This window comes from Tiliqua scincoides, chromosome 5, assembly GCF_035046505.1.
Source record: "Tiliqua scincoides isolate rTilSci1 chromosome 5, rTilSci1.hap2, whole genome shotgun sequence".
Lineage (NCBI taxonomy): Eukaryota > Metazoa > Chordata > Lepidosauria > Squamata > Scincidae > Tiliqua > Tiliqua scincoides.
The window spans coordinates 73,122,939-73,245,149 of record NC_089825.1 but is presented as its reverse complement, the minus strand read 5'-3'; the positions used below and the strand labels follow the sequence as shown (position 1 = coordinate 73,245,149).

Below are 122,211 nucleotides of genomic sequence, written 5' to 3'. Positions count from 1 at the left end.
AGAAATGGCCTAGGAGAGGGGGGTAAAGAGGGTAATTTGTACCCAGGCCAAGGGCAAAAAGGGGGGCCCAGGAGCCAAAGGAGGGGGCCCAGAAATTTCCTGGGAACTGACATTTTCCTATCTACTCAGATTTGTTGCCCATATGGGATGCTGGGGACATTATCATGACTGGGGATGCTGGGGACACTACTGATGCCACATGGGTGGGTAGACCTGGGCTCTAAATACTTTTCTAGCTGTCTCTATCCTCCCTCACCCTGTTCTGCTTTGCCCCTCCCTGCCCCTGTTCTGCTCACCTGACACCACCCTCCCCTGCTCTCAAACACAGGGGCCCAAAAGAAATTTTGTACCCCCTGGTAAAATTCTTCTCAGAGGCCCTGTGTGCAGATGTAGAACTAACCAGGATTAAGAGAATAGTAAGAGACCATAGGGTCGTATGTGTCTCCTGTCATCAAGAGGGGCAGGGTCTTAAAGTGAGTTTATGTAAATAGGTTAATTTTAAATTAGAATGTGATTGTTGCATATAAAGTCATACCAGGGAAGGGCAAATACAGGAAAATGTGCTCATGAGAACTTTTCTAAACCTAGTCAAACGTAAGTCTGAACTGGTTCTGTACTGTCCCTGCCACCTTTTGCTGGAATTCTGAACTTCTGAAATTGGAATTCACTGGATTTAAATGACAAGAACTGTAACATTAAGCTAACATAAATTTTTCCAAGCTTATTAGTAAAGGAGTCTATAAAATAGCCTTATTTATTTTGGCATCACTTTTGGGTTTCAACTTCTACTCTAGAATTGAAAATCTTGTTCCCTCTGTTACTGTATTATCTCTTGTAGTACCTTCCTAGTTCACCAATCAGCTCAATGGGGGTCTTCACAAATTACTAATGTGTAGTTTATTTTTTTCTCTATTTGGTGTCAATACTGGTTTATATACAGCTTATATTAAAATATATATTGTGATTAAGCAATGGAAACATTAAAATATGTTTCAAGTATTATTAAATATATATTTTAAAACCTCTTGATTTTTTCCTTTGAATGTTGATGTCTAATTTTGCACTGATAATAAGTCTGTACAGACCAACCTACGTATTTTCCAATACTGTAATTTATAGTCCAGTCCTATTTGGTTGTGGCATCTGTGTTGCATGAACAATATTAGTCATGTCCTAAGCCTCTCCTGACAATGCCACATCAATGGTGCACCAAGGCAGCGCAACAAGGGTCAAATGCAGTCTGCCCTGGCAAAGCAATATTGGCACAACTCTGCCCAGTACCACCCCCAACGTTGATGGAAGACTCTTATCCACAGAGCAGCATTTTCTGCCACTAGTTTTTACTGAATGACTTATTTATATTCATTTAAAGATGTTGTTAGTTTCATTCCAAGCTCTTAGAATAGGTAAAAATAATTTAAAACAAGTGTATAAAAATTGAAAGATGGGATAAAAAATATTTATAAAAGGCATATTCGAGTGCAATCATGTGCATGTTTACTTAGAAGTAAATTCCACTTCTACCACCTGTGTCTCCTTAACAAAATTAAGGAAACAAGCCCTCACTTTCCTTCATAAGTGACATGATCCAATCTTAACCTTCTGCCCTTTGTTTATCTGCGTCTGGGGAACAAGGCATACTGATGCTTGCGGCCCTACAAAAATTTCTGAGTTTCTCTTCTGCTCAGGTCCTTAGAAAAATATTTAAAAGGCAGCAACTAAGTGCTTCTGGTGATGACATCCCTGCTTCTGCTGTTGAAGACATCCTGGTGCTGTGCTCCCCACCACTGTAAGCTATGTCTCTTATCTTTATAGAGCCCAAACAAATTTGCTGAAAATGAAATCTCTCTCAAATCCAAATTTTGATAGTGAAATTCTCCAAAGATTCCAAAATCCTAATCCAAGTAATTGAATTCAGTGGAACATTGTGGTGGTGGGTGAAAACAGTCATTAACCTGTTGATGATGTCATGGCAGGAAGTGACATCAGGCAGGAAGTACTTTCCTAAAAATGCAACAAGCACTAAAATTTTAGTGAGTATAACACCATTCTTGAGTCTTCCCTCCCAGATATGTCAATTTTTCTACCCACTCCTCTGGCTTTTGAAGATAAATGTGTGGTGATTGGCAAGTCACAGAGCAGGGAATGGTACCAGGACTAGATTTATACACAAAGAAAGCTACCGCTTAAGGCCTTGCGTTATGAGGGGCCTCTAAAATCTGTTACTCTCAGCCACAGCAAATTTTGCCACACAAATCCCTTCTCTGTATCTCAGCCTGTACCTACAAAAGACAAGAAGATTTGATGTTGCCTTTTCAATTCTGGCTAGATCTCATTTGAAGGAAAGAGCATTTGGAAACAGCTAGCCAAACCTACCGATGTCAGCTTGGCAGGAGCTCAGCCTGTAGGAATAACTTGGCCTTTCCTTGTCCACTGGAGTCTCTTTGGACAGTCCTTTCTCTCCATGTCCCTGGTCCACTTAACAGCCCAGATCATTCCGCCTTATTGTGCATCTTTCAATCTAGTTTTGCTGGAAATGATCTAGGTAAAGTGTTTTGAACACTGTGGGGATTGCAGTGTCATCGCTGTCATTGGTTGTCTAGTCAAGGACTCTGCATGCTCAAAAGGAATATACTGGCGCAAGGGTGTGATGCTCTCTACATGCTTGCTTGTGGGAACAAATCCCTCTGAACTCAATGGGACCTACTTCCAGGGACGTGCAATGGGTGGGGAGTCAGAGCCTCCCTACTAGAGTCCTTGGAAAAGTACCATCGCCGTGTGAGGTGCCCAAGCACCCATAACCCATGCACAGAGTGCAGTGCAGTCCTGCACACTTGTGTCTACTCCAGTGGTTCTCACACATTTAGCACCAGGACCCATCGGGATAGAATGAGAATCTGTCGGGACCCACCGGAAGTGACGTCATCAAGCAGGAAAATTTTTAACTGTCCTAGGCTGTAATCCTACACACACCTGCCCAGGAGTAAGTTTCCTTTACTATCGTTGTTAAAAGAATATACATAGTAGTTTGTTAAAAGTACAGGTCTATAACATTTAACCAAATACAGTCACATATCATGGTAGCATCAAGTCTAATATATTAAAAATAAAATATTAAAATGAATGGGGACCCACCTGAAATTGGCTTGCGACCCACCTCTACTCAGTAGGGCCGGGACGTGCGGTGGGTGGGGAGGCAAGTGAGGCAGATGAGGACAGAGCCTCCCCACCAGAAAAGTGCTGCCGCCATGTGAGGCACCCGAGCACCCACAACCCATGTGCAGAGCGCAGTGCAGTACTGTAAGCTTGTGCCTACTCAGAAGGGCAGGGCGTGCGGTGGGTGGGGAGGCAGTTGTGGCAGAGCCTCTCCACCGGAGTCCTACAAAAAGCGCCACCGCAGCGTGAGGCGCCCAAGCACCCCCAACCCATGCACAGAGTGCAGTGCAGTCCTGCATGCTTGTGTCAGGGCGTGCGGTGGGTGGGGAGGCAGTTCTTTGGAAAGCGCGCTGCAGTGTGAGGCGCCCCAGCACCCACAACCCAGGCAGAGCGGGGGCTTAGAGCGCGTGGGTGCTGGGGCGCCACACAGCAGCAGCGCTTGTCGAAGGACTCCGGTAGGGAGGCTCTGCCTCACCTGCCTCCACACGCTCTGCCCTGCCCTGCCCTGCCCTGCCCTTCTGAGCAGACACCCGGGTGCAGGACTGCGCTGTCAGTAGATCCAGGGAACGGAGGCAGCCCTCGCCCGCCCTCAGCGGCTCTACCCGACATAGCTGCGGGATTGGTCGGCCTGGGGAAGCGGGCTCGGCCTCCCTCCATCCGGGGAGGGACTGAGGGTGGGCAGGCGGGCAGCCAGTGGCGAGCCTCGGCGCTTCGTCTCTCCGCCTCCTCTTTGCCGGCTGTGCGCCGGGGCCGCTTCCTGCCGCTTCATCCCCGGCAGTGCCTGGAGTGGGCCGAGCCGCCTCCCTCCTTCCGAGGCCTGCGAGGCGAACGGAGCAGCCGCGGGGAGGAAACGGCGGTAGAGGGGGAAGCCGGAGCTCGGCGCGGCGCGGCCCCTGAGGCAGGTGGGCCCGCCTGGCGGGAGTCTTTGTGGGGAGAGGGCGCGGAAGGAGAGGCGTCGGGCGGGGTCTCGCCCTGGCGGAAACGACTCAGCGCAGCGCCTGCGGCAGGTCGCAGGACTCTGGCCGCCTCCCAGGCCCTCCTCACGGCCCAGCTGGTTGCAGGCAGCGAAGGCGCCCTGTGAGAGCCCGAAAGGCCCGCCTGAAGGGAGGCTCAACTGCTCTGGGAGCCCAGACCTGGCCCTTGGCCTTAGCATCTGCACGTGGGGCTGCGTCTGATGACATGCGTGGTTCAGGCGCTTCCAGGGGCATGTGGTGGGTGGGGCGGCAGGTGAGGCACAGCCTCCCTGCTGTAGTCCTTTGAAAAGCACTGCAGCCACCATGTGAGGTATGCAAGCACTACCGCCCGGAGGCTTTGCCTCAGCTGCCTCTGCACCCACCACATGTCCCTGGCACACTTCTGACATAAGAACATAAGAACTGGAGCAGGCCACAGGCCCATCTAGTCCAGCTTCCTGTATCTCACAGCGGCCCACCAAATGCCCCAGGGAGCACACCAGATAACAAGAGACCTCATCCTGGTGCCCTCCCCTGCATCTGGCATTCTGACATAGCCCATTTCTAAAATCAGGAGGTTGCACATACACATCATGGCTTGTAACCCGTAATGGATTCTTCCTCCAGAAACTTGTCCAATCCCCTTTTAAAGGCGTCCAGGCCAGACGCCATCACCACATCCTGTGGCAAGGAGTTCTACAGACCAACCACAAGCTGAGTAAAGAAATATTTTCTTTTGTCTGTTCTAACTCTCCCAACACTCAATTTTAGTGGATGTCCCCTGGTTCTGGTGTTATGTGAGAGTGTAAAGAGCATCTCTCTATCCACTCTTTCCTTCCTGTGCACAATTTCATATGTCTCAATCATGTCCCCCCTCAGGCGCCTCTTTTCTAGGCTGTAGAGGCCCAAACGCCGTAGCCTTTCCTCATAAGGAAGGTGCCCAGCCCAGCAATCATCTTAGTTGCCCTCTTTTGCACCTTTTCCATTTCCACTATATCCTTTTTGAGATGTGGTGACCAGAACTGGACACAATACTCCAGGTGTGGCCTTACCATCGATTTGTACAACGGCATTATCAAATTAGCCGTTTTGTTCTCAATACCTTTTCTAATGATCCCAAGCATAGAATTGGCCTTCTCAGTCTCCTCTGGGTACAGGCAGTTCTGCCATCTCTCTATACAGTGCGGGAGATTCCTATTTCAGGCTTGATTTCTTCAAGCAATAAGCATGCACGGTGCAGGAACACTGACAGGAACAGAGCGCACACAGGCTGTCTGTTCAGCAATAGTTTGGGGTTTAGAAGTTTCCAGTTCAGAAGGTGTCATTTTTTCACAGACGAGCATCACTTTTTTTCTTAAGTGAATATATTATTAACAGCATTTAACACAGCTTTTCAATGAAAAGTTCACAATGCTGTTTCCAGAGGAAATCAAATAGCTAATGGCTCCCTGTCCAAGAAGGCTCTCAATCTAAAAAGATGCAAAAGGGTAAAGTTTCCAGTTTAGAAGGTGTCATTTTTTGACAGGCTTGAGTATCACTTTTTTTCTTAAATGAATATATTATTAATTATTAACGGTATTTATATACCACCTTTCAGTGAAAAGTTCACAATGTAGTTTCCAGAGAAAATCAAATAACTTATGGGTCCCTGCCCCAAAAGGCTCGCAATCTAAAAAAATGCAAAAGAATACCAGCAGATAGCCTCTAGAAAAGACACTGCTGGGGTGAGGAAGGTGGTTACTCTTCCCCTGCTAAATAAAAGAGGAGCACCCACTTGAAAAAGTGCCTCTTACTCAGCAGGGGTAATGTGTAACAACTATGTACATCCTGTTTTTCAATCTGTGGACATTTCAGAGAGGCCTACAATTCTATATGGATACCTACATAGTGTGTATAACTTTAAATCATAAACAATGTCAATACACTTTCCAGCAGCAGCATGCTTTTGTGATAAAACAATTATAACTCCAACATTAGGACAATTTTTAAAAATATTGACAATAAAGACCTGGACTAATAAAGTGATGATTATAGTCATAAGTTACATTGAACATGAATATAGATTTGCTGAAAAATCCATCATTTTAAGTGTTTTGTAGACCAATCCATATCCTTAATCCAAATTGCTGAAAACTAAGTAGCCAATTTTGTTGCACTTGGTACCACTTTTAACTGGTGGACAGGGCAACACTGTTATTATTTATTTATATAGCACCATCAGTGCTTCTTTTGACTTTACACCACCTTTTTTTTAATTGGTGTAAATTTATGGCAATGTACCGGCCAGGAGAAAGGCTTGGGGAAATTTAGGATTTGAACTAAGTCAACTCCTCCCCCTAACAAATCTCTGCCAGCTGTGCAGCACCAGCGCTGGGAATACACCAGCATAATAATGCACCATATAATGTTATGTTGATGTAACCCAGGCATTATATCAATTTCTTTCTGCATATAACCAAACTCCCTTCTGTTCTTGTCTTTTAATAATTTCCCATTATGAAAACCACGGTAAGTTTTATGATTCTATTCTCTTGGCTAAAACACTTATCTCTTCTGTTGCTGTTTTTCAGTACAAGCAAATACATCATAATGGCAACTGATGCTATGGAAATTGATGATGCTTTGTACAGGTAAGAATGCTCACAAAATATTGATCCATGTTAGACTTTCATTACTGTACTGAGGGTTGATTTGGTTTGCTTTTGCAGAAATTTGAGTATTTGAGCTTCATCATGATGATCCAGTATGGAATTCACTCTGTCAGGAATAGAAAGAGTGGTTAAGCCTCAGTGTTGAGTCAGCTCGCTATTTTGTACAGTACAAATAGCCTGTGAGTTTAGTGGTCAAGCAACAATAACAGTTGAAATCGTGTGCTGTGTGATAGAAGCATGAAACTTGGGATAGATAAACAGCACCCTGTTTGCATATCCCCATAACATTTGTTCCCTTGCCCTGGAGGTAAGCCTTCACTGCTGCAATGGTTCTACTTGAACCTATGCAATTTTGCCTCCTGGATCGAGTCTAGGAAGGGAAATTAAGATATTGGCATGTTGCGCAGGGCCTCTGCAGACCTCAGAACAGTCCACAGAAGTTTCTGTAAAGCACTTCCAGTTTTCAGAAACAAACAAGTGGCTTTCTGAAAACTGAAAGTGCCTTCTGAAACCTTCTGCATGCCTTTCTGAGGCCCTCAGAGGGCTTGCGCAACATGGAGGAGGCCTCCAGCGTCTTCAGTGAGGCATCCCAGCACTTGGTAAGCAATTTCTAAAAAATTTTTTTCTGAATGGATTTTTTAAAATGACTAACTGCTGACTAACAACCACCATTGTATATCCAGTCAGTTGCTGGTTGGCAGGTTGCTAAGTGGCATCATTTGGGGTTTTCCAAAGGTTATTTTGGAGTATACATCTCCAATTCCTTCATTTTATGTATATTAGCATGGGGGAAGTACACTTGAATACAGGACTTGTACGTAAACAAAGCATTGTGCTGGACACAACACTAGGGCATCTTTGTGAGGGTCTATCTCATGATAGTGTGAGTATATGATAGGGGATAGCCCAAGCTTATTTAGAGTGCACACCTCCAAGGTTTTATTACTTTTAATATATAACAGTTCCTTAAGAAGTGAATCATTTTTCAAAATTACAATCAAACCGTGGAGTATATAATTTGGCAACCTAGAATTTTGTATTCAGCCCATCTTTTTATGAAGAAACTCCTGATTGCCAAACTCATTTATAAAAAACCCACCCTCCCACCCCAGGAATTCTTTCACCAAGTTTTCTGGAGATTTTTTTCTGGTTGTTACCTTCATACCCTGTTTGTATAGCTTCTCAGAGGAATCTGGCTGCTGCCAAAAAAGAGTGCTGACTGGATGAAGTTTTGATCTGATCTCTCAAGACAGTTTTATGAGAATTGGGGAAATGGATGCCAGGCCAGCCTGGGGCTATTCGCTTCTTTTGGCTGCAAGTGTGCAGAAAAAGGAAGAGCTATGAAGTAAGTATCTGGGATGATGTTGATCCCAGGTCCTATTACATTTTAATAATAGTGTAGCAGTAGTTGATAATATTATCATCAGGGGCAAGGAAAATTTCCTTGATCAGTCCTCCTGGCTTGATACCCAGCCAGCACAATCCTATGTGCATCTATCTGCTCAGAAGTACTGCAGACACTCGCATATAAGTCGATCCCACAGTTAAGGGCAGGTTTTGAGTCAAAAATCATGGAATTTTCTATGACCCTCGGATAAGTCGGGGGTTAAACTTAGGGGGGTGTCTAACAATAGTTTTGTCTGATTTTTGCCTGAGGCCAGATCCTGAAAAATAACCTACCACTAATTGTTACCTAAGAACTGTACAGTCTCTAATTTATTAAAAACATAGTAAAAGATTATAAGATACATTTTAATTCTTTTTAAATTCTGGTCTTCACCCCCTTTTTGTAAACATTATCAGAGTAAGTGCACTGTAAACAACATACCAGTAAAACAGTGGTTCCCAACCTGGGATTCATCTACTCCCAGGGACATTCAACAAGACTTTTAGAGGTACTTGAAAAAGAATGACATAATGGCAGAAAAAGGCAGGTATGCTCCAGAATGCTTTGCAGGGCCAGCAAGGCAGGAAGGAAGGTAGCTAGTTGGCTGTGAAAGCCTCACCAATAGCTAGTTTTTGGTCATCAATTGATCTATGAACCAATAATTGAAAACGAGCACAGTAAAAAAGCTGAAACATAATATGGAAAGCGATCAATCACCCAGAATTTCTCAGCACACTTCTGGTGCAAAACAGTGCAAAGGCAGAGTCTTCTGTTCTTCAAACAGATGAAAAGAAAAAAATATGTGATGAATACATGAAGTCTGGGTTTTCATAGAGAAGAGATGAGGGCTTGTATTAATAACGAACATTTTGCTAATATGAAGGGTACAATTTATGGAAATGGGCTGCCAAGGGATATGCAAGTGAAAAGGGTTGGGAACCACTGCAGGAGATCCATGAATCAAATCCACCTTTAAGGTGCCTGGTGTGTTAAGCCAGAAGCTCTATACATACAACCCATAACACATAACTGAGAGTGTGCAATTCAATTCACAGCAGAGAGATACAGCTGCATATATTTGCAACCCTTTTTACTTAGTAGACCCACTGCTTTCCATGGGAGTTATTCTTAAACAATGGTGCACTGAATTCCAATAAATAGGAATTTATTTCTAATGGAAAGGAGGATCCCATCCTGGTGTTGGGGAAAAAAAGACTTCTGCCAAATGCATGCATTTGCAAAAAGGAACCAGGTTGCAGCAGCATTTGCAAAAGAGAATGAAGGAGAATAAAAGGTTAACTGTGGCTGGAATTTGCCAGGAAAGTTACCATAGAAACAAATGATCTCTGCATTGCTTCTAATGAGCCTGCTTTAGCAAGAAAGGAAACTTTTCAGAGTTGAAAGGCTCTGCCCTCTGATTGACCCGGAGATAAGGTGAAGTGATAATTGGAGCTTGAGTACTTGGCAAAAATTTTAGGTACTATAGCTGAGTATCTATGGTAAGTCATTTCAGTGGGAATTACTTCCAGGTAAATGAACATGTTGATGGACCCCAATGAGCTCAGGACAATCCGCATAAATGGCATTGACCTGCCACTTGTTGAGACATTCTGATACCTCGGCTTGACAATCGTGGCTGACGGCAGCCTGAGTCACGAGACTACTGCGCGAGTAAATGCAGTCTGGACAAAGTGACGCACGATGACCTGTGTCCTTTGTGACAAGAAGATCAGCGACCGTCTCAAGTCGATCTACCAAATGGTCATCTGGCCGGTCGCACTCTATGGAGCTGAATGCTGGCTGGCAACGATGGAAGTCAAACGTCGCCTTGGTGTCATGGAGACAAAGATCCTGCGTTGGATCAGTGGTATCACTCGTTTTGACCATGTCCGCAATGACAACATCTGGCAGCAGTATGGCGTTGCTCCAATTGCCAACAAGTTGAGAGAAACCCAGCTTCAGGGTACGACCTGCGATACCCTGGTGCAGAAGGGCTTTCAGTTGGAGGTCAATGGCAACAACTGAAGGGCAGCCGAAGCAGTGCTGGCTTGACATGCTGCACAGCGACATGAAAATCAACCACCTATACCCAAACCAAGCCTACGATCGAGAGAAATGGCAACTCGATCCAAAATAGTGGACCCAGCCACCACACAGGACAAATGCTGAAGAAGAAGAAGAAGAAGAAGAAAATGTATATAACTTCAGCCTAAGTTACTTTGACTGAAATCATGCATACAGATCATTAAAATCAGTGGGTTTTAAGCTGTGCAAAGGATTGGAGTCTTTGTGTTTCACATTGCTGTGAAAGAAAGAGTAAAAAAAGACAAGTGCTGAGAAAAATATATTACAATATACCACAGTTACTGCCTTGAAATTATTATGTGAGAGTATTATGTGAAATTATGTGATATATATATATTATGTGAAAGTATTACGCTTCTTGTTGATTTCAGTTTCATATCAGGTACCTTGCAGTGGGTGGTGTTTGTTTGCCAAGTGTCATTATCTTATGGTGTTTTCCTGATGTTAAGTTTTTTCTATTGTAAACATCTTTGTCAATCATGAGAGGTTCTGCAGATTGTAGTATACTCCTGTAGTCATTTGTGGGTTTTTTCCTCCTTTTTTTAACCTTGTAGTCGGCAGAGGTATGTGCTTGGAGACACAGCAATGCAGAAGATGGCTCAGTCCCATGTGTTCTTGAGTGGTATGGGTGGTCTTGGAGTGGAGATTGGTAAGTTAAGAAACTTTCTTGCTGCTTGTTTTACAAAGGCAGTAATTGCATATTAAAATCTGTAGTACTTGTTCTTTTATTTTGCAATGTTTAGATATACAAAGCATAAGATAAATAATAAAATAGAAAATACAGTATATTTCTACCTTTATGTCATTATCTTGAAAGCTATATTCTTATACACGATCATTCTAAAAATGTATTGTAAATCTTCTTATTTTTAAAAATGTCTAAAAAACCACGTTTTTAATCATGTTGTCTTACAGAACAACAGCTTGATCCAGTCTGTCTTATTGTTTGTAATTTTAAAAGGAATCAGTTTCTTGGAAAAAAATTGAATCTATATGTGTATTCCCCAACTTACATACTAGTTGTGCCAATATGTGCCGGAAGTGCCAATATGTGCCGGAAGTGCCAATATGGCCTTTTGGCTAGCTCTTGCCAGGTCAGTGCTTTTGCACAGACAGAAAAGCACAAGGCCAAATGGACTGCACTTGTGTAAAACCACCAGTGCAGCTGTCTTTAAGTAGGATGTCTGTAACTTGGAAGCTACCTGTATATGATTCCTTATTGGAATTACTGTATCTGTAAATTTTCCAGTTGGGTCCCAATAGATTTGTATATCTTTTTTCTAGGAGTGGATTTTAATTTCAGCTTTCTAGCCAAGCAGTTTTAGCCACTATTAATACATTTAGACATAACACTTTAAATTTCCTATTGTTCAAAACCGGTTATGCAATTTAACACCATTGCCCCAAATATTTTTCAATTTCTGTCTCGTAACTGATAATATTTTCATTAACCTGAGTTCCATAAGCGCCTGCTTTCGCACAGTCTGAAGACACTGAAACTGTAACTACCTACTGTCTTTAAATTTTCTCACCCCAACAAAAAGAAGAACCACAAAGCAGCTTAGCATGTTTTTTTTTTTTTTTCAGCTAAGAACATAGTCCTTGCTGGAATAAAGGTAAGGGTTTACTCTAAGATAATTTTGTGATACCTTATATTTGTATTCGTAAATATTTTATACTTGTACATGTTGACTGAAGTACTGTAGTGAGAGTTGGTGTTCAATATACTCTGTCCTAAGTATGTAGCTTCTCCTTTCCTCTCTCATCTCTAATTGAATTTACCTGTGTTGTGACATCATGATCTGCATTTCTCCATCTCCCGCTTCACATCATTGGCTGGCAGTAGATGGATAAAGCAGGACCTGATGGTCTCTATTATATGTAGCTAGGAATAGGGGGGAGCTAACCATAAGGCTGCTGTTTGGGCAGCAGTCTTTTTCAACAATATTTGGCCCCAAGTAGTGAGCTTTATAAATGCACATTGTTCTAGTGCAGTGTTTTTCAACATCTGTCCCCACCATACCACTTCACATAGTCCACCTATTGGAAGTATGATCACACATATCTGGCAATTATGTCATTGCCAGTTACTTCTGAATTGCTTCCATTGCTGGTCTTGCTGCCAGCTGGCAGGGATCTGGGGGTCCTTTGCGTATACTGGAAGTATGCAACCTGGGGGTATGAGTACCACAGGCTGAGAAATGCTGTTCTAATGCTAACCATAATCACAATGTTGGCACTTCATATAAATATTAATCTTGTCTTTCTGATTCTTTTTGAAGGCTCTCACCATCCATGATAGTAAACAGTGCAGGACATGGGATCTAGGAACAAACTTTTTTGTTCGTGAAGATGATGTTCTGAATCTAAGAAACAGGTCTGTACAGTTCTTCAGAAATATTTTTGAGCTCCTTATTGTATATGCTAATTCTGATGCTTTACATCTTTTCAATAACATTATTGAATTTCTATCTTTTAAAAGGTTGCATTGTTCCTTGCCTGTTGTATCTGAGCTCTTACAATTAACAGCAGTAAACCTGTATCACCCATGTATATTTCAAGGGGGAAGCTTGGCATTTTTTTTTCGTGATTATTGAACAAATAACAAGCATGCTTCTAATGCTTTTTTTGCTTTTCCTGTTGTTGCCTGACATGTTTTCGTTTGTATTATGTGCAGACATGTTTGCTTACGTGATATGTGGCACTGGGTGCATGCCAGGGGAGCATGACCTAGGTCAGTTTTGAGACATTTGAATTGCTGATGGCAAGAGATCTCAGATTCCACAGGTCTCAAGGAAGGTCTCCCAACTTTAGCCTGTCAGAGCCATCACCCTTTCCCCACTTTGATTGGCTGAGTCAGGAAAAGTTTTCCCTTTCTTTAGTTTCTTGGAAAATTCCATGAATTGGCACATTTAGCTTTCACAGCACATTTGAAGTGAATAAAAATAATATGGCAGCTTCATGTCTTGCAGTAAACAAAGTTGTTGGCGGCACAAAAGGGGGTTGCCAACCTTCACCAGCACTGTGACTAAATCAAATCAATACTGCCCAACCAAAAAAAAATTTTTTTTGTTCTGGTGCTTCAAAAGTTAGACCTATTCTTGGATATATTTTGGGTGCTGATTAAAAAAAATGGCATTGGTTTTGCCCTATCAGCTCTAGTTTTGGAGATACAGCATACCCACCTTAGATACTGATGTGCAGAAAACTGGTTGAATCAATATATAAGGTGGCTATGCTGTATCTCCAAAACTAGAGCTGATAGAGCAAAACTGATTCCATATTTTGAATCTGCATCCCAAATATATCCAAGAGTAGGCTTAACTTTTAAGGCACCAAAAAGTGTGTTGGGTTGTGATAAAATCAGATCAATAAAATCTAATATTAATTGAGGTGCTGGCCTCCAGAGCAAATTAAGAATTTGTTACCACAGTCTTGGCAAAGTACAAAACAATACTGAGCTGGTGCTGTGTAATCAAGGGCCATCAAGCACAAAAGAAAGGTCCTTGATGAGTTAGCCCCACAAAAGCACTTATATGTTCCTATGGGAATTTAGAGTTTAAAAAGCAGGGTGACAGACCCCTTGTTTTGACTTATCACTGTTGATGTCACTCGTGGGCCTGCTGGTGTAGCATTAAGCACCCCTGTGTAGCATTAAGCACCCATAAACTGCTATGCCAGCTGGCACCCAGGACAGGTAATGGACCACACTCTTTTGTGCCTTATTCCCTTCTTTCCCTCCATGAGTGCAACCAACAAGTCGCTGCTCCCATGCTTACTTGTGTGAGTGACTAGTGACTACATTGCATTGCTTTTAAAAACTGATTCCTCCTCTCCATTGTTATATTATTCCCACAATAGAAAATTTTCAATTGTTGCATTTTTACCCTTGTTTCTTATATGCCATTCTACTGAGTTGTGGCATTAGCCACAGCACTCAGTCCCTGCGCATGCAGTAGATTTCTCCTGGGCACATGTTATGTATGTTCTGAACAGCATGCCTGATATTGAGGTGAAAACTCACACTGTATTCTCTACTGATTTGTTGGGATGATGAAATCAAGCTGTTTCAGTAGCAGCCGCCTACAGTAATATTTTGATATTAGCAGTTTGTGAGCAACATGATTGTCTCTGCCTTTCAGTATTCATGTCAAGCCAAACACATTACAAGCCACTTAACTATAAAGTATGATTTCTGTCTCAGAATAGTTACTACTTTTTCTTCTTGATCCTGTACATACAGTACTGGAATTCTGCACATGCATAGAGCCAACCATGGAAGCTTCCAAAGCTTTGAGTGTTCTGTCCTTACTTTCAAGGGAGGAAACTCTGTGAGCAGTCATGTACCTCGAGCAGGAAGAGTGACCAATTCCTCAGTGCCTTTTTGAATGTCATTGAAGCAGCGTTGTGCTGAATGCTTCCCTTTGTTCCTCTATTCCTCAGACAGAAAATCAAATGTACCTCACTTTTTACTTTTATTATTGTTAGTTGTTGTTTTACAAAAGAAGTTTTTTTAGAAAGATTTTCATGGGGTTAATTAAGCTACTAACCATCTTATGAATACAGGGAGTCCAGAATTCATCATAGACACTCACTGTGTGCTCATCCTCTATAAGAATTATTGGATAATTAGGATAAGGATAATTGCTGTTGCTGCTATGGCTCCAGTCTTTATGGGTACCTGACAGGGCATGGGCCAAGGAACAGTCCTTTGCTGCAGTGTCTGTACCATCTATGGAGATAGTAGTTCCAGCCCACGAGGTTCCCAACTTGACCCTGACTTGTACAGGTGGAATACTTGTCAGCTATGAGATACATTAGCTATCCGCGAATATGGCTTCCCCAGACCTCCAACGGCCTCATAAGGCCTTAAAATGTCATTTCTGGTTTTCGCACAAAACTGAAAGTGACAGTCTAAGGACTCCCAGAGCTCTTAAAAGGCATTCTGAGGCCAGTGGAGGCTGCACGTGGCCTCCGCAGGCATCATAAGAGACTCCAGTCACCTTTGGAAGCCTTAAAGGGTGCCTAACTGCAGATTTTTATCCACAGTTTTTGGTATCCATAGGGGGTCCGGGAGCATATTCCCTGCTGATACCAAGACACCATCTGTATTTTCACCTTGGCTGTAGTATGGTACCAGTTACAGCTCCATTACCTGCAACATCAACATAATACCATCAGCTGCAATGTCATTGGTCTTTTCAATACCAATGCTGATGTCAACATTATCTGTTCCAATTGGAATGATGTGTGACTTTTTAGTGCAATTTTGGGGCAAACCATCATATGTGCAATCCATTTCATGGAGCCTGAAACAACTGTGCCCTTTCCTGGATCAATCATACCTAGATCATCACGCGTCATTCAGACCTCATTATGGTTGTCCATGCATTGGGTGCATATTATCTGAATTACTTCAGTGCATTAGCCACTGGGATGCTCTGGGACCACCTGAAAACTTTGACTTTTGCAGAACATTGCCACAGATGTCCAGTTTGATTATAAATGCAAGTAGCTGGTCTGGTAACATTAGTGAAAGTATTTGCCTTGTTGCTTGTAAGTTTTGACTGTTAATATGATTGGAAAATGTTTTTCAGAGCTGAGGCAACACTTCATCACATTGCGGAGTTGAATCCATATGTCCAAGTGATGTCATCAACTGACCCACTAAATGAAACTACAGACATTTCTTTCCTCAGGCAGTATCAGGTATGTGACAAATATTTGGAAGACATTGTTCACTTAGCGGGAATCTGCACATTTTGGGTGGACTTGGTAGCGAGTCATTAATTGACATCACTCCCAACCCTTGCTGTCCTCTCCCCTGAGTCTTGTGCATGCCTCTCAGACAAGGGGTCAATCTCTCACTTTTTGTACTCAGGAAATGCACTCATACTGTTGCCAAGTTTCTGCAAAGCCCAGTACAACATTTCTTGGACCCTGTCCCTTCCCTAAGTTTCAGAGACTTGAGGGAGAGTTGTGGTCATTCATTTCACAGTGCTCTGTCAAAGCTTTGACAGCATTCGGAAGCATCAAGGGGTTGTTGCAGAACTGAGTGCTTTCAACTCCCAGAGTAAGATGCTGACCCCGCCTCTCTCATGAGCTCTTTATGCATGCCAGGGAACTTGGAGGAAGGGCAGGGTAGAACTGGCTCCCTCCAGGTTCTTTGCATTCCATGGTCATCAAGGGGAAGGTTAGGGGTGTCTCTTTTTCTGCTAGTATTAATAGGCAGTTGTCAGAAATGAATCTGTAGTTATCAGGAGAGATTTGACAGTTGAATTTGTGGAAAACTTGTCACTTAGGCACGGCAGGTGACATTTAAGAAGTAAGAATTTTTTTCATATGTTTCTGGTCTGGACATTTTCTCCCATAAATACCTTCCTGCTTTGTATTCTGCTTTGGGGTAAGACTGAAGAATGCATGTAGTTGAACCTTTATAATAGTGGCTTCTACTTTCTGGAATTTCTTACTGAGAGCGCTCTAGTTGGAGATCTTCCTGTAAATGTTATGCTATCAATTGAAAGCATTTGTTCTCCTGGGCACTTGTGGGATTTTTGTTAATCATTGGGGTATTTTTAGGTTTCATTAGGTAATCATTAGATTTTTGATGTTTGGTCTGCTTTGGCATTCTGTTAGAAGTGGTTTTAACTGGTATTTAATGTATGTTTTCTTTTATTGAATGCTTCTGTAACTTAGAAATGCAACTAAAAAGCATGACAAATAGTGTATTTGCAAAATGTAGGATGTTTAATTTAGTAAAAGTTGTTCCTGACCACTGCACCCCTTCTGTGGACCCCTTCTACAACTGCCTCCTGATGTTTGGTGGTGATTTCATCATGTTGCCAGATGCCCAGGTTGCTGAGCTCCGCACTATGGGGAGTTTGGCTGAAAGGTGTATAGCTACTTGGCCACTACCTTAAAAGGAATATTGCTCCTGATCTCAGAATTCAGATCCAAAGGTGGTCTATTTTCTCTTGGCAGGCAACATTCTGTCTCTATTCTTGTAAAACTTTGATGATACCAAAGCAGTAGACACAGTAGTGGGCAGAGGGACTGTAACACCTCTTGCCTGTGTTGGGCCTTCTGTTGAGATAGTCTTTCATGTGTAAGCTTAGATATCTGACTTGCTTGAGGGTTCACTAGCAAGGATAATTAATGTAGGCCTATTGCCACATCAGACCAGATCAGGCAGTGCATCAAGAGACAGGGCAGGCAGAGAAATAAGAAATTCAGTACATGAGTGAAGAAGAAAGAAAATTAAGAGGGAAACCACAAAAAGAAGCTTTAGTGCGGTGTCCTGACATAGTAAAGGGCTTACTCTTTTTATAGTATGAGGAGTGAATTGTGATAACTTATATAACTAAATACATTCGCGTCTATTTTGTAATTCAAGAAAGGGAGCAGAAACTTTAAGGGTAGTACACTTTAACTTTCAACTATGTATTTCTATTTTGATACCTGAACATCAGAAAAATGTAAATCTCTTTTTATACAGTGGGATATATTACTCCCACATTTTCAAATTGTAAATATCTGGCAAGTTTTGTAGCCTAAAAGCCGTGTTTGTAACCTCTGACTTATCTCTGGAACTTTTCTTTCAAAAGTGTGTCATAGTAACTGAGATGAAACTGTCGCAGCAGAAGAAGATGAATGACTTCTGCCATGCACAAAACCCACCTATTAAGGTAATGCTAACTAGCAATACTGCATTGTATTGGGTAAAATGTTTCCATATTTATCTCCTCTGAGAATTTTCCTTATTCCATTATGCCTTCTCCAATAGCTGACACCATCCTAACCCATTAGATCAGTAGTTCCCAAACTGTGGGCCATGACCCAATTTTGGGTGGTTCGCAAAACTGACAAGGCAGATCAGGCTGTGTGCTTCAAGGGTTAAATAACCTCTACTTGGGGAAACACTGCTGCCCAATCATCATTATAGCCGCAGAGCAGCTGGTACAATGGAACTTTTTTTAGGTATGTCCTAATGCTAAAAGGTTTGGGAACCACTGCATTGATGCAAAATAAAATAATGGTCATATAGGTAATATTAACTTTTGGTGCCACTTTGTCTCCTGTTCCTGTACAGGTGTGCCCCCATAGCCTTGGGGAGTTTGTTCCAGAACTCCCCATGGATAGCCAAAACCATGGATATGGACAAACGCCAGTCCCCATAGTCGGGGGGGCCACCCCCCAGAGGTGAGGGAGGGCCTTCGGAACCCAACTGAGGCCAAGGACGTCCGTCCCCGGCTTCTGTCAGACTCAGACCGAACTCAAACAGCTCAAACAATATGACTTACAATTCATGTGAAACCAGAAGTCACTTTATTTGAGCTGCCAAGCTCAGTCTGAGTTCAGTGGAGGCCAGAGATGGATGCCTTCTGCCTCTGCCGGGCTCAGACTCCCCTCTGGAAGCGAGGGGGAGCTGGAGGGTTCCAGAAGGGGTGCACGAGGGGCACTGGGGGGGCTGGACCTGATCCATTGATCCATAGATATGGGGACCCCTGTATATACCTATGTAAAGTGCCCAGGGAAGAAGTGTTAAAGCTCACGGGATGCTGAACACTCATACAAACGGACTACAATTTGATACCAGAAAGAGGGATGGTTTAGGGGCTGTAGAAAAATGTAGCCAGTCAAGGTTAGTTGACAGTACAGGTTCAGCCTATTTATACATGGATTTTTATACATGGATTTGACTCAACATGAATGGCCCCTGCAAATGTCTGATCCCTGGAGAAGGGGAAAACGCACCCCTTTAAAATAGTTTTTAAAAACTGAACAGTCCTTTAACAATAGCCTCCTTAATGAGAGAGGGGGGGCAGGTGGCTGACAATCCATCAAACCTCTCTCCAGCGGACCCCTCCCTTCCCCCTGAGCATGTGAAAGAAAGGTGATTGCTTTGCATTGGTGAAGGGAGGGGCTGATTGAAGCACCTTTCTAAGCTTGGAGGATGACTGATTGATGGATTGTCTGTCTTAATGACTCTTATCTTGCATCACAAAGGTCAGCAAGGCTGTTTTTAAATCACTGGAGCAAAGAAACTTTGTTTTTAAAATGGATTTGCTATAGTGTGTTTTTTTGCCATCCATATGAATGCTTGGAACAACCCACTCAAATAATTAGTCTCAACCTGTATTCTTAGAAATGAGAGTTATAGCATTTTTTTGGTCACACATCTACCTTATGTCACTTTACCAGTTTTTGGGTGCAGTCCTAACCCACTTTCCAGCACTGACATAAGGGCAGTGCAGCTCCGAGGTAAGAGAACAAACATTTCCTTACTTTGAGGAGGCCTCCATGAGTGCCACCCAACTGCAGAATGCAGCACACATCCCATTGGCATCGTTATGGGAAAGTTGGTTAGGATTTGTTTTTTTACAGGAATTGGCACCAAATCTCTATATATACCTTATGATGTCTAATAGATATCTAATTAACTGTTCTATGTCTTTCTTTCAGTTTATAAGTGCAGATGTGTATGGAATATGGGCACGTCTGTTTTGTGACTTTGGTGATGAATTTGAAGTCTTGGACACCACAGGGGAGGAACCAAAGGAAATTTTCATTTCAAACATAACACAGGTGAAGACAAAGATCTATACAACTAAGCCTTAATTATTTTATGTTTAATGGCCCCCTTGTCTAAATATTTGCTCTCGCTTAAGTGTTTTGCTTTTATAAACTCACAAATCTACAGCTTAGTAATGAGATAATTATATATATGTGCTGATTCTCTGTACTGCATTGGTACATATATAAAATCTGTTATTTTTTCAACTGAATACATTCTTTAATAGTGGTGGTGTGTTCAATTGAGTGTTAGATTGTTGGATTGAGTGTTACAGTGTTTGGATCATGGATCGTGTGTTACAATGGAATAACACAAGTTTTACATTAAGACAAAAGTGGCACTGATCCTGCCCTGAGAACTTACAGCTAGAATGAAATGGAGAAGGCAGAGTTGAGGGACTGGAACTGGTAGAGTAATTGAGAAAAGTGAATGAAAAGAATTAATTAGCAGTAGTAATGCCAAGGTGGCTGTGGTGTTCTGTAGACATTTTGCTATCAGCTGTAATTTTAATACTTTTCTCATCACTTAGTTTCTTTTTCAGATACTTTTGCCAGAGTAAATTATTTTAGAAAAAGAGCACAATTTTGACTATCAAAAGGATGTTAATTTCAAAATTATTATACAGATCAATTATTTTGTTTCACTGTGAGTGAACTTACACTTGAATACTGCAGCGTGGATATTATTGAAAAGCACATCTCCATGGCCATAGCTATAAACTGTTTTGGTGTTATCTGACACAGCTTTTAAAGGTCTCCTTTGCCCAGTTAGCAGGAGTGAGCAGGGGGATGATTATGAGGGATAGGTAGAGCTACATGTGCAAAGGTTTGAGAATTACTGTAGGCACTTGTGCAAATTGTTTGCTTGTATTCCTTCCACTTCTGACTTTTCATGGATTACAATTTCAGTCTAATCCTGGTATCATCACTTGTCTTGATAATAATCCTCATAAACTTGAAACGGGACAGTTTGTAACTTTCCGAGAAATTAATGGAATGTCGTGTTTAAATGGATCTACGCATCAAATAACTGGTAAGCCAGTTTGATACCCTGCTTGATACAAACACTTATGTATAAATTGTTAAAACTGCAGTTTCCTTTACTCTTGTGTGTTCTCCCTTAACTGTGTTGCCATTTCTTCACAACCCTGACCTTCACTATTATTCCACAGTTCATATCTAGAGACTTTCCTCAATTGGAATGAACTCAAAAGTCTATTGATTTATGAGTGAGAAATGAATGTTATCTGACACCACCCTGAAAGTTCAACAGTTGTGGTTGCTTATACTGGGATTTGATTTTGGGCACAATACCAATTCAACTTTCATCTATCAAAGCACAAGAACATTCTAGCTCTTAAAACTGCACAGATTGGTTTTGCAAGTGCATCCGGGATTACGTTTTGGTCAGATCTTGAAGTAAGAGGGAGGACTGAACAGAATTTTCAGTAGTCATTGGGCAGGTTTTCAGTATCTTGCAAAGTACCTGCAGGAATAAAATAAATTATTAGTATTACAAATATTTTTATACTGCTTTTCAAAGAAAAAATGTTCATAAAGTGATTGGTGTAGCAAAAATAAATGGTCCCTTGACCTGAAAGGGCTCATAATCTCAAAAGATGCAGCGCACACACCAACAACAACCACTAGAAGAGACATTCTGCTGTGGTGAATTGGGAAAGTTGCTCTCTCTAAAAGGTGCCTCTTTGCCCAGTTATACTGTATGCTCAATTTGCCTAACTGTACAGTATATCGGTAACAGAATTCATTTTTTTCTGATAGGAAATAAGGTTTGTCCTGGCACAAATTGACAGTTCCTTTAAAAATTCAGATTACATACAGCATCTTGTGAGTCCATATTTAGAATTAAGTCTCTGTCCAATCCTAACTTGTCCTGGAGCAGGCAGGCAGGCCGGCTAGGTCAGCCGGCCTGCCTGCCTGCTCCAGGACAAGTTAGGATCCAGAGCAGGGTTGGGGATGACTGTGGCGCAACTTGCGCTGTGGCTTAAGGGGAAATAATGTGGCAGTACTTACTTTCTACCAGTGCAGCAGTCAAGGAATTTGCATCGGTCTAAGAGCACTTTTGGATTGCACTCATTCTTGTAGGCATGTTATACAATCAAATGGTTCTTGGTCTGTTCATATTCTTGTTGATATAGCTAACTTGTTGCAAATATTTAGACTTCTCTCTTCCTCTCTCTCTTCTCTCCTTGGCCCCAGTGGTATCACCACATTCCTTTAGCATTGGGAATACTGAAGATATGGAACCTTACTTACATGGTGGCATAGCTGTCCAAGTGAAGACACCTAAAGTATTTCATTTTGTAAGTTTCTTACCTATATACAAGTCTTAATAGTTTGCATCTATTTACATTTCTAGAATACAGTGAAGTCTGCAGCCGAGATCAGAGTTTTGAAGATGAGTGAAAATCTGTCCTAGTTTTGCTTCATATGAAACAGCCTCAAAAATACAGTAAAACATGCAGGGATATTTCCCCCTTCTTGCCTCCAAGATTGGAACGGCAGGTTCATTGCACTGAACTTTGTAGTGTTTGGAGCCCTTTGGTGCAAGGCAGAGGGCCACACAGTTTGGCCTAGTATTTCCCTCAGAGCAGCTTTGAAAAGGATGTGAAAAGTTCTCCATGGAAAGTTGCACTGCACTTTAGAGGTGTTCTTAGAGTATTGGAAGTGCAGCCCAACATGAATGGGTTCCAGCTTTCCTTCTGAACCAAGAGGGGGAGTTCTGAGTGCCTCTCATGCCTTGCATTATATCCTGCTGCTTTCCTGCTGGACAATTGGCAGTGACATAGGGATCACGGTTGCTTGGGCTGCTACAAAGACCAGGAAAAACTTGAGAACTCCTGCAAGAATCAGAGGGCTCAGAGAACCAACATTATGTTATAAGCCTACAGATTAAGACCCATAGTTAAATCCATGTTAGGCTACAAGCAGGAGGGAAAACAATGAGAAAGAAGTTCAGGGTGCTTACAGTGTAGATTGAGGAACAGTGCAGTGCACAGAGGAGTTATTTAGGTTGAAGAAAAACATACTGTAGCTTTGTATTTATGTTTCTGATGCTCAGAAATCAAATCACTAGACAAACTATAAGTGTAGTATTTATATATGCACATTAGTCAATGCCTGTTACTGATAGGCAAAGAGAGGGAAGAGCCATAAACTGCAACAAGCTTGTGAAGGGAAGGTTGCAAGTCTCTATGGGTGTTTCTGTCAGTAATATCTGGCTTCTCAGTCTTGCAGAGAGTGCTGTGATGGACGAAACAAAAGAGGTTCCCAAACTGGGGCATTGCAATACACCAGCCAGAGAAGCCCTGTTTCTGCCCCCTTAAGGGATGGGGCGATGGAAAAGACAGCGATGTGATAGCCACAATTGCACCACTGCCGGAGACAAAAGGGTTTTTTCTTACTTACCCCTGGGAGCGCTGGCCCTTTGTAGGGTGCAGGGAGCCCACAGACCCCTCAGGCTCCCTGCACCCTACAGAGATCCAGCACTGCTAGGGGGTAAAAAAAACAACCTCTTTTGTCCCTGGCAGGGGTGCAATCATGGTGATCGTTCACTTCCTTCACCCCACAAGCACTTACAGCGGTTCCTAAGCTCCCAGAGAGTTTGGGAACTGCTGTGTCACAGTATACTAAAAAATAGTGCTTTACCTTTTCCCATTAAAGTTAATGAAAATTATTGCTTATGTAGGTGAAGGATATATCACTGGGAAGCAGCTAAACCCATTCCTCACTCCTAATAATCTTGGTGTATTTGACAAGTGTTAGTTCCTTCTCCACCTCTGTTGTAGACCATCTAAATTGTCTCATGGTGATTACGATGTCTGGGGCAGGTTCTTTCCATTTGTGTCCACAGTTGCATTCTGCTTAAAGTTAAAAGAAATTGATAAAGTTAACAGAAGTAAGAAGGATTCTTGAAATCATGTGGAAAATATATGCAAACAAACTTTTTGTCTTCTAGGAAAAGTTAGCAAAGCAGTTGATGAACCCAACATGCCTTGTTGCAGACTTCAGCAAACCTGAGGTTAGTCTTCTTGAGAACAATAGCTTTATTTTTTTAAAAATATTGTAGTCTGTGTTTTGCCCTTTCCTCAAGGTGGCCAGAGCAATGAATGGGATTCCTAGACAGATTGTTGGAACACCAAGAATACTGAGGCAATCTTAGCTTCAGAGAGAGAACTATATTAATTTATTTGAATATTTACATAGTGCCTTTCAACTAATTTTTTAGATAGTAAAACACATGTGATTTACAATTATAGAAACACCACAACACAGCAGATGAAAATGAAGCCCTTAAAAGACCTGGGAGAATAAATTTTTTTTTAAGTCTTAGAACCCAATCCTATCCAATTTTCCAGCACCAAGGCAGCTATAATGCAACCCCAAGTTAACCTCTGCTAACTGAGTAAGAGGCACTTTTTCAAGTGGGTGCTCCTCTTTTTTTAGCAGGGGAAGAGTAACTGGCCCTCCTCACCCCAGCAGTGTCTTTTCTAGTGGCTGTCTGCTGGTGTTCTTTTGCATCTTTTAGATTGTGAGCCCTATTGGGACAGGGAGCCACTAGTTATTTGTTTTTTCTCTGTAAACCGCTTTGTGAACTTTTTGTTGAAAAGCGGTATATAAATACTGTTAATATAAATACTGTTAATAAGTTAAGGGGAAAAAAGTTCCCTTACTTTGAGGAGGCCTCCACTGCAGGGTGCAGCACATGTCCCGTTGGCATAGCTGCATCAGTGCTGGAAAGTTGGATAGCATTGGGCCCTCTGTCTGGCAGAGATATAGCCATAGGCAAGCCTCTGTGAGGACAATCCCATAGGAGGGTTACCTCAATGAAAAAAGAAAAAGTACTTTTTCCAGTCACCAAGTGCCTCACCTCAGATGGCAGGTGTGGAAGGGCCAGAAGAAGTGGGACCACAAAAACTATTTTAGTATATAGTTATGATATACAAGCAGATGATCCTTCAGGGCATTCCATTAGGTTTCTTCAAACAGCAATCTGAATTATTTTTTAAACTGGATTTCAGAAAAACAGGAGTTGTATGCCACATATGTATCTCATTTTATATGTGCAGGTTGAAAGAAGTTATGCATTAAAGGAATATGCAGAGTAATTTCTTGGTGCTACATGTGTGTACATTAGAGTTATAGTAGCACTTTCTATTATGGTTTGTGTTGAATAATTGGAGGGAAATTTTAGAGACTTGTAACTCAGGCAAATGATGGTTTTCTTTTATTTAAATTATTTTGACTATGTTTTGTAATGCCACGCTAGGAAGTATGTTTAACAAATAGCTAAAATAAATACTGTAAAGCTAGGTTGTATGCCTGTCTATTTAAAGGTGAGTCTTTTTAAATTCAATGACAGCCCAAGCCTTACCTGCGCTGGGCCAGCTGGCTGGCCTGCGCTACATCCTGTACAAGGTTGGAGGTGAATGGAACGCAACACAGACCCTAAGTAATGCCCCAGCCAACAAAGTGGGGCTACTCAGATCTGCACCAGCTAAATTGCCAGTGTAATGCCAGGCTGCTCAGGAGAGGGGTTAGGATCCGGCCTAAGTGCCGGAGACTGGTTCCACCTCTCTTCCGGGCCAGGTCCACCCACCAGCTTTCCCTTCCCCCTTCTTGAATTACCCCAGTTCCACCCTTCAGCCCCAGTCTCCCATGCCAGCTGCCTTCAGCTGGCACAACCTTACCTTCCACAGCAGTGTAGAGGCTGGATTTGGCCTCTGTGGGACTGTGCATATCCTTGTGCCAGCCCTGCCAACTCCCAAGTCATTGCAGATGTGCCTTATGGCACGTTTGCAACAGTCCCAGGCTGTCGCAAGAGACTTGCACCAGCCCAAAGAGCACTTTGGATTGTGCTCTGAGACATATTCCTTAGTAAGAGTTCATATATAGGTGGAGCCTATTTATGCGCATGAGTTCCGTTTCACTGCGATTAAGAAAAAATGTGTTGTGCTAAATTGCATAGAGTTACGCAAATACGCTGCAGCCTGACGCTTGGGGATGGAAGGAAACGAAGGCAGCTGTTCTCAATTGCCTCCCCCTCTGCTCCTTCGCCTCCCCCTCCTGTGCTCCGTACTCAGCCCTCCCCGTTGCCAGCTGTCTCCACTTCTTTCACAAGTCGGATGCTGAGCTTTTAAGAGTCCAGTCCTGTGCATTTCTACTCAGAAGTAAGCCCCATTATAGTCAATGGGACTTACTTCCAGGAAAGTGTGGATCAGATTGTAGCCTAAATCTCATGCTTTGGCTTGCTGGGAAGACTTGCTTGCTGGGCTGTTTTGTTTTTGTAGGCTGGAGCACAAAGAGCCTGCACCATCTCAGTTTGAAGGGGGGGGGGTTGGGAAAACACTCCCTGGGTTTTTTAAAGCAATCCCCTCTATTACTGCCGCATTTGCCCCTATGTGTTTGAGTGAGCGAGTGAGCGAGAGAGAGAAAACTCCACCTTGCTGCACCTGTTCTGGCCACAGAGGTTTTCAGCCCCCCCTTCCCCTCTTCAGCCTCTTTGCTGCCTCAGGGGCTCCAGGGGAACCTCTTCCATGGCTCCAGGGCTGTTTCCCTGCCTGTGCCAGGCGGAGCCTTTTTGCAGTGTTTTGGGCTGCCTTGAAATGCCAGCGCAGGGCAAAGGTGGCAAAGGTGTGTGTGACTTTGAATTCCTCCCACCTGAGTCACAAATTGAGACAAATCTGTGATAAAAAAATCCATGGATAAATAGGTTGCACCTGTAGTTCCTTATAAACAACATTGTTTAAGAATACTGAGGAAAATAATGCAACTCTTGCTCTCTGCTCACTAGAAGAATTTGACCAGCTTCATGTGTAGTTTAAAAATAAAAATAATTTTTAAAAACTAGAAGCCATAAGAAGACATAATGTAGAAATTATGTTCTTGCTTTCTAGAACTGTGATATCTATCTTGCATAAACAAGCATCTAAATTGCAGAGCGGTAATATATGTTTAGAAAGGGAGTAAGGGCTGTATCTTTAAAAGAAGCATATGCTTGTCAAAAACAATCAGGAGTTTTATCACGCATTCAGGACTGATTTCTTGACATAATCTTTTGTGAGCTAGAGACCTTTTTGTCAGGCACTCCCAGTCTTCAAGAAGGATACCACTATAGTCCATGAAAGCTTATGCCACAATAATTGTGCTTCAAGACTCTTTGTTGTATTTGACACAAAAGACTTTTTCTATCTGGGAAACACTTGGCATACAATTGCACTGACATTGAATATTTTATCCTTTTTATAGGCCCCTCTGCAGATTCACATAGCGATGCTTGCCTTAAATCACTTCCAGGAGAGTTATGCTCGCATGCCAAACATTGGGTAATGTATTGGTATCAAAAGCTGCAGAAATTGGAAACGGATTAGCATCTGGTTGTAGCAGAGAAAATGCTAGAATTGAGAGAGATCTGGGGCCATATCGACCTGCTTTACAGAAAAGTTTTTTTTTGTTAAATTGATAAATTGCTGCAAAAAGGGGGAAGTGCTTTGGAGAAAGAAAGAAGAGGAACGTCTTACTCTAAGTGCAGAAACTGTATTGAAAGTATTTGAGAGAGATGATCTTTTCATATCAGGCAAACAGAATGTTGTAGTTATCCAATTCCGATTTATGTGTCAGTTATTCTTGAGGGGGCCTTCTCACTGGTATTTTACCTCATCCTATGGAATTCCTTCACTTGGAAGTGCCATTTTCATCTTTTCTGTAGTGTGTATAGCTCCAGTCAAATACCTGTTCTGTTTCGACAGGCCTTGTGAGTTTGTTATGAATTGTTTTTCCAGCTTCTCCGTAAAAATTCTGTCATTCTGGATGCTTTTCCTGAGCATCTGATAAAATGATTGCTAATACCTAGTTAGCATTCATAGTTTAGCACTGTTTTTCAAGTTTGCATTCATATAAGAATGACACTTAACTTTTATCCTCTTTGTTGGGTTGTAGTTGCCTACAGGATGCTGAGGAGATGTTGAAGATAGCACTATCCTTAAGTGAAACGCTGGAAGGCAAAGTGAGTTAACTGTGTGTTAACTTGAATGTTACCTGAATGACATGTTTTTAATGCCCATATAAGTGCAATTAAATCTAGAGCCAAGCATCATGAAATCATTATCATGGGAAGCCGCCTTAATCTGGATTGGACTCTTGATGCATCTACTCAGTATTATGTGCTCTGATTGGCAGCAGCTCTCCAATGTTTCAGACAATCTTACCTGGAGATGCCAGAGATTTAATCTGGAACTTTCTTCACGCTATGCCACTAATCTGTGATGTGCTATGTCACTAATCTATGTCTATTTCCCCCTATAGTAGGTGATGACACATGCCGCCTTGTATGTACTAGGCATATGATAATTCTGTGAGCATATATGTGAAGTATCATAGTTTCTTTAGGTGGGGCTATTAAAAACATTCAGACTGTCACTCATAGAAATTTCACATTGGAAGGCCTTGAACAGAATTGTCATGTATGACATAGCAACCCGCTACCTGCTACCAGGTTGTATATGCTGAGGGCCCATGAGCAAAGGGATCCCCTGTGGCACTAGCACCTGCCCCCCTTATGGTGCAATGGATGGTGTCACTGATACTAAGGGTTGAGGAGTCCCTTTGGCTTCGTGGGGTTTCTGCTAAGTACAGGCCCTCAGTCAGTTCCCCATCTGGCCAATCAGTGATGGCCGCTTGCATGTCCTGTCCCCCCCCCCCCCGAGATTTGTGCAATAATTGCAGTATTTCCAAAGACTGAAATTCACTCCCAGGTTAATGTGCAACCTAAGTGATGACATTATTCCACCCAAAATGTCAATGTGTAAACCTTGGAGCTTACGGAGCAAAAGCGTTTATGCTTTACTTTCCATGTAGCTTACTTGTATCTTGTAACATTTCAGTTAATGCAAAAACCTACTGTCACTTGCCATGTCCTCTGGTGTGACATGCCTTACTAGAGGATTACCCTCACGCAATAGTTCAGTGGTTCCCAAAGTGTGGGTCGCAACCTACTGGTGGATCGCAAACCCATGTGCAGTGGGTTGTGGAGCTGGGCCCTCCTGCCCACCCTTGTGCTGGTTGACTCCAAATAGGAGTCATTCTGGAAGCTGAATAACTTATCGGAGTCCCCAGTGGCCTCTTCCAAGCTGCAGAACTCAAAATGGCCCACAGAAGCCTCCAGAAGCCACTTCAGTTTTGCTTCAGAAAACTGGACGTGGCTTTAGAAGGCTTATGCAGGCTATCCTGAGGCCTGTGAAGGCTGATAGAGTGGATCCGTGGTCCAGAAGAGGGCTCTGAAGGCTCAGGTAAGTCATTCAGGCACCACTAGGAGTGTTGCAACCTACCCGGGAAGACAAAGTGGATTGTGTCAGCAAAGAGTTGGGAACTACTGCCATAGTTTATAGTTTCTAATAATGAGGAGCTGTTTTATGTAATGAGAGATTTATCTGCCTGTTTACTAGTACAGTAGTGAAAAAGATAGAAGCTAAGAGCTGAAATTGTGTGGGGAATGAACTGTCACGTTTGGTGTGTTTCTGTTGTCCACTTATGTGCTATTCTTGTGTAGTCCCCAATTGAACTATTGAGAGAGTCACTTATTAAAGAATTTAACTTGAAATTCCTATCTAAAGGTAATTCTTATTAAATTTTAAATTGCAGCCTCAAGTTAATAAAGACCTTGTGAAATGGCTGGCGAGGATGGCTCAGGGATCTATAGCACCCCTCACAGCTGCCCTTGGTGGTGTCGCCAGTCAAGAAGTCTTGAAAGCAGTGACGGGAAAGTTTTCTCCTCTACAGCAGTGGGTTAGTTCTTTTTTCTTTCTTTTTTCAGTTAGGCTTCATTCGTATTTGTCAATAGCCTTTGAGAAGAGAGTGCTGTTTGAGCATAGCACTGAACTATTTGAAATGTGAGTTTGCAGATTTGGTTTCTTGGAATCTTATAATGGTTTCTTGTGTTGAAAAAACGACAAAACTCACTCTTGCTGGAAATGGTTAGATAATACTAAGTAGGATACTCCCTTGTTTTAATTTAAAATTATACATATATAATCTGTAGTGAAGAAATTAATGTTTCCATTGGGCTTAATCAAGTTGTTCTAGCTGAGACAGACAAGATGCACTATTATCCTGAGAATTTAACTTGGGATTCCTATCTAAAGGTAATTCTTATTAAATTTTAAATTGTAGTAGCCTCAAATTAAATTGTTTGTATTGCTGGAAAAAAAGTTTATCATCTTGTTATTAACATTCACAGGAGCTAAGAATGGGGGAACACAATGAGAAAATCTGTTTGAGATGAGAAAACAATAAATTATGAGACTCAGTAGTACTGTGATAGTGTGGCATCCTGTAGATTGCCAGTGTGGTTATCACATCTTTGTAGTGTTTGTAGAAAACGAGCTGACCTATGCATTACAGATAATGGCATGGTAGACAGGATATCTGGATCACTTCAGACCAAAGGTGGTTGAATTTCTGGATTCTTTCTCATATAAACATTCTCTTTGTTTAGTAAATTAAACACTGGGGAGAAATATTTAGTATAGCTCTTTTCCCAGCGTGTTAGTTTACTATATACAGGGAACGCTGCCTCTTTTACTAGTGCTGCTCCTAATTAGTGGCCACCACTTTTTTTTCTGAAAATGCCCTTTGGAGTGATGGAATGTTATGATGTAGTTCAAGGGGTGGATAGGACATGGCAGACTCCAACAAGGAGGAGCACCAGTTAGTTTTTCGCCCACCATGCAAAGTTGCCAAAATCCTACTTCCTTTTCACAGACTGCAAATGAAGGCTGTGAAATTGTGGAAGGGGAAGGATCTAATCCTTTATCTAGTCACTATCTCATGTTCTGTGTTGATGTGTAGATTGGATCTAGACATTAATGATCTGAGGCCCAAACAAAGTGTGCAGCTATTCAGTGGGAAAACACATATGTTAGTCACAGCAGGGGGGAGGAAACACTGTTCTGATGAGCAATGTGTTAATAAAGAGTCCAGAAACAATCTTCAACTATGTGATTAAGGAATATCATACCAGAAGCAGCTATTTACAAAGACACTGTGGCTTCCCTCCTTTGAAAGCTAAATCATTGTTTGCAGATCAGTTCACTGTTCTTTCCTGCTTGTCCCAAGTGAGGGGGATTAATGGTAATGGCCCTTTACCATAAAACCAATAAAGAGAGGGGCTTTGGCGAAGAAGGGCTCCCAAGTTGGATAAGAACATAAGAACATAAGAACATAAGAACAGCCCCACTGGATCAGGCCATAGGCCCATCTAGTCCAGCTTCCTGTATCTCACAGCGGCCCACCAAATGCCCCAGGGAGCACACCAGATAACAAGAGACCTCATCCTGGTGCCCTCCCCTACATCTGGCATTCTGACTTAACCCATTCCTATAATCAGGAGGTTGCGCATACACATCATGGCTTGTACCCCATAATGGATTTTTCCTCCAGAAACTCGTCCAATCCCCTTTTAAAGGCGTCTAGGCTAGACGCCAGCACCACATCCTGTGGCAAGGAGTTCCACAGACCAACCACACGCTGAGTAAAGAAATATTTTCTTTTGTCTGTCCTAACCCGCCCAACACTCAATTTTAGTGGATGTCCCCTGGTTCTGGTATTATGTGAGAGTGTAAAGAGCATCTCCCTATCCACTCTGTCCATCCCCTGCATAATTTTGTATGTCTCAATCATGTCCCCCCTCAAGCGTCTCTTTTCTAGGCTGAAGAGGCCCAAACGCCGTAGCCTTTCCTCATAAGGAAGGTGCCCCAGCCCCGTAATCATCTTAGTCGCTCTCTTTTGCACCTTTTCCATTTCCACTATGTCTTTTTTGAGATGCGGCGACCAGAACTGGACACAATACTCCAGGTGTGGCCTTACCATCGATTTGTACAACGGCATTATAATACTAACCGTTTTGTTCTCAATACCCTTCCTAATGATCCCAAGCATAGAATTGGCCTTCTTCACTGACGCCGCACATTGGGTCGACACTTTCATCGACCTGTCCACCACCACCCCAAGATCTCTCTCCTGATCTGTCACAGACAGCTCAGAACCCATCAGCCTATATCTAAAGTTTTGATTTTTTGCCCCAATGTGCATGACTTTACACTTACTGACATTGAAGCGCATCTGCCATTTTGCTGCCCATTCTGCCAGTCTGGAGAGATCCTTCTGGAGCTCCTCACAATCACTTCTGGTCTTCACCACTCGGAAAAGTTTGGTGTCGTCTGCAAACTTAGCCACTTCACTGCTCAACCCTGTCTCCAGGTCATTTATGAAGAGGTTGAAAAGCACCGGTCCCAGGACAGATCCTTGGGGCACACCGCTTTTCACCTCTCTCCATTGTGAAAATTGCCCATTGACACCCACTCTCTGCTTCCTGGCCTCCAACCAGTTCTCAATCCACGAGAGGACCTGTCCTCTAATTCCCTGACTGTGGAGTTTTTTCAGTAGCCTTTGGTGAGGGACCGTGTCAAACGCCTTCTGAAAGTCCAGATATATAATGTCCACGGGTTCTCCCGCATCCACATGCCTGTTGACCTTTTCAAAGAATTCTATAAGGTTCGTGAGGCAAGACTTACCCTTACAGAAGCCATGCTGACTCTCCCTCAGCAAGGCCTGTTTGTCTATGTGTTTTGAGATCCTATCTTTGATGAGGCATTCCACCATCTTACCCGGTATAGATGTTAGGCTGACCGGCCTATAGTTTCCCGGGTCCCCCCTCTTTCCCTTTTTAAAAATAGGCGTGACATTTGCTATCCTCCAATCTTCTGGCACCATGGCTGTTTTGAGGGACAAGTTGCATACCTTAGTCAAGAGATCTGCAACTTCATTCTTCAATTCCTTAATAACCCTTGGGTGTATGCCATCAGGGCCCGGTGACTTATTGATCTTTAATTTATCAATGAGGTCTGAAACATCTTCTCTTTTAACCTCTATCTGACTTAACTCCTCGGTCAGGAGGGGCCGTTCGGGCAGCGGTATCTGCCCGAGGTCTTCTGCCGTGAAGACAGATGCAAAGAACTCATTTAATTTCTCTGCCATCTCTAAGTCTCCTTTTATCTCCCCTTTCCCTCCCTCACCATCCAGAGGGCCAACCGCTTCTCTGGCGGGTTTCCTGCTTCTAACATATTTGAAGAAGCTTTTATTATTCCCCTTAATGTTGCTGGCCATGCGTTCCTCATAGTCTCGCTTGGCCTCCCCTATCACCTTCTTACATTTCTTTTGCCACAGTTTATGTTCCTTTTTATTCTCTTCATTAGGGCAAGACTTCCATTTACGGAAGGAAGCTTCCTTGCCCTTCACAGCCTCTCTAACTTGGCTGGTTAGCCATGCGGGCACTCTCCTGGATTTAGTAGAACCCTTCTTTCTTTGCGGTATACAACTCTGCTGGGCCTCTATTACTGTTGTTTTAAGCAGCCTCCATGCACTCTGGAGAGATTGGACTCTTTTTACCCTCCCTTTCAACCTCCTTCTAACCAGCCTCCTCATTTGAGGGAAGTCCGCCCGTCGGAAGTCAAGGGTTTTTGTTAGAGATTTGCCTGGTATTCTTCCCCCAACGTGCACGTCAAAACGGATCGCAGCATGATCACTGTTCCCCAATGGCTCAGTAACGTTTACATCCCTAACCAGGTCCTGCGTACCGCACAAAATTAAATCCAGAGTCACCTGTCCTCTGGTGGGCTCCGTGACTAGCTGATCTAAGCCACAGTCATTTAGCACGTCAAGAAATCCGGTTTCCTTATCGTGACCAGAACACAAATGGTCTAGGACATGAATGGTCTAGGACATGAATATCATGATCCATGTGGGTTTTGCGACTACATTTGAAAATCCATGTGGGAAACTGCAAACTCATGGATTGAGAGGGAGACAAGTCAGAAAGAGATACATAGCATGAAACCCACATGAGTACTGATTTCTAAAGTATGCTCATTTTGTGGAAAATGCCCATTGCTAGATGAGTTCCTACATCCCAGTTTGATCCTCAGTAAGGTTAAGGCATAAGCATCGTACATAATCATACAAGCCTCTAGCAGCCCGAACAGTCTAATAAAGTTAAGAGAGTTCTTCTTAACCATGTTGTATTTATGCAATAAATGCTGTGAGCAATCGAAATTTCAGAATATTAAGATGATGATAAATGGCTGAGATGCATAAGTATAAAAGATTTTTCCCTGAAGTGGCCGGTCCTGAGCTGAGGAGGCTTCCAGCTTCTGCAGGTGGGCCCGAGGATGGTGAGTGAGTAGAAGAAGAAACAGTGTGTGAAGGACTTGTGTCCATATAGTTGTTCAACTGACTAATAACAGAGCTTCTCCCACCTCCGATCACACAAACACACATTCTCTTCTTCCCCATAGGCACACAAATACACAAATGGTCGCTCTCTCTTCTTCTAGTGAGAAGAAGAAACAGAATGTTCATTCTTTCCCTCCCCCAACGCACATGCAGTCCAAATTGTTCTTATGTGTGGGTTGTGCTCTGCAGTGTTAAGATAAGGCATCCAAGAAGTTGATTATCACATTAAGAGTTTGAATTTAAAATCTTACTAAAAATTGATATAGCTTTCAGTATATCTGCAACTATGGGCAGTCCATTGTCTGCCCTCTGTGGTAGTCTGTGGGAAGCGCTGGCTCCAAAAGATACTTCACCAAGGACTGCCAGGGAGGGTGGAAACTGGACTGCCCGCAACCAGCACTTCCAGTGTCTCTCCAAGCACTTCTCCATGGATTACCAAATTTAATTGCGTTTTTTGTGTTTAGGGGGTTGCACGTGGTCCACAGCAGTTTTCAGTTTTTGCCTTAGTGGTCCAGGGGCTTCTAAAGGTTGGGAACCACTGGTCTAGGCTTAAAGTGATACACGTGAGGCTGCTTCCAAAGTGTAGAAGTTAAGGCAAGCACTTTAACTTGCAATTCCCATGCATTTCGGTGCATGAATGAATTTGTAAGCATCATGAACCTCTCTACAATAGCAGGTTTTTAAATCCAAGTATATTTTTTAAAGTTGTGTATTATAATAAAACATTCATTTTTATTTTGAGTATACTTGGAAGCTTTAAAGTCATTATGGATGATGAATTCATCTTTTCTTCTCCAGCTGTATCTTGATGCATTAGAATTAGTCACATCTCTAGAAAAATCCAGTCGTGAAGAATTCCTTCCAAGGTAATTTTAAGTACTGCAAAGCTCCCTTTGTTCTTCTAATCTCTTAAATTTGTTGCAGACATATGATGTGATTTTTTTTAAAAAAGCATTATAGCATCTATTTCAGTTTGTTGAATAATGTGTGTATGCGTTGGTTTTTTAAAATTTCATTGAGGAGGTTACTGTTTGGAATTAATATTGTATAAACTTAGAGCATCAGATGCATGAAGTGCATCAATTGGGGACACACTACACAGGATATTTGTAGTTACAAATATTGTAGTTAATAGTTAGCCTAGTTAATTTGTAGCCCTTTTTGATTACCCTTCTCCCCTCTGTATATAACAGAGGCCATCCCCCCATGTCAGTTGACCCCCATGCAACACCCCCAATATCACCTTTAATGGAACTTGTGCAAAAAGGCCTCTACTTGAATAGAAGTTTCCATATGATCATGAATTCTGTACTACTGGAATTCTCAATCATCTGGAATCCAAATGTGCATGGATCTCCCTTTTCATGCATTCAGCTAAACATATGGACATTGGGGGTGTGGTATGATACAGGTATGGTCCCGCTCCCGCTCCCATATGTTTATTAAGTGCATGGAGAATGGCTGAATAGGACTTCTGTGAAAGTCCTAAGATTGTAATGTTGGGGAGGTTAACATTTGTATGTCATTTCACACAAGAAAAGTAACGCAAGATACTTAAATAATTCTGTTCCGATGTTCTTTCTTTCCACAACTATTATTTCCTACTTCACCTCTAATTTGCCTGCAATAGGGGAGATAAATATGATGCCTTGAGAGCCTGCATTGGAGACTCATTGTGCCAGAAGTTGCGTAGCCTGAATGTGTTTTTAGTAAGTATTGTAAAATGTGTTGTAGGCTAAATGTGTTGTGATGATTTTATAAATCTTTAGTAATGCTCAGTTCTAAATGACTTCTGTTGCTTAATCCTTGCTGACCCGGGCAAGTGACTCCCTCATTCCCTGTCAGGTGTGCAGCAAACTGAGCAGGAGGCAAAGTCTCCCAAGCCGAGCTCCACACATGATGCATTTGGGTAATCAGCAACCCAGAATTTCAGTGGTGATATGATGACATCACCACCTACCTTCTGGCCCCTATTTTTTCTTTAAAGGAAAAGGTTGCCAACCCCTGATCAGAGCTAACATTTTTTAAAAATTGTTCAGAGATCAAGTTCCAGACCCCTGCGGGGTATGGATACTCCCAGTTAAAAATCCCTGCATGAATATTCTGTAGTGTTTGATGTGTTTGAGTGCAGTTGTTGTTGGCATCCTTCAGTCTCGGAAGACTATGGTATCGCGCTCTGAACAGTGTTCTGGAACAGAGTGTCCTCTCCAGTGCGCAAAGCCTGGGTTAAGTAGATATGGAGGATAGACTGTTACCCATGCAGCAAATCCTCCCTCTCCACGTCGCTGAAATGGTCCAATGGAAAGGCAGAAGCCAATACAGTTGATTCCAGCAGTGTCGCAGGAGTTGCCAGAACGTGACTGTGTTCAGCCATGAACTGCCTCAGGGACTCTGGCTCCAGATTTTGCCTCGAGGTTGATTCCTGAAGCCTTTTCCATAACTGGATGTAGCCACAAGGCAGTGGAGGTTTGGGATCAGAGTTTTCCTTCTCTCAGATGAGCTGCCTTCCCAGGCTGACGAGTCCCATCTACCTGGTGGCTGTTTAGTCGCCTTTTACGACAAGTACAGCCAAACTGAGGGCCTATTCTTATCCCCAGCCCCCAGGGGAAAGTATTGAGTGCAGTATTTGCTTCAGATCTTGCAGATATTGCTATTTAGGATATTGTCTGTGTATTTTTTGAAAGGCTTTTCCTTCATGAAAGTTGATTGAATATGCCAATGAGACCCTGACCACTTACAGTTTTTAATATGAATTTTTGTGTATTCATATTGTTTAGGGTGTTGTCAAACAGTAGTTATACAAGAATTGGTTATTTATATCATTCGTAATTTGGTAATGTCTGTCATTTCACTTTAATTTTTTAGGTTGGTTGTGGTGCAATAGGCTGTGAAATGTTAAAAAATTTTGCACTCCTTGGTGTTGGCACTGACCGAGAGAGGGGCCTGGTAGGTTTTATATTCTGTATTGATTTCAAATTACCCTTTTTATATTTTCATGTCTGTGTTAGCCATGATCTTTGTAATAGGAGATCTGTTGTGCGTTTGGAAGAACTAGTAGGAGAGTCTCCATCCTGCTAACTTTTGACTAAAATACAGGGTGCTTTGCTAAAACTGCCCATTTTGGTTTATGCCATCTTCCATTTCTGTGGAGAGATGAATAGATTTCCATTTCTTAACATTTACAGTAACTGGAAAAATATTCCCAGTTTTTAGGGGGAGTTGAAGAACTCTAACGATTTTGATACCTGTGCAGTTCAGTTGCTCAGTCTCTTCCAAGCATTTTTATATGATGTATTGTTTGTAAAAATAAGTGAATTCACACAATCACTTTGTCTCATTAGTTGGAAATTGTTATAGTGGGTCATTTAGGATCAGGCTCTCCTTAGGAGAATCTGTTCAAGATCACATGACTTGCTTATGGAGGAGGGATGGAATATTAATTCGCTTCAGATATTCTGTATTAAATCTAAGAATCATGTAGGAGTAGCCAGGTGGAAGATATTAAGACCTAATTTTGGGTTTGAAAACTCTTGTAGGTTTGATTTTTTTTTTTTAACTTTGGCTTAATTTCAGCTGCCTGTCTTGTCTACTGCAGGTTACAATTACAGATCCTGATTTAATAGAAAAATCCAACTTAAACAGGCAGTTTCTCTTTCGGCCACGTCACATACAGGTAGGGGTTCTTTTAGTCATTGTGATAAAGTTGTGAGGACGTAAAATTGTGTGTGGATTATTCATGGTTTGGCAAGTGTGATAGGGAACTGTTTAAGAACTAGTTTAAATTAGATTTACAAATGGTCTTGGCTTGGAATAAGATGGCTTCATATGACTGTGTGAGTATCTGAGCAACAAAATATTTTAGGAAGTGTAACTTTAGTATTGACTTCAGTATGGAACTTGTTTAACTCTTGTGCATAGAACAATCACTTCAATAGAAAATTACTTAAAATACAGCAGAATTAACATAAGGGAATTTACAGTTCTCTCACTTTTGAGTACTTGTCCAGCCTTGTTATACATGGATTTTTTATACACGGATTTGATTCAACGTGAATGGCCACTGCAAATGAGAAGGAATGTGCTGATCCCTGGAGAAGGGGAAAATGCATCCCTTTAAAATCAGTTTAAAAAACTGAACAGTCCTTTAACAATAGCCTCCTTAATGAGGGGGGGAGCAGCTGGCTGACAATCCATCAATCCTTCTCTCTCCTTCCCCCTGAGCACCTGAAAGAAAGGTGATCACTTTGCATTGGTGAAGGGAGGGACTGAGTGAAGCAGAGGACTGATTGATGGATTGTCTTCTTAATGACTCTTATCTTACATCACAAAGGTCAGCAAGGCTGTTTTTAAATCACTGGGGCAAAGAAACTTTGTTTTTCAAATTGATTTGCTATAGTTTTTTGCCATCCACATGGAACCCACATAAATAATGAGGCTCAACTTGTACTGAAGAGCATGCCAGTGCAAAGTAAAATGCTCTGAGCTCTATCTCTACTCAAGATTCAGTTTGTATTTGAGTATGTCCTCTTCTGTGTATAATGTACGTATTGTGACAGCAGTTCATATTGTTTTTCACTATAATGGTGCTTTGCGGAATGAGTTTGTCTGTCTTGATATTTCTAAAGTAATCTAGTATGTCATAGCCTCCCGTTTCCCGCAAAAGATATTAACCAGAATTAAAATATTTCCACTTTTATTAGATGCCTAAAAGCTGTACTGCGGCAGCAGCAACACTCAGCATCAATCCTCAAATGAAGATAGACCCGTATCTTAACAAAGTGTGCCCGGCTACTGAGAACATATACAGTGATGACTTCTACAACAAGCAAGATGTAGTTGTTACTGCATTAGACAATGTGGAAGCAAGGCGATATATTGACAGGTGGGTATTCAGTTTGAAGAAGGATCTGAGGGTTACCTTTGTGTTTGCTCTGTTTCCTTTCTTCTTCTTCTTCTTCTTCTTCTTCTTCTTCTTCTCCTCTACCACCAAACATAGATGACAGAGTTGAACATTTGGGTCCAGTGTTGGCATGACACGAGCTCCCTGCAGATCATGGTTTAGCCATATGCATGCATTTTTTCACCCCTCCTTTGTCGCCATTTTCTTGTTCCCTTCTTGGCAGTATCACATATCCACAAAGCAATGATTAACTCAAGTTATTCATATTCACAGTTTACTAATCTACTTCAGACCATGGGTTCAATCAGTGCATTTTTTTCTCTCTGATGCTATTGTAATGATATCTTTCATTCATTTCCTGGACCAGAGTTTTGAGTAAAAATGCCATGCTTGATAGCTGTATTGCAGCTATCTTTTTTTAAACTTCTTCTGTAGATTCTTTTCCTGAAGTCTCAGTTGCGACTTATAACTGATAACGTTAACTAATTTGATGTACAAGAAATTAAATTCATACCTGGAAATGTCCCACTGAATTTAATGGGACTTTCTTCTGAGTAAACATGCCTGTTTGTGCTATATTGGTAAATGTTCTGTAATTTACAGTATATAACTGCAAAATGTTGTGGAATTTCTAATTTTGATTTTACGGATTTATCACAAGTTAGTTCCTCCAACAACAAAAATCCTCTCCTCTTCTTCTTCTTCTTTTTTAAACCAGTAACATTTACATAATCATTATATGACCAACATACGCGTATGATGGTTACATAACCATCATGTCATAGTTTGTCTATTTTGATAAAGCAGTATCTACTGTACTGTTTGTTGTTCATAATATTTGTTTACGTTTTTACTTCCTTCTTGTAGCCGCTGCCTGGCAAACCTGCGCCCTCTCTTAGATTCGGGAACTATGGGAACTAAAGGGCATACTGAGGTCATTGTGCCTCATCTAACAGAATCGTACAACAGTCATGTAAGTGCTGCAGCAAAAGAACAAAAACAAAACAATGCGTTTTGCGTTTCTGAAGTTTTGCTGCCAAAACTTTAAAGACCAGTTCAGGTTGTTAGTTTGTTTCTGTGAATACATTGTAGAGTAAGATATATTTTAAGAACATCTTAGGCTATAGTGCTTTGCATTTTCATTTAAAAAACCAACACATTTGAATGGCAGATCCTTACGGTATATTACAAATTGTTTTTGAAAATCCACCTGGTTTCAAAAGAAGTTTAAGTGCCATTGCAGGGAAGAGGGTGCTGTTTGAGAAATACAAAGCCCTTTTGTGCATGTGGAACTAGTTGTCATGTTTCTGAATAATAGCTGTAAGTATTTATTGTAAACAGAATGCTTTTTCAACTCTCTAATTGACTATTGAACTCAAATCAGTAAGCTGATCAAACTGAAAATAGAAATGTAATCAATTTTGCAGCTGTCCTCATCTTAAAGCAGAAAAGTAAACATATTTTCCTTTGAAAATGCAGCTTGGAGTTGATGGTGCAGTGCATAAGGTTCTCTTAAAAGCAATGTTATCTATAGAGATGTTTTTCGTGACAATTGGATATTGTCATATTAATATTGTATAAACTTTCATGGCCTGGTAACAGAACAATTTGTATATTCTGTATGTAAATACTCCTTGAATCTTCAAGAACAGAAGGGAATTTATCTAATGAAAGAAATAAAGGACTAGAATTAAAAACAAAACCAACCAAAATGCTGGCACATGTGTGCGCATGCACAAGCGCACACATTTTGGTTTAAAAAAAAATCATAGTGTCTGTCTTTAATGATACACTTCTTTATTTACATGTAGCGAGATCCACCAGAAGAAGAAATACCATTTTGTACTTTAAAGTCTTTCCCAGCTGCCACTGAACACACAATACAGTGGGCAAGAGACAAAGTAAGTTTGTTGTGAATTTGATATTTTATGGGCACAATTCAGCGGGACGTTGTTCTGGGCAACCCTATCTAAATGAATAGGAGCTGGTTGAGGGCACGAGTAGTGCATTCAGTTTCATAAGGTACTGAATTGGTGCCCTGCATGTATGGGGGGGGGGGGGAATAGAGAACCGTATCTCATAACCTTTCTTCTTGTTTTAGTTTGAAAGTGCATTTTCACATAAGCCTTCCCTGTTTAACAAATTTTGGCAAACCTACCCTTCAGCAGAAGAGGTGTTACAGGTAAGTGTGAACTTCATGATGAATGTTATGTGTTAAACTACTCTGTATAATTTTGATTCTAGCAAAACCTGCATGTAGTTAGTAATATTGACTGGTTTTCATGTAATGATAAAATCCCCCTCTCCCCTTCCATGTTCTTCCAAAGACCTGAGTGTACAAAGATTTGAACTAAAGTTGTCACCAGATTCAACCTAAAATGGTATGATAAAATGTATTATGAATTGCTTCATAGGGTGGGACTGGGTCAATAGTAGATAAATCTCAGCACCTGAACAATTTCGTTCCTTTTAAGTGCTCAGCATTCTAATATGTCAGTTTCAGTACCTTTATTGGCATACAGTTAAAAGATCATTAAACACTTTCATACAGCTAAAAAAAAAAATTGTTTGCTTATAACATACCAACTTGCAATTAACTCCCGAAATTCAGAGACTTCAAAGAAATGGGGGCACGCTTCAGATTAGACGTCACAATTTGCGAAATAAGTGTGGCTATCTGGGAAATGGTGTTAGGGTCAGTGGAAGCTAATAAGGCTTGCAATATAGCAGAATCCTCCAAGAAAAAATTGAGATAGGGTTGGAGAGCTGGACATTTCCTCCTGGCCTCATAATGAAGCGGACAATGGAAAAGAAGATGGACTAGCGTTTCTACAGCATGCTGAGAACATGGACAAATTCTCTCATGTAGAGGAGTACCATTGAATCTGCCCCAGAGGACAGCAGATGGAATGGAATTACTACGGGCCATAGAAAAGGCCCTTCTAGTTTTTGGACATTCCAAAGTGTATAAATAGTTGGGAATTTCCCCTACTCTGACCGGTAAATGAAAGTGTAATGGTGAGCAGACTTTGTTGGCAGCAGATAAAATATTGGAAGTATGAATATCCAGAAGTCTCTCTTTGATGAGCCTAAATGCCTCGTCTTGTGACAACTGGCCAAGTACATCAGGCTCGACTCCCAGTTGTTTTATTTTTGTACTCCAAAATTTATCTGTAAAGTAAGGGTCATCAAGAAGATGGAATAGAAGAGTGTTGGAATCAGTGTTGTAGAGAATTTTAAGCCAATATTTAGTCGCTCTAATCCACGCCAGAGTTTCAAGTTGGATTTGACCTGATTCTATACAGAGCACCTCATAAGAGACACACCAGGGCAAACCTAGTATGCTTCTTAAAAAGACTGACTGAATCTGCTCCAGTGAGCTATTAAAAGATTGGATCCAGAGTGGCACCCCGTATAGAAGTTGGGGGGAGCATTTCGCATTAAAGACCTTCAGCGCCACTGGAATATACGAGCCACCTTTGCTATGGAAAAATTTAACAATGGCTTGCGAAGAGGCTTTAGCAAGGGAGCGAGCCATATAACGATGGCACGTCCATGCTAAATTATGCGAAAAAAGAATGCCCAGGTATTTGAATGTCCTAACCTGTTCTACAGTTTGTCCATTAAAATATGTAATGGATAATGTCCATATGTCCATTCTAATATGTCCATGTTTTATGTTCGTTGATATACTTTTCAAATCTTCAAATTCTGCTCCAGCAGATTGAGGTTGTCTAAACACTTGTTATTCCTCCTACTTGCTTCAGAGACAGGGCTGTGCAAATGACTCATATCTGGTTCCCTTCAGCATCCCCCAGCTATGCCTCTCCAAGGGCCACCCATGCGCACAGCCTCCCCATCCAGAGGCATCAGTAAGATTCAGTATTTGTTTACCTGACAAAGGAAGTTTTTGCCACACGTCTGTTTTGTGTACCATGACAGAGAAAGCCAACTCTGGATACAAAGAGGAACATGGCTCTCAAGCTAATTTCTGGCAAGGAAGTCAAGCATCTCCCACTAGGGAGCCTCCTCCTTTGGGCTGCCATTGGGGCCAGCTGTACTGAATGATTCTCATAACCCCAAAGCCCTGCCCAGCTGTGCTATTCAGCCACAGCACTGATGCACAAAGCAGTAAGCGCAGTCAAATATGAATAAGTGGGGAAATAACTCTGCCTACTTTTTTTTCCTCTGCCCCCATGTGATGATTCACTTCAACTGGATAAAACAAGTGCTGGTCAGTGATCTAGAGACGGAATTAGTAGTCTCAGGAATGAAGCATAAAACTAACTGAAAGGGACTAAACATGAGTTATTTGTGTTGCAAGTGGAAGGAGTTACCCATTCCGGGAAAACCTCCACTTGCTGAAGAGAATGACTAGTCGTGGTAAATCCGAAATTCATTTCTATACAAAGCAGTTCATTGTAAAAACAAGTAATACATCAAAAACTAAGACTGAAATCCTATACCCAGTTTCCTGGGAGTAAGCCCCGTTGAACACAGTGGGACTTATTTCTGAGTAGACTTGACTAGGATGGTGTTGTAAGACACTTAAACAGCAAGACCAAAATTTCAAGCTAGGCAAGACTAGCCAACTGCTGATTATAAATCAAGTATCAAAGGCAAGAAAAATAAGTACCGCAGACACTCGCCCATGAGTTGATCTCACAGACAAGTCGAGGGCAGGTTTTGGGCCCCAAATCATGAAATTTTCTATGACCCTCGGATAAGTCGGGGGGGGGGGTTTTTTGAACTTAGGGGGGTCTGACTATAGTTTTGTCTGATTTTACCTGAAGCCAGATCCTGAAAAATAACCTTCCAGTAATTGTTACCTAAAAACTGTACAGTTTCTAATTTATTAAAAATACAATAAAAGATCATAAGATGCATTTTTGTTCATTAACTTTTAAAATTCTGGTCTTCACAACATTTGTGTAAACACTGTCAGAGTAAGTGTTGTGCCTGTAAGCAACATACCAGTAGAACCAACAGTCAAATCCTTCTTTAAGGTGCCTGGTGTGTTAAGCCCTAGGCTCTACATATAACATGCAACATAAAACATGTAACTGGGAGTGTGCAGTTCAGTTCACAGCAGGGAGGCAAGCAACAGGGACTGAGCTGCGCACAGTTGCAACCCTCTTTACTCAGAAGCAGACCCACTGCTTTCCATGGGTGTTATTCGTAACACCCATTGCATTGCAGTGGTGCATTGCAGCCTGGGACCTTGTTTCAGATGGAAATGAGCATCACATCCTGGGGTTTTAAAAACCAGACGCCTAAAAGGGGGGAGGGTAAATTCTTCGCAAATGACTTGCCAGGAATGTTCAGAGGCAGCAGCGAAAGAAGGAGGCATTTCCCTTCTCCAAACTGGAAGGGAGACAAAGGGGATTCTGGAAATTGTGGGGAGGCTTTGTGGGAGCATGCATGCAGCATGCATTCCATAGCAGCAGCCCATACAGACTACAGTTCCCAGAAGCGCCTTCACTTCACTTTCCTGTCTGGAGAAGACGCTAAAATGGCTGCCTCTGAATACCGTAATTACTGGTAAAAATTCTCCTTTTTCTCCACCTACTTCCTGCTTCTCGGTCCGTTTCCACGCCCACCTGCCCCCCCCCCACTTCACCAGACAGCTGCTGAGCTTCCATAAGCTTCCCAGAAGCTCCCAGAGGACCCTGCTTCATTCACTGCATTGACCCGGGTATAAGTCAAACCAGGATCTCAGATTCCATTTTTAGGCATAAATTTTTCAACCTATAGGCGAGTGTGTTCGGTACCTTTTTGCTGATTGCTGAAAAGTAGCCAGTTACAGGGCTGAGCTATACCCAGATGTCCTTGCTGTTAGTGACTTAGGCCAATCTGCTGTGACTGAAAGGTAAGGGTGAGGGGGGTATTCCATATTAGTTAAAATAATTAGAAAGAAACATCTGTGAAGTGGTTAAACTTTGAATAATTTTATTTAAAAATGGGAACCAAATAACTGTAATTAAATGAGAGCAGGAACAGGTGAAGTTTTGTTTAGTCACTATAAAGAATAGTTAATAATTATTATAACAGTAGCTGTTGAGCTGTTTGTTATAGGTTATAGACATAATCTATAAAATGCTCCATGTATACATATTAAAATATAACATGCACGAGTTCACATTTTTTTTATTGGATATATTGCATAGGTACTTGACGTGTGAAGATGGGAATGGTTACAGCACTCCATTACATATCCACCATTGTGAAAAACATTTGTTTACTACCAGATAATGTGTGATGTGATCCTAAGACTATCTTGAACTTTTTTCTTCCCCTTTTCTTAGAGAATAAAATCTGGAGAGAGTTTAGAAGGCTCTTTCCAAGTGATTAAGTGCCTCAGTAGAAGACCCAAAAGCTGGCCCCAGTGTGTTGAATTAGCACGATTAAAATTTGAAAAATATTTTAATCATAAGGTGAGTATATGAGATCTATCCTTTTCTTATGGCTGGTGTTCTCAGTTGATAATTTTAAAGAAAAAATATGGTTGTGTATTGTTAAAAATGTCTTTTTAATGTATGAGGAGCTGCGAATGATGAAGCGGCAGGGTAGGTGTCTAGAGCGATGGTGGCAGAAAACTTGTGATGATTCCAATTGGACACAGAGTAGAGCTCACTACAGAGCATATTTCATGGCAATGGTAGCAGCGAAGAGATCTTTCTTCTCTGCTAACATTGCATCTGCTGATAACCATCCAGCAGAGCTGTTCCATGTGGTACGAGGCCGCCTCCATCAGGCCCCTCCAGCAGATGAAGAGGAACACATGGTCAGCCACTGTGAAGTGTTGGTAAAACATTTCGCAGATAAAATTGATCATATTCATCACGACTTGGATGCCACAGTGACAATGTCTGGCGATGTCCCCTTGGCAACTGCTTGTCCAGTGTGGGATTCTTTTCAGCTTGTACAGCCTGAGGATGTGGACAGACTCCTTTGAAGTGTGAGCCCATTTGCCTGCCTGCTTGACCCTTGCCAGCTTGGCTAATAAGAGCTGCCCAGGGGAGGGCTGGTTGAGTGGACAGGGAGGGTGGTCAACTCTTCTTTGATGGAGGGGACGCTACTGCTTGCCTTGACATGGGCGGTGGTTTGGCCCCTCCTGAAGAAGCCCTCCCTGGATTCCACTGTATTAGACAACTACCGGCCAGTCTCCAACATCCCGTTTCTGGGCAAGGTGATTGAGTGGGTGGTGGCGTCTCAACTCCAGAGAGTCTTGAATGAAGCAGATTATCTGGATCCTTTTCAATCTGGTTTCAGGCCAGGCTTTGGGATGGAAACTGCCTTGGTCGCCTTGGTGGATGACGACTGGACAGGGGGAGTGTGTCCCTGTTGGTCCTGCTGGACCTCTCAGCGGCTTTCAATACCATCAACCATGGTATCCTTTGGGCCGATTAACCAGGTTGGGAGTTGGAGGCACTGTTTTGCTGTGGTTCTGCTCCTGCTTGGAGGATCGGTCCCAGGTGGTGGTGCTGGGGGATGCCTGCTTGACACCCTGGCCCTTGAGGTGCAGGGTGCCACAGGGGTCCATTCTGTCCCCCATGCTATTTAACATCTACATGAAACCACTGGGAGAGGTCATCTGGGGATTTGGAGTGGGGTGCCATCAATACGCTGATGACACCCAGCTCTATCTCTCGTTTCCTGCGGATTCCAGGGTGGCGGTTGAGGTCCTGGAGCACTTTCTGGAGGCAGTGAGGATCTGGATGAGGGCTAACAAGCTGAAATTAAATCCGGATAAGACAGAGGTTCTCCTGGTTTGGAAATCCGCGATGCAGGTGCTGGAGTATCGGCTTGCGCTGAATGGGATTGCACTCCCCCTGAAGGAGTAGGTCCACAGCTTGGGGGTTTGCCTGGACTTACAGCTCCTCTTGGATTCCCAGGTGGCGGCTGTGGCTAGGGGGGCCTTTGCTCAGATTTGGCTGGTGTGCCAGCTGCGGCTGTACTTGGATCGTGCAGACCTGGCCATGGTGATCCATGCCACGGTGACATTGAGGTTAGACTATTGTAACGCGCTCTATATGGGTCTGCCCTTGAAGATGGTTCGGAAACTGCAATTAGTGCAGAATGCGGTGGCCCGTGTAGTTACTGGAGGTAGGCAGTTTGACTGTCGGACCGCTTCTCCAGCGGCTGCACTGGCTGCCCATTTGTTTCCGGGTCCAATTCAAGGTGCTGGTTTTGACCTTTAAAGCCCGATACAGCTAGGGGCCAGTGTATCTTAGAGATTGCCTACTCCCATACAATCCAGCTCTTGGATACAGAGCTCATAATGATTTCTTGAAAGGAGGTATTTTTCTGGTATGAATTCTGGAAATGTGTATTTCAATAGCTAATGAGGATGACCTTTATCTTTCAGTTATAGTAACTTTGATCTTTTGCAGCATAAATTTCAAGGATTCATTAAGGCAGCAGATCACTAATGTATGATTAGCTGCCTATATTAAGAATATTTCTTTCCTGTACAGGCTCTCCAGTTGTTACACTCATTTCCCCTTGATACACGGTTAAAAGATGGCAGTAAGTACAATAATTGTTTAAACAAATGTTGATGTAATTAATGTACTGTATTTCAATTAATTGCTTTTAAGATTCAATTTATTTTCTTTCAAACTACCAGGTTTGTTTTGGCAGTCACCAAAGAGGCCACCTTTTCCAATACAATTTGATTTCAATGACCCTTTGTAAGTAAAATATGTCTCTTTTTGAAGTTTGTTCTTACAAGAGAGGGGTGGGAAATAACTTTACATGGCAGATTTGTGGGCTTATTGTGAGACCATGAGTGGGAGCCGTCTGCTCTCTGTACTTGGTGCTCTGACTCCCTGCTTGTCCTCTGGCACCTGGTTCAACTTTGATACTAATAGAACTATACAGTCCTGATATGTATTTATGCATACATACCCCACCTTTCCCATGCTAGAGCCCATGCCTAAGGCAGCTTACAATTTCCAATTAAACTATGCAGTATATAAAAACAATAAATAAAACCACCGGAGGAGGACAACTATTTATAACCAAGGCACTGCTACAGAGGCACAAGGGGCAGACAACCCATCACCCAAACGCAAGATGGAACAAAAACATTTTGAGTCCTTGCCAAAAAGCCATGAGGGAGGGGTAGTTCTTAATTCCCTCTGTAGGGAGTTCCACAATTGTGGTGCCACTACCAAGAAGGCTCGGCCCCATGTCGCCATCACTCTAAGCCCTTGCCAGAAGGCCCCCTCAGATGATCTAAGAGAGCGAACCAGAATGTATGACAGAAGGCGGTCCTTCAGATAAACTGGACCCAAACAGTGGAAGGCTTTAAAGGTCAATACCAGCACCATGAATTGGGCCAAGAAACAAATGTGCAGTCACTGAAGTAGCGGTTCAACAGAATCAAACTGCCTAGCTCCAGTAACCACTCAAGTTACCTCATTCTGCACTAATTGCAGCTTCCAAACTGTCTTCAGGGGCAGCTCTACATAGAGTGCATTACAGTAATCCAATCTTGTAGTCACTAAGACATGGTCAGGTGTGATCAACTCAAGTATGGTCACAGCTGGTGCACCAGCCAAAGCTGGACAAATGCACCCTTGGCCACAGCTGCCACCTGGCTCTGCAGAGAGAGCTGTGAGTCCAGGAGCACTCCCAAACTGCACATCTGATCCTGCAGGGGAAGTGTGACCCCATTCAGAGTGGGCAGATGACTTGGTACCTGCATTGAGGATTTCCTGACCAGGAGGCCTCTGAATTTTCTGGATTCAGTCTCAACTTATTGGTCCTCATCCAGATCCCAACTGCCTCCAGACAGTGCTCCAGGACTTCCACAGCCTCCCTGAAATGAGATGACAAGGAGTAATAGTTGGGTGTTATCAGTATATTCGTGGCACCCCACTCTAAATCCTTGGATGACAGGACCAGCAGGGACACATTCTAGTCTTCGGCAAAGATCATCCAATCGGGCGACCAAGACTGTCTCTGTCCCAAAGCTGAATCTGAAGCTGGATTGGAAGGGGTCCAGATAATCTGTCTCATCTAGGATCCCATGAAAATACTAACCGCTCAGTCGCTTTACCCAAGAAAGGAAGATTAGATACTGGTTGGTAGTTGTTTAGATTGGTGGAATCAAGTCTTCCAAGATGCTAGACATCCCTCCCTCCTGCAAAGATGAATTTACAATTCGTTCCACCCAATAGGCCAGACCAGCCCTGGTTGATTATATTAACTCAGCTTTGCATGAAGACAGTCTCAAACTCCAGAGGATCTTATCTACATTCTTGGGTCATAGCAGTTGAAAGGAATCCATGGTATTTGGATTTTTCAGAATGTGACCTTTAGAATGATCTCTGATTCATGTGACAATATAAAAGTACATTGGGAACTAGCTTTATTTTGATTACAAGTCCTTGGGTTTTACATCATATGTAAAACTGAACATACCTTCTCTGCTCCACTCCCAGGTTTTCTTTATTTCAGTTGTCTTGCCAAATTTCAAAATATTTGGGGACTTCAAGAGTCTACTGAGAATTTCTTGCACAGAATTCCTAATATATGAAAGCATTTTCTTAAAAAAAGAAAAAGAAAAAAAGTAAAAAACAACCCTTATGAAAGGCTGTGTGCATCACACACATTGAGTTCTAATCCAGACTGAAAGCTTGAATTTCACATCATCATTTCTTGAATAGACTGATATGTGAATTTCCATCATCCCTGCTGTCACCTTCCATTCCCTGCTTTCTTCTGTACTCTCCCATCCTGCATTTCCCATTCTGACAACCGATACACCTCTAACTGTGCTTTCACTTCCTCCACACTGCACTCTGGTGGTTCCAGGCTGTAGAACTGCATTCTGCAGTGGTTCTGCATTCCTCCAATGGTGGTGTCTGGGCTGGCAACCTATAAACATTTTTCTTGATTCATTTAAAAGCGTGGAGAATTTAGACAGTCTGCATTCTTATTCATGCAACACTTTATTTCAAGTTGCTAAATAAGGTTCTTGTGCCCTCTCTGCTCTGTTTTCTCTAATTTCACTTTGTTTTGTTCCGCGCACTCATCAATAGCCAGCTTCCTTTGTTTTGTTTTTCTCTGGCTTCCATCATTGCAACTTCAGTGCAACTCCTCCTTGTTCCTAAAATAGCATTCTGCAGGTCCATCCTTCTCTACCTCCATTCTTCTCTGTGGTTGGGTGGCAGTGGTTGGTTGTTTTTTAAATGTCACTTAAATGTACAAACCCTGTAGGCTATGACCATACACCATGTAGTTTAGGATGTGTTCTGAAAGACATCTAGCAGTATTTAATGCCCAAATATGAGTTCATAGTCGTAGTCTAAAGAGATTTGTTATGTGAAGTGGTTCTAGTCTGAACATTTCCTCTTAAAAAGAAACGAATCAAAGCAAGAGTTTACTCAAGGGCTTGTTCTCTGCTTTTCCTACCCCTCTGCTTATAAGAAATACTTACTCATTGAACTTCCTTGACTTTTTACTTCTAGAGAAAGCTGTTTGTTTGGTTTGTAATATACAGGTCCAGCCTATTTATATACACAGTTTTTTTATACACGGATTTGACTCAACACGAATGGCCACTGCAAATGAGAAGGAATGTGCTGATCCCTGGAGAAGAGGAAAATGCACCCCTTTATAATCAGTTTAAAAAACTGAGCAGTCCTTTAACAATAGCCTCGTTAATGAGAGAGAGAGAGAGAGGGCAGCTGGCTGACAATCCATCAATCCTTCTGTTGCCAGGTGACCCCTCCCCCCAGCATGTGAAAGAAAGGTGATCACTTTGCATTGGTGAAGGGAGGGGCTGAGTGAAGCACCTTTGTAAGCCTTTGGAGGAGGACTGATTGATGGATTGTCTTAATGACTCTTATCTTGCATCACAAAGGTCATCAAGGCTGTTTTTAAATCACTGGAGCAAAGAAACATTGTTTTTTAAATGGATTTGCTATAGTGTGTTTTTTTGCCATCCATGTGAGTGCTTGGAACAGAACCCACAGGAATAATGAGGCTCGACCTGTACATGATTGCAGGAAAATGTAGAATCCCCCTGCACTGTCATATCCCTTGTTTTTCTTTTCAGGCATTATAACTTCATATTGAGTACAGCAAAACTCTTTGCAGTGGTGTACTGCATTCCTTTTACAGAAAAGGTAAGTCTACCATTGACAGTAAAAGCATTTAATGATCTGGCTGTTTCTGTCACTTTTTCAAAATGCTTTGAGAAATCAAGCATTTTAATTTAGGAAAAATAGGTATTATTATGGGAAAAAGGTAGGGGAAATGATGCTTCAAATCCTGCCTTTAAAGATGATAATGTATTTGTCCTGTTACTATTAGTAATTGATTACCTCTTTCAAGAATCTATGCTACATATAGGAGTGCTTAAAATCAGTTCTGAATACAGTATCTCTTCACTATTAATAATCAGAGGTGTTGTCTCTGATATTTGTCTTTGTGATAGAAATTATGTTTCTTGCAATGACTTGTGTAAACAGATCAGAGAGCTTGACAATAGCAAATTGCTGGTATTTCCTTTTAAGACCCTGCATGGCTTAGGACTTACTTAACTAATAGACCTTCTACTGTGACATGGGCCTGCTTGGCCACTGCAGGCACTGCTGTAGATTCTCCCTGAGGTTTGTGAGCTGCCCTGAGAGCACTTTTGTGTTAGAGTAAGGATACAAATGTAAAAAATAAAATAAATTCTGTTGGCTGGTTTATGTGAATGTGCCTCTTTTCCAGATGTAATATAGTACTTGCAAAATATAGCATCTGTAATTTAAAATAAATACAAATTGATCATCCCTTTGTACAGGCATGCCCCTGTATCTGTTGGGAATCTGTTCCAGGGACTTGATCCCCCCCCCCCCCCCGCTGATACAGAAACCATGGATACTGGGGGGGGCTGTATTAATACCACCCCCCTGCACCCACTAATGTTCTTTGAAGGCTTACCGATAAGCATTTCTTGCTTTAAAATAGAGTGCTATAAGCATTCAAGCTTATGGCACAAAGAGAGCAGGCTGCCAGCAACCGGAATGCCTGATGAAAATAGACCTAATGTAAAACATGAAGTGGAAGTTAACTGCTTCCTGTTTAGCCTTGTGTCTATTTTCTTCAGGCATTCAGGCTGCTGGCAGCCTGCTCTCTTTGTGCTATAAGCTTGAATGCTTATAGCACTCTGTTTTAAAGCAAGGTATGCTTGCTGGCAAGGCTTTAAAGAATGTTATCATATGTGCACAGGGCCCCTTCAGATCAGTGGATAATTGAAATAGGTGATACCGGATCCACAGATATGGTGGCCTGCCTGTATTCATTTTTATAACTTGGAAGCAGCTGATAACACAGATTTGAACTTGGCATATGCATAAGTATTAACATTTCTGTGTTCATCTATGTTGAAAATGAATTTCATTTGATAAATGTGTGCATGAGCAATACAAAGCTCAAATGAGGAAATGTGTTCTAGAAAATGTTCATGTAGTATAGTCTAACATGTTATAAATTTCTTTCATTATTTATGGAGGTAGGGCTGCAATTCTATGCTCATGTTCCTGGGAATAAGTCCCATTAAATGCAGTGTTGTTATGCATACAGTTGCTCATAAAATTGCATGATAAACAGGATTAAGTAAGTCTGTGAAAGATATTTGAATTCTTCCTGTTTAATATTTCGTTTATAAGTGCTCGTTTTTGGCTTAATGTTAAGAAGTAGACGATGCTGTGTTTGCCCATTTCATAATTAGTGGTACTTTTGGTTTGAATGTCATCCAGGATATGTCAGAAGAAACAATTTTTAAAGTAATTTCCAGGGTAAAGATTCAAGAGTTCCAGCCTTCTAACAAAGTAAGTTTAGCAGCTGTGTAATCTGCCTTTTCATACTACCTCTGCATACACATTTTTGTTTGATGTTCTATAGTCTGATTTCCAGTTACTGATGATGATGATAATACCTTTTCTAGAGATTTGTAAATGTTATAAGATAATGTATCTGTGGTGCTTTGAATATTCTCTAAAAGCATGACACTGTATTCTTCTCTCCAAGTTTTGAGTTAAGTGCTTGTAAAAATTGTTATATTCAGAATTTTAAAAGTCTGTGCAGAAGTGCCCTGCTAGGTTCCAGAGATCTGGTCCTAAGTTGCTTTTTCATACAGCAGTGTCTCCATTTTTGGAGCTGGAGCTGTTAGTTTCACTCCAGTTAGATCTCTTTGAGCACTGTCAGTATTGTTAATTATACTCTCAACCTTAACAGTTTCACCTCTCATGCTCTCAGTGTTGTCGGTTTCACTCCCAAGGTTGTTGGTTTCACTGTGGAGCTAGGAGTGCTCCTTAGTGGCTTCCGTCCTTAGCACCATCAGCTACAAATCCAAAGTCAGGGCTGAAAGTTTTTGTTTGTGAGTAGGGGAGCTTCTGTCCATGTTCTTTAAACAAATGAAGGGAAAATGGAAAACAATTAATTGACTGTATTTCTGCAATATTTTCTGAATGCATTTAATAGCTCATCTTCTCTTCCTTCAGCTGCATGTTTTTAGGAAATGTGTCTCCAGTATTTGGTCAGAGGCATCTGCTTCAAATATAATGTGCCACGTGGTGCCAAGTTATCACATTTACAGAAAATTAGACTGATGTGCACATGCACATGCAAATCTTCCCAATGAGTTGTAATGGTGGAGTCATAAGTCCCTATGTTGTGCTGTTGTTTTTAGAAAGAGTAATTGGATGCCTTGGTAACTCTCGAAATGTGCAACTTTAGATAATACTGTGAGATTATAAATATTGTACAATTACTCTATTTCTTTCAAAGTTTGTTTTGATAGATTTTATTGATTAGCATGCATTTTAGAACAAGCATCTAATCTGATCTGCATAAATGTGACTTCTGCACAGAAAGGGATATCTGCAATAATGTTTGCGCGACATATTGCCAATCTTTGCAGGTTGTACAAACAGATGAAACAGTGAGGAAACCAGATCCTATTCCAGTGAGTAGTGAAGATGAGAGGAATGCTGTTCTTCAGCTGGAGACTGCCATATTGGCCAGTGAAACTACAAGAAGTGAGTAAATGTTTGCACTGTTATTCATAGCTTGGTTTATGCCAAGGATTAGGGTGGATAACATATTTTAAAACTTTTACGTTAAACAAAAGGAAAAGACTTTATGTAGAAAAGGCTGAGAAATTGCGTACTGTCCTACTTATTTATACATGCTCCTATACTGTAGGTCTGAAGTTCTCAAACTATGGTCCATAGCCTACCAGTAGTCACGACCTAATTTTTGGTGGTTCATGAAACTGATAGAGTAGATTAGGCTATCTTTCTAAGGATTAAATGGATTACTACTGGTGGAGGGGAGGGGAGCACTGCTCCCAGTCACCATTATAGCCACAGAGGCTTGAGCAGCTGATAAAGTGAATTTTTTTTAGGTGTGTCCTGATGCTAAAAAGTTTGAGAATCACTGCTGTAGGATATAGCTTTCCTTATAACTCTCTCCCTTTGGTATTGGGGGGAATCCCCAACCAGATCGATTCCTACTTCATAGCTTGACTGTTCCCTTTCCTCTTATACTCAGTCTTCCAATTTGAATAAATTGGGGTGAGAATCCTATCTATTCCTTATCTCATCCCTCACCAATTTTCTCCCTCACCCATAAGTTTCAGTCCCTTTCCAAACTCACTACCATTGTCAACAAAGTTTGGAAATAAATCTATCCAAAACCATGTTAAGGAAGAGGAAAGTAAGTATTTCAGTAGAATGACCAGAGATTCCTAAAGAATTCTGATGAATAACTTTTGTTTCTGAATAGATTACTTGCAAATGAAAGAACTTGCTTTTGAAAAAGATGACGACAGTAATGGGCACATAGACTTCATAACAGCAGCTTCGAATTTGAGAGCCAAAATGTATAACATTGAACCAGCAGATAGACTCAAAACAAAACGAATTGCTGGGAAGATTATCCCTGCCATTGCAACTTCAACTGCAGCTGTTTCTGGCTTGGTGAGTGAATGAGGCTCATTTGAACATAAAAGTACTATTTATGATAGTTCCTCTGATGCCAGGTAGGTAGAACGAGCTTTATTCATTAAAAGCTCACAACTTGACACAGGACTAGGAGAATTCAACTTTAGATCCTGTTTTTTCTCTGATTGGGATAATGTGGTAACTATAAGACAAAAGTGTCAAAAGATGGGTGTGAAGTAATGTTCATCTATATTAGAGGGACAAACTCAGATAGTCTGGAGGAAACTTTGAAATAGAGCAGTTAAAAAACTTCATGAACCCTTGGTTACTGTATAACTGTCTACCTAATGTTCTTGGAGTAGGAAGATAAATGATCACACAAATATATAACAGTAACTGCAAACTGCATATACACACAATCACTTATACTTATTGCGAACTACCATTTGTTATCTGCACATGAGATTCATTCAAGTTCCTGTGTGGAAGTCAGTTTGGGTTAAAAATTTAATCATTTGTGAAATAGCCTGTGTGTTACAGGAAAAATCTATCGAAAAACTTGATACAGTACTTGTGTCCTTTTGACATCTTTGCCAAGTACAGTGTTTGTCCTCTTTGCTACAGTTTTATAGCAGAGAGAGCTTTATTCCTTCATAATTGTTTATGTCTTGGAGACCACTGAGACCTCTGTAATTGTTAGGCTCAATTCCAAAAGGATTTCTGGTTCTTCCCATAGTCTGACTATTATTCCTGTTACATTTTGTACAGGTCAGAATATGCTTTCATTCTCTTAGCAGTGTGCTTTTCAATGGGTATTTTGAAGTTCTCCACAGCATTTACGTTTTTCCCCCTTCCAGGTTGCTTTGGAGTTGATCAAGGTTGTGGGTGGTTACCCTTTTCAAGCTTACAAGAACTGCTTTTTCAACTTGGCCATTCCGATAATTGTCTTCACGGAAACAGCTGAAGTGCGAAGAACAGAAATAAGGTAAATGGCACAAATGAAGGATTAAGATCAGGACATTGAAAATCTTTATCTGTAGCATAACTCAGCTCCTTAACTGCAGTTAAGAGACCAAATTTACCGTATATACTCATGTATAAGTAAAAAATTTATGTCTTAAAATTGATCCTGAAAACATGGGTCAACTTATACATTGGTCAGTACAGTGAATGCAGCTTCTAGAAGCAGCTGCTTGGTGAGGTGGGGGCGGGACTGGGCTGAAAAACAGGATGCAGGGGGTGGGGGCTATTTTACTTACCAGTCATTGTTTTGAGGCAGCAGCAGAAACCAAGCAAAAAATAGAAAGCCATTTTAGCTTCTTCTCCAAATAGGAAGAAAAGTGAAAGCACTTATGGGAATTGTAGTCTGTTTGAGAGCTATTACTATGGAAGTGCGGCACTGTACTCTTCACAAAGCCTACAACTCCCATAAGCACCTTCATCTCCCTTCCTGTTTTGAAGTAGAAGGTTTAATGCAGTGAGTTTCAACCCTTTTCGTCTCACGGCACACTGATAAGGCACTAAAATTGTCAAGGCACACCATCAGTTTTTGGATCATTGACAAGGCACACCATGCTGTTGGTGGGGGCCTCGCATCCCCCAATGACCCTACTAATAAATGATCCTCCACCAAACTCCTGTGTCACACCTGGGGACCATCCACGGCACACCAGTGTGCCATGGCACAGTGGTTGAAAATGGCTGGTTTAATGGCTCATTTTCTCTCTCTCCGTTTGGCTTTTTGCTGCTGCCTCAGAATAATTCCTGGTAAGTCATTTTCAGAGAATTTCACACACCCCTCAGTTCTTACCATCACCACAACCCCAGCTTATCAGAGGGTCATAGAAAATTTTTGGCTCAAAACCTGCCCCTTCACTTATCTGTGACATATACTTGAGTATCTATGATACGTAGAGCTTCCAGCTTGTTTCTGTCTTCACCAAGTGAGGTTTTTTTTAAAGCCGTGGTTCATTTTCTTCTGTGCTTGGGAGACCCACTTGCATTCTCTTTACCTAGCCTGTGATATTTTAAGTTATTGATAATATCAAATAATATTGAAAAATGTGTTACAGCAACCTAAGCATCTTGGCAATAAAAGTGTTTTACATTCTTATTCTGTGACAGAAATGGAATATCGTTTACAATCTGGGATAGATGGACTGTTCATGGGAAAGATGATTTCACACTGTCAGACTTCATGAATGCTGTCAAAGTAAGATATGCGTACTAAATATGCAACAGACAGTACTCAAGAACATAACATTATTTTTCTTGTCAGATTGCAATGTGTGATGAAAAGTGTAAATTTTGTGATCTCTGCAAGTTGTAAATCACCCTGTTTTGAGATTCATGGCACTCAGAATATATAAGCTGTTATGTTCTATATATCAGAGGTGGCCAAAATGCGGCTCAGGAGCCACATGCAGTTCTTTGACATATAATGTGCAGCTTGCGGAAGTACATTTTTGTACTTTTGTGCTAAGCTTCTTTTTGCATCCTAATTAATATAAATGGTAAATAACACATTTTCAAATTCCATAATTATTTACTGGGTATAAACTGAGAGTCTACTGGATTAAAATGTAAATTTAACATTCAAGGTGAGTAAATATATTTAAAAATTAAAATGCTTCTTAAATATTTTTTATTAATTTTTTAATTATTTTCCAAAATAAAAACAAACAACAAATATAAACAAACACATAACAAACACAAACTCAATACACAACACACACACAAAAACACACCTTTGGAGGGTGCAGGCAATCATATATCAATATATCCAATCAATACATATCTCCTAATCTTGTTCCTCTTCTAGTTTAACCTCTTAATATCATTTATTTATCATATCATATCCTGCACAATATATCATGTATACAATATATTCATCTAAATGCCCTATCTTATATATCTACAACTTCATTTTCAACCAAGCATAAAATGGTTTCCATTGCTCTGTCTGTGTCGGTTTACGCTGTTGATCCAAAATCTCTGTAAGCCTATCCATTTCCGCCACATTCATTATTTTCTCTTAATTCATCTTTCGTTGGAATTTTAATATCTTTCCAGTATCTAGCATATAAAATCCTTGCAGCAGTTAATATCATAACTATATACACATCATTTTCTTTATCTATAATATCTAAGGTGATAGCAAAAATAACTCTGGTTTCAGCGGTATCATATATCCAACAATCCCTTGTATTAGATTCCTTACCATTTTACTTACCTGTATACTTGCATTTTTTTACCATTGGTAAAAAATTACTTCACCATTTTTTACCATTTTTTACCATTCCTTACCAGTATACTTGCATTTTTTTACATGTCCACCATATATGATAAAACGTCTCTTCACATTTACACTTCCAACAATTTTTTTATATGTTCTGATTTATTTTTACCAGTTTTACTGGTGTCATGTACCATCTATAAAACATTTTATTTACATTTTCTTTAAAATTTGTTGCTCTAGTTAATTTTATATTATATTTCCAAATCTGTTCCCATTGTTCTAATGTAATATTATGGCCTATATTTTGCGCCCATTTTATCATACATTCTTTTATTGTTTCTTCATGCATCTCAAAATCCAATATACATTCTTTTGATATATTTTTCTTTTGTTTCTAAGAGTATTCTATCAAATGGCGTCTGTTCTGAATAGAATCCTTCTTGTTTATCTTTCCCAAATTTTGAATCAAGTTGCAAGCGAGTCCACCAATCCATCTCCACACCCTGTCTTAACAGTTCTTCTTTTGTCTTTAATTGCCCATCTTCCTTAATAAACTTTCATATCTAAGCATTTTTGTTGTCTCTGATAAATTCAACCGGGTACATGCTTCTAGCAGTGCCAAAAATGCTTCTTAAATATTGTGGCCCTCAAACTCTGCAGCTCTCTGAAGTTTATCATATGTGGCTCCTAGGTTAAGACCCCTATTATATATACACGCAAAAATTACTGTATTGAACTGAGCTTCATATTTTTCCTATGAAAACATTTAAAGGGATTGGCTGAAATAGTATATTTTCTCTTCTGTAATTCTGTCTATGATTGGTCTAGACCAGGGGTGTCCAAACATTTTGGCAGGAGGCCACATCATCTCTCTGACACTGTGTTTGGGGCCAGGAAAAAAAGAATTACTTTACATTTAAAATTTGAATAAATGTACATAAATGAATTTGTTAGAGATGGAACTTATATGAATGAATGAAGGTCTTGCAGCAGCTCAAGGCCTATAAAAGGCCTTGCACAAAGCAAGCCCAGCCGTTTCTTCGCTGCCACTGCTGCATCACAGATGTGAAACAGCAGGAAGTGGAAGGAGCCCTTATCCCACAGATCAAGTGAGAGGTCAAACAGTCGTCCTCATGCTGAGAGCAGTTTCGTCAGGCCAGCAGAGGCTCATTGGAGACTGGGGGCTCCCCGTGGGCCGGAATGAGAACCCCCGGCCCCCGGGCTGGGGTTTGGGCACCCCTGGTCTAGACCAGAGGTTTTCAGTCTGGGGTGTCGTGATTCCCCAGCCTGTGGGCCCTGGCCTCTTTCCCTTTAAGGGGTGGGGGCAGCCAGGGGGCAGGGAGGAGGCAGCAGCATGATCCCGCCACTCAGGGGGCTGCAGGGGCTTGGCTGTACTTACCAGAGCCTCCTGCAGCCCCCCGGGGGATGCAGGGAGCTCTGCACAGCTGTCTGCAGGGCTCCCCAAAGCTTTAGAAGTGAAAGTGAGCGATTGTGCCACCAAACCGAAAGTAGAGTGCGATTGCTCTACTTTCAACAGGGCTGCAGGGACTGGGATGCACTCACCAGTCCCTGCAGCAGCTATCCTGGGGTGCGGGGAGCCCTGTGTGAGCCTCTGCAGGGCTCCTCAGTTCAGCAGAAGTGAAAGTGGAGCAATCGCACTCCACTTATGGTTTTGTGCTCCACTTTCACTTTTTGCTGACCTGGGAAGCCCTGCAGATGTTTGTGCAGGGCTCCCTGCACCCCAGGATGGCTGATGCAGGGACTGGTGAGTGCATCCCAGTCCCTGCAGCCCCCCTGAGTGACACGATCCTGGGGATCGCATCGCTGCCTTCCCCCTGGCCCTGCTGCCTTCCCCGCAAGGACTTACTGCGGGTTTCAAATTCTGGGAGAGTTTGGAAACCACAGGTCTAGACGCATAGTGTTTTTCATATAGAATAAGTTTGCTTTCTGTGTGATGCCATTCAAAATAGTTTTGCATTTGTCTGTTACAGGAAAAGTATGGAATTGAGCCAACTATGGTTGTTCAGGGCGTTAAAATGCTATATGTTCCTGTAATGCCTGGGCATGTCAAAAGATTAAAACTGACGTAAGTATTAACTAAGTGAAACTCAAGTAAAAGTTTGATATTTGATAAAGGATCTTTCCCCTGGGTATTCTGAAAGTTTTTCTTTAAAGCTGATAAATGGAATGTAGTGTGTTAATTCACAAATAACAGAGAAAGTCAACACAAAAAATTTGCATACCAAAAAATTGTAAAAATCATATGTAAATCTCATTTAGATTGTCAGAAGCTAGTCTTCAGGGGTATTTTATTAGTGTCTGCCTAGGTATTATGGAATAATGTAGATATACAACCTATACTATGATCTATTAAGCAAAACTTAAGGCTAGTTCCAATATATGGATAGTGATACTGCCCCACACATGCTAACTAGAATCTTCGGGTGTTGGCCATGGAAGTCTTAGATCTCTCTACTGTAGATGTTGATGGCAGATTTATGTGCAAGGCTCTGGGTCACAGTCATAGTTTGCTGCGAGAAACAGCAAGATTAAGTGTGACTTAAAGGTTCAGGATTAATTTTTTGTTTCAGTCAATTGGAGAAAATGATATATTGTGATTCCATGTGAGACGCAATCATATATTGGTTCCACTTTTGTAGTTAGAAGGTTAGAGTGTCCAAGTGACCTCATGAGAATGTTGAGCCCTCTCAGAGGTTGAGCAGTACTGTATATTAGTATTCCCAGACTGGCCACCTTTAGGGTGGCTTATAATATAAACAAAACATAAACATCAGAACACTAAAAACAAGGAATGGCAAAGAATAAACCAAAAAAAATCACCCCCAAATCCAAGAAATAGCAAGAGACAGCAACATATTAAACACAATACTAGACAGTATTAAAGCATGTCAACAAAGGCCCACTAAAAGAGAGAGACCAACCATCACAAGATTAGCATTGGACTGGTGTGTACTTCATAGGGCAAGGATTTTTTATTTGTTCTGAAATTTTTATTTGTCTTGTAGGATGCAGAAACTTGTGAAACCATCAGCAGATAAAAAATATGTGGACCTCACAGTGTCATTTGCTCCAGAAACGGATGGCGAGGAAGATTTGCCAGGACCACCAGTTAGATACTATTTTACCCATGGCAACTGATGTTGGCATATTGTTCAGAGCATAGCAGATCACATGAAAGTGTGACATCATGCATTTAAAAATAAAAATGGTACTACATACTTGGTAAAGCCTTAATTCAGAAACAAACAGTTGAAGTTGGTGAACTGCACCGAGGAGCTCAACAGCAAACTGGATTTGCCATGTGTCTGCCTGTAGCATTTTCATAGCTATCTGTACCTAAGGACAGTATGGCTCTTTCTGAAGACACAGACTTGCATTAACCTCTGCAGAAAGATCAGGATGGGCAATGGAAAATCTGCATTGCAGAAGCCAAGTGTTAAATGAGATGGCAATCAAGATTTGAAAGAACTGCCAGTTACACCACCACAAAACTGTTTTCCCCCTCTGCAGTGTTTCACTGCATCTTAGCCCTGAGCCAAATTGTGATGTTACAAGAGCATGACTTTTCCTTGTTTATGTTGTTCCCTCCTGAAACACGTTGGTATAGTTTGTAATATGCCTGTTTGAAAACATTGTCTTGAATAATTTGCAGTGAGGGAAAGTTGAGCTACTGTAAAGTTGTGGTTCCTTACTCTACAAAAGTGTCTGTCTTTTCTATTATACCAGAAGCAATGTAAGATCAAGGAAACAGATTCTATTCTATGCCTATTGCAGGAATTTCCTCCCAAGAATTCGGATTGTCAAGACTGCTTTCTCATACTACTTTAAGACAAGAATTGCTTTTAAGGTGTTGGTCTGAACTGAAAATACAGGTGTCCAACAGTGACATCCTTTCTTCACAAAGCTTTGAAATTTCCGATGTTCTCCAAAAACTTGCATACATGTTTGTTTGCTCAGGGCCAAACTAAACATTTGGCAGTAGATATGTATATCTTAGTATCTGCCCCAGTTACATAGAAAGAGGAATGCAGTATGTGTCTTAGGGCCCAATCCTATCCAGCTTTCTAGCAGCAATGCAGCCACAACAAACGTTCCCTTATTTTTAGGAGGTCTCCATGACTGCCCCACACCTCAGGATGCAGCGCACACCTTGTTGGCATGGCTGCTTCAGCAGTGGAAAGTTGGATAGGATTAAGCCCTTATTTTAAAACAGCAAAAGAAAAATACGGGTGAGGAGTGCACCTTCATCTTGCCCACTTTTCTAGTCTCCCATCCTACATGATTTTCTCTTAACCAAGCTTACTTGTAGTGGAATTTTGCTGATGAAAAATATGGGGAGGTAAGCTGCAGGCAAGAAGGTGTAATACCCCTTACCCACACTCCATTTTTGTGATTGAAATTAAATGCACAGAAGTCTCATTCATTCTATGTGACTGGGGCAGATCTCAATTTAAATACAGATCTGCTACCATCACAGGTAGTTTGCCCTTCAGAGAATACCTCATATACATGATAGACTCATGGAAATCAGCCTGTGTTTGAAATGCAGTAAGAATAGGCCTGAGGTACACAGCACATCTTTTTATGGGTATAAAACTGTTCATCACCTTTAGTGTTGATTCCTGTCACTTAGTGTTCAGGTGAACTAAGCACTAATGATTTGTAGTAATGATATTTCTGTTGTATATGAAAGGTCACCAGAAAGTGATACCTTTGGGTACCAGAAGAATAGATGGATTCAAATTGAATAGGCAATTAAATAATTAAGTCTTTACTGCTATTGTTGCCATATTCTGCTTTTGCTGGCTTTAACGTTTAACACCAGGGTAGTGCTTAACTGCTCGTAGAATCAAGAACATTTCTTTTCTGTCCAAGATGCTGAAAATACTATCAGTGCTATTTATCTGCCACTGTTTGGTTATGTATAGGACCCCTGATACAATGCAACTTTTGAAAATTTCACAATTGCTGTGGGCACAACTCAACATGGATCTAAGCACTCAAGCTCAAATTGGTGGGCTTTGAACATGCTTAACTCTTAACTTGTGGTGTGTGTGTGTTGCAGATTTCTTTTAAAAACAAGCAAAAGCTCTTTCTCCTCTTGGTGTGATAGTTCTGTAAAGAATACTTTGGTACAACATATCTTGCTTCGCTTTTAATGAATTTAATTATAGGACAGCTTAGACATCTAGATTTACACATAATTCAATAGAAAATACAGTGGGGTGGGATGGTGTTGAGGAGAAAAATAACTTTGGCTGTGGCAGTTTGTATGAATGGTGGCACCTCAGTAGCCTAATTTTTGCTTCCTTGTGTCCTTAGTAGCCCTAAATGAGTATGCTGGTGCTTTTCTTGCATTTCATCCACCCCAGTACTAAAAAAGAAGCCAAATCCATTTCAAACATACTTGGCTGTTTAGGAAAAATATATTTCTAAAGTAATTCATCATAACAGACTTGGTTATATCAGTGTGTTCTATTATTTTCCTTACCTTTATGGTCATTATGCAGATAAAGATTACGTACCGCTTGTCTGTTTTCCAACTTCTGTAGGCACTTGAGCACCAAAGATGTATGTGTTCTCTGAACTGAAACCCGTATCAAAATTTATTCCAATATTTGGGTATTAGTCTTAAAATAACTCTTTATAAGTTGTATTATATTTTTCTACAGAATACACAATTTATAGTTTTATCATTTGTTTTGTGGATTTCCTTTGAAAACATGCTGGTTTATTTAATTTTTTTTAACAACTCAATGTTTTTAAAGGCAATGACGGGATAAATAACCAGTGATTAGTAGGGATTGGGGGACACTGCAGATTTGGGGTGTGTGCTGTCATACCAGGAATAGAGGCGTACATTTTAAAATAAATCTGACTGGTTGGTTTTATTTTTTATTTAAATAGTTTGGACAAGGCAAACTACTGTAAACTCATAAGGATTTAGAGGATGGGTAGTAATAAAACAAGGATTCCTGACATGAACTTCCAGTGGGATGTAATGAGTGGTGTTTTTTTTTTTTTGCAATCTGAGTGTGATCATGTCTTGGGCTTTGTTGTCCTTGGGGTTACTAATCAGAGTTCAAAAGTAGCAACAAGACTCTTTGCATTTGCAAACCGCATTTGATGTCATACATCAGTGGACTTTGAAACCGAAGAACCTATTCCACCAAGTCTTCCTTGCAGATTGTACTGTACAGAAACATAAAAAAATGGGGCAGAGTAAACACAACCTTTCTACCTGTTTTGCAGCCCCTTGGTCTGTTTGGAGGATGATTCTACTCACATAAATGATCTTGGAAACAGTGCATTCAATTTACAGAAAATATATATATACAAGGATTCTGTATACTTTGTTTTATCTTGGTTTATTTCAATACACTTTGAAGTGAGTGCAGTTTTTATTTGTGTACACAAAAATGTACAGCCTGAGCAGTTATGAAAACTGCTTTTTGTGTTTTTCATATTAAATTTAAAAATATATGATCAAAAATGTGCATGGCTTTGTCAATAGTTCACCATACAGTATGTTGCAAGCACGTGAACCTTGTTTTAAATTCTGTCACAGCTCACAGAGAGAATGGAGCATGCCATATTTTACGTGTATGAAACTGGGACATCTTCCTGATGTTACAAAGTTTGCTTTCCATTAAGCCTTTATACAGTAATCCTATACCCAGCTGCATGAGGACAGGGTCCCTTAAACCTTGTTTTCGAGAGTCTCTAGAATTCTATTAATATGTCCGTCCGTCCATCGTCCCCCCCGAGTACTGAACATGGTGTAGTTGTTTATAACTAGGAACATGCTTGTTGTAGGTGAGGGGTGTGTGCACACTGGGTAGAGTGACAAGAATTACACCATTCCTGTTGTGCATGCAGAATGCCTTCCATGCCCAGGTGATGTGGAGACACTGGGAAAAGCAACTCAGTTCTTTTCATTCATTTTAATGTGTACAATAAACATCTGTAGGGTGATGAAAGACTCCACTCTGTCATATGTACTTTGTCGTACTCCCTGAGATGACTCCTATCATACAAATGCAGATTTTTTCTTCAGGCATTACAACAGTGGTTCTCAAACGGCAATCTTGGGACCCATCAGAAGTGATATCTTTAAACCTGGAAGTGATGTCATGGCCAGAAGTGACATCATCAAACAGGGAAATTTTAACATATAGACAAAACCAAATCAAATTAAGTAAATTAAAAGCTTTCAATAAGTATAAGTTTAAAAATTTATTTAAAATGAAGAACCCTCCTAATTTTCCCAAACAGTTGCTGATCTGTTTTTTTTTTCTTTTGGTTGGCAACCTTCAGTCTCGAAAGACTATGGTATAAGCCTACAGCACCCAGTATTCCCAGGTGGTCTCCCATCCAAGTACTAACCAGGCCTGACCCTGCTTAGCTTCTGAGTTCAGATGAGATCGGGCATCTGAGGTTGCAATCCTATCCACATTTACACAGTAAGCCCCATTGACCATTAAAAGCATATACACAGTAGCCTATTAAAAGTACAGATCTGTAACGTTACACCAAATGCAGTCATATACCATGGTAGCATCAAGTAATATATTAAAAATAAAATGAACTCACCTGAAATTGGCTTGCGACCCACCTAGTGGGTCCTGACCCACAGAACACTGCATTACAATGACCGTGCATGTATAAGCTCAACTCCCTGTCACTGTATTGTTACCATCTCCTCCATGTTTGCTCATTGAACATGCACTAAGAACGTCTGAAAAAGAGTTTTAATTATTGTTTGATGGTGTCAGCCAGAAATTCTGTGACTGCCAATGTAACTAGTTGGCTTATGTTTCTGTAACTATTGTACTGTTAACTCCACTGCTAGTTGAACATAGTTGCTACTACATGCTGATGGTATTAGCTGTGGCATAGTAGCCACCTTTGGATTGCATTGTCTGCCATTTTCCTGAAATAATGCTTTAGGACAGTTTCCGAAATTGTGGGTCAGGACCCACTTGGTGGGTTGTGACCTGATTTCTGATGGGTTCTGCAGAGCCTCCAATGAAAACATGGGTGATGGAAGGATCAGGTAACTAATTGCCTTGAGGTTATTGCTCTGAGGTTATTCAAAAATCAGATAGCTAAACTCCTGCAGGTTGCAAGCTTGCGTAAATATAGGGAAATCAAGGTTTGAGCACCTTTTGGGGGGGGGGTGTTTTTTCCAAGTCCATCAACGACAGGTAGTGGGGACAGGTGAAGGCTGGGTCACATAACTCAGCCCCTCAAGCCCTGAGGCTATTCATTAGGACTTCCTTATTACAAGATATGGATCAAGATTTTTTGCAAATAAAATACTGTGTAAATTAAAAAAAAATTATAGATCACCTTGTTTTTAAAAAGTATCATAAAACTAGGTGGGTCCCAACAGAGTATCATTTTAAGAAGTGGGTTCCAGTGCTAAAAATGGTTGAGAACCACTGCTTTAAGAGGAACATAGGTAGGGTCTAATGCACATTTGGTCCCTTCTCAGTGATGCAGTCAAATCTCGTTATTAAAAAATATTGATATACTGCTTGTCAACAAGAGTTCACAAAGCAGTTTTCATAGCAAAATAAATGAAAAAGACTATGAATTCTCTAGGACAGGGAAACATCTTTTAAAAAATACTCCCCCCCCCCAAGCAATACTAGCAAGAGCCACTGCAAAAGATGCTAAGGAAGGGGCACCTTCCTTATGAGGAAAGGCGACAGCGTTTGGGCCTCTTCAGCCTAGAAAAGAGGTGCATGAGGGGGGAAATGATTGACACATACAAAATCATGCAGGAGATGGACAGAGTGGATAGAGAGATGCTCTTTACCCTCTCACACAAAACTAGAACCAGGGGACATCCACTAAAATTGAGTGTTGGGAGAGTTAGGACAGACAAAAGAAAATATTTCTTTACTCAGCTTGTGGTTGGTCTGTGGAACTCCTTGCCACAGGATGTGGTGATGGCATCTGGCCTAGATGCCTTTAAAAGGGGATTGGACACGTTTCTGGAGGAAAAATCCATTACGGGTTACAAGCCATGATGTGTATATGCAACCTCCTGATTTTAGAAATGGGCTATGTCAGAATGCCAGATGCAGGTCTCTTGTTGTCTGGTGTGCTCCCTGGGGCATTTGGTGGGCTGCTGTGAGATACAGGAAGCTGGACTAGATGGGCCCTTGACCTGATCCAGTGGGGCTCTTCTTATGTTCTATGTTAGGTAAACAGGGATAGGTTCTCCTCCCCCACCCCCACTCAGAAGGTACATTTTAGACCAATTAAAAAAAATATGAACATACTGTACTGGCAAGGAAACAAGAGTCCACAGAGTCCTGCAAAACCTGCAATTCTAAACTCCACTGAACACTGGAACTTCTGAGCAGACATGCCTAGGATTGTGCTCTAATAAACAGTAATCTCTGACAGATTCGGGCCATCACATTCACCACCATCACATTCACCATGTTGCTTTTTGTGACATGCATTTTTATATGGTTAAATATGAACATGATATAGTCAAAGTGGCCTATAATTAAGATAAACATCTAGCACTACAAGTAAAAACAACCACACCATCAAACATAAAATGTAGCAGTGAATTAATGTCTTTATAAACTTGAAAGATTGCACTGCAAATCAATCTATGTCTACTCAGATTTCATAACAAACCAGCTTCCCTCTTCTATTTCCTGCTTGGTTTTGCCTTTGACAGAGTTTGAGGAGACAGCTGAATGGGGGGTATTTAACAAAAATGAAAGTTTATTATGATTTAAGTCCTATTAAAACTAACAGGGCTTGATTTCAGCTACATGAGACACTGAAGATCTGCAACTTGTGTTTTTTGAACAGGGTAAATGGCAGCCGAGGGCAATTTTTCATTGGTGTAATATATAATTTACACACACACAGTACTGTATATATATATATTGTATGTGTGTGTCTATATTACATGTATAATACAGACACACATAGTATAGTTGGCAACCTTCAGTCTCGAAAGACTATGGTATCGCGCTCTGAAAGGTGGTTCTGGAACAGCGTCTAGTCTGGCTGAAAAGGCCGATTCGGGAGTGACAATCCCTTCCACACTGGGAGCAAGTGCAGTCTGTCCCTGGCCTGTCTCCCTGGCTATGGGCCTTCCTTCTTTGCCTCTTAGCCTCATACTGTTGGCCAAGTGTCTCTTCAAACTGGGAAAGGCCATGCTGCACAGCCTGCCTCCAAGCGGGCCGCTCAGAGGCCAGGGTTTCCCACTTGTTGAGGTCCATCCCTAAGGCCTTCAGATCCCTCTTGCAGATGTCCTTGTATCGCAGCTGTGGTCTACCTGTAGGGCGCTTTCCTTGCACGAGTTCTCCATAGAGGAGATCCTTTGGGATCCGGCCATCACCCATTCTCACGACATGACCGAGCCAACGCAGGCGTCTCTGTTTCAGCAGTGCATGCATGCTAGGGATTCCAGCATGTTCCAGGACTGTGTTGTTTGGAACTTTGTCCTGCCAGGTGATGCCGAGAATACAACAGACACACATACAGTATACACATATATATGCTGTGTGTGTCTGTATATTATATATACTGTATGTGTATGTGTACACACACACACTATATACATGCAGGCATACCTACAGTGCACCCATAGTGCGTGTCTGCACGTCATACCGAATACAATATCTGGCCAGGTGTCCAAAGGCACGAAAGGAGGCGTGAGCGGGACTCGCCGGTCGTACTCCCTCCCTGCGCCCCGCCCCGCCCCGCCCCGCCTTGCGACGCGAGGGCCCGGCCAATGAGCGACTCCCCACAGCCTGCGCGAGGTTTTCAAACGCGGGCGAGGGAGGCGCGCTCCGGGTCGCTGCCGCCGGGCCGAGGGACGTGGCGATGGACTCGCTGGTGAGGGACCCCGGTGCTCTCAGGGCGCTCCTGCACCGAGGCGCTGCCTGCGTCCTTCGCGTGCCGGGCGAGAACGAGGGTCGCGGGTCGGTGGGGAGCGGCCGAGGAGCGGCGCGAGGCTCCGTCTTCATGCGAGGGAAGAGCGCCCCGAGGGCGGAGGCGGTGGGGCGGAGGCCTGGGCGCCCCGAACCCTGCCCGGGCTGCAGTCCTCGCCACACTCGCCTGGGAGTAAGCCCCACTCACTATCATGGGACTTACTTCTGAGTAGACACGCGTGGGGTGCGCTCTGAGTACCTGACTAAGAGAAGTAATGCCTGTCTCCTATGCCTGTCTATAGAGAAGTAAGTCCCATGATAGTGAATGGGGCTTACTCCCAGGTAAGTGCGGATAGGACTGGGCTTTCAGGCTACAATCCTGTCCTCGCTTTCCTGGGTGTAAGCCCCATTCACTATCATGGGACTTACTTCTCGGTAGACATGCATAGGATTGGGTTGTCTGGCTGCTATTCTATCCACAATTACCTGGGAGTAGGCCCCACTGAATATAATGGGGCTTACTTCTGAGTAGACAGGCGTAGGATTGGGCCCTCAGTCGGTCTAGTGCAGAAGTGGCCAAGGCACGTGCCACGTTTTACAGAGAGAATCTCCACCTTAACATCTCTTTTCGCAATTACCACAGTAGCTAAATAGAGCCTCCAGGTTCAAGGGCAGTCTATCTCTTTGCCACAGAAGGTACGGAGCTAGACTCTGGTCCTGTTGGCTCTCTCCCCTGTCCATCACTCTTTCCCCACCTTTCTCCCAGTCTTCCAACCAGAGCAGGTGCAGCCACCCTGAGTGTGCCCGCTGCAGCCTTAGAAACTTGGAAGTGTGCTGTGTTAAGGAGTACAAAAGAAATTAACCAAACCATAAACTGCTCTGATGCTTTCTTATTGTTTAAATATATATATTTCAAAAATATATGGTGACTTTGCATATGCCACTCAGAAAGTAAGTGTCTATGTACCACTAGTGGCACATGTGCTGTGGGCTGGCCACCCCTGGTCTGGCAGGTGGGCTGGCTCTCCCCTTCTATTAATTTACTCTGGGGTAGCCTGCTGTAACCCACATTGATTTAGAGCCCAATTCTATGAAAGTCTAGTCAGAAGTAAGTTCCATTATAACCAGTGGGGCTTACTCCCAGGTAAATGTGGATAGGATTGCAGCTTTAAACAGCCTGTTCCCTGTAATAGTGTCTTCTGTAGTAACACTGCAGCTTCAGAAACCAACGGACCATAACAGTTTCCTGCATGTGTTAAACCTGAGAATATTTTGTGCCTTTAATTTCATAGTGATGCTGATTTTACTTATAGAATACATCCAGTTCAAGCATGTTTAGACACATTTACTATCTGGATAATAGAAAAGATGCTTTCCTTCCATTGTCTAGTCTCTCAAAAAACATTGCTAACATCTCCCTAAACATCCAAGCAGAGTCAGTGTTTTAGCAGGGAGAGGCAATAAAAAAGATGAAAAGATATTTAAGGACAGCACGGAGTGATGGCATTTTGCTAATTATAAGTTTATCATACCAGTAGTTTGGGCAGAATTTATTTTCTGGATTGGTGTGTTGTGCTGGTGCATGCAGTGTAGCATAGTGCCTGAGCTATGGATCAGGTCTTCCTTGGTTTAGAATAGATCTTGTCTCCTGCGAACTCACTAGGTGGCCTTGGGCAAGCCAATCCCTCTCAGCCTTGGTTTCCCAGCTGCAATATGGGAAAAAATATGTACTCACTTCAAAGGTTTTTATAAGGATTCCATAAAGTCATGCAAACAGCACTGGAAACAGGGCTATGCTGGGAAGAATAGGGAGAAGTATCTGTCTGACCGAGTAGACAGAGCTCTAGTAACAAGTGAAACAACTTCCAGAATAACTACAGCATCTGAATTGGAATGTATGTGAATGTGTTTTTTTGCAAAGTGCTTAGCAGACTGGGTATAGTGAATGTTAGGGTTCTATGCCATCTTCCCTCTGCTCAAATTGTAGAGGATCTATAACTACTTCAAAAAGCTCTGCTGGACAGTACTGCATTGGTAGTATAGATCCCTTTGCTAACATAACCACCACAGAGTAGGTCCTGTGTGAGGCAGATCCTGCCTGAGTTTTCTGTCTTTTACTGTGTCTGAATATCAGGTGTGAGGAAGAGCAATGCATGAGAGTCAGCAAGGAAGGACATTTACCAACTTCATTTCCCTGGTCCCTCTAGCCCAGGGGTGTCAAACATAAGGCCTGGGGGCCAGATGCGGCCCACAGAAGCTTTTTATCCGGCCCTCAGGCTCTTAGCTGCTGAGCAGTGCTGCAGAGTTACTGCTGAAAGGGCAGCCTGCACAAAAATTGGACTCCCCCATATCTTGAAATATGATAAAAAATTTGAGTGTTTCCTCTTCTATCACTTGCAGCTAATGAATTCCTAAGTGTGAAAAAGTGCTTATTTTTGGTTATGACTTGTTTAATGACATCATTTCCTGCCTAGTGACATCACTTCCGGCAATCAACAGGCATAATGAATGCTGTTTTGGCCCTTGGTATGAAATGAGTTTGTCACCCCTGCTCTAGCCAATCATTCAGGATTACTTTTTATCACTGCCTGCATGCAAACAGTTGCTCAAGAGCTATCCCTACACTTTTTGCAGTAGCCAGATTGTGTTGGTATTTCCTACAGTAAACACAGGTGTGCACCACTTAACTAGCGGATTCGTTCTCCAATCCTGGTTGTTATGCAATGAGGTCATTAAGTGAACATTCAGTCCAATCTATTCCTTTTGTTGTGTAAACAGACACTCCCAGACACTAGATGGCTGCACAGGCTACAGGAATTAGGTTACCTCTTCCTTGCATTAAAAGCCTCTCTGTTGTGTAAACAGACACTGCTGCAGGCCATGGGAGACGCGGTTGCCCCATTAAGAACATCTTTATTGTGCTTTGACCACCGTCATATATGCAGTCTGTCATTAAGTGAATGGTTAAGTGATGCACACTTGTACTGTATGGGATAAGCAATCGGGAAAGTGCGAACCATGTTTTTCAAACTTAGATGTAATGGCAAATTGGTTTACTTGATATAGGAAGTCAGTAAGGGAATTGGAGAATGAAGGGAGAAGAAAGAAGCTCTGACTTCTCCGATAAACCCACTGCGTACAATTGCAGTTTTTCTGATCTGTATCCCTGACTTTTAGGCATTGTCACTTGGCCAGGGTTTTGCAGCCTTGGCTTAGTGTGAGAATTTGAGGAATACATTTAATCATTTATTTTTGCTGCTGTTGTGATCATGTGCACTGTGACACTGAGCTCCAGCACCGAGTATGAGAGAGTGGCTGCATTTCCAGTATATTGTGCTGTGATTGTAAGTGGTTGTATAGTATGTACCCTGAACAAAAGTGGGAGTTCAGTTCTAAGTCACTTTCAGATGAAGGAGAGCATATGATGGAGGCATTGTCCCCTTTAGGTCCTTACATTTGGGAAAAGGAGAAGAACTCTGCACATGCTCAGGATGCTTTACTCAATGTACCAGGAATTCGGAGAACAAAAACCGTTCATTTTCCCCCATGTTCTCAACTGACAGAAAGATATGTTGGTAATACAAACTTGGGCATATCTACTCAGAAATAAACCCCATTGAGTTTAATGGAACACGTATGTAAATGAGTGTGTATAAGATTGCAGCCTAAGTTTCCTTAAGGTAGATCTATTCCATCTGGAACTAAATGATGTATTTGTATTTTTTTAAAATAAAAACTAAGGAATTTGTACCTTTTCAAAGATATACCACAAATCATGTTCTTTTAAACACTAGCATTGCTTAGCACTTTTCTGAGTGAGCGAAGTGTTTCACTTGTATGAGCATGATGTAATTCTTATGAGAACTGTCATAGGTCAGTGTCATCTCCAGAGTGGAGCTGAGAGGTCTGCCTAAGGCCACCCACGGAGTTCACAATAAATGCAGAATTTGAACAGGGAACTTTCTGATTTCAAGTTCAATTTCTTAGCCACTGCGTTTCCCCAAACTTCCTTTTGGGGGCAGGGATAGGGGAGGATGGGATACTTTCCCCCCCACAACTTCAACTTTAATGGAATATTGACATCTCTATGCAGCATAAGTCTCCCCAGTATTGTATTTTGGCCACACACAGAACTATCATGTCTTTCCTACTAATAAAGATTTCAGGTGCAGGGAAGTATAGGTAGCATAGCAAAGTGAAACTTAAGGAGCTATTAATGTTCCAATATATTACCCTTTTTGAAAAGCATCCTCATAATTATTTCTTTGTTGTCAACAGAACCATTTAAAAGATAACTACAGAGCAAGATACTGCCACGCAAAAGGGTAATAAACTTTAGTTTGCTTCTTAAGCTGATTCTTCTAAACAGCTTAAAATGTAGATATTATTATTTATATATTCTTACTCTGCTTGTGTGTGAGATGCATTTCATATTGCTATATTTCACAGTGACCAGAATCCAAAGAACTATACAGTTATTTCCAAATTTCCCAGGAAATAAGTTTTGGGCTTTGGCTTTATAAGCAGCATGACATCTACCATACCACACAGCAGACCAAAGGGACTTTTCAGAACCATTTGCAATAATATGACATTGGTATTTGTGGTTATAAGAAAAATGTCAAAGTCCACAAGACATGCCTAAGCCCTTAGATGGTCTAAAAGTAGCTCTTTGGATTTCATATATCTTTATCACATTTAGTGTGTTCAGTGTTATTAAAAATGCATACAGTATTTATCTTCTGGCCTGATAACTTGTCTTATTTTTAAGCCATTTTATTTGTAAGATCATATATAGGAGTTTTTGGCTATCTGATGTTTTCATATTTTGTCCTAAATAGTTGCATTTTCTTTAAGAAAGGGCAAAAAAAGTGTTTTCAGCATGTCCTAGTGTTGCAAGGTCAAAAGCAAACTCAGTAGGCAAGCTTTATTTCGTTGCCAGCAATGGGCTTCTCAGGGACTCCTTGTCCAAAGTGAAGAGAGCAATTTTCCAGTGTGAGCCTCTTGCTTATATTTCATTTTGGCTCCTTTGTTTGAGGTGTTGTGCACCTCTTATTGGCTGGGTTCTGACATCATAGATGGGGCTTTCTTTGGGTTGGCCGCAGATAACTTTACAAGCATTTGATTGGTTGGTTTCAAGTTACAGGTTTCAAATATGGCAAAAATATACATTGACATATATAATTTAAAGATTCCAACAACCAGTAGGTGGCACTCTTTACTCAATTATATTCAGAACTGGCCTTTGGTATGTCTTTGCATTTATCTTTTGGCACTCTTCACTTGTTTGACCTTAGCAAGAGCCACCAGTGCTATCTCCTTACATTCCTTTCTTTGTTCTTCCCAGACACCATGGGGCTCTGTGCCAACCCTTGTTTTAAGCTAAGCCAAGTCCTTTCTATTCCATGTTGTGATTCTCTATATGTGACCTGTTACCTTTGGGTGATGTATAGTGGTATAATTTATTTAATACAAGACAAACCAACCTCTTATTGTAAAAAAGATTGCTTTTTAAGAAACCTTTTCTCATTCATTTTAACTAAATCCAGCCCCTTCTGTCAGCTTTTAGCTCAGACAGAGGCTCTCATGATGTTTTGGCTTAATCAGGGGACTTTCCCCTAGACAACTTTGTTATCTGTTCCTGTGTAGCTGTCTCTGCAGGTGTTTCTAGAAAATCCTATTTCCATTTGCCAAACAAGAAGATAAGCTGTGCGCTTCTCTACTACAAGTTGCAAGTTTCTCCACTAAAATGTTGCAAACTTGTGTATAACTTTTCAGTTTTCCCGCTTCTAGTGCCAACAGATAACTCAGATGGGAACATCTCAGTGTTCCAAGTCCCTCTTGCTTTTTGCCTGCATATTGTAACCAAACTGTCTGGGATGTCACTCCCCTGTTCTAATTCTGCCCCTATGCTGCAGCCAAGTCTCTCTGAGATGCAACAAATTCTGCAAGCCTTGGAGTTCTTCAAGGCCTTACAGAGATACAGGGTCCCACATTCCAGAGTCTGTGAGACAGACCTTTGATTAGAGCTGGAATGGCTTCTGCTAAGGCTGCATTTTGTATCACATTTTTAAGCCTTTTAATTTAATGGCTTCTACTATTCTGTTTATTTATGTTTTAATCAAAACATTCTAACAGCTAAAATTCACTTTAAAGCTACATTCTTACATGTTAATTGTATTTTAAAGACATACTTTATTAAGGCAGTGAAGAATATTTGCAAGCATGCTAACTTAGTAATTTATTTGGCACTTCTATGATGCTCTGGTTCTAAATAGCTTTTTAGTGTTCATAACACTGGTCTTTTTGGTTTAAAAGGGAACTCTAACAGAATAATAGGTTTAAATCTCCAGATTCTCTCCTTGCCATGAGTTCTCTGTTCAGAAGCAAACGGAATTTCCATCTCAAGTTGGCTTGGATGCTTTCCAACAACCTCTGTTTTCAAAGTGTCCATTGTTTGCTATCTCCTGCCGGGCAGTTGGCCAATTTTAGCAAACCTGTCTCCTGCAACTTCAGCAAAAGCTGTCTGCCTGAAGTTTCAGACAGAGAGCAAAATGGATTTTTATATGTTTTAAGTAAACTGCTAAACACTTGCTCTATTCAGTTTTAAGCATGTATACATTTTCCCTATTAAGCTGCTAAGCATTTGCTCTGTTTAACTTTTAAACATTTGCATAAATGATTTGTTTTAACATAAATGGCTGGCTTTCATGACCTTGCCTCACTAGAACTGCATAATTTGTGTTTTTAGTTTTTTCTAATGATTGTAGTGTTTGCTCAAGTGCAGGTGCAATGCATATTGAAATAACATTTGTGCAATTTGCTAAGAAAAAAGGGGAAGAGAAGATGGGACTGAGAAGTAGCTGATATCTAGGTTCGTGGAATAGCTGGATTCTGGGCCCATGAAACAGCCAGGTTTTAGCTTCTGCTATCAGGCTGAGTACAGTGTGCAAGCTTACAGTTAATAACTGATACAGGTAAAGGAAACATAATGGCCAGAAAAAGAGCAAGGAGTGATTCAGTCGGCACGTTAATGCTTATACGTCTCTGGAATCTGTATATACGTATTTTTGGCTGTGGAAACCAAATAATGCAGCACAGTTAGTGACAATTATTGGATTTAGTTTGGACTGCACACCCTCCTTGCATTTGTATCAGCAGCAGATTCCATAATCTGGCTGAATTTGAACTTGCAATCTTTTATGTAATGATTCCTGCCCCTTCCCCCAGGAACTTGAACTTAAGTACAAAGGTAGCTTATTCTGATTTTGATTCATATTGTTTTAGGTTAGAGACTGTTTTTATACAAAGCTATTAGCTGAATAGAAATAAGTCATTTCATATTGTATCTGAGCATATACAGGTCCAGCCTATTTATACATGGATTTTTTTATACACGGATTTGACTCGACACGAATGGCCCCTGCAAATGAGAAGGAATATGCTGATTCCTGGAGAAGGGGAAAATGCATCCCTTTAAAATCAGTTTAAAAAACTGAACAGTCCTTTAACAATAGCCTCGTTAATGAGAGAGAGAGCAGCTGGCTGACAATCCATCAATCTCTCTCCAGACAACCCCTCCCTTCCCCCTGAGCACCTGAAAGAAAGGTGATCATTTTGCATTGGTGAAAGGAGGGACTGAGTGAAACGCTTTTGTAAGGGCTTGGAGGAGGACTGGCTGATGGATTGTCTTCTTAATGACTCTTATCTTACATCACAAAGGTCAGCAAGGCTGTTTTTAGATCACTGCTGCTAAGAAACTTTGTTTTTTAAATTGATTTGCTATAGTGCGTTTTTTGCCGTCCATGTTAGTGCTTGGAACGGAACCCACACGAATAATTAGTCTCAACCTGTATGTTTTATTTGGTTTCACACTCTTGCACCATATGACACCATATGACAAGATAAGATTTGACAAGATAAGGTTAACTGACATGACCCCTGCTGCATTGCAGTACTTTGAAGGTTGCAAGCATTTGGGATGTGGGTTCAAAATTCATTGAATTTTTTCTTTTTCTTCTGCCTCCACTTTTCCAGTCAAGGGCGGCAAGCTATTGATATACAACAAGGAGAAAATGTATTGAAATACATACAAGATTGTTTTGAAAGTAAGTTTCTGTGTTTAATTAACATTAAAATGTAGGCCACCTTTATTTCTAGACAAGGTAATAGCGTAATTGACTATGTTTTGATTTCAGTCCCCATGCTGTCACTGGTGAGAGAATTGGTAGTGGGGGAACCCTTTTTTAGTGATCACATTCCCCTTAGTTGTATTTTGATGCTCTCATTGACCATTTCCTCTTAACCTCAGGCGGCATCATATCTGTCTAGTGATTATCTTCCCAAAATTGTTTGGGATGAATTTTCTTTAAGATTCTTCTTTTAAGACCTTCAGAAACTTAAAGTATTCAGATTTGGTAGTAACTGCTCAGTCTACTTTCTTCTTGTCTAAGGCCTCCTCTGACTTTATTGCTAATTTTGAAGCTCACTTGGATCTTTTTATTTCTTCCTTACAACACCCCCCCTCCCAAGAATGCGGGTACTAAAAAGAAGAGGGAGAACATAGTTTCATGTGTTCCTTTTTAGAGGATCAAATTAGAAAGCTTTTTAGAACTTTTAAGGAATCAGGGGCCTCAGTGTAACCCCCTGGTTATTTTACATTGAGAACTCACCTTAGGGAAGCCATTGATTCTGTGCACTAGCAATCTATTCTCGCAAGGTAGAATCTACTTTATAAAGCCATTCTGCCTAAGTAAGAATTCTAAACAATTTTGGCATATTACTTGTGGCTTTTTTCATAACTATGCTTCCCCTGTTTCTCCAATCTCAACATTTACTTGGGAAAATCATATTAAATCAATCTTCTATGGTGATTGTAAAGGCTCTTCTGTGCCCGTTTTCATTTTCCGAAGCGCAAAATTGGCCTCCTTTAACTGAGCTTGAAATAAAGCAACTTCTTTCTTTTTTTAAACCTGGGAAGGTAGCAGGTCCAGATGCCCTTCTCCCTGATATCTTCAAGGTAGACCCAGATTGGTGGGCTCCACTCTTGGCAGACCTGTTCATTGTTGTAAATAATACTAGTATTATGCCAAGTTCTTGGTCTCAGTCAATCATTATACCCATCTTTTATAAAGGTGATAGAAACCTGGGGGCTATTGCCCTATTTCCTTATTATCTATTTCAGGTAGGATTTATGCAAAATACCTCTTGGATAGGCTATCTTGGTGGTTGAAAAAAACCATGTCATTGACCTAGAACAAGCTGGCTATCTGTCTGGTTTTGGACAGCTGCTTTTGGACAACTGCTTATCTTATCCCACCTAATCTTCAAGTACACTAGGTCTAAAAATTCCCATCTCTATGTTGCCTTTTGAATCTAAAAGGCATATTTGACCCAGTCGATAGGGAATTACTATGGCAAAAACAGGATAATTTGGACCTAGACAAGCAACTTAATCAGGAAGCTTTACTTGAAGACCAGCTGCAGAGTTAAATTATCACCAGGTGGGAAGTTATCAGCCTCAATACCAACTAATTTAGGAGTCAGACAAGGATGTATATTTATTCGTTAATGACCAGGTCCCTCAGTTATCCTCGATTGATGCCCACTCTCCTAAATTAGGCAATTTATCATTTCTCCTCTTGTTGTACGCAGATGACATGCTTGCAATGTCCCATACAAAAATTGATTTGAAGTGTCTAATCACTTCTTGTATAGAATATCTCATTTCCAACAAACTGCAACTGAATTTTGGGAAGTCCAAAATCATGGTTTTTGGTTCTCAATGGAAACCAAATTCATGGTCCTTTGGGGGGGGGGGGGGAGGCAATTCAACAGGTTAAAGAATTCAAGTATCTTGGGATTCTGTTCTATCACAGGCATAATTGGACTTCTCACTGTCAGGCTGCTATTCTTTCAAGCAATTTATCAGCTCAAGCCACCCTGTGGTTTTTTACTCCTGGAGTAATTCCTATATTCCAATGGCAGTGCAGATTTTTAAGTCTAAGGTCCTAGCACAATTGCTGTTTGGTATCCCCATTTGGATTTCAGCTGTTTCTATTGTTCCCGAATGAACACACACACACGGTTCTTTGGATTTTTGGAGAGGCAAACAAACAGGCGACAGGAGAATTCAAAGGACTTCTAACGTTTTACTCGTTTGCAAACGGGGCCCTCCACAAACACACACACAGGTGGAGAGACCCTAAACAATTACAAAGATGCTGGTTTTATAGGATGGTCTAGGTAGGGGAGGGGGGTACAAGAGCACACAAAGAGAGCAAAACACATCCATGGTAAGCATGAGAAAAATAACAGACCACCAGTTCCACAAACATTTGGCTTGGTTATCAGATCAACATCTTGATCCTCAGGATGTTCAGGAGGGCAATTCGATACGCATCGGCAATTTGTTTACAGAGATATCCGTTACAAAGGATCTGGTACTCTATGCATCCCTTTTATTTGTTTATGGCCCTTGTTTATGACTTTCTGTCTTACCCTTGTGAACATACCACAGCTAACTTGTTCTCTGAGAGAGATTTTTAGATGCTGGCTTTTGGTCAGAGAAGAGCCTTATTGGTGAACTGGGCATCTTGGGATATTTCCATATTGTGAGCTGGGCATACTGGTATCACTATCCTAGTAGAGCACATTCAATCCAGATTTCTCTACAAGATCTTCGTGGTACCCCTTATGCAGCATTGTGCCTTGAAGCTGGCCTTGCATAAGATCAAAACCTTGACCTGGCTAAGCTTTCTGAAATTCTGGTTAAGGGTCTGCTTTGAGGCAGATCAGAACATCTGTGGGATGACAAGTTGCACCTGCTGCAATTCTCTCTTCTATACACTTGTTAAAGGTCCAGCATCCCTAAAGTTGAAAGTTTGAGCACCCCTGGTTTAAGCGAAGCCTACAGGACTATTGAGGAAAGATTGCTTGATATTGAGCGTCAAGAGCTATTCTGCGCAGCTAACACCATTTGCTACCCTCTCCATCTGCGCATCCCAGTCAGTTTTGGGAAGCCGGCTTCTTTCTTTTATCATCTGCAGTGCCCGCAGGCTTGCAGAGCATTCTCCCTTGCGAGATGTAATACATTTCCATCAGTTCTGCTAGCGGGCAGGTTTAGTGGCATTCCCTACTCAGAAAGAAGATGTACCTGTGACAGGAACTGTGTGGAGACATTACAACATATATTTTTTTATTGCCCACTTCATGACATCCTTCGTAAGAACTATTTGACTCCACTACTGAACAAAATGCAGGGTTGGGAGGATTACAATCTCTTCTTTCTATAGAGAAAACTGATTATTTCGACAAGGTTGCCAGCTTTGCTTCTGGGGTACTGGCAGGACGGAATTCTGGGTCTTTTGCTATATTATAGTGAATGAGGGAGGGGATATTGGATGATTATGATTTATTTTATTGTTTTTTGTTTGTGTGTTCTGGATGTCTTTGTGTATTTCCTTTATCTATGCCAATAAAGGTCATGTATGTAAATTAGATGCTTGACCTAGTGCTTGACCTGGATGGCGGATTACCTTTACCTGCTGCCTTTAAGCTCATTCGGTCACATTTGATATTGGAAAAACAATCTACAAGCTGCAGCCCTTAAATCATTTTCCACTTCACATATTGGGCTTTTCTGGCCCTCTGATTCTGGTTCAAGCTACCTTTCCTTTTTACTTTCTCCTCAGGTTCGCACATCTTTTATATTGGCCAGATTTAATGTCATGCCTGTGAATGTTTTGAGCCCCAAATTCAATAGGTCCACAATTTAACCACAATTGAAACCTTGATTCATTTGCTACTTTACTGCCCTCTCTATACTGATCTACAATTTTTACCAATTTTTATCCCAGTTTCTGCAAAATTCTCATAGAACTGATTCTGACACTGTTTGTTATTGCTGGATGGGCAAAATGAGTCCTGCTCGCTTAGTGTAGCGAGATATTTGTATTCTGTGTTGATCAGGCATAAATTTTTCTAGTTTTGTTCCCCTGGATTTGAACAGTGAGTGGTTTTTGTACCTGGTGTTTTACTTTGCTTTGTTTAATTTTTTTTTTTTCAAATCTTGCTCATGCTTGTCTTTTATTATGTGCATTCTATGTTGTTCACTGCCTCTATTTCCTGGAAATTGTTTTATGCCAATAAAGGAATTAATCAATCAACACTAAAATGTTTAAAGCATGAACTACAGTATTTATTTTAAAATATATTTGCTGTTTTTGGCCAGAGAAGGCCTCTAAGTGCCCTACAGCAATATAATAAAATATAAAAAGACCAACTTTGGTAGGGGCACCTTAGCTTTAGCATATCTATAATCCTAAAATAACATGTGCTTTGAGACTTAACTCCTTGACAGGTATAGTTTTATCTTTCTTTAGCTTGTGCCAAAGAATTTACAGTATACTCCCCTAATCCATCATGTAGCTCATCACCTCATTCAGTCCATACTCAAGTTTCAGCTGACAGCAAAGAGGTAAGTAGTTCTTGTTAGTACTGTACTATAACATTTCTTTTTGAAATCTTATTTTCATACACTGAGTAATCTGTCTTATGCTATCAGTGTAGAAAAACCTGCTCTGTCAGAGGAACGTGATTTATAGCCCTATTCTATGAGACCTCTGAGTTGCCGGAATGTGCATTCTAGTGGCTTAGTGTGCTTTAAGTCAGTTATGAAGTGTAACCTGCCATCCTTCGCAGTTGGGCCTCCACTGTGAGTGGCCACTGGAGAAATCTCAGTGCGGGTAAGTCCATGCAGGAGTGGGAGGAACAGGGAGGGAGTGGAATAGAGCGGAAACTGGGGCAGAGAGGGTGTGGCCAGGAAGGGGGTGTATTGGTAGCTGCAGCTCTGCTGATATCCTATTCCCCCAGCCTCAATTACTCAACCCAGGTCAACTTGGACTTCTGCCAAAATAGTTGGTGCAGGTTCAAGTAGCCCCATCAGCGCAATGGAGGCTTGCCCTGGGACCAGGGAACAAAAATTCTCTTACCCCCAGAAAGCCTTTGGGTTCTTAAACTCCCCTTGCTCCAGGGCAAGAGAGTAAATGTTCCCTTACCTCAAGGAGATCTCTGGAATGCAGTACACACTGCTTCTGTCTTGGTACCAGGGAGTTAGGCAGGATTGGGCTGCCTTCAGTGAAAGAGTGACCTTTTTTTTTTTCTTATTTGCTGTTATGTTCCTCATGCAAAAATTGTGTTTTGCCAGTACTCCTTTATGAATCTGTGCTTAGTGCATTGAAGATACATTGCAACTGGGTTTTTATTTAGCCTGCTTGATGTTGTGGTGTTCTATTGGAGCTACTGCTCCTATTAAAGGACAAGAAGTATCTAGCAGGTTTACAGTGTTGTCATGTTCAGTGGAAATTTTAATGAGATATTCATCATCATCATCATCATCATCATTAATATCCAGAAGACACATGAGCAGTGTTACTCAAACTGTGGACCATGAGTCAATTTTATATGGATCCCCATTCATTTCAATGTGGATTTTATTTTTAATACAGTATATTAGATCAGGGGTGTCCAAAGTTTTTGGCAGGAGGGCCACATCATCTCTCTGACACTGTGTCGGGGACAGGAGAAAAAAGAATTAATTTACATTTAAAATTTGAATAAATTTACATAAGTTTACATAAATGAATATATTAAAGATGAACTTATATGAATGAATGATGGTCTTGCAATCGCTCAAGGCCTCTAAAAGGCCTTGCACAAAGCAAGGCTGGCCTTTCCTTTTCTGCCGCTACTGCATCACAGACGTGAAGCAGCAAGTAGCGGAGGAAGCCCTCATCCCACAGCTCACGCGAGAGGTCAAACAATAGCCCTCACGATGAGAGCAGCTGTGTCGGGCCAGTGCGGGCTCCAACAAATCTCCGGAGGACCAGAGGCTCATTGGAGACTGGGGGTTCTCTGAGGGCTACATTGAGAGGCCTCGAGGGCTGTCTGTGGCCCCAGGGCTGGGGTTTGGGCACCCCTGTTTAGAACAGTTTAGCAATTGCTTGGGAGGGTTAGGAGAGTTCTTTATTTTAAATAGATTTACAAACTTATTGCAAACTTCTGATTTAATTCATTAGATTTGTTTTTGTCATATGGGGGTGTTATTTTCCTGCTTGATGATGTCACTTCCTGCCATGACATCACTTCCAGGTTAATGACTTCCCTTCCAGTGTGTCCTAACAGATTGTCATTCTAAAAAGTGGGTCCCAGTGCTAAAATGTTTGAACCACTGCCATAGAGACAATAGCTTGTTATCCCTTTACAAAGTTGTAGCTTCTCTAAGTGTTTATTTCCCACATTAGCCTTTTAGCTATTGCTTACCTCAGTTTTGAATTACCTTACTCATAGCAGATATTTCAGCTGGTCAGAATGTGAGAGTAATGAACTCCATGGAATGTTTACCGCTACTTCGTGCAATACATTTTCTATGTAGAGATAACTTGCATGTGTTAAAAATTGTATGTACAGGGGCTGCCACAGCATATACCTTGTAAAATTGCTGTGGCCTTTGTTTTCACTTCTTGACTAGTATACATTGGGAAAATTGCACTTATGCTGTACTTCAGAGGGGATCATGGGCTCTATCCAAAGAAAGTTTGTCATTATTCAGTCTCATTTGAATTAATTGGACTAATTGGGTAACTATGAATACAACTTAATGCGTGCATTTTCTTTGTAGTAAGATTATCCCCATATCAGAAACACATTATGTATTAAAAGGTCTTATTGTGACCATAGTGCTACCAATGGTTTACATACAGAAATCTCAAACACCTTGTTTATCAAGTGCTTTGATTTTTTACCCTTTATTGTCTCTTTCAATTTCTGAGTCACTATCTGATTGGGAGAAAGAAAAACAAAGTCCAGATAAGATTAACTGTGTGAAGGCTGCTTTTAATACCTTGGCCACCTCATCATTATCAGACCTAAAAGACAGGAGCTCAGGTGAGCAATGTTGTTGCTGAACTGCCAGGCATTTGGATGTGTTTTTTGGAAATACTACTAATTTGTTAATCTCTGAATATTTTCTTAAGTTACACTAAAGGACATTTCCACATGATCAAACATGTGAAAGTACCAGCAATTCCAAACCCTCCTATACTCCCTGTTGCCATGTTAGAAGTATGGGGGGAGAGTGGTCCCACAGGATAGTCTTGCTGCAGGAGAAGTGGAGGAGTTATTTTTATATATTGTATGATAAGTGAGTTTCAGCATATGGTTTTTGGAGGCAAACAAGGGGAATAAGCAAAACAGCCAAAGGTTCTTTGAAATGTTTGGAGTTTCACTTTTCAAAATGGCATGGGTAAGTTGGAGTTGAGAGCACGTGAATGGAAAGGCCTACTTATGTATAAATAAGAATGTTGGACTTATCGTGATAATTCTCTTCAGTAGATGGAGAGAATCTTTGGATGGGTTGCTCCACTTGCAAGCTCCACTAGGCTGAACTGTGCAAAACAGACTTGCCCTCTTCTTGCTGTGGGAAGGAGCCCCTCTCTATTAGAGAACTGAGTCAAGAGGGGGAATTAGGAATTCATTATGATAACTATTGTCAAAAAATAGTTCAAAAATATTGCAACGTGAGGAATTTAATGCAACTGTGTAGGAGCTCGTGTCCCAAACCAATGCACAACTGGCTCTGTTAACTTTTGGTGCCATGTAAACAAATGTCCTCCTAGATTTGGATAGCAAATAACTGTGTGTTTGTTGTTTGATAAATAAACCACTCGTCATTGCAAAACTTCCCAGTGCAATATACAAGATTAAAATAGTAAAATTATTTATGGTTGTGCCTTTTCTTTTGTTGCTGTTAACCCTTTTATCTTACAATTTTAGGTTGTTGTCTTATTTATATGGACTAGCAGCTATGGGGTTATTTCAGCCTAATATTCATTTAGCTTTTTAAATTGGTGTTTAAATATGTTTGAATGTTGCCTGTACTGTTGTAGTAGTGCTTTGATTTTTGATGGTTACAAGTATGATGATTTGATGATTACAAGTAACTTTTTTAAAGTCACAGTGACATGAGGCGTTTTTTCAAAATGTGTAGCAAACAAAAAGCCATAAAGTGAAGTAGGACCACAGGAAGATAATTGTCTTTTTTTTTAGTTGTGGCAATGAAGCTTGAAGCAGACATCTAAGGAAAGAGTGAAGATGTTGGTAGTTGTATTTATTTTGCTTTCACTAACAACAAAACTGGTGATAATCCATCAAAGGATGCTGGAATATTAAAAAGCCATGTGTTTTTTCTTTCAGATGAAGATATTAGTGTGTCCTTAGGATCACCTGCTCTTTTATTGGAAGAAGTGAAATCATCAGGACACACGGAACTTACTCCTCCTGATCCAAACACAATAATGTATAGCAATGTTTCTATTCCTATGTGTAATTTCATATTCGTAGGGAATAAATACACCTTTTGTGTTCCTTATATTTTGACTAATTTTGACAGTAAATCAAAATTTTTGGTCAACACTGACCATCTCTTAGTGTGAGATATGATGCTTGTTTTCAGGGATGTTTGGGGTAGAGCCCCAACAGTCTTCTGCCTGCTCTGAGCCAAGTGGAGGTAGACAATGTAACATTTCCAGAAATATAAATAAAAATATAACCAAGAAAAAGAATATATAAAAGAAAAATATAAAAGAAAAAGAAATTAAACATTGGGGTAGAAAAGTACAACAAGCAGGCTAAGGAAAAATGTCTACATTTTGTCTGGATGGACACACAAACTAACTGGACCAAATTGGATGCAATAACTACTAACATCCAGCAGTGTAAGCTGGATAACTACTTAAGTACAAAGCATACAAGTTTGCAGATCAGTGTGGTTTGACAAAAACAAAGAAAACAATTCCCTAAATGTGTCTTGTTAGAATAGCAGTTCCTATTGCTAGCTGTTTATGTCATCCCAGGAATCCTGGTCCCTGCAGTTACTGAAGAGTAAGTGGGTGTGTCTTCTGTCAACTTGCATTAGATTCCAACAGCAAACCAGGCAAAATACACCCAAGCCATGTGCTTGATTTTAGGTTTGATAGGGAGGAAACCACCACTCTCTATCCCATTCCTTTAAGTCTAGACCAGTGATTTTTCAACCTTTTTCATTTCATGGCACACTGGCAAGGCACTAAAGTTGTCAGGGCACACCATGGGTTTTTTGACACTTGACAAGGCACACTGTGCTGTCAGTAAGGGGCTCTCATCTCCCAACGGTCCTATTGATAAATGACCCTCTCCCAAATTGGGAGAACCTGGGAACCATTCACAGCACCCCAGTGTACCACGGCACAGTGGTTGAAAATGGCTGGTCTAGACATAGGGGTTTGGCTGCCCAATTAGTAGGCACATGCCAATCTCAGTAGGAGGCTTGGTTAATCCAGACTATAGAGAAGGGATGGGAAGGATCGTGAGGGTGTTTCAAATCAAGGAGAAAGTCTACTTGCAGCTCTTGGGCTGCTGAACCAGCACAGAATCATCTGGGAAGTTAGAAGTGTCAAAGAAAGGCAAAATTAGTTGTTGTTTTTTTTAAAAAAGGAACAAAAATGGGGCATTCTTCACTAAAAGACATCATACAAGAAAAGAAACAAGGTGAAGGACTAAATACTTTGCTATATTTTTCAGTCCAAAAAAGAAATCGGAGACCTTAGAATCTTTAACAACTACGACAAGATCTTCTACAAAAGAATGTGTTGGGAAACTGTAAGTATATCATTACCATTTTAAGGCGTTTGTTTGTGTCTGAGCTGTTTGACCATTTACAATGGAAGTTTAGATATCAGACTCCACCTGTGACACTTAAAGTGGCAGGCATGTCCTTTGAAGCAAGCAAATGGGTGGTTGCTAAGAGATGTCCAGGTCTCTTGGATCTGATCTGGCCCTAGGTCCATCACTTTGCCTGCAGACAGTTTGTTGTATGGCTTGTCAGTGTTCCAGACAGGATTGTTTCCCTGAATGCCCATAAACCTATTACAAGTTTATGGTACATTTATTCTCTAGTTCAGTGTTTCTCAAACTGTGGGTCAGGACCCACTTGTTGATTAATGAGCCAATTCCGGGTGGGTTCCCATTCATTTCAATATTTAATTTTTAATACGTAGGTTAGGTTTGATGCTACCATGGCATGTGACTGCACTGGGAAAATGTGACAGATCTGTACTTTTAACAGGCTACTCTGTATATGCTTTTAACAATGATAGTAAATGGCATCCTCTGCTATTTCCCATTTCTTTTTCACCTGCGACAATGGTTATGTTCTGGCCACTCTGGAGGTATTTAAGGGGAAGGTTCTTTCCCAAGTTCTTTATGGCTCTCCTATCTGGTTTAAGGCTATTAACTAATCATTAGAACACATTCAAGCCTCCTTTTTGCAGAAGATTTTTGGGTTTACCCAGGTGCATTCCCTACCTGGTTCTGTGTCTCGAGGTGGGGTTAATTTGGTTAAAGACTACTGCATGGCTAAGATTATTGAAACTTTGGTTTAGGATTTTATTTAACCCTACCTCCACTGGTCTAATGCATCAATTATTGTTGGATTCAGTCCTGCCTTTGGAGATAGCCAATCTTTTAACTAAATTTAAGTCAATAGGGCTGGACACCACAGAGCTAGGCATGATTGGCTGTGATGTAGCTTACAGAATTGTCAAAGAAAGAATTCTTCATATTGAACCACAAGAGCTGCTTAGTTCTGCCAAAACCACATGCTCTCCACTCTATCTCCATGTTCCGGTTAGTTTTGGGAAACCGGCCTGCTTCTTTTATCTTCTGGAGTGCTCATAGTCTCGGAGAACTTTCACACTTGCAAGATGGAACGCTCTTCCATCGATCCTGTTAATGGGCAGGATCAGTGGTATCCCCTACTCGGAGAGGAACTGCAAGTGTGGTAGGCATTGTATTGAGACTCTAACATATATCTTTTTCTACTGCCCGTTACATGATGCTTCATGCAAGAAATATTTACGCCCATTGTTAGCTAGGATGCAGGGCTGGGAGGATTCAATCATGCTCCAGTTTCTCCTTTCCACATCTGAATCTGAGTCCCTGGATTAGGCTGCTTCCTTTTTATCCAGGGTAATAACCAGGCAGAACTCTGGGACTCTGGGAAGTGTGTGAGGAAAGGACTGATGTTTATGTTGTGTTGTCTTTGTATATTTGTGTTTTGTTTTGTTTCTTTCTCTGTATTTTATGCCAATAAAGGTCTTACTGAACTGATAGTAAATGGAACTTATTCTTGGGAAAGTGTAGGTAGGATTTCAGTTTAGGATTGTTAAAAATTTTCCTGCTTGATGATGTCACTTCCGATCCTGACAGATTTGCAGTCTAAAAAGTGGGTCTCGATGCTAAAAGTGCGAGAACCACTGCTCTAGTTCTTACGAGATTAATTATTGAATTTCTATAATAATAGAATCCTAACTTTTTAAAAGTTTCATATTTCAGTTAATATCCTCAAAAAACTGCAAACACCTTGAGGTCATTTTATGAAATTTTTTTGAAAAAGTCTTTCTTTCATTATTACAGAAACACGAAAGAACCAAAATCAAGATATTTCCATTTAATTTTACAGTGTGACATATGTGACAAATACTGTATATAATTTAAAGCAATTAGGTTACTGCTGCTTAAGGCTTTGGCCATATGAGAAACCACCTAATGTGAGTTTCTGATTAACTGAAAGTTACTTTAAATAAACTTCATAAATTGTAACGCATTACAGAAATGAATAGTGGAAAATGCAAAATATCTGAGTTTATCTTCAAAATGGAATCATCCCTGGAAATAACATTTGAGTTTTCTCTTCTTTGTGTCTCTTAGGCAGCTGACCACTTGGAAATCGTTATCTCCCCAAACTAGGAATACAATAACTGTTGAGTCAGATAATGAGTGTGAGTTTTTCATAGAGGAATCGTTTGGAGCACCTTCTACATCTTGGATTTCAGTGCCCCAAAAGAATAAACAAGCAGAGAAAAAGAGCTTAACTGTTTCATCTGAAACAAAAAAGGCAACCAAGCTGCAGAGCATGAAAAGGAAAGATAAAAGAGCATCAAATAAACTTGTCAATCCTCAAACTAAAATGAAGTTGGATGTTTCTGGAAGAACACTTCATGAATTACCAGATGTTGCAAGGATCAGTGAAAGAACAACTGTGGTAAATGACCAGTCACAACTGGTTTGTTCCATCCAACAAGCTAGGAAGCATGCGTGCTCTGAAGATAAGCAATCAGTAGACTTAGAAAAAGAAGATGACCAAGAGCCAACGAGGGAGGATGTGCACTTGGAGGACCAGGCTGCTCTACTGGAACAGGACCACAGTTTTTCAATGGAGTCAAGAGTCACTATTGCTACAACCCAACAGTCATCTTTTGACAAACCAGTTAAGAAGCAAAGATCTCCAATAATTTCACAATCTAAAAAACAATTGGAAATGGAGAGGAGTAATGTTAAAAGTTCTGTTAGAACCAAAAGAAGAAAAAACAGAGTTTTGGTTTCAGAGGAAAGTTCTGAAAGTGAGCATGGAGAACAACAATATGATGAACAGACTAAAAAACCTTATGAGCAAAGACTAACTGATTTGAGGAAGACACCATCTCTTAGGGGTCTGAAAGGAACACAGACATTTTTAATAAGTTCTGAAGATCATGATGGGATTGTATTCCACAAACAAGATTCTCCTGAGCAATATATTGCCAAAAAAACATTAATTGCGTCCTCAGAACAGCAAAACATTACTACCAATTCATTGCAGTAAGTGTTTCCATTCTTTCTCTATTGTATATTGATTTGCTTTTGTATTCATTTAATAATTATTTCTCATTCTTAGGCCAGCGAAAAGTATGTACTACTGTCTGTATCTCAGTAAGGGGTAGACGATTTGGCTGATCTTACCAGGGCTATGGAGCTATTTTGTGTAACTCTCAGCCAAAACATGTTTAAAACCAAATCTCCATTTTTTCCTTGTTTGTTCTTCCTAAATTGATTCACTTGCAGGGTAATCCTGTATATATTTACTCAGAAGTAAGTCCCACCATGTTCAATGGGTTTTACAGCCATGTAAGTGTGTATTGCAGCCCTAATTGCGCCTATCATCTAGTTTTGTTTCCTTATTTACTTCCTGACCTACATTTTTGGGTTGGTATTCTGGACAGCAGGTGGAGTTGCAGGAACATTCTACTTCTTTGGAGAATGAATGATGAATGTGTTTAGTGCTTCAGCTATTAGTCATATGTGGAAAAAATAAAATACCTAAACTGAACTTATTTATAGTACTGTTTATGTGGTGGGTGTTTTGAATTAAAAAAAAAAGTCAATCCAAGTGGCCTGTTAAAAAGACTGGCAGGTTTATTGTGGTATAAATTTTTGTTGAATTTTTTTGACTTCTGCAGCAGATTAAAACACCTCTAGAAAATGTTGCTGTTGTACGGTATTTCTGCTGTTGAGCATGGTTAAAATCTTCAGTTGTTGTACAACTCAGTATTGATTGGTTATTTTCTTCCCAGACAAAGGGCAAACAGGGAACCTGGAAAACCACTGATAGGGCAAACCATAAACATTGCCTCTAGGTCTTGCCCAGCTAGAGAACACACAAGTCACTTTCTCGGGTAGCAGTGGGCTTGACAATTAGGGATGTCAAACATAAGGCCCACAGGCCAAATGCAGACCCTGGAAGCAATTTATCCAGGCTCCATTGCTATTGGGCTCTCCCAACTTGATAATTGGACTCTCTCATATCTTGAAAATATGACCAAGATTTGCACATTTTCTTTTCTGTCATTTGCGGTTAATGAGTTTCTGTGTGAGAAAAAAGTACTTAGCTATGACCATCATCTGCTTAATGATGTCACTTTCTGCTTAATGATGTCACTTCTGGCCCTCAGCAGGCACCATGAAAGCTAACTTGTGCCCTTTGTGTGTTTGACATCCCTGAGTTAAACCATTGCAGTGTGCCAAGCTTTGGGCCCCACCTTCTCAGTGATTAAGCACCTTTATAGGTTGAGGAACTCGATAGGTTCCTGTGCCAATGATCATGAATGTATACTGGCTATGTGAGGTTATTTAGTTCCAGAAAGCTTACTTACTTTTTAATCTCTTAGACCTTCAGGTGCAACAGATGCAAGCAGGAATAGCGGCAGGTAATTTTTCCTACTATGTATATATGTATACTTCGTATCTTTTTTTTAACCTAGCAGTGCTGTGAAGTTGGGAATGAATGAGCTGTCATTGCAGTATTGTTCTTCTGAGATGCCTTTTACATTGTATTGTTTTGTAAATACACCTGTTAGAGCTCTTGTTATTGTGAAGTTTTCTTTTGGAACGTTCATTGAATGCATGGGTGTGAATGTGTGCAGGCATTCTGTGGTTTTCTTCAGAAAAGTTATTTATGTTTCTGGAAATGTTGCCCATTTCACCTTCAACATACACAATTTAGAGTGGGCCAGAACAGCTTACTCCACACCTGAGCACTAAAGTAGTTGCAGATTGTGTCCCTGATCCTTTCGGCAGTCTCCTCATGAGCTCTGTCTCTATGGCATGGTCAGGTGGGGGCGGGCAGCATAGGGAGGTGAATGAATTGAACAGCCAAGGAATTCTGTATGGTGGAAGGGAAGGGACAGATCTTCCCGCCAACAACACACCAGTTATTGGGGCATACATCACTTATTCAGGTGATCGGTACTTGCCCAATGAGGAATTTTCAGAGATTCTATTTATATAAATATTTGCACTGACTGAAGAGGAAGTCCTTACAAGGGAATGGAAGAGGTCTAGGAGAGAAAGAAGGTGAGGGCAAGAGGGGTGCAGGCAGATTGGTAGCCATCCTAGCATGCCAGGGACCAAGATCATGGAAGTTTGGGAATTATGAAGAAAGGGCAAAAGTGGGGGTGAGAATGGGGTGTTGAGTTGAAAGATAAGGGATGGCTCCGTAAGTCAGGCTGTGATGCATGCTTTGTCGACTCTAGAACAAGCAGCTCACAGGGCCTTCAAACAATGTCTGGAAATGAGGGAAGGCCTCAGCCTCAAACTCAACTCAAAAATGAACTGTGTGAATGGTTCATGTGCTCAAGTCTTAGCTCAAGTCTTGCTCCAGAAATTGGATTAATATTCAGTTACCAAAAGTGAAGTTAAAGTGGAGCATCTTGGTTGTTGTCTCTGAGCTAAGAGGGTGGGCATTAGACATGGGGGGGGGCTACCAATTTGCATAAGAATTGGTTCTTTTGGATTAAGAGAGTTGTAGGAGGAATTTCTGAGTGTAGCTTCTCTGAAGGTGCAGCATGTTAAGGAGAGGAGCCAGGGGCTCACAGTTGCTTTGGCAAACTCAAAGTGGCTAAAGCCAGAAAAGTGTCAACCCCGAGAACCGAATTTTTCACATTATTTAATTCCACATTCTTTAAAACTCCATTATTTAAACCAAGGTTTTAAGTTATGGCATAGAATGCTGAAACAGGTGGCTTTATTCTGTTTTGTAGTTTTAAGTGAAAAACTGTGTGTGTTTACAAAGTAATCTGATGTATAGTGCTATAAATGTAAAATTATATGCAGTAAAATTCAGCAGACACAGCAGGTTTTCTTAGGTTATATGCTTTCTTAGGTTATATGCTTAGGTTATATACCCTAAGGTTAATTATATGCTTAGGGTATCGCCCCAGTATTTACATAAGCATATTCCAGTTCCCCAAAATCTTGATAAATTTTATGTTCTGCGTGTGTTTTCCACTTCGCTTTTAATTTTCAATAACGGATTTCAGGTTGTAAAATTAGCATTTGGACGTTTGCTGCCCTACCATACAGGTTGAGCCTACTTATCCATGAATTTTATATCTGCAGATCTGGTTCAATGTGAGTCCCCTGGACCTGCAATGAGCCAGATTTTACCCAACCTGAAGTCTCCTAAGACAACGGGAGCTGTTCTCCCATCACCTCCAGAGGATCTTCTAAGGCCCATGAAGGTCGCATGTGACCCCTAATGAACTCAAAATGGTCTCCAGAGGTTCTAGAAAGGCACTTCTGAATTTTAGCCAAAAACTGATATTGCCCTTCTAGGACCTCCAGAGGCCATTCTGAGACCCGTAAAGGCCACGCACGACCTCTGTGGACCTTGGAACACCTCTGGACGCTACCAGAGCAATGCTCCAGTCATATTCGGAGCTCAGGTGGGCTCTGAAAACCGCAGATTTTGTTAATCTGCAGGCCAGATGCAGACCCTGGTATCTGCAGCGGGTCCAGGAACGAAACTCTTGCGGATAAACAGGCTCCACCTACAGTAATAGCTAATATTTGTGTAGCATTTTCTAATTGTTTCTTCATCTAAACATGAATTTTTTTAAGTGGCCCAGTTTGGGATCATAAACATAGAAAGACTTCCAAATGTGAAAATTCCTTCAAAACAGAGAATTCAGCGTCAGGTAAGTAACACTGTTCTTGTACATTCTCTGTTTAATGTATATGTTCACATTCTCTGTTTAATGCACCTGTGTGTATAGTTGTAATTGGCAGATATAATATGTCTTATACACACTGCAACTACTCACCTATAAGTTGATCTCACAGGTAAGTTGAGGGCAGGTTTTGGGCCAAAAATCATGGAAGGGTATCTATGACCCTCAGATAAGTCAAACTTAGGGGGGTGTCTGACTATGTCAAACTTAGGGGGGTGTCTGACTATAGTTTTGTCTGATTTATCTGAGGCCAGATCCTGAAAATAACCTATCAGTAATTGTTACCTAAGAACTGTGCAATCTCTAATTTATTAGAAATATAGTAAAAGATCGTAAGATACATTTTTATTCTTTAACTTTTTTAATTCTGGTCTTCAAAACCTTTTTGTAAACACTATCGGAATAAGTGCACTGTAAACAACATTCCAGTAGAACAGTTGTTCCCAACCTGGTGTACATGTACTCAACAGGACCTTTAGGGGTACTTGAAAAAGAATTGAATAATGGCAGAAAAAGGCAACTAGTGCTCTAGAATGCCTTGCAGGGCCAGCAAAGCAGGAAGGAAAGTAGCTAGTTGGCCGTTAAGGTCCCACCAGTAGCTAGCACAGTAAAAAAGCTGAAACATAATATGGAAAGTGATCAGTCACCAAGAATTTCTCAGGACCTGGTGCAAAACAGTGAAAAGGCATAGTCTCCAGTTCTTTAAACAGATAAAAAGAGAAAATACTGTGATGAATACATGATGTATGGGTTCTCATATAGAGAAGGTAAGGATTTATATTCATATTAATTACAAACATTTTTAGCTAATATGAGGAGTACAATTAATGGAAATGGGCTGCCAAGGGGTATGCAAGTGAAAAAAGGTTGGGAACCACTGCAGGAGAACCATTATTCAAATCCTTCTTTAACGTGCCTGGTGTGTTAAGCCAGAGGCTGTACACATAACATATAACAGAGCACATAACTGGGAGTGTGCAATTCAATTCACAGCAGAGAGACAAGCAACAAGGAATGAGCATGAGCAAGTGCAGCAGCACATAGTCGCTAACTTATTTACTCAGAAGTAGACCCACTGCTTTCCATGGGTGTTATTCTTTTGTAATGGTGCACTGAACTGTCACCTGGTACTTTGTTTCAAATGGAAACAAGCATTTCATTTGCAAAATGGCTGCAGCAGGAGCTGCTAAAGGGAATGAGACTTGTTTGATTTCAATGGAAGCCTTGCTTTTTTTCTCAGGAGGAGAATAAAAGGTTAATTTTGGCTGCAGCTTGCTGGTGGAGAGATTGCCAGGGAGATTAACAGCCCTCTAATTATCTCTGCATTGCTTTTTCTGGTACAGCCACTTGCTTGAAAAGACCTGACCCCTGAGTGACCTCACAGATAAGGCGATGATCTAAGCTTGATTTACTGGCAGAAATTTCTTGCCCTATAGGCAGTATCTATGGTAAATATAAATTCAGGTGGTGCCACAGTATCTGTGGGGATCTGTTCCTAGATACTGTGCTCCGGATGTGTTCGGAGGCCTTTGTCAGAGCCAGGAAGCCTGTGTGCAGCCTTCCCAATCCTTAGGAAGCCTTCTGAAGCCTCCAGAAGGCTGAAAATGGGAAATGCCGATTTTTAGCCTTCTGGAGGCCTCAGAAGGCCTCCCGAGAGTCAGGAAGGCCGAATGTGGCCTCCCCGCCCTTCAGAAGGTCTTCTGAACATGACTGGAGTACAGTTCCAGTCGCAATAGTAGGATAACAGGTGGGCAGATCTGCAGGTTCAGGACCACAGTGAAGTAAAACTGAAGGTCCCAAATCTGTGAAGTTTGATTTCTGAATGCATATACAGGTGGGGCCTCTTTATCCGTGGATTCACCCCACCATGAATGCCAATCCCCCAGATTACTCCCCCTGCAGACCCCCCCAGACGTGACTGGAACCTTGTTCCATTTGCGTTGGGAAGGTTTTCTGAGTCTCAGAGAGACTATGCACCACCTCATGCAGCATGTCTGAGGTTCAGAATGGCTCCCAGAGTGGTTTTTTGGATGACTTGTGGTTTTACTAGAAGCCATCTGAAAACCCCACTGGGCACCTTTCTAAGCAGTGGCATGAATGGCTCCGGACATTTTGTTATCCGCAGTTTTCAGTATCCGCAAGGAGTCCAGGAGCATAACCTCCATGTATAAAGAGGCTTCACCTGTTAATGTTCAGAAGGTCCGCCTCTGGAGACATGCACACAGAGCTTGCGCACTGAGTGTGTTGACCTGTTCTGTCTCCTGTTATAGTGTTTTGAATTTTTTTTATGGATATGTATTTTATTATTGAGTTATTTTTATTATGTGTGTTGTGAGGGCATGGATAATTGTGGCTTGGCTGTCTCCGCCCAGCTGGAGTGACAGCTGATATGTCAGCCAGACCTGGAAAAAGACATGTTGTCACTAACATTATGATGGTATCTATGGGCTAGATCTAACAGCACCTCCAAACTGTGAACCTAATCCTTTAGGAACAACACGATTCCATCCAGGTGAGTGCCCCCTCCTCAGTCAAATAAATTCCTAAACAATGGTACCTCTGCCTTACTTGAACTTAGCTTCGGTTATTAATTCATCCTTATTGGTATAATTTTAAGTAATAGCATACCTTATTGAGATATTGCTGAGGCATTCAACCTAGAAGTTTCTATAATTGGCATTTGTTTTTTAAGATGAATCTGTGGACTTGGAGGAGAATTCAGAGGTCTTTGATACAAATTCATTGAAGTATAAAATGGGTAAGTAGTATTAAAAACAACAATGAACTTTAAAAGTGTCTTAATTGGAATCAGTGCTGTATTGATGTCTATGCAAGGCGGCAGAATTGAATGCTGTATTTTTCATTCTAAAACTGGAATATCAGTAGCTATTTATGTGTACGTATACTGAATTGGTGCATATGATTGCAGTTACAGGAGTTGTTGGTCCATCACGACTGCGGACCCCTTAATGTACAAAATATCAACATTCTTCTGTGGGTGTTTACAAGGTTGATTCAGTCCAAAATGCTCAGCGTGTTCCAAACTGAAAAATGATTATTATAGACATACTTTGGAATGGCAGTTCTGTTTTTAGTGAGGATCCAGAGTGATAGGGTCTTGAAGTGAAGAATTTCAAGTGAAGTGAAGAATTTCAAAAAAAGTGAAATTTTTGACTTGTTTCTTTGAATGTTCCCATTCCACATTGCAAGCTGTTTGTGAGAAGTAATTTGCCATGCTGTACGGGGACTGCTGTCCTCCATACGGGGACTGCTGTCCCTTCTGTTCGATGACATTAATGTTATGGCTGTCTGGATCCTGGCTGTTTGGAATTGATTTTGTATAATCTGGGGAAAAAGGAAATAATTGGTAGAAACTTTCTGCCAGAAGAGACACAAAGCACAATTACACACCCATTCTGGCCACCAAAAAGTACTGTATGCACTTGAGCAGGCTGAGAAAATGGAGGCAGAGCTTTAGTGTAGAACTCAATAGTATAGAATTCACAGTAGAGTAGAGTATAGAACTCTTGAGTGTCAAACTCAAGAACGCAGATGCCAAGACTGAGCCATCCTGGAACTGCTGAGATTAACTGAATTCCATGCAAATCTGAAATATGATATGGGAAAAAACTAGTCACATCAAGTCCTGTGTAATGTATTTCCTAGAATGTTGAACTGTAAATTAGGGGGTTCCAAGGTCAAACCCTTGCTTAACAACAAAGCTTAGTGAATCTCTTAGTTAGTACCTTCCAGCCTTATGAATAGAGGTGTTTGAAAATGGTGTTATTTACCTTACCCAGAAGTAAGCCCGTTGTGTTCAGTAAGTCTTAAGCTGTAAGGTTATGAGGTTAAAGGTATGAGGACAATGTATATACTGACCTCTTTGAGGAAGGGTGGGAGCAGCACAATTTACTGATACTATATTAATTTGTTGTACTGTTGCATTCATATGCTGTATTGTTGCAACTTTTAAGTTGCAGAATTTAATTATAAAGTGTGTTGCAGCAGAATGGCCATAGTGATGGCAAGTTCAGGAGACTCCTGGATATGTGTTGTCCATTCTTGTTTGTGTATTTTGTTTTATTGCATTTGGGCTTTCTTAGACACTCCTGTTTGTTTGTTATTTATTAGTAATGCCTACCAATACACCCAATGTTCGTCGGACCAAAAGAATTCGTCTTAAGCCATTGGAGTATTGGCGAGGAGAACGTGTGAACTACAAGACAAGACCTTCAGGTGTTAACATATATATGTAACTCATATCTATTTTGTCCCACTTTGGCAAATGCAGTGTAGCCTATACTCTTTTTAAAGTAATTGGTATAATATTGACACCCCCCCAAAAAAATCAACTTGAAATCAGATCACTCAACTGATGCCGGATCCTCTCCCTCCTTACCCGTATAGTGGAAGGGCCAACCCCACAATTGGAGACCTATTGATATACGTATATACAAAGTGACTGTGCAAGTTAAGGTAAAACATTACCAAATTAAATGGCACCAATATTGACCATAATTAAGACTAACCAGCATTCTCTCTTAACAAACTCCCTCTTGATTTTAAATCCTGGATAAGAGGAAATCCTGGTTAACCACACTTAATATGTGTGTGCAGTATTGTGTTTAACCATTGTTAAAACTAACAGGGTGTATTTGTATCCCTACTGGTACTGCTGTAGATGTGCCTGTACCAGCTCTTGATGCCGGTTCAGTTGATTCATTTTTATATTGCTGTTTTCCCATGTTCTTTTTGACCCAGTTTGCTGGCTCCAAGCATGTTATTTCTAAGGGAATGTGAGTGTGTGAGCAAGAGAGACCGTGTCCCCTGGACTTAAGATTTATAAACTAGTCCAATAGTTTTCAAACTGGGGCGTCCCTTAAGAGGAGGGGGGAAGGCAGAGACACTGCACTGCGTGGGGAGCCCTGCTGAGGCTGGTACTGGGCTCTCCCTACCCCTGGGAGGCTCCTGCAGGTGGCGATGAATGGCAGTGTGCCCCTGCACCCAGATCAGAGGTGGAATGCTGGGCACTGTGTCTCTGCCTTCTCCCCACCCCCCTGCCTTCTGAGCAAACACTTAGTGGCTCTCAAACTCTCCAGAGAGTTTGAGTACCAAACTCCAGAGAGTTTGAGAACCACTTACCTAATCCTTCTGTTAGACCAAAGTTGATTTCTCCTGCAAGTCATAGGGAAGGAGACTTGTGTATTTTCTAACTTGCAGTTTTTAAAGTAAAAATATTATGTCTGGGTAACCCAGCTGTTGGTTTTAGAGGCAGGCTGCCTCTGATTGCCAGATGCAGGGGAGGGCAGGGGACGCAGATTGTGTCTTTTGTCTTGTGTGCTCCCTGGGGCATTTGGTGGGCCACTATGAGATACAAGAAGCTGGACTAGATGGGCCTTTGGCCTGATCCAGCAGGGCTCCTTCTTATGTTCTTATCCTCTTTCAGGAAAAACTAAACTCTAACCTGCTACCTTGTTACGTGTTCCAGTAAGGGCACTGGATCCTTCCTCCTTTGTCTGCTGAACAGTAGTGGAAGCCCTCCCCCTCCCCACAAAGTATCTCTCAAACTGCTGCTGTTTTCTTACATCAATTTTAGCATTTGGGAGGTGTGGTGATGGAACTCTGAAACAGTCCTGGAAGAGGCACTTAGAGGCAGATTGTCTTTCCTGTAATGATCATTCTCATCAGTTTATACCTAAAAAAAAAAAAATGAGTGTTATGCAGAAATGATTCCTTAACCTCTTGTTTCAGGAGGTTTTGTGATTGGCGGGATAATATCTCCTGAACAGAGACAACCCAGAAAATGTAAAAAGAAAATAAAACCTGCCATGGAATCAGGTAAGAGTCTCTCTCTCTCTCTCTCTCTCTCTCTCTCTCTCTCTCTCTCTCTCTCTCTCTCTCTGTGTAGAGCTTTTTATAGAAATATAACTGGATTAGATTAGGTGGACAGAGGTGCTTTTAATTATCTGATAGTTGAATAGAAATCTATGTGCTCAAATGGAAGGACAGACCCAGAAGTTGCAATTCTTTTTCCTGTACTTATCACCTAAGAGACAACAAATTTTGACCAGATACTAAGTTAAGCCAGAATGTTTATGAATCTCTGCCTGTCCATGTTCAGTATAAAAAGGTGGGGCAGAACTTCAGAGATAGGCACACTTACAAAGACTCAGTACTGCAGACTTTCCCATGTCAAAATCTCACATCAATTGTAATCAGAATCACTATCTCAGAGACTAAGACTATCTTGTTTGTACAGCAGTAGGGTTCTTTGGAAATGCCCTTGCTTCATTTGGAACCTTTCTCTCCCTAGGGTTGAGCTCTGGAGAAATAACAAAACAATTAGAATGTTTGCAGCAAAACCAGCTTTGCATTGTGATAACTGGTGGGGAATGGGCCTCAGGGGCACTCATCACCCACCCATGCATCAAATGTTGCAACTCTTTTTAAGCAGCCCTTTTTTTCTGATGAATGGCCCAGCATTTGAATTGAAAGAAAGTACCTTGGTTGTGCAAACAGAGAGATGAGGACATAGCTAGGCTCTCATCATGGATGTAGAATCCACTTATCTTCATTATCTTACCCTGAGCCACCTCTAGGAAGATTGATGATTTCCAGACTTGCACTTTTGTTTGAAGGAACAGTGACCACAAGCCCTGGAGTTCTAGTTTTCTTTTTGCATTTCTGTTTTGCAGAGAACATACCGGATGATAATATGGTCTCCATAAAAGATCCTTCTCAACCAGCTGCTGTGTTTGATCCAGTTTCTAAGCAAGAGATTCTGTTAGGTGAGTGACATGAAGAAGTTTATAAAATTTATGTGGCAAGTGTAGAAAAATTTACTTGGCTCCTAGATCATTTAGGAAGCATATGATGATCATCAGAGTACTTTCCCTAGTGTGGATCTAGATTCTGCCATAGCTCTACTTTCCACACCTTGCCTTTTGACTGCAGTAACTTATCCCTCAATAATATAGATCTCATTTTGATACTGACATGACCTAAGCTTTCAGTGTGCTACAGTCTTGTGCAGTTACCTTTTGGTAAAGATTGCAGGTTCCTGCTTAGGTCCAAAAAATTAAAAAGATAGAGTATGAATTATCTTATCTTGCCTCCTCATGTGAATATTAAGTATTAATTTTTTTCCTTTTGTAACAGAATGCGTGAGCAGTGGTAGTTCACATTTGCTTTTTGTCACTAATGAAGCACTGTCCATCTACAAATATTTGACTACACCCTCCTTTTCTGTTGGCAAAATAATACTAAAGCCCTTAAAAGAAAAGGGATCACAGTATTCCCACTCAGATACACTGGTAAGTACACCAGCTATTTCATAAGTTTTTTGCTTAGTGAAATCTTACACATTTGCAAGCTCTTTCAGTTAATATTTATATTTAGTATCCTGTTCAATTTTACTGTTTTGCCAGTTTTATTTTATTAATTTTGTGCATCTTTGTATACTTTTGCAATTAACACCTCAATACTATGCATGTTGATTTGGCAGTAGTCTTACTATATTCAGCCTGGTTTACTTCTAGGTAAGTGAGCATAAGATTACAGCTTTGGTATTTGAAGATTGTACCATCAGTTCCAAACAATTTGCTGGGGACACAGTAGTGCACTGTGAATAATTAAGACTGTGTAAGCTTAATGGAGGAGACTTCTTCATGGAGGAGGCTGCCCACTTCATCTATGCATGGTCCATTGCTCTTGCTTTGCCTCTTTCCAGTCAACCTTTGCTGGGGGAAGATAATTGGGTTATGACTCCTCATGCAGATACACCAGAATCTCCTGCCCTCAGAGGAGCGTGCTGGTTCAATCTTTGCATGTGTTATGAACTTGCCTCCTTCCTGTCAAGAGATAGGTTCACAGTGACTTGTGCAGAAGTACAGGGAGGGAAAGGCTTCTTCAAGAGTGAGTCTTAACATTCATCATTGGCATCCTTCAGTCTCGGAAGACTATGGTATCGCGCTCTGAATAGTTGTTCTGGAACAGAATGTCCTCTCCAGAGTGCGAAGCCTGGGTAAAGTAGATATGGAGGATAGACTGTTTCCCCTGCAGCAAATCCCCCCTCTCCACGTCGCTGGAATGGTCCAATGGAAAGGCAGAAGCCAATATGGTTGGTTCCAGTACAGGAGTTGCCAGAACGTGACTGTGTTCAGCCATGAACTGTCTCAGGGACTCCAGCGCCAGATTTTGCCTCGAGGTTGACTCCTGAAGCCTTTTCCTTAACTGGATGTAGCCACAAGGCAGTGGAGGTTTGGGATCAGAGTTTTCCTTCTCTCAGATGAGCTGCCTTCCCAGGCTGTCGATGAATCTACCCCGTGGTTGTTTAGTCGCCTCTTACGACAAGTACAGCCAAACTCAGTTTGGCTGAGTCTTAACACTCTCACACTATAAAGTAAATCTACAGTAGATAGTCGCCTATAATTCAATCTCACAGATAAACTAAGGGCAGGTTTTGAACCAAAAATCATGGAATTTTCTATGACTGTCATGCAAGTTGGGGGGGGGGGTTTCAAAACTTAGGGGATGTGTGAAATTCTTTGGAAATGACTTACCGGGAATTGTTCTGGGGTAGTAGTAAAAAGCCAAAAAGTAAAAAATTAAAAGGAGTCATTTTACCTTTTCCAAGCAGGAAGAGAAATGAAGGTGCTTATGGGGGTTGTAGGCTTTATGAAGAGTACATTGCACTTCCATAGTTCTCATATAGAACTACAATTCCCATAAGTGCCTTCACTTCTCTTTGTATTTGGATTAGATGTTGAAATGGGTGCCTTTTTTTGTTGATGCCTCTGAATAATTACTGGTAAGTAAAATTATTCCTTTTTCCCCACCCCCTTGTGTCCTGCTTCTCAGCCCAGTTTCACCCCCACCTCACCAGGCAGCTGCTCTTAGAAGCTTTATTTACTGTTTTGACCTGTGTATAAGTTGTCCCAGGTTTTCAGGGTTAATTTTTAGGCATAAATTTTTCAGCTTATACATGAGTATATATGGTAATTTGTGTAAGAGTAATTTTACCAACAATTCCAGAAAGTGTGCCTGTACTATTAGGAGTTTGGGAAATGCTGGTGTCGGGGGTAGGCTGAACCATAATTTTATTAGCTGAATACTCAGCTATATGCTATGAGATATTTTAACTGTATAGGAGAAAGATGATGCTTTACATTTGGGGGAGCATGTTGAATTTATAATGTATGTAGACAAGTTTAAGACTGAAAGTATATTTTTTCTTTGGCTAGCTTCCTGTGAACAAGCTGTGTTAGTGCAGTAATGCTTATACCTTTTGTTTGTGAAGGTTTTTCACATTATTCATGGCAAACTTCTTCTGACCCTATATGACCAGTGTTATAGTCTGGCTGCTGGAGACTATTTCTATATTCCCGCAGGTAAGTGTGATCTCTAAGTGAATAAGATGGATGTTTAAAGAGCAAAGAGATAAAGTAGAAAGAGAAATGTGAGCCTCTACTAAAGAAGAGAATGTTATTTCTTTAAATGTTGGGGCAATGTTGGGGATATTTGCAGTATAAAAAATGTACTTCTGAGTACATTTGATAAGTTTCATAGCACCAGCCATCAAGGAAGCCTACTCACATATCCTCTCCCTGCTGCTCCTGAGTCTCTTGCGCAGGAGAGAGCACGCTCCTTCCTCCTACTGGGAGAATATTCCTCTCCCACTTCGTCACACAATACCAAGAATTAGGGGAAAGGAAGCACACTTTGAGAGCTTCACCTAAGTTCTAAAAAGAGTAGGATCAGTAGTTCATATTTATTGACATATATAGTAAGAGACTTCAGGAAAATAACCCAGAATGCATTGCTAATAGCAACTGCTGTTGGCATGAGTGTGCAAGTATTTGTCATAGTATCTGTTTACAGACTATATGAGTGTGAAGGGAATAATTCAGAAATAATCCAAAATAAAATTAAAAAAGCATGTCTAGTAACAATGGGGACTCATACAATATGTGGAAAGCCACCTGCACTTACACAAGAACCTATACCTATGTCCACCCAACCAATGACTAAACAATGAGGGTCTGCTGCTGCTCCTCCTTCTTCCACTTGGTAAGGCACAGCTGAAGGTAGCTTAGGTAACTTGGTAAGGCACAGCTGATGCTTACTTAGGTAATTGTGGGGGAGCAGAAGCAGAGCAGCTTCTTCTCTCCGATGTCTTGTTTCCAACACTGTTGGGAAAGGAAGGGGATGGCTGCTTCCACTGCTTCCTCATAGCATCTCCATTGGATTTCCAGCTAGGAAAGCTAACTGGGAACTGAGCAGCAAACAAGTGAGACTCCATTTATGTCCAGGAGGTCAGGTGGGGCCCTCCAGCATGGGTTTGGAACCTAATTTGAGTCAAATCCATGGGTTCCAAACCAGCAGATAAAAAGGGCCCACCTGTATACACTACAGATGTTTATATTACAGTCATATTGAGACATCTTACTTGTGGGTTGATAAAGCCACAGGACTGTTGTGTAAGAGAAACTCTTTGTTTTCTTATAGGGAATATATACAACATACGCAATCTCTTGAATAAAGAATGTGTCATCGTTTTCACACAACTGAAAGGAAACAGGTAGGAAAAATGAAGGGGTGTGGTAGTTTTCAGTACTGTAAAACCTTCACTTTAACCCTTATCAGCATTTTGGTTCCACTTTTAATTTTCACTGCATTTTTCTTTTCTCCTACTTTTTTGTGCATCTCTCCCATCTTTTTGCTTTTATTTATTAACATTGCCTGTATAATCAAATTTAAATTTGATTACGAAATTAGTTGAATGAATTAGTCTATGACTAATTCATGTTGTCATTTCTTTCCATTCAGAGGGTTGTATAAAAAGAAGAAGAAAAAGTCTAAGAACATTTTTCTTTCTCTTATATAACCCTCTTGCCACCACAGTAGAATCTAAATTTCTCATTCTGGTAAACAGAAATCTGAGGCTTGGCATTCCTTTTCTAGTCCTAATCCCTGTTTTGAGTACCAGTGGACAATCCCTATTTTATGCTACAAGTATATACAGGCCGTCTCTTGTGGATGGGCTAGAAAGCACTTAGTGAATTTGAGGTGCAAATGCAGTCTTGGTGCAGGGAAGCCCTCCTATAGGAAGTTATCCATGAGATACCATGGAATCACTGAGAAATTTGGCATGCTGAGAAACAGACACACATTTGTATTTCCTGGATAGGAACATAGACCATAGCAGTTCTATGGATATTTATTGTAAAAAAAATAATGGGGAAAAAGGTGAAAATGACAGTGGTCAGGGATCTGCACCCTGGAAAAGTAGATCTGCACCCTTTTAATAAGTTGAGGCCACTGTTTTTAATTTTGTATACTTCTAATAATGCTTTAAACATGCACCAGCAGGTGGAGCCAAAAGCCCAAACTTATCTTCATTCAGTGACAGGATCAAAATTACCAAAAAATAAGGAACTCCAGATGTAACATTAAACACTCCTGACAGGATTTGCCTTGCATGCATGGATCTCAGGGACATTTAAGTGACTTGGAACCCATGTGGGCTGGCTGGTGATAGATGAAAATATCCATATGACTGAGATTATTGGGGAAGACCCCTGAGTTTTTTCAAGTGGGCAAATGTCTGCTTAGGGGGCATAGCTGGGGTTGAACAGCTTATCAAGCAGTTAGTCTTCCAGATAAGGGAACTTTATGACTTTGGCATTGTATCTACAAGAATATATAGCTGTACAATCGTGGTGCCTTCTTATAATTGCATTCAAGCCCTGGCCATATATGGGGCAGCTAGAAGTCAAAATCCTACTGAAGATTCTGGAATTAGTCTACTTTCTGCCTTCTCCATGCATGGGACTAGAGATGGACCATGATGTTTATACTTAATTTTGCTTCAGAGGTTTTTGAAGTGCAGCATCCAAAAAAACACTGGGGAAAGTTGAATCCAGTAGAGTGCAAAACTAAGAATTACCTGAAAGTGGGTCCCTTACCTTTTGTTGAAACTGACAGATAAGGGAGTTCTGCCATGTGCACATATCAACAAAACACTTGCATTAAACACATGTATTTTGGTTGGGTTAAATCAAATACATATTGTAAATATCTCCCTGTGCATTGGGTGCTTTGTTTTCCTTGGGTGGAGTGTCCCACTAAATAGCCTCAAGCCCCCAGCTCCGTCTGTTCTGTGTGCCAGCCCTCCCTGGGAAACTTGCACTTGGGAATCCCTCCTGGCACCAGATGAAAATGTCCCAGAAAAAGAAGACAGACCAAACTTCTAGGAAAAATCACAACCTCTACTGCCTCTGTTCTCTGGGCAATATGCCCAGAGAATTTCTTTCCTTACATGCTTCTCTCCCCCTTGGGGTGCCCCCCTTTAAAGGTCATATGGGGGCATCAGGTGAAACTTCCTGGAAACCACATTTCATATCCAAAGCCCAAGATATTTGATCCTAGCTTCACTCACTTTACAAGTATATAGGCAAAACTATACCCTAGTTCCAGTCACGTTGCAATTTGAATGATTGTTTATTTTCTTTTCGTGAGTGCAGGTAACTTCATTTTAATGCAAAAAAATCAATGCAGAATGTGTTTACAATTTGCTTTTACTGGCCAGTGGTTGTAGAGGTAATGGCATAGCTGCAAGGAAACAAAGATGTAAACAAGTGCATTTCATTTCAGGTTGGAAGAGAAATAAAACATATGCTTGTATCCATATTTCTTGGAGCAACTTGGAGATCGTCTCATGCTAAAAATCAGAGGGATTCTCAGGGAAACTGTTTCCTTAACAACTTTCCAGTTATGTGGTTTCCAATACCTCAAAGTAAATGTATTTTTTCTCAGCCGACTTGTATGTTTTTGTAACGGTTTGTATTTCACAAGCTCTAGTGCCAGCCCAAGACCTCCTGAGGCAGTGTGTTCTTGCTTCCCCATTTACTTGACACTTGGGAATGTGCATGTGTTTAAAGCATGCAGCTGTAGTGCAGCTATATTGCTATCCTGAATTGGTTAAGCAGGAAAGAACTAGGTAGCTCTTATGTGGAATTTTAAAATCAGTTTGCTGCTCTGCTCCGCTTCAATCTGTCACTGCCTCTTCCTGCACATTCCAGTTGCTGGCTGAGCCTGGGGAGCAGTGAAGGAAGAAATATGTGAGAGTAGAGTGGGGTTGTCTAGAGTGTCTGAGATGCTCTAGGCCACCTCACTGATTCTCCATACACTTCTTCTATTGGGCAGTGAGTTGGAAGAGGCAGCTGCTGCTGAACTTGCTAAGTGAGGAGTTGACTGAGAGCAGTCAGACATATGCAGGTTACAGTGTCAGTCCACTTCCTGGGGAAGCCACTTTATCCCTGCCTTGTGGGTGGGCTGCCCCTAATAAGTTCTCTTGTAAGGTATCCATAGCATAACCTTAAAGGTTGGGCACTTCAAAAGAAAGCTGGAAGAATTTTTTCAAGTGTTTCCTCACTTCTTGCAGTGAGTTTCCCTTAAAATATGCCAGACTGTCTTGTTTCAGGACAAAGTGGCATTTATAGACAGGCTGCCCAGGTTTCTCTCATGGCATCTGTTGTAGCAAAATAAGCCAAGGTTGCTGCTGCTGTTCTGTGACAAGCAGCAGTTTGAATTGGCTTTTCTAACTTGGCATTTGAAAGCAATTTGCAATTTTCTGCAGCAGTGCTAGGGATGCGGGCAGGGCCATACAAATTGCCATATAAAGTGTCAACCATGGTCAGAGTACAACAAGGATATCTGCACAGGACCACCTATTGATGGATCCCACATTCTGCTCTTACTGGCTCCATTTAGCAGAAGATCAACTGGTTTGCTATTTTTCCTCTATGCTGCTTTTTACTTTTTGTTTGCTAATTGTAAATGCCAATAAAATTGTGATCACACAGCTGTGGTGAAGTTTTTCAAAAGTGTAAAACATAGGAATCTCTTTGCTTCTCTTTGTTTCACAGACTTACATCAGATGCAAAGTCAGCTCTCAATACTGCTGGAAATTCCTTAGAAGGAGTTTGCTGCCTGTTCTCAAGTAGACTTGTCTGGCTTAGGAAGCACTGTTCCAACAGCTATATCATGTTCTGCCTTGGGTTCCTAATGTTAAATTATGTTGCCCAGTCAACCTGCTTTAAAAACTGGACAGCCGGATGTGATTTTCCTCAGATCTGCTATTTGCAGAGTTGCTATTCCTGTGAAATGGAGAGATAACCTCACCATCTTATTGATTGAGGGGGGGGGGGCAGCCAGAGGGAAATTGCCTTAGAATGACATCAGTTGAAATAGGGAACTCCTCACTCCCATTACACTGCATAACAATTTTTGTGAAAAGTTTTGCTTCCTGAAAAGTTTTTGCTGACTGTGACAGGTACCTGGTGGGTATGCACAAATATAGTTTTGGTTTTGCTGCATCACATAGCAACTCTGAGAAAGACAGTTAACTGTTTACCGGCAATAACATATTTAATCGTGCTTATGTTTCTAATACGCTATTAAGTTTAACATAATTAAAGGTGTTTTGCTCCTGATTTTCATTTGTATTCAGTGCCCAGTGCATCACGTTGCAGTGTCCAACAGTAGTCAGCAAGCGTTGATGGATTCCAGTTGCCCTGATATCGTTTTTCCATTGTAGCAATGTCCTAGTGAAACCTTTCACCATGTTCGTCACTGACAGCACCGAGATTTGCAGGGAAGAAGTCCAAGTGTGAGTGGAGGAAATGAATCTTGAGTGACATGTTGCACTTCATTGTTTTGTATGCTTTGAGGTTTGTCTACCAGCTAAATGTAATGTGGGGCTCTGTATTTGCCAAGAAAATTGTCATCAACTTCTCTGAAGGCTTTCTAGGCAATCTTTTCTGGCCCAACTAACAGATCTTCAAACCGCTTGTTACTCATAACATGTCTGATCTGAGGCCCAACAAAAATGCCCTCTTTGATCTTGCTCTCAGTTATTCTTGGGAACATCTGTCTTAAATAACGAAAACCTTTGCCTTCTTTTTTTCATTGCTTTCACAAAATTTTTCATAAGTACCAATTTTATGTGAAGAGGAGGCAAAAAAATCTTTGCCGGGTCAACAAGTGGTTCATGTGCCACATTTTTATGACCTGGAACTAACTTTTTACGGAGTGGCCAGCTCTGTCTACAATAATGTGACTCTTTGGCACGACTGTCCCATTCACAGATGAAACAGTACTTTGTAAAGCCGAGCTGCAGTCCCAGTAACAGAGCAACGACTTTCAGTTCACAGATATTCCAGTTGTACTTGCTGTACTGGATGTGCTTCAGCAACGTTTCCATGTTCTTGTAGGTTTCTTTCATGTGTACTGCTTAGCCAAACAGGTATTGAAGGGTGAACGTTGCCATTGTGTAACAGAACAGCTTTGAGGCTTAACATTGACAAATCAATAGAGACGCCACTCTTGCAGGTCATGGTCACAACCCAAAGCAGAGAACAATCCTTCCATGTCAACACAAAAACAGACTGTCAACTTTTGCAAAGAATTTGGTTATATCATCTTGGCGGCTTCGACAAACAGAAATTTTCGTACCTGGTGACAGCAAATGCCATTCCTGCAGTCCTGAACCCAGCAGTTCGGCTTTTGCTTTTGACAGACCCAAATCTCTGACCAGATTGTTTAATTCTGTGTTATGAGATGTGGATTGCCTGAGGAGCACGGTTCAAAATCCGGATCAATGTCACTGCCAGTTCCCTGCATTTCGGTTTCTTCTTCTGGTTCGTCTAAGGTCCATTCCTCTGGTGGTTTCAGAACTGGAAGACTGTCATGTGGCACAGGTCTCATTGCTGAAGGCAGATTAGGGTATTCAATTGACTTCTTGTTCTTTGGCAGAGAAACCAGACACATTAGTCAAACAGAAGTAACAGTCTGTCACATGGTCTTTCTGTTCTCACCATCATTGGGACAGCAAACAGCATTGTCCTTTGAGTGCCTCTGAGCCAAGCTCTCAGACAGACAGCACATGTCGCATAACAAATGTGAGGCACCCATTCCTTGTCTTGTTCACCAATTTTACTGCTGGAGTACAAATGATATGCTTTCTTCACAAGAGCAGTCATTGAGCATCTCTCATGAACAAGTGTATATGCACCACAAGATAGCAGAATGTATCACACCTGTTACAACACTGATGACATCAACCTACACCAATCCTGTGAAACTTCTATAATATCTAACTTACTTGTTACAGTGCTACTGAGGCAATCCTATATTCTGAAACAATAAGTACACACTATAAGGTCTATATTAATCCAATGAGCAGCATCTGTGTATACAAGCCACTTTTATAGCCTGCTGAGACAGTGTCAAGCTGCCTCAGGCATGTCCAGGCATGCCCAAGCAGCATACTTCCACAGAACAGCTTCCAACTTGGCCTGATTTCATGCCTGGACATGCCCAGACTGCACAAAACATTGTTAAGAACATAAGAACAGCCCCAGTGGATCAGGCCATAGGCCCATTTAGTCCAGCTTCCTGTATCTCACAGAGGCCCACCAAATGCCCCAGGGAGCACACCAGATAAGAAGAGACCTCATTCTGGTGCCCTCCCTTGCATCTGGCATTCTGACATAGCCCATTTCTAAAATCAGGAGGTTGCACATACACATCATGGCTTGTAACCCGTAATGGATTTTTCCTCCAGAAACTTGTCCAATCCCCTTTTAAAGGCGTCCAGGCCAGTTGCCATCACCACATCCTGCGGCAAGGAGTTCCACAGACCAGCCACATGCTGAGTAAAGAAATATTTTCTTTTGTCTGTTCTAACTCTCCCAACACTCAATTTTAGTGGATGTCCCCTGGTTCTGGTGTTATGTGAGAGTGTAAAGAGCATCTCCCTATCCACTCTGTCCATCCCCTGCATAATTTTGTATGTCTCAATCATGTCCCCCCTGAGGCGCCTCTTTTCTAGGCTGAAGAGGCCCAAACGCCGTAGCCTTTCCTCATAAGGAAGGTGCCCCAGCCCTGTAATAATCTTAGTCGCTCTCTTTTGCACCTTTTCCATTTCCACTATGTCTTTTTTGAGATGCGGCGACCAGAACTGGACGCAATACTCCAGGTGTGGCCTTACCATCGATTTGTACAACGACGTTATAATATTAGCCATTTTGTTCTCAATACCATTTCTAATGATCCGAAGCATAGAATTTGCCGCCACACATTGAGTCAACACTTTCATCGACCTGTCCACCACCCCCCCAAGACCTCTCTCCTGATCTGTCACAGACAGCTCAGAGCTCATCAGCCTCTATGTGAAGTTTTGATTTTTTGCCCCAATGTGCATGACCTTAAACTTACTGACATTGAAGCATATCTGCCATTTTGCTGCCCATTCTGCCAGTCTGGAGAGATCCTTCTGGATCTCCTCACAATCACTTCTGGTCTTCACCACTCAGAAACGTTTGGTGTCATCTGCAAACTTAGCCACCTCACTGCTCAACCCTGTCTCCAGGTCATTTATGAAGAGGTTGAAAAGCACCGATCCCAGGACAGATCCTTGGGGCACACTGCTTTTCACTTCTCTCCATTGTGAAAATTGCCTGTTGACACCCACTCTCTGTTTCCTGGCCTTCAACCAGTTCTCAATCCATTAGAGGACCTGTCCTCTAATTCCCTGACTGTGGAGTTTTTTCAGTAGCCTTTGGTGAGGGACCGTGTCGAACCCCTTCTGAAAGTCCAGATATATAATGTCTACGGCAAGGGTGCTCAATAGGTGGATCGCGATCTACCGGTAGATCGCGAGGCAAAATGAGTAGATCGCAGAGCCCTGTCAGTTAAACTGTTAATATGTCAGTTTCGTCTAGTGACTAGACGAAACTGACATATTTAGCTGACACTAAACTGACACTGAAACTGACACTTTAGCTGCTCTTCAGGCATGCAGCAACAAAACTGATGAAACTGACTAGACTCCAGCAGGGGCTCCATACTTTAAAGGGGGTGTCTGTCAGACGCTTCCTTCCCTCCTGGTAGATCTCCGGGCCTTGCTGGGTTTCAAAGTAGCTCTCGAGCCAAAAAAGTGTGAGCACCCCTGGTCTACGGGTTCTCCTGCATCCACATGCCTGTTGACCTTTTCAAAAAATTCTATAAGGTTGTGAGGCAAGACTTACCCTTACAGAAGCCATGCTGACTCTCCCTCAGCAAGGCCTGTTCATCTATGTGTTTAAGGTTCTATCTTTGATGAGGCATTCCACCATCTTACCCGATATAGATGTTAGGCTGACCGGCCTATAGTTTCCTGGGTCCCCCCTCTTTCCCTTTTTAAAGATAGGCATGACACTTGTTATCCTCCAATCTTCTGGCACCGTGGCCGTTTTGAGGGACAAGTTTCATATCTTAGACAAGAGATCAGCAACTTCATTCTTCAATTCCTTAACTCTTGGGTGGATGTCATCAGGGCCCAGTGACTTATTGATCTTTAATTTATCAATGAGGTCTGAAACATCTCTTTTAACCTCTATCTGACTTAATTCCTCAGTCAGGAGGGGCCATTCGGGCAGCAGTTTCTGCCCGAGGTCTTCTGCCGTGAAGACAGATGCAAAGAACTCATTTAATTTCTCTGCCATCTCTAAGTCTCCTTTTATCTCCCCTTTCCCTCCCTCACCATCCAGAGGGCCAACCGCTTCTCTGGCGGGTTTCCTGCTTCTAACATATTTGAAGAAGCTTTTATTATTCCCCTTAATGTTTCTGGCCATGCGTTCCTCATAGTCTTGCTTGGCCTCCCATATCACCTTCTTACATTTCTTTTGCCACAGTTGATGTTCCTTTTTATTCTCCTCATTAGGGCAAGGTCTCTTGTTCATAGGTCTCTTGCGGGAATGAAAATTTTTGGACAGAAATATAAGAAGAAACTTGACAAAACTGAAGATTTCAATGAAATGGTATGTGATGGGCAAATTTGGATGTGATTTTCGTGATCAGCAGCCCAAAATCTATACGGAACACCCAACAGTGTTCAAGAAGCAAAAACTTTGTTGTGCAGTGTTAAATGTTTTGTCAGCTTGATTACAGTTTCTCATGCTCTTGTATAGACTTGGCAGTATGAGGCATAGCAGTTAATTCATCCCAATCTATTTATGCCTCTGAAGTGCCAATCCACGCTTGTTTTTCTCCTTGCTCATACCTCCATCTCTGTCTTCATCCAGTGACTGAAACTATGGAGTTGAAGGGAGGATAGGTGAGATGCAACTCCTGCTGGGTAAGATGCAACTCCAGTTGGGTAAGAGGCACTTTTTAAGTGGGTGCTCTTTTATTTAGCAGGGGGAGAGTAACTGGCCCTCCTCACCCCAGCACTGCTTTTCTAGTGGCTGTATGCTGGTGTTCTTTTGCATCCTTTTAGATTGTGAGCCCTTTTGGGACAGGGAGCTTGTAGTTGTTTAATTCTCTCTGTAAACCGCTTTGTGAACTTTCTGTTGAAAAGCGGTAAATAAATACTGTTAATAAAGGTGTCCAGTGTACATGGTTGGGTAGGTTCAAAGAATATCGTGATGGAGGGCTCTTTATTTTTCGTTCCCTAACTAGAAACCAGAGGGTCTGTTAGGTCATTAACAGAAGCATGTCTAGTTTGTCATCTTGCATGTATGATTTTTGTAACACTTGTTTCAATTTGTTCTTAAGAGGCATACCAATATTACAACACTTAGGGTGCAAGTCCTAACCCCTTATGTCAGTGCTTTCCAGCACTGACATAAGGGCAATGAAGCTTCGAGGTAAGGGAACGAACATTCCCTTACATTGAGGAGGCCTCTGTGAGTGACACCCAACTGCAGGATGCAGCACATGTCCCATTGGTGCTGCTGTGCCAGTGCTGGAAAGCACTGACATAAGGGGTTAGGATTTCGCCCTGAGTTTTTTATTCATTTTTAGATATTTTGCAGAGTAATAGGTAGAGGCGCAGAAGCTTTCAATAGTTTGGTTTCTCTTGTAACTCAATCACTTCATAGTCATTCTTGTTCAAAAGCTAAGATACCCATACTGAGATACTTGAAGGAGGAGGGTTGTATTAACAGAAGGCAGTTAAAACTTCCATAGATGCAACCTGTGTGAACAAAGGGGGAGCAAAAACTGAGGCTTAAAATAGTGCCTGTTAACACCTGAATATATCAGATGGAGCAATGGATAAAAAGAATCAATTAAGAGGGCTACAGAAATAGAAAATATAAGTGTTCTTGAGCAGCAGCATATCATGCTGTCATCTGTACTAATTAAGAAGAGGCATAATATAAAAAGCAACCTCAGAAGTTTCACCTACCTACAGATGAAGAAACGCACTTTGCGAAAAATCCTTGGTAGTTATTTTCCTCATAAGATAGTAATAAAAGAGTCACTCAGACTGTGCAAAATTTCTTTCTAGCTATTTAGAGACATAACCACGCAGCAGGTCATGTAAGGGGTGTTTTTTTTTTTTTTTTTTTTTTTTTGCAGACAGGTTGAAACAGAAGTGTAAACCTATTTCCTGTTAGACTCTAAGCAAAATTCTCTGTTGACACATCACCTGCTCCACCCATGCCGTAGAATCCTGCAGTGTCAGGTAAGATTACCCACTTCAAGCTACATGTGGGGCAGGAAGAGTGCCATTTTGAATATTTCCCTGCACATAAAACCACATCAGAGACAAAAGTGCAAGTGTATTTAGTTACTAGATTTATATTCTGCCTTTCTCCCCGAAGGGGGACCCAAGGTGACTAAGGGTGCAATCCTAACACCCTTATGTCAGTGCTTTCCAGCACTGGCATAGCAGTGCCAATGGGACATGTGCTGCATCCTGCAGTTGGGAGTCTCTCACAGAGGCCTCCTTAAAGTAAGGGAATGTTTGTTCCCTTACCTCAGAGCTGCATTGCCCTTGTGTCAGTGCTGGAAAGCACTGACATAAGGGGTTAGGATTGCACCCTAAGTGTAGTTAACTCTTTGTTGTGCTGATTTTCTATTTGTAAAGATGGAGTGAAAGAGTATTAAAATGTGATCTGCAGTGGCTCAGTTTTTTCCAGCATTTGCAAATTGCTGGGGGGGAGGTATGGGTGCGAGCAGTGCGCTGACATGTAGGCTAGGTGTGGCCAGCCCACAGTGTGCCATGTTACATTTTTATGTAGAGAATCTTGAACATGTCACTGCACCTTAACCCATTTCTGCCCAGCCTACATTTGATCCCTATTGCGTATAGGCAACATGGGGCATCACTTTTAGCTATTACCATGATAGCTAAATAGAGCTTCCAAGTTCAAGGGCATATATCTCCCAAGTACCAGAAGGTATAGAGCAAGAAACATGGAGGGGGGTGCTGTTGCCTATTTGGGGCTTTGCAAAGACACCTGGTTGACTGCTGATGAGGCCAGAAAGGTGGCCTGTATAGACCTTTAGTCTGGCCCTGAATGAACCTTTTCATAATCCATATAAGGTGTGTTCATTGCCCTTCTGCTCAGCCCTGCCTGTCTCTGCCTGCCTACCTTCTCATCCTCAAAGATGATCTTAGCCAGGATCTCTTTGTGGATGATTTTCCTGAATATGGTATCTCCAATTGGCTGGGCCACCTCAGCTTTGCTGATCGCATTGGCCATCTCTGAGCTGCCCCACTCAGCCCCCCACAGCCTTCTACAGCCCACCCCTTACCCCTTCAGTGCTCCACCAATGTGGGCTTGCTTGGATAAGTGAGTGACCCACCAGTTAGTGTAATGCAGCTTACCAGCATATGCCCTAATGGCCTTTTCTCCTGCCCACTATTCTTAGTCATAAGAACATAAGAACATAAGAACAGCCCCACTGGATCAGGCCATAGGCCCATCTAGTCCAGCTTCCTGTATCTCACAGCGGCCCACCAAATGCCCCAGGGAGCACACCAGATAACAAGAGACCTCGTCCTGGTGCTCTCCCCTACATCTGGCATTCTGACTTAACCCATTCCTAAAATCAGGAGGTTGCGCATACACATCATGGCTTGTACCCCATAATGGATTTTTCCTCCAGAAACTCGTCCAATCCCCTTTTAAAGGCGTCTAGGCTAGACGCCAGCACCACATCCTGTGGCAAGGAGTTCCACAGACTGACCACGCGCTGAGTAAAGAAATATTTTCTTTTGTCTGTCCTAACCCGCCCAACACTCAATTTTAGTGGATGTCCCCTGGTTCTGGTATTATGTGAGAGTGTAAAGAGCATCTCCTTATCTACTCTGTCCATCCCCTGCATAATTTTGTATGTCTCAATCATGTCCCCCCTCAAGCGTCTCTTTTCTAGGCTGAAGAGGCCCAAACGCCGTAGCCTTTCCTCATAAGGAAGGTGCCCCAGCCCCGTAATCAGCTTAGTCGCTCTCTTTTGCACCTTTTCCATTTCTACTATGTCTTTTTTGAGATGCGGCGACCAGAACTGGACACAATACTCCAGGTGTGGCCTTACCATCGATTTGTACAACGGCATTATAATATTAGCCGTTTTGTTCTCAATACCCTTCCTAATGATCCCAAGCATAGAATTGGCCTTCTTCACTGCCGCCGCACATTGGGTCGACACTTTCATCGACCTGTCCACCACCACCCCAAGATCTCTCTCCTGATCTGTCACAGACAGCTCAGAACCCATCAGCCTATATCTAAAGTTTTGATTTTTTGCCCCAATGTGCATGACTTTACACTTACTGACATTGAAGCGCATCTGCCATTTTGCTGCCCATTCTGCCAGTCTGGAGAGATCCTTCTGGAGCTCCTCACAATCACTTCTGGTCTTCACCACTCGGAAAAGTTTGGTGTCGTCTGCAAACTTAGCCACTTCACTGCTCAGCCCTGTCTCCAGGTCATTTATGAAGAGGTTGAAAAGCACCGGTCCCAGGACAGATCCTTGGGGCACACCGCTTTTCACCTCTCTCCATTGTGAAAATTGCCCATTGACACCCACTCTCTGCTTCCTGGCCTCCAACCAGTTCTCAATCCACGAGAGGACCTGTCCTCTAATTCCCTGACTGTGGAGTTTTTTCAGTAGCCTTTGGTGAGGGACCGTGTCAAATGCCTTCTGAAAGTCCAGATATATAATGTCCACGGGTTCTCCCGCATCCACATGCCTGTTGACCTTTTCAAAGAATTCTATAAGGTTTGTGAGGCAAGACTTACCCTTACAGAAGCCATGCTGACTCTCCCTCAGCAAGGCCTGTTCATCTATGTGTTTTGAGATCCTATCTTTGATGAGGCATTCCACCATCTTACCCGGTATGGATGTTAGGCTGACCGGCCTATAGTTTCCCGGGTCCCCCCTCTTTCCCTTTTTAAAAATAGGCGTGACATTTGCTATCCTCCAATCTTCTGGTACCGTGGCCGTTTTGAGGGACAAGTTGCATACCTTAGTCAAGAGATCTGCAACTTCATTCTTCAATTCCTTAATAACCCTTGGGTGTATGCCATCAGGGCCCGGTGACTTATTGATCTTTAATTTATCAATGAGGTCTGAAACATCTTCTCTTTTAACCTCTATCTGACCTTCTGATCTGACTATCTAGTCACACCTTTCTCCCCATTTTCTAAGCAGAGTAGCCATGTCTGCCCTGAGTGTGCCCATTGCAAGATTAGGAATGGGGGTGAGGGGCATGCTGTGTAAGGAGTAACAAAGCAAGCAAACCATAAACTGCTGTTGTGCATTCTTTGTTATTTAAATATTTTCAAAAATATATGGTGACTGGGTGTGTGCCACTTAGGAAGTGTCCAGGTTCCTCTAGTTGTATGTGTGCCACACATGGGCCACCCTGACTTAGGCTGATCCAAGTTGAGGTAGATATGGACCATCATTGTGTGCCTGTCTTATTTTTTAAATACAGCCCCAGGGATTTCTCCTTATCAGGCAGAGTGGAAACATGACACTGCTCTTTTTCCATGTATGTACTGAGTCTACCTAACTTTTTTTTTTCCATTCATGGCAAACACCTCAACATTCCACTTGTTTTTCACTGTTGCCATAGCATATTCTGTGGTACAACGTTTGTGTCTTTTTAGGCTTAAGCTAGTAGCCAAATTGTAGAAACTTGGGCTGCAAAGATAATGTGCTGAATTTGTAGATTCAGGTATTTGTTGCTGAAACTGCTAATGAATTTTAATTGGTGGAAACTTCTGAGTTAAATACCTGATCCTGTGTATATTTACTCAGCAATAAACCTTGTTGAGTTAAATGGAATTAACTGCTTTGAAGCGTGCCTAAGTTTCATCAACTAAAGCTTCCGTAGATTAAATGATAGGAACCAATTTTGTCTGGAGCCTGCATGTTAAGGGCATTCCTGTTTACTGAAGTGATAGTTCTGGTATGTTTCTGTAATGAGGAATATCAAGGATGGGAACTTGAGTCAGGTGACTCAAGTCCAAGTCACAAAAATCAGTGTTTTTCATTGACTTGTCACCTGCAAGTCACCTGCACCAATGACTCCGGCATTGACTTGAGTCTGAGGCCACTTGACTCACCATTGATTCCCCATGCATGCACACTGGAGGCTGTGTCTGGGTGTGCTTGTTTACTTTTTTTGCAGTGTGAAAGACCTTGTGAAGCCATCATTCAGACTCTGCAAGCAGCAGGGAAGTTCCAGCCAGGAGGCAGGGAAGGGATAATGTTTTGCTTTTGCATGGGGCGGGAAATGTGAGTGGGCTCTCTTGCTCATCCCTAAAGGAACTGATGGTCATTGGACAAAGAATGGGTGGTCTTGTTTTTTTCTTCAGATAAGCAAGGGCAGAAGGAGGAGCCCAAGGGGTTCTTGTGTTAGGATTGACTGGAGAAGCCCAGGGAGGGGAGGAAACAGTTCATAGCGATCATGCTTTCCAACACATGGCTTCTCAACGCTCCTTGGGAATTGTTACTTGGGAAGAGGAAGCCTCATTGAATGACCTGCGCAAATGGGACTACTGAGTAGAGCTGCAAAGGATTGGGTCATCCTGGTAAGCTGTTTAGCTGCTGCACATGACCCTCCTCCCTCTTGCCGTTCTGCCTGGTTCTCACACAGTCCATCCCACCCCTTCCTGCCTTGTTTACAGATTGGATGGGGACAGCAGGGTAGTGTTTAAAGAGAACAAACACATCCCTGGCAGCAGCCTCTTTTTTTTTTTTCCACGGTGGGCTTTTTAAAGGGAACAACTCAAGAGTCAAGTTGCAAAAACTCTCTGGGGGACTCAAAATGCTCCTGTTATGACACGTTTTCGAGTTGAGTTGTGGATTGATGGAGACTCATGACTTGAGTCAAGCCACGCCTGATTTGCCCATCCCTGGGAATAATAAGTAAAACAGTACCCATGGCTTTTTAAAATTTAAACAATAAGTATTAACGTTTAATAACTCAAAACTATTTCACTCTTCAGATTTTGAAAGACATCTATACTAGGTTGTGGTAACTTGCAAATATATTTACATTTCATTGAATGGGTAAAAAAGCAGATGCTTACTCAAAGATTCTCTAATCATTTGGAATCTCTCAAATATGCATTTTTTTTTTCAATATTTCAGCCACTTCCTGCTGAAAAGTAAGAGCTTAATAAAGATGCAAACTAAGCCAGGGCTGTTGTGTTTTTGCTGCTATTCTTGAAAGATAGCAGCAAAGGAGGAAAAATTATTATTCACCACACAGTTTTATATGGGTAAAGCAGTGGTTCCCAAACTACGAGCTGTGGCTTCATGGGGAACTGTGGAAACCAGCTGCAGAATCCTTGTGAAAAACTGACCACCCTATACAATGTACAGGTGTGCGCCACTTAACGACAGGGATATGATCTTCTATCCCAGTTGTTATGCAATTAGGTAATTAAGTGAACATTCAGTCCAATCTATTGCCTTTGTTGTGTAAACTGACACTCCCTGCCAGACACTAGCAGGCTGCACAGGCTACTGGAGATAGATTGCCTTTTCTTTACATTAAGAGCCTCTCTGTTGTGTAAACACTCTTCTGCAGGATATGGGAGACACGATTGCCTCATTAAGAGCATTTTTATTGTGCTTTGACTACTGTCATATATGCGGTCTATCATTAAGCAGTGCACGCCTGTATAGGATTGGAACCCTAATGGGGAGCTGTGGCCTGTGACCCAGTAGGTCAAGGGAGCTGCCAGTTGGTTTGGGAACCACTGCTGGTAAAGTATAAATTGGAAACAAATTGACCTTGGAAGGGTGACTGGAAAGATGCTGGTAGAGGAGGGTGGAGTTGTGAAGGAGTCAGCTGGCAAGAATGGATAACATCTTGAGAACCCAACTTGTGGTGTGATTTGCACGGAGGCAAAAGCTGCAGCCAGAATGACAACTGCATGATGAAATATCTGGGGGAAATGGTGGGCTATATAAGTTTCTCTTATAGAGTAATATTTATAAAAATCCCATTTGAAAACAGGGTTTTGTGGACTACCTGCCGATGTAAAATAGACTATGAGAAAGGTGGTGTGTAGATACTGCAGTAAATAAAGCCTAGGAGTGAGGGCTAATGAGGCTTCTTGTATGGCACAAGAAAATCCTTCAAAAGTCCACTTCTAGGCCATTGGGTCTTATAGATAATCACTAGTACCTTGAATTGTGTTTGGAAACAAACTGGTAGCCAGTGTGGATGGATCAACACCAAAGTAATAAGTTTTGAAAGATGATAATACTGTAACAGCCACATTTTGCACTAGCTGGACAAAGTTAGTTATGCACAGCACAGTGTGATAATCTAGCCTAGAGCATAGCTTTAAGCTTGTCTTTATGCTTGTCTTTAACCTTTGATAACTCCTGGAGATCCAGGTAAGTGCTGGGAGACTGGAAGTGGACCATCAAGTTCCCTATCCGTAGAGAGGGAAATAAAGAAGATCTGGGCAATTATTTGACCTGCCATTTTGAAATCAATTTCTGGGAAGGTGCTGGTTCAAATTAAGTGGTTGTTGTCTGAGCATTTATGAAGGAGGGTAACAATTGCTATGAGCCAGCTTGGTTTTCTTACCAGAGAAACATCTCCTGTGATAGAGTAATTAGATCAGGGGTATGCTGTGGAGATAATCATTGGATTTCAGTAAGGCTTCTGACACATCACATTCACATCCACATGACATTCTGGTGGCCAAGTTGGTGGGCTGTGGGCTGGATGATGCTACTGTCAGGTGGAGCCAAGGCCTGCTGATGGACCATACTTGGAAAGTGTTTGTCAATAGCTCCTCACGTTGGGAGGGAAGTGATGACTGGGTTGCCTCAGGGCTCTGTCCTGGGTTCAATATCTTTATAAACAGTTTTGATAAGGGAGTAGAAATGCTCATCAAATTTGCAGAAAACACCAAACTTGGAGGGGTAGCTAATACCCTAGAGAAGCCATTCTCAACCTTTTTGTTGTTGTTTTTGCTAAGGCCCCCTAGGAGCTCTTCTCAGGTTCCAGGGGCCCCTGTCAAACGAGCAGGGATGGGCAAGTCAGGGCGTGGCTTGACTCCAGTCGAGTTTGGAATCTATATGGGGCTTATACTTCTGGTGAACCCCCCCCCCCTGCAAAACAGAAAGCTTACCTTGGCTGGTGGAGAGAGGCTGTGCGTTAGCCTCACCCACAATGAGGGAGAGAACCTCCCTACCTTGTTTCCCCTTTAGGATACGCCGCAGCACACTAGCGTGGCAGTGTCAGCTGCAGTTGGAAACAAGCTCAACACTAAGTCAGTGAGGTAGTTGTGATTATTTGAGTGATTGATTATCTATAATCTTCTCTGGGTTGTGTACTGCAGCTGCCCACACTATTCTGGCAACCCCCCCCCCCCCAAAAAAAAACTGAGAGCTTGTCTTGGCTGGTGGAGAGAGGCTGTGCATTAGCCTCACCCACAATCAAAGAGAGAGAGAGACACCTCCCCTCCTTAAGAAGAGCTGCAGCAAATTAGTAGACGGCAAACTGGCAGTGCCAGGTGCTGTTAGAAACAAACTGAACACTAAGTAAGTGTAGTACTGGGAGGTAAATATTATCCCCATATTGCAGCTAATGGGGTGAGGCTTCCCTAAGGCCACCTAACAGAGATGCTTGCACTCCTGAGAAATTCTGAGTTGCATCTCAGTCTCTTAGCCAGGATGGCACACCAGCTCATAAATAACACAGATCTCATAGTACTCTGATTTATGACACATTAATGAAGAGTAAATAATACAATTTGTTAGCATAAGTAACACAGAAAGCTCAAGCACCTTCAGCCTGAGTGGGGGGAGGCACCGCCAGGGGAGGTGGATAGCAGTGTGGCACTGCCCCCCATCTTCATGCCCCAGGGCATTTGTTCCCCTTGCCCCCGCTCAGGTATGCCACAGGTCAAGAGACTTGTGCCACCTTAATGATAAACAGTTTATAATGCTTTAGTGGGCCATAGTCCACTTTATGAGACGCACGAAGTCACCACCTAAGGGGGTGTCCCCACCACAGACTACACTCAAATACTTCCCTAGAATGCAATACTTCATATAATGCAATTCAGTTTTGTGGCCTAGATGTCCACAAGAGGTCAGTACAGTACCAAAAAAGAAGCACCCTACTTGCCTGCAAAATGTGCTATCTTTTTAAGTTTTGTTCTTCCTATATATTTTAACTCAAATGTTTCTTTTCCATCTCAGTATGGAAAAAATCTATTCTTATGTAAGTGGTTCACACACTCCAGTGATGTGAGGAAAGAACTGCCTGTTCTCCATCTTCAGGTTTTTGTAGAACACTTTTTTTTCTTGGTAAATATAAAGACATTCATTTCAATCAG

The 122,211-nt window shown here is 41.5% G+C and overlaps 2 protein-coding genes across 2 annotated transcripts; both read left to right on the top strand.

Annotated features, from left to right (window-relative positions):
• Positions 1-3,948: 3,948 nt before the first annotated feature.
• On the top strand, positions 3,949-64,650 carry UBA6 (ubiquitin like modifier activating enzyme 6). The gene is made up of 33 exons (XM_066628480.1): positions 3,949-4,058; positions 6,680-6,739; positions 10,787-10,881; positions 11,820-11,848; positions 12,515-12,609; positions 15,830-15,941; positions 17,837-17,917; positions 19,695-19,817; positions 20,715-20,838; positions 22,026-22,129; positions 23,785-23,847; positions 27,075-27,151; positions 27,765-27,831; positions 29,466-29,609; positions 34,911-34,978; positions 35,743-35,821; positions 36,978-37,058; positions 37,708-37,785; positions 38,813-38,994; positions 39,880-39,985; positions 40,824-40,913; positions 41,114-41,194; positions 45,318-45,446; positions 47,490-47,541; positions 47,642-47,705; positions 51,083-51,152; positions 52,776-52,847; positions 53,939-54,056; positions 54,805-54,998; positions 55,820-55,947; positions 57,087-57,174; positions 60,192-60,286; positions 61,227-64,650. The coding sequence occupies exons 2-33, from the start codon at positions 6,699-6,701 to the stop codon at positions 61,357-61,359; spliced, it is 3,063 nt and encodes a 1,020-aa protein (XP_066484577.1). The 5' UTR covers positions 3,949-4,058; positions 6,680-6,698; the 3' UTR covers positions 61,360-64,650.
• A 4,437-nt stretch (positions 64,651-69,087) lies between these two features.
• On the top strand, positions 69,088-106,427 carry CENPC (centromere protein C). Its single transcript, XM_066629201.1, has 16 exons — positions 69,088-69,327; positions 83,966-84,080; positions 85,389-85,491; positions 86,754-86,831; positions 88,941-89,870; positions 91,217-91,255; positions 93,447-93,523; positions 96,009-96,068; positions 96,249-96,314; positions 97,688-97,792; positions 99,308-99,394; positions 100,252-100,344; positions 100,715-100,869; positions 102,855-102,945; positions 104,063-104,135; positions 106,211-106,427. The coding sequence occupies exons 1-16, from the start codon at positions 69,088-69,090 to the stop codon at positions 106,224-106,226; spliced, it is 2,328 nt and encodes a 775-aa protein (XP_066485298.1). The 3' UTR covers positions 106,227-106,427.
• The last annotated feature ends 15,784 nt before the right edge of the window (positions 106,428-122,211 follow it).

Coding starts and splice junctions, on each gene's coding strand:
- UBA6 (XM_066628480.1), top strand. CDS start 6,699: ATGGCAACTGATGCTATGGAAATTGATGATGCTTTGTACAG. Junction 19,818..20,714: donor TCATTTCAAACATAACACAG/GTGAAGACAAAG, acceptor TTACAATTTCAG/TCTAATCCTGGTATCATCAC. Junction 22,130..23,784: donor CACCTAAAGTATTTCATTTT/GTAAGTTTCTTA, acceptor TTTGTCTTCTAG/GAAAAGTTAGCAAAGCAGTT.
- CENPC (XM_066629201.1), top strand. CDS start 69,088: ATGGACTCGCTGGTGAGGGACCCCGGTGCTCTCAGGGCGCTCCTGCAC. Junction 91,256..93,446: donor GCAAGCAGGAATAGCGGCAG/GTAATTTTTCCT, acceptor AATTTTTTTAAG/TGGCCCAGTTTGGGATCATA. Junction 99,395..100,251: donor AAAACCTGCCATGGAATCAG/GTAAGAGTCTCT, acceptor TCTGTTTTGCAG/AGAACATACCGGATGATAAT.